We start from the raw sequence: 144,179 nt of genomic DNA, 5'->3' as shown, positions 1-144,179 counted from the left end.
TATTACGGGCTTTATATTATGCTTTGTTTCAATCCAAAATCCAATACTCGATTATAAATTGGGGACGAGCAAACTCTACATTGCTTGCTCCACTACAAGTGTTACAAAACAAGTTCATTCAATCCTGCTTATTTTTGCCGAGGTCAACAAATACAACTGTTCTTTATCACCAATTTAATGTGCTCAGAATTGACGAAATTATTAAATTAAAAACTGCAAAATTTATGTACAAATATGTGCACAAAATGCTGCCCCGGGCCTTTGCTGGCTGCTTTATTTTTGTAAATGAAATTCACCATCATAGAACCCGTTAGAACCACAAAAATGATTTATATTTGCCTTCTACAACGTCAAACTCTGGTAAGAAGATGCTATGTTTTAATGGAGTGAAACTATGGAATCAAGTACCAAAAGAAATAAAAGAAAAGTCTTACAATGTTTTTAAATTTAAATATAAACGTTCATTAAAGAATTTGTACAATGATCACTCCTGAAACGTATCATCCGCTTATTTCTCTACACAATGTTTTTTTTTTATGTTGCCCTGTGTTATTCCATTGTTAATGTTTTGTTAATTCCATTGGTAATTTTTACAAATTAAAGTGCTGGTATTGTGCTATATATTATATATCGTATGTGTTAATGTTCTTAATTTTGGGTCTTTTGTTTAAATGTTTGGGTGGCAGCTGACTTTGGTGACCTTTTGGTCTTTCGCTGCCATCCTTGTTGTGCGAATTATTTGTGTTTATTGTGTTTTTGCTTTTTGTGTCTTTCTTTTTCGCCAACAAAACAAAAATAAACTGAACTGAACTGAACTAAAGCTATATTAGTATTACTATAAACCGATATCCTAATAATTGATAAAAATTCTTCAGAAAATAATTAATCTACGCTGGTAAAAATTCGGGGCGACATTTCTCAGAGTAAATTTTTTCCGGAATATTTACCAGGGTGAGTTTTTCTAGGATATTTAGCTGAGTTCCTATAAAACAGCTATAAAACCAGACCGTCGTATTATCATTGTGATTCATAACAAACTTGGCTGCTGTATCGGCAATGATGTCGTAAACAATTGAGTGGTGTGCAAACTCCAAAATAGTTTTGTGATAAACATCGATACCAAGGTCGTCTATGTTGACATTTCTTCAATGAGCACAGACCTTAAATCGATGTGAAAATAGCAATTTTATCAGCGGAAAAACAACTTCCATTTTCAAAAGTAACGTGAAAGCAAAATATGAAACTTTAACATTGCTTTGAAATTTGATAAAACATCAAAATTTCTCATAAAATCTTCATAAAGATGTAAATATTTAGTAATTCAAATAAGCCATTAACTTTAAAGGTGTAGCGTTACTTGTTGGGGGTCATTCTATAACAGGGATCCTAAACCGGGGTACGGGAACCCCTTGGGGTCTGTGGACGAGTTTTGAGAAGTTCATTGATATCGCATTGAAATATTATCAAATTCAATAATAAAATAAAGTTTTCCAAACAAGAAAACCTATTGAAGTGAAATATCTCTTGTTCACAAAGATAGTTAAATCGTTGTCACATCTAATGTGACTTTCAACCACTTTAGAGCGATCTTAGTTGGGCATATTCATTCATCACACTTCATTCTGTAAACTAAGCACCAAAGTCTGAAGATTTTCACACCGTTCTGGGCACGTCAGATCTTGCAAAACAAAAATTCTCACCCAATGATTGCATCATTTTTCGTCATCCCGTTATTTGGAGCGTAAAAGTGTTTTTTTTTCTGTTGCACCAAATGTTGCCTCAGAGTACGCGTTATGGTAAAATTATCATCTGTTTATCACAAATAATCTTTATCAATTTCATATAAGATTTTTCCTTTAAAAAATATAATAAGGAATGAAAAGTTTAAGTCATTGGTTTCCAAATGGGAGCCTGGACTTTTCAATTTCAGGAGGAAATTTATTTTAAAAACAAATTGAAAAAAAAAACTGGTTAAAAACTTATTTGGAGTTTTTGTCAGCTGTTTATTATACAAAAAAAGCATAACCGTGTTAGTTTAGATGGGAATGCGTACAGTAGCTTACAATTCGCTAACTGAAGGGCTCAATCGAGTAATCCTGAATCTATCCACGGCTGAAAAAGACCTTACTACTCTTTCATTGGCCTCGTTTGTAAAAAAAAATGGGCTAATGTTCAGGAGGATGATTTGGGATCGAAACTAATGAGATCCTTGGACCTCTAATCAAGACACTTCTAAGAAAAACGTTATACAGTAGAACTCGGTTAATCCGGATTCGATTTGACCGGCGATTCCATCCGGATTAGGCGAAGATCCGGATTAACCGATGACGGTTCTATCAAGCCTGACGTTACCTAGATAGAAGGGTATCGGTAAAAATCACCGAAATTGAACGCATTAGTGTGGTCATCTGCCAATTCCGAGACGCGCGATCACCACATTAGCGATAGAATTCTTTTGAAATGCAGTATGCATGTAAAACGAATGTATTTGTAGCAGGCGCGGATTTATGGGGGGGGCCCAAGGGGCCCGGGCCCCCCCCGAAATTTTGTGAGAAATTGTTGAATGGTTTGATATGCTTCTAAACAGCTGATATTAGTCCCACAGCGGACTTACAACCCCCCCTTTGGCACGCGTGTGAAGTCACGATATTGAAAATGATGCTTTCAGTCTTTATGTCTCTAAAACAAAGTTTGCCTAATTTTAAGCGAAACTGCATTGAAAGAGCAAGTTTTGCCAATACCAAACATCTCAGCCAGGAATTAGCAACAAGAAAACATAGAGACTTAGCTTTATTACCGAAAAAATGCTGAAGAAAACATGATCTTATCCTTTTGCTATGCCACCGGACAGCACCATTTTACAGGAATATTTATACCCATATTTTTGTTGAAAATGCTCTCAGAATGCACCAAATTCAAAGTAATTTTTCAAAATTTTCTGGGGGAGGCCCCCCAGACCCCCCGCCGCTGGGTGTCGCCTTTGGCGAACACGCCGTCGGGCTTCGCCCGCCGGCCGTCAAAACCCCCCAAATTCCTGGCTACGCCACTGATTGTTCATATCTGTTTTATCTTTATTACTTTTTAATTCATTTTCAAATTTTCTGGCCCCCCCCCAAAAAAACTCCTAGATCCGCGCCTGATTTGTAGACTCTGCGTTTAACGCATGAACACACTGGCAAAAGTTATATCTTCAGACATGCGTGTCGGAATAATCTGTAGTCACTCAAAACTTTTGAAAACAGTTACAGAAGACAACTTTCTTTGGAAAACTTACAAAAAATCAAACAAAGTCTTCTATTGGAAAAACGTCACCGACATACCGCCGAAAATTCCACCGACATCTTTTCAAGTTACAGTACGAGTTTGAGCATTTGCGCACGAATTTTGCGTTAGGAGGGATTACTGTTCATGAAAAGAAGAAATCCGCAATAATTTATTGCGTCACATTAACGGAACGATAGATAAGAAATTTCTCGCAATAAGCCACGTTACGTTTTAGCATAAAATGGCAAAACTGTCGGGAAAATCCGGATAAAGCGATAGAGAAAGCGCAACTTTTGTCCGGAATAGGCGAAGATCCGGATTAAATAATCCGGATAATCCGAAGCCGTTTCTCAAGAAAAAGATTACAAATCATTTGTACTTCCAGTTTCATCCGGATTAGGCGAAAATCCGGATTAACCGAATCCGGATTAACCTAGTTCTACTGTATATCGAAAGAATACGCGCTGGTTTCTTCAAGTTTTTGAGCCCTTTGTAAAGGTTATGGGTCCCTAAAATCATCTCGGTGTACTGTACAAAATTGCCCCTAGACCTCCTGCCAACGCTACCACCAATGATCAAGCGACTTCATTCAGAATGTAAATTTACAAAAAGTTATAAAACATAACTTTCGTTATCTATTTATTTCAGATTGAATTTTTAAAACTTGCTCAAACTTCCCAAAAGAAATGTCTACGCAAACCAAAAATCTATTATAGGAGTAAGAGCCCACGTTAAAACATTTTAAGCTGAAAGTTAAATTTCATTACCTTGTAGTGTCGTTGTTTGAGTGTTTATTTTTACCTTATATTTTGCTAGGGATATTTTGGACTAAATTTAAAGACTAAACAATACATATTTTTTACTTCTTTTTGTTACATGCAACCTTGTTTTATGGCGATCGCTATGCCTTGTTCTAAACTATGTAGGCCAAATATAGCATGAATTATTGAGTATTGATGACATACAAGTTATGATGACTTAACAGAACGTACCGTAACCTAATTGTTGCAAAAGCTTTCTTACAAAATAAAAGGAAGTGAAATAGAGCAGCAATGCAACTGTTCAGGCAGAACTATAGTGATGTCAGAACACGTGACATGTAGAAGTAAACAACAGAATGGTTATTGCTGTGTGGATGAATCGGCAAAAGGCAACATAACACCACACAAATATGTCATTGGGACAAAAAGATGACACTGTTATTCCAATTTAAAAGTGACCAACTGACCACACGTGCTGTGAGTAATGTGATGATTAATGATGCTGCAAAACGTGCGTCCTCTGACATCAATTGGCTGCAATTGCCTCAACAGGCTGTGATAACTTGATTAAACAGCACAATAGTTCTGAAAACAAAAACAATGTTAATTTGGCTTTTTACTGAAAGAACGTTGTTGTTTTTATGAAATAAACAATTAAACATAAACAATACGCAAATTGCTAAAATTCAATTCATGAGAAACATTTTTAACCCGTTTGTAGTTGAAGCTTTGGAGCGAAAAGAAAAGATTTAATGTTATCACAGAGATTTGAAAACTGTCATTGATTAATTATTATAAGAAATGGTAACTGAATTATTTGTAGGCTATCATAACCAAAAAATCCACTTTTATGGAACAACTTTGCAGCGTTAAGCAACGTTCCATAAACCCAAACGCAAGGGAATTTAACCATTAGGGGTTAGGGCGGTGTGTGATAACATAGCTTACATTGTTGACTCATGGACTTCCATGGTTGACTTTACATAATTATAGTCAAAATACGCCGACGCTCAAAATGACATGTAAGCCCCAAACAAGGTGATCAACAACCAAAACGCTGCCTTCAGGCATGAAAACTAACAATAGACTTTAATCACAAGAAAAATCTCAAGGCCTGAAAATCGGCGACATAGTTTCTATCGGTGAAAAACAAAAACAACACCATGTTAGAAAACATGCAAGCGCAATCAATATGAATGGTTGCAAGAGTAGGAGCTCAATGCTTGCTTACAATCCTTCTTTCTTCCTGTCACAATCATAACTTGCAATCGTTTATTTGTTTTGATTTATTGATTCTGAAGCGGGAATAAAAACCTGATTTTTGTAAACACTTATAAACTTCACAACGGTTAAACTCAAATTCAAAATACCATGGCCCCCTCTAGTGTCTGGCCTGATTTGTCACATTTTTCTTTGAAACATTAACAGTCTGAGTTGCTGGCAAAATGTGACAGGATACTGGAAAAGATAGCGATTGCTAAAGAAAAGTTAAAAGCAGTTGATTGATAAAAAGTTCATGTGTAATTGTTATTTTAACTAGAGGTAACTAAACATGATTTATTTGCCACTCCCACATACTCAACTGGCTATTTGGTGAGACTTTTGATCAATGCAACCCAGCCAAGTCCAGCAGTTCAAACCACTGGTGATGGGTCTGTTTTTTTGAAGCTGCTTAGTTGATAGTTAAAACTGAAAAGTACCTGTGCAGTTCAACAGGCATAGGTATACCAGAATAGGTTAGGCATTCACCAATTTAATCTTTGGGTATTTTAACAGATACCGTAATACCTTGCAGCTGTTAGAGTGCCTTGTCGAGTGTCTACTGCTTTAGCTGGCATAGCCCAATGATATGTCAAACAAGTATGAATGTTTTATTGCCTAACTGACAGGTACTGATTTCATCATGAAAAAACTCATCATTCATCATTGCAGTCATTTTTGTGGTTGCTATTATGGCATGGTTTATTCAAAATGACATTTGTCTCTCAGTAGGTTTTATTAGCCATGCTTTTGTGAAAGTGATCAGAATTGAAAGAATCAAATCAAGCCCCCAGATCTTTTTATGTCCACATTTTTTAAGTGGCTGCATGCCAAGTGTTTAACACTGCACTGTAATAACAAAAAATCAAGAACTTTTGTTTTGCTCCAAGTATATTCAGACACTGGATCTTTTCAAGTTATCGCAAGTCAAATACTTTGTAATATGCATGAAAAACTGTAGTAACTTGACTGTATTTGGATTAAGTTTTTGCAGTGTGCTACACTTTATAAAAAAAAAATGGAGTGGGCAATTTAACGTAGGCTACAGTATTTTCTCAAAATTGGGCAGAATTCCATCTCTGGCAACCCTTGTATGGGAATGATAGCCACAGTCATTTTTATTTAGCCTTTTTGTAAACTGAACTGCTGTAAATTTTAATGTGCTGGTTATGGAGTTGTACTGAAAATGGTTCAATACCCGAAATCACGATATACCGGTACAACATGGTAATTTAGACTTGGACTATGGTAATTTAGACTTAGACTAAATCTACTGGAAATAAATAGGATTGAAGGAGTTAGAAATGCTTTTAAATCTACAATGAGTCAAAGACTGCTCAATCAAGTTAATCTTAACATAATATTAACATTGAAACAAATCTAACAAAATCATTAATGTTTTTACAAGTTAAAACACTTTTGCGGCAACAATAGCCAACAAAGTACCATTGTGTTATATTCACCATAAACAGCTTTTTGACATTTAGGAGCTGTGTTTTTAAAAACAAAAATAATAATAATAATAATAATAATAACAACATTTATATAGCGCCACATCCACAGTCAAACTATGCTCCTGGGCGCTGTACATGACAATGGTGATAATTAATACGGTAATTTCAGTCATAATGTTCATTGAAGTAGAACGTTTTCAAGCGAGTTTTGAATTCATTTAAATTTTCAGCTTCTTTCACACAAATAGGCAAACAGTTCCAGCAACTGGCAGCAACAACTGGGAAGGTACGATTTCCATATTGTGTCTTATATGAAGGGTTGCACAAGAGCAATTGATGTTGAGAACGCAAAGTTCTGGCAGGTTTATAATGAACAAGCAAAGTGTCCAGATAGTTTGGAGCAAAACCATGGAAAACTTTATAAATTAATAGACATATTTTGAAGCGAATACGATACAATACTGGAAGCCAATGCAGGGATTTTAGTATAGGAGTGATATGCTCACGTTGACGTGTTTACGAAGTAATTAGCCGAGCAGCAGCATTCTGAACTCTTTGAAGACGCAAAATAGTACAATGTGGAATGTTATTTAACAATGAATTTGAATAATCAAGCCTGGACGTCACAAGTGCATGAGTTAAAGTTTTACAAGCATCAACATTAATAAACTGTCTGATGGAACCAATATTTCTAAGATGAAAAAAGCAAGATTTGACAGTGGAACTGACAAAGTTTTCTAAACACAAATGTTGATTTAATGTTACACCAAGCAATTTAATTGAGTTAGAAGAAGAAAGATTGATATTACTCAGGGTAAGGGTCATGTCATTAAATTTTGAAATACACCGTTTCGGAGAAAATACAATAAACTCACATTTTCCTTGATTCAGTTTCAACATATTATAAGACATCCAATTTGAGATATCAACCATACATTTTTGGAATTTTGACTTAATACAACACAATGAATCTTCATCAGTAACACGCAAATACAATTGTATATCATCAGCATATGAGTGGTATGAAAGCCCATGTCGCTTTATGATGTCAAACAGAGGTTTGATGTAGAGGCAAAACAGGACAGGGCCGAGAACAGAACCCTGAGCAACTCCAGAAGAAAGGAATGTTGCAGAAGACATTGAGTTTTCAATTGCTACAGATTGAGTTCGATCATAAAGATAAGAAGAGAACCACTCAAGTGCCATTCCTGTAATGCCAAAATCTGATTTGAGACGATTTAGAAGAATTTTGTGATCAATGGTATCAAAAGCAGCTGAAAGATCAAGAGAAAGTAGAACAACGCTGTGATTACAGTCAAGTACGGTAGCAATATCATTATGGATTTTTAGTAAAGCTGTTTCTGTGGAGTGATGTTGACGATAAGCAGATTGATTGATATCAAATAAATTTTGCACCTTTAAGAAATCATTTAACTGTCTGCCAACTACTTTTTCCAATATTTTTGACACAAAAGATAGATTGGACACAGGGTGATAGTTCTTGAACTCTTCTTTGTCTAGACTAGGCTTTTTTAAGTGTGGACGAACAATGGCATGTTTAAGTTTTGGGGGAACAAGACCACTTGTCAAGGATTTGTTTACGATGGAGGTCAGAAAAGACAGAAAAGATGATGAATGCTTTTTGAGGAGCCATGAGGGTACTGGATCTAGTTCACAAGATGCAGATGATAATGCAGTTAAAATGTTAAGAATTTCAGTCTTGTCTGTTTCAAGAAAACTAGAAAATGAAAAATCAATGTGAATATGGTTACAAGGATCTGCTGACTGAGTTCCTCCAGTTATATGGTGAAGACATGGAAGAGTATTCCTAATTAAACTAATTTTGTTTGAAAAGTATTGGTTAAATGATTCAGCAATTTCTTGAGCAGACTTTCCAGTTGGATGAACACTTCTGTTATCTTTGCCCATCAATGTTTTAGAAAATTTGAAGAATTGTTTTGGAGTTTTGCTTTCACTGATTTGCTTAAGATAGTAATTTTTCTTGGCCTTAAGTACTAACATGTTCACATATTTGCATTGTTTTTTGTAAATATCTCGATGAATAGATAATTTAGTTTTTCTCCATTTGTGTTCAAGCTTTTTTCGAATTTGTTTTTCTTTCTTTAGTTACATAGTAAACCAGAGAGAATTTGTTCTGAGTGTGAGCAATTGGGAGCAGATGGGAGCATGATCATTAGAAATAGATTTAAGAGTTGAATTATACAATTTTACAAGTTCTTCACAAGAACAGTTCAATTTTAAAGATTGAAAAGCAAGACAGACATCAGAAGCAAAATCTTTATCAATAATGTTCTTCCATTTGCGAAATTTTACTTCCTTCTTGGGACGAGGTGGTTTGTATAGATTTGTTTTTAATATTAATGCAAAATGGTCAGAAGAGAAAATACCCTGAACATTGGTCAGACATGGATCAACGACTAGTGGTTTATCAACAACAATGTTTGTATGACATCGCACTAACATGAAGTCTAGTGTGTGACCTTTTGCATGAGTTGGATCATTAATCAATTGTTTCAAACCAAATGTAGATGAAATATTGTTAAATTGCACAACATCCACTGAACCAATATTATCAAGATGCAAATTTATATCTCCAGTAACAATAATTTCATTATTACATAAAGACAATTGTTCCAAATAGTTAAACCACTCATTAAAAAATATGCTTGTTTTAAATCCATTCTTTATGGAGGGAGGAGGTCGATAAATTACACAAATTAATACTGGAATATTACCATGCTTTGAAATACATTCCATATGTTCAAACTGAGACAACTGATGGCTAGCAAAAATTTTACTCTTGTCAAGTTTGGCAGAGACATTGTATAAGAAACCTACACCACCACCACGCTTTCCTTGAGATCTGGGAACATGCAAAATGTCATAACCTTTAGCAGTGATGTTACTTAACACATGACCATCAATTGAACTTCCTAACCAAGTTTCAGTCAGGGCACACACATCAATTTTGGAGTCAAAAATAAAGTCAGTTAAGGAAAGTGATTTATTATTGATTGATCTTATATTTAAACATCCAATAATTAAGGGGGAGTGAAATTTACTAAAAGTGGGAAAACGTTGGACTGGAATTAGATTAGTTAAGTTCAAGTTACTTTGTTTTCGATGAAAAGTTATAGGCCTACACTGTAAACGAAAAAGGCTCGAAAAAGAACCTATAAGGGAGCTACTGCGAATGGGGTTCTTTTTAAGAAAAGAACCCTTTAGGGGGTTCTTGAAAGAACCTATAAGGGAGCTACTGCGAATGGGGTTCTTTTTAAGAAAAGAACCTTTTAGGGGGTTCTTGAAAGAACCTATAAGGGAGCTACTGCGAATGGGGTTCTTTTTAAAGAAAGAACCCTTTAGGGGGGTTCTTGAAAGAACCTATAAGGGAGCTACTGCGAATGGGGTTCTTTTTAAGAAAAGAACCTTTTAGGGGGTTCTTGAAAGAACCTATAAGGGAGCTACTGCGAATGGGGTTCTTTTTAAAGAAAGAACCCTTTAGGGGGTTCTTGAAAGAACCTATAAGGGAGCTACTGCGAATGGGGTTCTTTTTAAGAAAAGAACCTTTTAGGGGGTTCTTGAAAGAACCAATACAGGGTTCTTTCAATAACCCACAACGGGTTTTTTTCTTAAAAAGAACCTTTTTGAGGTACTATTATGAACCTTCTGAACGTTCGATAAAATACCTTTCAGGTTTTTTTCTTATTTAGTACCTTTTTGAGGTACTATTATAAACCTTTGATAAAATACCTTTCAGGTTTTTTTTTTATTTCGTACCTTTTTGGGGTACTATTCTGAACCTTCTGAACGTTCGATAAAATACCTTTCAGAGTTTTTTTCTTATTTAATACCTTATTGAGGTACTATTATGAACCTTCTGAACGTTCGATAAAATATCTTTCAGGGTTTTTTTCTTATTTAGTACCTTTTTGAGGTACTATTATGAACTCTCGATAAAATATCTTTTAGGTTTTTTCTTATTTAGTACCTTTTTGAGGTATTATTATGAACCTTCTGAAGGTTCGATAAAATACCTTTCACGGTTTTTTTCGTATTTAATACTTTTTTGAGGTACCAACCTTCCTATGGTTCCAATAGACACCTTTAGATAAACTTACAGTGCTATAACTGATGCTTAAGGTTTTATTGAAAAAGACGGTTACAAAGCAAATACCTTCACAAAACACGATTATCAAGAAATCGTGTTTTGTAGAAATGAACAAGTGTAAAGAAAACGAAAAACAATGAAGCATCTTCATTCTTTACATATAGGACGATAAAAAAATACAGACCACAACAACTACAAAAATTATATAGGATGATCGATAGCTTTTAAAGAGCGCAGAAAACGTACTTGCAACAACGAGATACCGGTACACGTTTTCTGATCTCCTAAATACCTTCCGAGCATCCTGTATAATCACTGCCCATTACAATTTATTCACAAAACGCAATACCTTGCTTGTTACCTCCACATCTAAATGTAAAATGTGGGTAGAGAAAAAAGACAAGGTATGCTTAATGGATTTGGGGTACTGGATGTTAAACACCCAGTAAGTACTCATCAGCACGGCCACAGCATCCACTAAATTATCCATGCCAATTACTTGACACCCGTCAACCATGACAGTGAAGCCATCTTCTTCTTCAAACTGTATAACCGGATATGTTGATTCTGGATTCTACAACAAACAATGAGCATATTATATATCAACTCGATGGCCAGCACAAGTGCGGGCATTGAGCAACATTCACTTCACCAAACAAATAGCCTACAATGGGTGGGAGACACACAACCAAGAGCCTTTTACTTGGTATCACATTTAGCGATTATCAATCAAGTGCGATGGCTCGCCATGCAGGACATCAGTAATGTTCTTAATCAACTTTTACATTCTTAATTAGCTTAATTATAACCACCAATTTCCGTAACAAAGCATGCATTGAAAATTGATGCTTATAGTATTGGTTGTGATGTAGCCATGATAACTCTCATGAAAGAGTGACGGTACCGTGAGTATAGCCAGCTTGGATTAAACTAGTTCTTCTCTAAAAAATGATCTATTATTATCTATTAATTAATAGTTGCTATACATACTGTACGAACTACAAATTAGGGAGCGTTCAACGTCAACCGGTAACTGGGGAGGGTACCTGAAAGTTGATATTGGAGGAGGGGGTGAAAAGCTGGGTGACATCAATTGTAAATCCTTCTCCTCAAGCAAAAAAAGATAGTTTAAACTTAACTTGATATAATGAGAATGCAAGTTTAGTTATGTTACCTGTTAAGTTCAGAATGTCCGCCGGCAATTTCTGCTTTTTAACGTCGTGATAAACACGGTGGTGGCTAGTTTCTGAGAGCAGTTCAACACAATCTTTTTGCACCAGACTGTTCATTTCTTCGATCATCTGCAAAGACAAAAACCTCAAATTAACCTTCACATACATCCACGATTTCTGTCACTATATAGGATATATTAAAACTCATAGTATAAACACAGGGTCAGTTGGATAATAATCCTTAAAGGCGAAATATATTTGTCAATTAATCAGGCTTCTGTGTTTATACTGTGAGTTTACTGCACTGAGCTAACAAGTTCCAGCAGCGATCGCCTGATAGTTGTCGCCTGATATATCTGATGTCAGCTAGATCCCAGTCACCTTACTAACCAGTACGTCACACTGGCTTTAGTCTTTAAATAGTGCCGTATATATATAAAAATGAACGTAATGTTCAACATACCCAAACAGCGGTTCCCAACGACAGATATTTCGCTTGCAGATCCGCAACCGACATTTCGTTCCCATTGTGCAAACACGTGGATCGAGTGCACAACATTCGGTCGCGAATCAAGCCGTTGTTGCGACAGCTCTCCCCCTTCGCCAACTCCCCTCTCAATTGTTTCAAATGACGCTCAATGTTGAAAGCATCTTCTACCTCGCCAACCAACTGTAAAACACAACAATTAGCACGCACACAACCATAGATACAAGGTTTGCAGTAATAAGGTTTATAGTAGAGTAGACATTGACAGTTGACGGGTATCCACATGCGACGGTTTCTGAAGACAATATTATAAATTGTAAATAGAAACAGAGGATTAACTGTTGTTTTACAAAGTATAAAGTTGTTGTTATTGTATAAAGAAGACCACGTTGCGTAATCACAAAACAACAGACGAGAACATTAATCTGACGTGAGAGGATCCTTAGAATACAAACTTTTAACCAGTATATCGCCAAAGTACGACATAATTAATAATATAAAGAACAGTATCTTACCAACTAATTGTAGCATACAGATCTTCACGAGTTGATTTCTGCACTTCGATAGTTGGCATGATTACTGATACTATCTTATATATGCAGCAGCAGATGTCTTGACTCTATGTCTATACACTAATCTAACTATCGTAAACTGTGAAATGCGTTGTAGTCACCACATACACTGGCTTAACCGGTAAACTGGTCTGACCCGTAAACGTACGATAACTAGTAGAAATTACGTCAAGAGACGCACAAATGCTTCCTTCAGCTTACGAAGACGAAAAAAAAGTTTTCTAAACGACGACTTCAAGCTTGACTGAACAGCGACACAAAACGATAAAAACACAAGGTTGTTTTGATAATTTTACGTTAGTTTTTTGTTTCGCCTACTTGTGTTCCTTTATTTCGTCATGCGTTCTTTATTGTTTTGCACTCTCTTGCACTGATCGCCAAAAGAAAAAAGGATTCGTAATTGGCAAATCGGTTTGTATTGCATTCCTTCTAAAATTGCTTATTTCAATATTTCATAATTTCAAAGACAGTCACAAATCGAAAGCTCAAAAGTTACAGCGCAAGTGAAATTGTCTAACACGCACATTAAAGTAGCCTAAATTAATGCACATCAAGCATATTAAAAGCACAAACAAAAACCAAATCAAAAATCGTGTGTCGTTTCATCTCATTTTACAAATGTTGTAGACTATGTTTTAATCATCATCATCATTCGTTCAGTCGATTGGAATTGTCGGTCACGCAATATGCCTTCTCTCTTCACAGCTGTACAGTTTTGCGTTTATCAAACCTTACTGCGTCAATATCGGATTGCCCATGCACAAACTGTACAGTCTTGCCTTTACCAAAATGTAATGCACCAATATCAGAATCAACATTTCCGGTTATACGGTTTGAAGAAGAAGATGGCTTCACTGTCATGGTCAACGGGTGTCAAGTAATTGGCATGGATAATTTAGTGGATGCTGTGACCGTGCTGTTGAGTACTTACTGGGTGTTTAACATTCAGTACCCCAAATCCACTAAGCATACCTTGTCTTTTTTCTCTACCCACATTTTACATTTAGATGTGGAGGTAACAAGCAAGGTATTGCGTTTTGTGAATAAATTGTAATGGGCAGTGATTATACAGGATGCTCGGAAGATTTTTATGAGATCAGAAAACGTGTACCGGTATCTCGTTGTTACAAGCATGTTTTCTGTGCTCTTTAAACGCTATCGATCATCCTATGTAATTTTTGTAGTTGTTGTGGTCTGTATTTTTTTATCGTCTTATGTAAAGAATAAAGATGCTTCATCGTTTTTCGTTTTCTAAGGTTGGTACCTTAAAAAGGTATTAAATAAGAAAAAAATCCTGAAAGGTATTTTATCGAACGTTCGGAAGGTTCATAATAGTACCTCAAAAAGGTATTAAATAAGAAAAAACCTGAAAGGTATTTTATCGAATGTTCATAATAGTACCTCAAAAAGTTATTGAAAGAACCTGTATTGGTTCTTTCCTGAACCCCTAAAGGTTTTTTTTTCTTAAAAAAATCCCCCATTCCCAGTAGCTCCCTAATAGGTTCTTTTTCGAGCCTTCTTCCTTTACAGTGTTGTTGCTAAAAGAATCTCAAAAAAAGGTTAAAAAAAACGTTTCGAAAAGAACCTTTCTGCAGGGTTCTTTTCAAAACAAGTTCTGAAAAAGAACCCTAGGCTTAGGGTTCTTTTGGCAAGCAAAGGGTTATTTTTGCAATAAAGAACCTTTGTTGTTAAAAGAACCCTAAGCCTGGGGTTTTTCTCGAAAAAAGAACCCTAAACGAACCTTTTTCGAAACAAGTTCCGAAAAAGAACCCTAGGCTTAGGGTTCTTTTGGCAAGCAAAGGGTTCTTTTTGCAATAAAGAACCTTTGTTGTTAAAAGAACCCTAAGCCTAGGGTTTTTCTCGAAAAAAGAACCCTAAACGAACCTTTTTCGAAACAAGTTCCGAAAAAGAACCCTAGGCTTAGGGTTCTTTTGGCAAGCAAAGGGTTCTTTTTGCAATAAAGAACCTTTGTTGTTAAAAGAACCCTAAGCCTAGGGTTTTTCTCGAAAAAAGAACCCTAAACGAACCTTTTTCGAAACAAGTTCCGAAAAAGAACCCTAGGCTTAGGGTTCTTTTGGCAAGCAAAGGGTTCTTTTTGCAATAAAGAACCTTTTTTGTTAAAAGAACCCTAAGCCTAGGGTTTTTCTCGAAAAAAGAACCCTAAAAGAACCCTAAACGAACCTTTTTCATTTACAGTGTACCAGATGACTTTGTACATACAACTGAAATTGGTCTTCTGAAACACTTTCCTGCTTTCTTTCCTCTCCTGGTTGGCTTAATCCTGTTGATTTTCAATTTTGATATGTTAAAAAGTGAATCTACTAGAAAAAACTTTTTTAAATGCCATCGCTTTTTTAATTAAACTCGTTTGTGAACATCCTGAAGCAACAAGTTTATTTTTTGCTGGTAAGTGTTAGGCTGAAACATCGTCTCAAAAGTGGGGTACTTTTAAAAATCCTCGTTATAACAAGGTGCTTAGCGAAGACTTTTATCTAGTTTTATTCGTAGTTCATAGCAATCACCATTTAGATGCAGAATTTTTGCTGTTACAGTTAATCAGGGCTATTACAAACATTTTTGAAAGTTATAATTTTGTATTTAAATGATTGTGTCCTTTCGTGAAAAGTTCATTCATCAAAAAAAGAACAGGAAAATAGAAGGGAAAGTTCAGTTGTGTGATGTTGAACAAAGGAATGAAGTTGCTTTTAAGCATATTCATGGTGATGGACCACTTTCTGGTGGTAGAAAGGCATTCCAATTTCTTAATAAAATATCAGTGGTTTGAAAATGACTCAGCATTTGACCAGGTTTTACTTCATTAATAAAGAAGCTTTGCCACATATAAAAACAAGAAGCAAAAACACAAGGAGTTCAAGAACAACTTCAAAACAAGACAAAGTTGAAAGAATTAATACTTACTACAAAAGTATTTAAGTGACAAGTATGAACATAAAAGTAATTAAAAAGTTTTTGTCTACCACCTGTTCACCTCTCTCGTTATCCGTTGATGGAGTTAGAGTGACTGGTGGAGCTGGTATTGTTGGCATGTACAGATTTCAGTAGACCTTGGTGTTAAACCTCAGTGCCATGATGAGTATGTAGCTTACTGCATTAGGAGTGTTCTACTTTTGTTATAAAAATGCTGTGCGACTGAGAAGTGCTCTTCGTGATGAACAGTGATGCATTGTATCCAAACCCTCCAACAAGATAGGAACGTGATGATTACCTTTGTTGGTCTTTGCGTTGTAGATATGTTCAAAACAATGTGTTACAAAATTGGTATTAATTAATCAGCTGGGTACCACAACTGAGAGTGTTAATCCGTCTTATGATTTTTGTATGTTGCCTTTTTCTAGTCATTTCTTCAATGTATCTTGCACCTTCTATGCACCTAATTATTGCATGTATTCTAAAATTGTACGTGCTGTGAAAAGCAACAAAGACAACAGTAGTTATTGTGATAGCCCAAACATATTTGCCAACATGACATTCAACAATTTTTAAGGATTTTGTTTTTCATAAATAGAGTCTTTTTATGTATGTGGTCACAGCGGTAAACCATAATTCTTCGTGGGAAAATTGTAACATAAAGTTCCCGGATCCGTTTGTCTGTACGTAATGACCGAAAAATAAACACACCTTCGAAACTTCTATTCAAAGTGTATTCCAGTAAAATTAGCCCGCGGCTATCGAAATGACTGGTGCAATGCCTTACACCTCTAAAAAACTGTCACTACGATACAGATTACTTGGATAAAAGACGGAGAGTTTGTCCAGCTAGCAAGTACCAAATAAACCAGTTAAATGTGCGACCGACTTCCAACAAACAACTTCGAGAATGAATCAGAAAAATTTGTGATAACTCAAAGGCACGAAAGCAGTTCGTGACGCAATATTTCATGTCCAAACAGGTCTCAAACTGAAACAGGTTTAAACCGGTCTGACACGAGTCTTACGGACGATGGTGCAATTTTGGCTCATGTTTTAGGAATTTCCATGACGTAATATTCAGTAGACCCGAACGGTTTCTACATGACGTTTGACCAGGCGAACAACCGTCTGTAACATAGCGGCCCCTAGTTATGACAGTCTGACATGGCATAACTAAAAAAGAATTGACGACAATTGTGAGCCAATGAATAAAAACACATGATACACAAATTGTTTGAATCACTCACGTTTAAGTTAATACGCAAATACAAAGGGCATGCAAAGAATGAACAGCAATAAGAATAAACACGACGATACATGAAATTGGTACCATAGGTAGTAGGTACACGCAAAAAATGACGCTATATACCATGGTTGCGATAATAACCGACTGTTCTGGGCTCAGACAAGTGTCGGCCACCGCAGACAAAACCAGGCTCAAACCCTAACACTTAGGTGTTCTTTACGGGGGCGAGGCACGAAATATCCCTCAACACATAGTCTACTTTCACTTTCCCCGTACTCTCATCATAGTTGCAGACGGCAACTTTAGCTCTACGAACCACAGGCTTCCCTTTCCTAATTTGTGGAACTACCTCATGCACCCTCCCAAGTTGATACTTCCCACGTTTACCAATGTCCTGGAGAGAACCTACCACTACAAGTTGACCAGGCTCCAAATTGTCGGCCATTTTTAACCATTTTTTCCGGCCCTGAAGACCTGGCAAGTAAAAATCGATCCATTTACTCCAAAACTGATGAGAAAGTGACAAATTGAACCGATAATCCCTTCTTAGTTGGTCACGATCATGTGGTTGCCCAACAGCACAGTATGGGTCTAAGTATGGGGTCAAAAGTGAGGCAGGGGTGATGACAGTAAAATCCCTAGGGTCGTCACTCAAAGGTACCAAAGGGCGTTCGTTCACGATCCGAACGGCACTGCCTGTGTATGTAAGCAGTTCAATAAAATTGGGCTTACGAATTGAAGAGTCCAAAATGTGAAAAAATGCGATTTTAAATTGTTTAACCATTGCCTCCCAGGCGCCACCTTGCGCCGGAGCATACGGAGGTATAAATTCCCAGTTTATCTCTCTCTGTCTCAGGGCGTTGTAAAATTCAGCTGATCCTATCAACTCGAGTAACTTCTTAGATGCTGCCTGAAAGGTACTTCCATTGTCGGAATAGATAGCATTAACCTGCCCACGTAAATCTGTAAACCTTGTAAAGGCAAGTAAAAAATCACTCAGCGACAGTGACGTAACCAGCTCAACATGAATAGCGCGAGATGCCATACATGTGAACAAGAGTCCCCAAGCTTTTTTGTGACTTCTACCTTCAACGAAAGTTAAAGGTCCAAGATAGTCTAAGCCGCAATCAAAAAAGGGTTTCCTATGCGCAGTTGTGCGAGACAAAGGTAAATCAGACATGAGCTGCCTTATAGGTCGAGCTTTCTCAATCGCGCATACACCACAGTCATTAAGATACCTCTTCACGGAGGCATTACCATTAGCGATCCAAAACTTCTGTCGCGTAGACAACAAAGTGTGCTGTACTCCACAGTGCGCATTTCCATTATGATGCGACAGTACAACAAGCCTAGTGAAGGGGTGCTTCGAAGGCAAAACAATCGGATGCTTTGCTTCAAGAGAGATCTCGGGAGAATTACTTAAGCGCCCTTCAATGCGGATTACACCAGCGTCATCTACACAAGGTCTGTACTTTTTAAGTGAACGTAATTCTTTCAACCGTTCCTTCTCACGTTGCGAAGCGCCAACACTACCTCGCTTTATCACTTCCTCAAGGGCATCCGGCGATCGTTTGGTCATTAAATGTACCACATCGCCATACACGCTCTTCTGAACAAACTTCACAGCCAACTCTGAAGCACTGTTAAGATAAGATGCATCAAGTTTTGGCTTCACAAAGCTACGCTTTCTCGTTTTACAGCACAAAAATTCAACAAAAGCACCCAAATAAGCGATTCTCTTTTTCATAACATACAAAGAAGGTGCGGCCTCGATCAATCTGTGAAGACCACCCTGTCCAACGTCAAGCGACTCCTCTTCGTCACGAAGATATAGGCTATGGACAGGTACTGGAGTGGCATTTTCTACAGATGGAATTTCCTCACACTGGTAGAGAAGACTAGAACCATTTAACCACAACTCTCGAAATTCTTTCTTTGTAATAAGATTTGGCCTTGTGCCAACATCAGCTGGGTTCATATCGGTAGGGCAAAAACGCCAATCCTGGGCTCCAGACAACAATAAAATATGCTCAACTCGACGCGTAATAAACTTATTCAAACGTAAATCAGGGTTTTTAACTCACTGCAACACAGTACGAGAATCACACCAAAAATACTTAAGGCAGTCAGGCATCTTCAATGCCTCGTAGGCCTGCTTCACGAGTCTTGCTGTATTCAAAGCGGCAACAAGCTCTTTCCTAGCTATCGGCCAAGAAAACTGATTTTTTACAACAATGGTAGATTTACCCAGAACGAAAGACACACTCGGAACTCCGTTAACCAGTCTACGTAAGTAAACAACAGAAGAGAAAGCTTGATTCGAAGCATCACTAAACCCATGCAATTGATATGAAACAATATCATCCGGACTGCACACACCAGAGTTTGCAAAATACCATCTCGGTAACGAAAAATCCTTAAGCAGGTCCAAAGAGCGAAGCCACGACTCCCATTCTTTAACAAAGCTATCAGGGACCTCGGTGTCCCAATCAAACTTGTCTATCGCTAATTGCTGAAGTATAAGGCGTGCTTTTAGAAAAAATGGCGCTCCAAAGCCTAGCGGATCAAAATTTTGTCCAAGCTGACTGAGCATACTTCGGCGCGTGTGTTTAGCTAAGGGCTTTAAGGAACATGCGATACGCATCTCGTCAGACTCGGTTTGCCACACACAACCCAATGTCTTCGCTGATGGCAAAGTCATATTTTCAGTCTGAAAGTCAATGTCACGAATCAAAGGTGAAAGCATTTCATTATCCAAATTTGACAAGACAATCATAGCCTCCTTGTTAGCACTCCACTTACCAAGTTTAAACCCACGGCTATCAAACAAAGCAATTGATTCATGAGTGATTTGCTGAGCTTCCTCTAAGCTATCAGCCGAAAATATAAAATCATCCATGTACATATTATTTGCAATATTGCAGAGAGTCAATTCACCAGCACTGCTGGGATTCTGCTCGATCATTTTCTTTATAGCCAAGCAAGCGATATACGGGCTACTCTTTATTCCCCAAGGGTGTACACAAAAACGAAATGGTACCATCCTACCATTTTCAAGGTCATCATCTTCAAACCACAATATACGAAACAAATCCCTTTGCGACTCAGGTAACTTTATTTGAAAGAAGCATTTAGTCACATCAGCCATGAGACCAAATCTACCAAGCCGAAATCTAGCCAAGACATCTACCAGAGGGTTTAACAAGTCAGGACCCGAAAACATTACATCATTAACACAAGTTCCTCGAAATTCAGACTTGCCATCGTAAATAATGCGCTTTTTTAATTGTGACGTAACAAAGTATGGTAAATACCATTCAAATCCCTTGACATTTCCTGCTTCACCAGTACGCTCAATATAGCCATTTGATTTAAGATCTTTCATGGTGTCAGTAAGGAAATCACGAAGTTCAGGTTGTTTTAAAGCTTTCTTTCTTAAAGCAGCAGCTCTATCTGACGCCAACACAAAATTGTTAGGTAGATCAATATCTTCCTTCAACGGAACAGGTATCTCAAATCGACCATCTTTCAACTCAATATTCGGTTCAACAAGTTCTCTAGCCAACTTATCATTGCGAGACAATTCACAGGTTTCATTTTGCAACGTCAAATCCTGAATGACTTTATTCAGGTCTGCTATTTCCATATCACGAGATTCAATTTTACGCTGAAAGCCAGAGATGACATCCGACTCTGAAGACGTCTGCACTCTGCACACTTTAGCAACGCTTTCATCTAAGGGTGACTTACCACCACAAGCCAACCAACCGAGAGGAGTGAGCAAAGCATGTGGTTCACTACGATTTTCACCAACACGCTCTTTTTTTGCACACATCAAATAAGCGTTGTCGTTGCCAATCAGTACATCTACAGTACTACAATCATTCAAATGAAACATATTCACGTCATGAAAATGACGGAAACCATTTAAATCTTGTTTATGCGGTAAAGTTTTAACATCATCAGCCCAAGCTGGGTTAACCACCGAGGTTATATCACAAAACAGTTCATCTGTCTCTAACGACTGGATGTTGAGTTTGACAAGGTCAGCACAAGTAGCTTTCTGACCAGCCAGGGTATCCATTTTAAACGACGCTTTATCGTACGGTTTAAGATCAAGTTCACACACCAAATCACTCGAAACAAACGTCAACTGCGAACCAGGATCATGCTGACAATACACCAACTTCGATTTGCCAGTCATTGGATTCAAAACACGAGCAGCAGTAACGCGGTTAAAAGCTGCTTTAACATTTCCAATCTTAACATTACGCACAGGAACTCTGGCACGAGCATCATCTTTCCCAACCGAATCCAGAGAATCACGTGACGTCACATAAAAATCATGCAGAAGAAAATAGTGTTTCCTATCGTTGTTAGGCCCACACTTACGACAGTTATTTGCATGAACGCAATCCCTAACCATATGCTGGCGCAAACAATTCAAGCATTTGCCAGCTTTCACAATGACATCTCTCCGATCTTTAGGTGTCAAGCGCAAAAATTCTTTACAATTAGACAAAAAATGATATTCAACTTGACCACGTGACGAAGAACAAATGCATGCCGGCAGGTCTTTACGTCTAGCCTCACCACCGCGCGGTGCGCCAACAACAGTCGAGTACTGCGAACTCCCTGACATCACATCATCATGGGGTTTTACGGACGTCTGCCTAACCGGACATGAAGGCAATTTTCCTTTGCCAAACTTTTTAAATTGCTGCGACTCACCAGAATCGCCCATTAGCATAATGCTAAAATCAGTCGACTTACGCGTTTCCTCCCGTACTACAAATTCAAACAAACTCTGAAAAGTAGGCTCATCAGTGCCACCATACTGATCACCTAAAAAGTGAAGATAACGCTGCTTAGCGTCAAACGGGAGTCGCTTAGCCAAATCCAAAACAAAACGTCCTTCTAATTTATCACGCTGACCATAAGCTTGCGCGTAAAGCAAACACTGCGACAATTCATCTTTAAACTCTTTCAGATCACTGGAAGAGGTCGAAGTCAATTTGCTACCATAGCGATACTTTCTAATTTCTGGTTCTGCGAAAAGACCTCCACGAACCCCAAAACGCTGGGACAAGCGAGCTAACGACATTTCTATCCTGTCTTCCTCTGACAAGCCAGGGGTGTCAGAAACCAAATTAGCAATCGTTTGCGCAGCTGTTCTAACACAAGCTGCTTGTAACAAAGTCAAACGAGTCCCCTTAAAGGGCGAAGCTGCCATTAAGGCCGTAACACGATTTTTAAAGAAGATAAATGGCATATTATTACCATCGTAACCAATCAAGGCCGCCTTATCGAAAAACGTCCTACTATTTTGGTATTCAAAAAAGCAATCCTGCTGTTGAGAACTCGATTTAGCGGGAGAAGACAAGCTATATCCCTTAAGGGGCTGAGTGGGCTCAGTCACGTGCACAGCCCGATCACGATCCTCACACACGTTAAAATCAGGAGACGCGATACGCCTCTCACAACCACCCAAATTACGTGTAGCTGGGCGATCAAAACCTAGCGGCGCAGAAAACTGTGAAGGGGGCAAACCATTACTAATGGCGGCCCCGTGACCTGTACGCTCTGGGGGAGGAGTTCGGTTGTAATTCGCAGGCCTTGGCTCTACAGCATTCGGAAGACCCTTAGCCGCGGCCCCGAGACCTCCTGAAACAGCTGGAAAACGTGTGGATTGCCTTGGTCCACTCACAGGTTGAACGGGCGTTTGGAAAAGGTTATGTAAATTAAACTGCGATTGATGTTCATTTCTGGAATGCCTAGAAGAGCCCTTCTTAGAGCTACGCCGAGAGCCCACCTCTGATCGATATTCAGCTAAAATTACCTCTTTACGTTGTTCAGCCCTCAACTGAGCGTCTTTGAGTGCGAACTCAGCAGCTCTCGCGGCTGCCTCAGCTCGAATGGCCTCAGCTCTCGCGGCAGCCTCAGTTCGTATGGCCTCAGCTCTCGCGGCAGCCTCAGCAGCTCTCGCTTCGGCCTCAGCTCTCGCGGCAGCCTCAGCTCGAATGGCCTCAGCTCTCGCGGCAGCCTCAGCAGCTCTCGCTTCGGCCTCAGCTCTCGCGGCAGCCTCAGCTCGAATGGCCTCAGCTTGTATCTGGAGCTCCTCTCGTCTTAGCTGCAGGTTAATTTGTGCCACTATCCGAGACGAAGTCCTAGACATCCCAGTGCTTACATTTGAGGCGCTATCCTCAGGATGTATGTCAGCATCCAACATATCTGAGAACTCACTTTCTTTTTGTTCAAAGTTATTTTTTAACGAGTTAAATTCGGGATCTACCCTATCACGAAGTTCTGCCAAGATTGCAGAGTTAAAGATTTTAGTCAAAAGAGCATGGAAATGCCGTAATTCCTCTTCTAAAGTAGATAACTTAGATCTAAAAATTAACAGTTCCTGCTTATCACTCAAAGAACCTAGGGCTACAGAAAGTTTCCCAATTTGAGTCAAAATATCCCGTCTAAGATGCCGGGCCTCTCGAACTGACTTAGCCTCATCGTTAATGGGTCCCTCCCCAGAATGGCCTGCCCGACCGCAAAGAACATCATCAGGCTTAAACTCAGTCGAGTCTACGGCGGTCGAGTCCTTGTCGCCACCGAGTGTAGACATATTAAATGTTGGGGCTAAATTTAACAATTAAAAAAAAATGAAGTTACACAAACACACAAAATTATTAGGCTACAGTAGTTATAAAAAACTTAACTGCCAAGACCGTAAAAATACAAAAAAGAATTTAAATGCACGATACCGTAGCTGTACGGGTATGAAGTCCTAAAGTCCACAAAACTTGCTTGGATTCTTCCACTTGAATCTACAAGCACAGATGGATTGTCTTTTAATCTTCTTTCTTGCCAATGAATGTCAAAGTTATTTTTCTTCTGTACCAAACTGAGAAGAAATGTCTTTACTTTTCTTTGCTTCTGTAAGAGTGTAGACTACCAACCAACAAATCTTCTTTTATTATTTCTTGTACTTCTAAGTAGTTTTTCTGCACTAGCTGACAACAAACACGTCGTTTATTTTTATGCCTTCAAGTGCTTCTTGGCCTACCAGCTAACAAATTCGTTTTTTATTTTTCTTGCTTTAATTTCTTCTTGACCTACCAACTGACAAGAACTCGTCTTTTATTTTTTATGGTCACAGCGGTAAACCATAATTCTTCGTGGGAAAATTGTAACATAAAGTTCCCGGATCCGTTTGTCTGTACGTAATGACCGAAAAATAAACACACCTTCGAAACTTCTATTCAAAGTGTATTCCAGTAAAATTAGCCCGCGGCTATCGAAATGACTGGTGCAATGCCTTACACCTCTAAAAAACTGTCACTACGATACAGATTACTTGGATAAAAGACGGAGAGTTTGTCCAGCTAGCAAGTACCAAATAAACCAGTTAAATGTGCGACCGACTTCCAACAAACAACTTCGAGAATGAATCAGAAAAATTTGTGATAACTCAAAGGCACGAGAGCAGTTCGTGACGCAATATTTCATGTCCAAACAGGTCTCAAACTGAAACAGGTTTAAACCGGTCTGACACGAGTCTTACGGACGATGGTGCAATTTTGGCTCATGTTTTAGGAATTTCCATGACGTAATATTCAGTAGACCCGAACGGTTTCTACATGACGTTTGACCAGGCGAACAACCGTCTGTAACAGTATGACTGACAATCAGTTTGGTTTCAACTTCTGTAAGTGTATTAATTTTTAAATTAATAGGTTACCTATCTTGCATTTTGCTAAACCCATTGCCTACACTTATTTACTGTACTATATATTTAGACTGTTCAAATGAATTTGACCAAGTAAAGTTTTCAAAGCTTGTTCAATGATCCGATGATATTTGTACAATTCTTGTATTTTTATGCAAAACAATGTATGATTGTAAAGTAGGGATACCATAATTCTCATCCCTTTGGTGTATGTGATGGTGTGAAGCAAGATCGAATATTAATCTTGAAATTTTACGTAGGCTATGATGAAATATAATATCAGGAGTGCAGCCAGCACAAAATTTCAGGGGTGGCAAATAAGTATTTTTTCATATGTGGGTGAGCCTGGAGTGGCAACGAGTTTCATCGAAGGTGGAGCACTCACTGGGGTCCTCCCCCAGAAATTTTTTTAAAATATATCTTAAAATTGCCATTTTTTTCAGCCAAAATCGATAGTAAAACTTTGTCAATAGATCCTGTAATAGAGTGTGAAATGTTACTTTAAAATATTTCGAGGGGAGGCAATTGCTCCCTTTGCTCGCCCCCCTGACTACACCCCTGATAAACATTTATCATTACAATTTCATGGTCTTTCTTTTGGCTGCTGCATTGGCAATTATTTTTGTAGTCGTGTTGTGTGTATGCTAAAGAAAGACGTATGTTATTTTGCACCAAGTATTCAGGATCTTTTCTAAAGTTTGTCATTTCTGCAGGCAAACGTATTTAAAACGGTTATTATTTTATGTATGTTATTTTTTCCACACACCGTACTTGTTGTGAGGACCTATGTGATAAATAATAGTTTGCACTAATTATGCAGAAAAAGTAAACTTGCGAAAGAGAAATTTAGGTCGTACGTATATTTATTTGTGCATTGTCAATTGAAACTTTGAGGGGACCCGGAGTTTGGCTTGGTACCGGGCCCAATTATGCACTCAATGGCTCTGCCAAGACGTATTTTTTATAATGTGCATTGAGTAAAGATCAGAAACAATCTACTGAATTGTAGAAAATGTTTATTTTCTCCGTTTACGTTAATGTTGATGGTTTGGAGAAAACTACTTCTGATAGAGGTTTAATTTCGTATTACAGTTGGCATTTATGAAGATTAATAACTATCAATCAACTCAAAGAAAGCTCACGATATCGTACAAAGCTTTAAATACTTATTACTAATAAAGGAAATGTTTGTTACCCTCTTACAATATTTTCTGAAAGAACTTTAGTTGTAGAAACTGCAATGTTTAAGACAATTTGAGTCAGCCTGTTAATAAAATCCTTCAAAATGTGACAAATTTGGCCTTATCTGCAGTGGGCCATGAAAATACACATATATCGTAAAAGCGTTCTAGCATCTCTCTGGCTTGTTTCCCCAATACCGAATTTAACACAAAAAGGTAAGTGGTCTCTGCACACACAACGGCTCCCGATAAAAGCTACAATCAAGAGTGAAATGTTTGGGTACGCAGGCAGGCCACGTAATAGAAAACAAAGAAATAACGCAAACTCAACGTTAGCACAACCAAAAATCAAGAGGGCATCGAACCGCCGAAACAATAAATAACAAAGCTGCTGCGTGGCTTGCTGTAGTTGAAAACTAACTTGACTGACAAAAAGTGTGATAATGTGGCAAAATTACTGGCTGTAAATTATTCCATCTGCTAGCTGCCGCTAAATGAAGAACTATCCTAAAAGTGAGTTACTCAAACGCACAGTGGGAGAGTTTCACTCTTGTCTGATGTTGAAGTTTCTTAACTCCTAGAGCCGGAATCACGGAGCTGTAATGGCTGACGATTACCTCAAAATAATTGTCACGCCTTTAGTGCTTTTACACTAAAGCTAAATCGGTGCCAAGTTTAATGCCTTTATCGTGACACAAGAACCTCACAACCTTAGCCTCTACAAGTATGCGAAACTGCCAGGATTAAGCTCTGCAAGAAGCTTTCCCAGTCTGAGGATAAAGATTCAATCAATCCATCACAACCGACAGCGTTGACATACTGGATGTAATGACAAATACTTCAGTCTCTCGGCCACTGGGCTAGCTTTAAAAATTATATGGCAGATTTAATTAGCATATCTCATACATCTGCTGGTGGTAAATCGATGTGGGCTAAAAAGGATGAATTTATCAACCTGGATAAAAATTCATTTTACAATGGCCAACCAGCCAGAAAATCAGTCTTATCACATTGATTCGACGTCTGCAAACGTTTCTGGACGTTTGACTGGTTTATTGACTTTAAAGGGATAGTGAAGGAAAAACCTGACTTGGCGATTTTCCATGTTCTTTGTGCACGCTACCATAAAACGATTTTCAATAAAATTTTGCCCCATTGCGGTCTGATCAGCATTCCGCGCCCGCTTTTGTCAGAGCTTTCAAAACGAGAATTGGCGTGAGCAGCAAAGCATGCGTAGGGTTGCCAGATGTTTTTCCTCAAAATAGTGAACATTTTGAAAGCGCGCGACCGCATCCTCAAAGCAGTGGCGTGGCCAGGAATTGTGAAGGGGGGGTTGACGGCCGGCGGGCGAAGCCCGACGGCGTCATCGCCAAAGGCAACACCCAGTGGCGGGGGGTCTGGGGGACCTCCTCCAGAAAATTTTGAAAAATGACTTTGAATTTGGTGCATTCTGAGAGCATTTTCAACAAAAATGTGGGTATAAATATTCCTGTAAAATGGTGCTGTCTGATGGCATAGCTAAAGGATAAGATCATGTTTTCTTGGGAATTTTTCGGTAATAGAGCTATGTCTCTATGTTTTCTTGTTGCTAATTCCTGGCTGAGATATTTGAATGTTTGGTATTGGTAAAACTCGCTCTTTTAATGCAGTTTCGTTTAAAATTAGGCAAACTTTGTTTTAAAGACATAGAGACTGAAAGCATCATTCTCAATATAGTGACGTCACACGCGTGCCAAAGGGGGTTGTAACCCCCAAAACCCTCTTCTTGGCTACGCCACTGTCTCAAGCACATGCCAAAGCCCAAAATACGCGTTATTGCACCCTCTAACGCATGCCACACGCCTAAATGAGTGCAACCACGCCCAAATATGCAAAGAATTATTGCATAAATAATATGCAAAAATTGTTGCAATACAATATGTGATGTTGTCTGCAGAGGTGGGCAGTAGCGCGCTACTTTTGTAGCGCCGCTAGTATTTTGGTAAAAGTAGCGGTAGCGGCGCTCCTTTTTAGTTGGAGTAGTGGCTGCAGTAGCGGCGCTATTTTTTTTCCAAAGTAGCGGTAGCCAGGGCCGGATTTAGCTAATGGGGGGCCCGGGGCACTTTCAGATCGGGGGGCCCCCGTGCAAAAAAATGTTTCGCGCGAAAAATTACCTCTACAACTACAGTAGCATTAATCCAGTACTGCACAGCATTTTGCAGAACCTTTAAAGGCTGAAAGGAAAAATTATAACACAAAATCACATTTTTTCCACGTAGGGGGGCCCGGGGAAACTGCCCCCCCCCTAAATCCGGGCCTGGCGGTAGCGGCGCTACTTTTTTTCAGTTGCACTCCCACTACCCGCTACTTTTTAATTTAAAGTAAAAATAATACTCGTTTTTTACGCAAAACTGGCGTGGTCAAGCAGTTATATTATATAGCCTATAATCCTAGGCTATATGATCGGTTTGGTTGCAAAGTTTCGGTATTTTGGGAATCTCGTTTTCTGGTGTGGAGCTGCGATCAAGGTATGAAATCGATAATGTTCATTTTAATTTTAATAATAGCCGAAGTAAAGTTGTATATGGTTTATAGAATATAGACTACATGCAGTGAGCATTGCCTCATCAGTCATAACCTATGTTAAGATGTCCAAAAATAAGGTTTTATCGTATTGGTTAAAGCCAAACTGTTGACAATAATGGTTAGCTAAGATATTTGTTGCTGATAAAATTTTCTTACACGATGGTTTTTGTTAAAAGAAATCATTACAGGGCAATTTTGTGTGATTTGTTTTGCTTACAACTTTGAAGTTACAACATAGTTTGTCTTATTTCTAAACAGCTCATTTATTTCTAGCTGACGTCAAGTCTTTGGCCGTGTGATGAAGCCTATCTGCCAGGCTTTAGACATTCTCCAGGGCGAGTCCAAGGCGTATTACGGAGTCTTGCTTCCAAGTTCCAACCATTACAATTTGCGCAAAGAAATTGACCGAGATCAGTGATCTTGTGAGCTGTGAGGAGTTGAGAGTGAAAGTCCTTGAAGGGGTAACAGGAGCAAGACCTTGAGCTTTTCGAATACCGAGTTAAAACATCTGTTCATTAAATACAACACCCCCATTCCTTCCAGTGCTGTGGTGGAGAGACTTTTCTCTGTTGGAAAAGATGTGCTTGAGCCAAAGCGGGCAGGACTAAGTGACTCTCATTTTGAAATGTTCGTGTTTTTGAAAGATGCAGTGAATGTAGTGGATTGTGCTGAAGACCTCATAAAGCGAAGTTTGGAAGCAAAGGTTTCGGTGCTTGCGAATTCCTCTCTGAACTAAACTGGACAACACCCCTCCCATTATAGTCGCAACTGCTTGTTTGCATAATTTTGCTGTTCGCCGTAGTGAATTTGTGGATTTTGAAGAATCTTCATCTCACGCCAACTCCAGCATAAGGAGCCAACAGCAACCCATGCCCACAGTTGGTGGAAATGCAATGAGATGGCAAATTATCAGTCAATACTCCTAAAGTAATCCGGTCTTGGAACTCATACACCAATCTTGTCACCAGGAGGACATGGGTTGTCAATATTTTTAAACTAAAGTAATGTTTTTAACGTAATCGATTGATTTTCACCCAGTGCTGTAAACGAGCCGGTTGCTGTTTTCTTTCATTGTACACCTGATGAGGGATCTGTGAGTAAATACTCAGCCAGCAAATACTTTTTTTACATTGATTCAACATTTACAGACGTTGAATCAATGTAAATAGTGGTTGATTTGCTGGCAGGGTAGTATCCTGAGGTACGGTACCAGTTTTTTCTGTCTGTTTTAATGAAGTTATGAAACCATGGCTACAGCTACCTGGTGTGTTTATTTCTAAATTGTTCTGAATAACAATTACGAACAGCGAAAAGTTACAACCATTCAATTGTATATATACAAAATGTTATCACTGGGGCGATTTTTGTAACCAAAATTACTTCAATTTTGCGAAAAATTCACCAAAAAGTAACTTTATTCAACGAAAACAAGAAAGCGAAAGAAATGGCAGCAATTCCACATAAAAAAGCATCTAAATTAGTTTCAATTTGTACTCAAATCAGAATTACACATTCAAATTACACAATGTAATGTTTTACATTCTCTGGGAAGAAGTTTCTGTCAATCGAACACTTTATACAACTTAGCTGTTGCAGGGAAAACAGCAGGAAAAAACAAACAATTTAGCTGTTGCAAGGAAAACAATTGGTTAAATATACTTAACACAATTTGTTTGATCGCAAAAATTTATTAACGAGTTTTCGGTAATACACGTGATACGAACAAGCATGGGCTCGTGCATACCTAAAATCCATACCATAGTAGAAGATATATTAAAAGTCTTGGCATTACATAAAATGTAAATTCATCTCTCCAGTAGCAATAAAAGATATACAAACAGGGGAATTAGGCAAAAAAGTATGCAAAATAAAGTGACCTAACAAATGAAAAGTAATCTAAAAACATAAAGTGACTTTTGGTAACTTTATAGCATTTTAAACATTGACTCCACACAACCATGAAATTTTGGTTACACATTTCTTTTGTTAATTGGTACAACTATAAAAAAGTAACTTTGGTTACAAAAATCGCCCTAGTTATCACATAAATACTTAAACAGAGTAGCAAAGCTCAAATTTGTTATTTTTTACATTGCTCGATTTGTGCCTGTATCAGTTGTTCAGCTAATTCAAATTTTCTTTTTCGGTGTCATTACTCTTTTGGGGTGGACCACCGCCAGTGGTGAAGCGTTCTTGGCGGGCCAAAGAGACCCTTTTTTTTGCCTGAGCCTTCATGTTTGTCCACAACCTTCGAAGCGTACCCTCTTCTCTAACTGCGAAGGTTGAGGCACCATTAAAATCTTTGGTGAGTTCCCGCCAGGCATCATTTTTGTTGTGTGTGGTCACACCATCAGTCTTCTTGCATTCAGTAATATTGCGATATGTTGCAATGCAAGTGAGAAACAGGTCTTTTTCGTGTGGAGAAAAATTTTGCAATCGTTGTTTTGACATTTTATAAATGAATTAAATTTAACAGTCAAGAAAAAATTGTGAAATATTTATTCTACACTGAAATACAAAACAGTAAAATAATGTAGTCAAATCATTTCAGAAAAATTAACATTAGCCCAATGTTTATGAAAATAAATTTCTAGTGGCAGTTGTGTCTTGATGAAAAGCATTCTATTACCTCCACCTTAACATCTAGCCGCCTGAGTGGTGAGAGCGTCTGCTTGATAACTGTATGGTTCCTTCGCTGCTTCCAGTCGTCTGTTGTGTTGCATGAGTAATCGCAGTGTACTGTATGTTGTCGCAATGGGCGTAAAATAAAACATGTTGTTTTTAACAAAGCCTGAGCACTACTGTAAACTGGTCTGGACAGTTTAGCACCCTGTAGTCTTGTAGTGGCATTGCCAGGAGTTTAAACAGCAAGGAGTTAATCCATGCAGATGGACCCCCTCCAGTGTGTTGACCTAGGCAACCCCAGTAACAGGTGGAGGCCTCCCTCAGAAAATTTTGAAAAAATTACATTAAATTTAGTTCATTCTGAGTATTTCGAGCACAATATGGTCAAAAACAAGATAAACCTCTTTCAAAATGCGATGGTTTCTATCAGGGCCATTGAGAGAACATTTCGGGCCCGATACCACGCAAAAATCCGGGCCCCTAAAGTTTTGAAAAGCAAAGCGACCTTGCACAACCGTTGCTGACATTTGAAATGCCCTTTTACAACTTCTTAAAAAGCATGAGAAATGGTTTCTTGATATTAGATTGTCATAACACCTCTCCTACCCCCGGTTAGAAAACACTGTGGAATTGTCTCAAAGATTCACTTTCAAATTTCTGATGAACCACCTTGTAGCCTAACTGCATCTGCTAAATTCAGCTGATTTCAGGCTGCTTCTGCAATGTAGTGAAAGGTACGGCACACCAACTTCAGTAGTTAAAACCAGGGAGCACTTTAAAAAGGTCCTTCATTGGCACCTGACAAAAGGGCTGCTTTTAGTGCCTGGCTCACATATTACACCAGATATCATTTCGAGCAACTTTGTGAATACTGGTCCAGCTTAAGTTTCTACCAAATAATTTATCAGCAAATGTAACGCTTTTTGCCATTGCTATGAACAAACAATGTATGTAGGCCTACCTTTTTCCACCACTGAACTGTACTGAACCCCATAACAAATCATAGAAATACTCATTGCTAGAGTTATGACTCAGCAAAAACCATCAACAGTCTGATTAAATCATTGATTAACTAATCATGCACAAAATTTTGTTGGTGCATACCAACAACGAATTAACTTTAATCACTGTTTAGTTAATCAATGATTAACTTTAATCATTGTTTAAGTTAATCACTGTTGGTGCATTCGACACTTTTTAGGGGTGTGTTATTTTTGGCCAGCAAACACACAGAAATTACACAAATTCAGCTTGCATTTTTTACAAAATTAATGAAGACAGTGTTTCCTTATAGACCACAGCCATGCGAGAAAAGTAAGAATCATCGTTGTATACAATAAGTAAACAACAAAATACTTAAACCTGCAAATTGCTTTGTTGTATGAAAATGACTGTAAATAATACAATGTTGCTATACAGTATATGCCAACATGCATATTTTTTAAGCAAAACAAGATTTTCAGAGACTGTTTCCCTGCAGGGACTTCTGCATTATCAAATCTGGCCGTCTGGAAAATGTTGGGACACCACTACTCCAGAACATGAAAAGTTTTAGAATTCCAAATATTTTTCAAAACAATTTTGATATCTCCTAGCCAGCAGCACGTGTGTAAAAAAAAATACATAAATTTATAGATATTTAGCTACAAGCAAAGCTTTTTGACGAGCATCATTTTAAAATGGTGCTGGGCGTTTCGCTTGAAATCGCAAATCATTTAAAACAATTAAAAGTGATGCTATCAGCGAGAGAGAGTTAAATATTGCAAATGTGTTACACTTCTACGATTAATGTTCGTCAAGATCTAAACACATCAATTTACAAGAAGTGTGCGGTGATGGAGGGTTTTTGAAAGGCATCTTTCCAGTAACTTTATCGACGTACTCTTTGTATTTGACTTCTTTAAGTTCTTTGCATCCAAGCTTGACATTTATACGTTGCACATAGTTTGACGCAGCCAAGGTTGTGATATACCGAATATTGGTCTCTTTTGTATTCAATGCAAGTCTGAAAGCATCATGGCTATTGAATCGAGACAACACACAACAGACTATAGCCTATCATAAAACGTTCAACCACACAGTCAAAATAAGATCGAGTTGAAATAAATTATATTTGTAAAAACATGGAGGCAAAACAAATTATCATCTGTAATCGGCATGGTTGGAGTAGGCCGTTGAAAACATTTTTGCCTGGTATTTTTGGCTATACACTGTAGCAACTCTTTTGGCATATGAACAAAAAATTGAAGCAAAACACGACATTTTCTGTGTAGTATTAAAAAAAAGTAGGCTATTGCCCAAGTTACTAAAACGATGACTCTCTTTTGGCAACACTTGCCATTTGTTTCTTGGCAGCCGATTTGTAGCAAGAATTAACAGCGATAGACACCGTGTTTCGCCCACAAGGCTGGGTTCTTCAGTAACGCCCCTTTCTTCACACTTGCCATTTGTGTTACGCATTAACCTTCCGACGATTGCATTTTTAAATGAAAAGTGTTTCTAGATTTGTATAGCAACCTGCGTGCATGGTGATTAGCCTCATGTTCCAACAAATTTACCCTCAAGTTTTACTGAATAAAATGGATAGCATCTTTAGTAATCTATGTTGCCCGTAATCTGGCTCACCTGCGCAATCAAGGGAACAGGTCAAAACGGTCAGTTTGTGGCCACAACAATACGCCAATATCGGCTTTAGTTGTCTTGCATGCAACAACAAGTATGCACTTTCACGTTATATTTACAGACGACAGAAGCTTTTTTACCTTTCTAATAAACGAGACATGATTCCCCTGTTAAGATAGCCATCCTCCACTACTACCATTTCGACCATTAGGTAGTCAGATAAGTCAATGTGCTTGCGCAGATCTTCGTCAAATATTTTTAGATACTGAAAAAAAAATGATGAAAGAATTTTTATTTATTTTTTCTACAATACAATTAAAACAAAAGCAATATCGTACCCTGAAATCATATCGGCAACAAAAATATTAGGTACAATTCCACACTGGGTCTTGTCTTTCTTCGAGAAATATACGTCACCATACAAAACGCATTGAATTCAAATATTGTGATAGCCTATAGAGATTGAAAAGGTTTTGCTAAAATGTTGAAAAAGTTTTTTTGAATGTAAGTTTTCAATCTTCATAAACAACAAAAATGATATTTCAATTGAACACAAGGAAACAGGATTTTTGGCTACAGTGTTTTTCTAGCCTTTTTACCTTCATGGTAGAGGCCTGTAATACTTTGGACAAATGCATGAAGGTTTGCAAATAATTTCATATCTGTCGTTACAAATCTTAGTAAACTAAGATGAAGATGTAGGCTGTAAATCATAAATGAACATTCGCCTACTTTATCCGATCCCAGACAGCAAAATCCGTCATTTTTACATTGATTCACCGTCTGCAGGCAATAAATCAATGTAAAAATGACAGATTTTGCTGTCTGAGATTAGATTCATTTCATAACTGTCTATCAGAACTACGGTTGTCAGGTGGCCTAAAACTCGGACAAAAAACGATAAATTGGCCTAATTTTATATGCTCTGTCCGACGGCTAGGAAATTATTCGGACGTTGTTTTTGTGCAAATGTTTAATTTTATTTTCCTGTGATGTCAGTGAAGTGCTGGACCACAAATTAAGCATTTTGCATTATTTGTTCTAAAATGTCCAAACTTCAAACTAAAACTGTCCGAATTCCGCCAGGATTACCCAACAACTATGATCAGTACAGGATCTAAAACTGTATATGTGCAATGCTCTGCAAAATATGCGACGTACAACGGATAGATGAAATTCAAATAATTTATTAAGTCTTGAAATTAAGAATTTCAAAAGTCCTGGCTTCACAGCCATTACCAATCATTTTCTTTTTCTGTTTGAATTAACATGTACTCTAAAAGGTCGTCGTTAATATTATAGTATTCACATTTTTCTCAAATTTATTGATGCTTTTGTATCTGCTTTACGCGGATTCTCGATTGACTATACGTTGATACGGGTTTAAAGTAGGCCTAATCGCCCCTTTTTTAATAACGATGAAGTAACCTGTAGGCCTATATTGAAAGTTTGGGTGTTCATTAGGGTGATTCAAAAAAAACTTTTTTCTAAATTTGATCAGTTTGGTTGTTTAGACCTGTGCATTTTGGACACGAAAAACACCTTGTCAAGTCTCAGGTCAATCGGTCGACATTTGACGCCCTAGAAGTGGACCCCTTTTTTGCCCGGGGCTCGAAAAGGGTATTTTTGCTGTATCTCGGTAGCCAATTGAGGTAGAAGGCTGGGACTAGGTTTAAAATGACCGGAATACATAACTTCCTATCTAACTTTAAGAGGAACATAGGGTCTATCTAGCTCATTTTCTTCATAAATCCCCTAAAACCGTTTTTTAGGTCCTTCGAAGGGGCAAAAATGGTCAAAATTCATGAAACCAGCGCACTTAGAGAGAACTTTGGTGATGTTTGGAATTTTGGTTGAAAGCCAAATAGAAATTCATTGCTAAAAGGAATGTTTTGATAGCATATGTTCCCTCTCACATGTATAGAAAAAGGGCGTTGATAACACACAAATTATACAACTGTTAGGTACTGGTAAAACGTATTTAAATAAGAGATATGAGAAAATGAAACGTTTAAATAAAATCAAGATTAGCAGTTTCATGTGTTCAGTTTATCAAGATGGTGTTTGCTCAGTATAAGGACGTTCACCATTTAAAGTCTTTCAAGAACTTTTTACTAGTAGTGTTAGCTTTTTTTGATGTCAAGGACTGTTTAGCTGCTTTTCTGACTTGACAACGATAAGCAATTAAGCATACGTAAGTTTGATAGCTTCGTTGATACCAGCTTCGCTTTTAGGGGCAGATTGTCTCAGTTCAATGTCAGTCACCATACCAAGAACTCTTTCAACAACATCATTTATGCAGGGTATGTTCTGGAGAAGGCTTTGGAATAAAGCAAACTCTTCCATTTCACTCCACAATCTTGGATTGCTCCATGTCAAGCACTCAAATTGTGGCAAAACTTTGAATAATTCAAAAGAGTCACTTCCAATGAGATCAGGGAGTCGAGTAGACTTTTTTAACACAGGCATCTGCACCAAACCTTTCCCAATGACAGCACGTTTAGAACTTGACCTGTATGATTGTAATTTTTTCCACATTTGTACTTTAGTTGTCAATGGAACTCGATCACTCGCAAATGCTAAAACAACATGACGCTCTGTAAGGTACCATAAATGTGAGTTTAGCTTGTTCTGTGCAGCAACAGACATATCATAGAAGAGATTAGGATAGGTGGATATTTCTCCTTTGGATGCATGTATAACTTCATTAATACCATTCCACATTTCCAAATCGTTGACTGCTGCATCAAAGGTATTTGGTGATTTAAACCAGTACTTGACATAAAAGATGGTCAAAAATGAAGCAAGTGAATATATATTGTCAAGGTAACTGCAATGTGTAAAGCCTGTTACCTGAGATAATTGACATCTAAAAAGAGCAATTTGTATGGTGTAGATGACCTTGGCCATCCAACGTGCATGGTGGAATGCACCAGGAGCTTTGAAAGTGAAGTTGTACTCCTGAGGAAAAGCACCACCTAGGAACAGAACAGATAACTCAGCCAGTTTTCTGTAGTCCTCACGAATATTATTGCTATCTTCAAGCCATTTGTAAAGAAAATCGAGCACTGTCTCTTTGATACCATACAGTTTTCTGCTTTTTGAAGTAAATATATCATAATTTGCTGTAACAATTTCGTTCCAGACTTCTGCAAAGTTTTTGAATACTGCTTCGTAGGGAGATTCAGTATCACCATAAACAACAGTAGCTGCTCCACCGCATACCAACTCCATTACATGGTGTCGACATGCCATTTGTAAAATACTATGTCCTATATGATTTTGAAGTTGAACAGTAATTCCAGTTTTATATCCAGTGTTCACTGCAGTAGTGTCAAACACGACACCCAGAATGCGCTCTTTACAAAAACCAACTGTTTTCAATGACTCAATCACTTGTTCAGTTTCTTTTGTTGATCCACCATGGCCTGTAACGTTGATAACATCCACCAGCACTTCTTCATCATCATTCAAGCAATGTAGTACTACAGCAAGAACTGGCTTGTTTTTCCCAGTGTGAGTCTTCTTCTTGATTGTTTTGCCATCCCAGTGGAGCATCCAAACAGCTTTTTCATTTTGCAACAATTCAGTATTATCGTCATTTATATGCAATACTTTTTCTTTTCGAGCATGTTTTTTGTATCGAAGAATAGTTGATTGTGACAATGCAACATCATCAATATCTCCACCTCAAGCTTGAACTAAACATGCTGTGTATTTCAGTTGTTGTCGAGTACTGATACCATCAATTTCAGCTTGTAAACTTGCCCTTTTCAATGCTTCTTTACCAAAAGTCACTGTTGCAGTCTTCTTTTTTGCTACTGGAACATAATCATCAGATTTATCACATGATGAGATAGATGCTTCATATTCAGAGGAAAAGATAGCATTGAAAACTTCTGGTGGGCTAGATGAAGTTGAAGCAACATCAGTTTGGCTACTGACAAATCTTAGTCTTTTAGAGTTTCTTTCATCTCGTTGTTTCTTAGCAGATGCAAGAGCCTTATCTTGAGGTCCAATACCTCCATACCTATCATTGCCCACAAGTACATGCATATCCATCAAGTATTTCAAGTCAGTTTGAAACTTTTGTTTAGCAGACAAGTCTTGGGTTTGCACAGCAGATTCACTGAGATACTTCTCATATGTGATCGGTACAACACGAAAAGTCATTTCACAATCTTTGATGAAATCATTCTGCTTCTTATTGATAGAGTCTGTCATCTTCTTAGTTCTATTAACAATTTTATTGTGATCTTGGGTGAGTTGTTTCCACCTTTTATCAATATTCAAAATGTCTAGGACCAGTTCATGCTCTCTCTTACATTTGTACCCTGCTCGAATCCACCATTTTTGTACTTCCACCACAGTTTCCTTTGCTGAATCCTTTAAAGAAGACTGCCTGCTTGTCTCAAGTTGGTGATGTTTGTGACGAGAGCGGCAGTTAAACAAAACATCTTCAACTGTTGGAGGTAGTGATCCAACATATGAAAAATCAGTGGCATTTAGACATCGATCGAATGGCCATAAGCGGGTTTCTGTTCTTGTTTTCATTGCCATCAGATTTTCAGGTTTTAGAAATCAAACACTTCAAGTTAATTACTACTTTCAAATTAATATACAGCCTGAGCAAATGAAAACAAATATATTTAAAGTTTATTGAAGTTATAATTAAGTATAAACATGGCAATAGGGGGTTGGTTTGTATCACGTCGTAGTGAATTTGGCTAAAAAAATCAGTTTATTAAGGTTTATGAGGAAAATAAGCTAGATAGACCCTATGTTCCTCTTAAAGTTAAATAGGAACTCATGTATTCTGGTCATTTTAAGCCTAGTCCCAGCCTTCTACCTCAAGTGGCAACCGAGATACAGCAAAAATACCTTTTTCGAGCCCCGGGCAAAAAAGGGGTCCACTTCTAGGGCGTCAAATGTCGACCGATTGACCTGAGACTTGACGAGGTGTTTTTCGTGTCCAAAATACACAGGTCTAAACAACCAAATTGATCAAATTTAGAAAAAAGTTTTTTTTGAATCACCCTAGTGTTCATCAGGACAATTATCGAAATCAACACATCGAAGAATTAGCTCTCAACACTTTTTCATCACTCCCAAATTTGGCTTCGATATGTAGATGACACTTATGTTATACATACTACAAAAAGACGCAGTAGATCAGTTTCATCAACACTTAAACGCCATATCAGACTCCATCCAATTCACTAAAGAAGTTGAAAGCAACCAAAGCATAGCATTTCATGATGTGAAGCGAAACCAACGGTACATTAGCCACAGAGATTATTAGTTATTAGCAGGGTTGTAGCAAACTCTCTCCGTAAAACCACTAGTTTTACGTTTAGTGGTTTTACGGAGAGAGTTTGCTACAACCCTGCTAATAACTTGCGCACATCTAGGAAAAGGAGTCGAAAAATTTTATGGTTTAATCCTCCTTTCAGCTTGCAGGTTGATAGCAACATTGGTAAGGAGTTTTACAGACTCATTTCCATCCACTTTCCGCCCCATCATAGATTGCATAAAATATTCAACCGTAATACTATTAAGCTGAGCTATAGTTGTACTCCGAATGTTGCAAGCATCCTATCGACCCACAATAAATAAATATTGCAGGCTGATAATGAACAATCTCAGCTTGGTTGCAATTCCAGGATGAAGTCAGATTGTCCTTTGAATGGGCAATGCTTGCAGAAGGCCGTTGTTTACAAAGCCACCATTGATAACGGCCCGAAGATTCTTAAATACATTGGTTGTTGTGAAACTACTTTTAAAAAACGTTTTTCCAACCAAAAATGTTCCTTCATGGATAGGTCTAGCTAAACGAAACAGCACGGAACTATCAAAGGCGGTTTGGGACCTTAAGACAGGGGTGTTGATCCTAAAATAACATGGTCCATCCATAGCTGTGCTCGGCCTTATAGTGGAGGCGGTCGTAATAATTGTGGCCTCTGTTTGGCTGAAAAGCTGGCCATTCTAAAGGCCGATAGTGGCCACCTTCTGAACAAGCGTTCAGAACTGGTGGGTAATGTCGTCATAGAAACAAATTCAAACTCAAGTAGCCTACTTTAAGATGATAAGGAGTTCAATATACGTATTGCTCAAGCAAAAGCCTCTTTCCAGCAAATGAAAACAATATTATGCAACAAGAACATATCTTTCGCAACCAGATTCAGAGTATTGAAGTGTTACATTTATCCAATTTTTAAATATAATTCAGAAACCTGGACAATTACCAAATCAATTAATAAAAGAATAAATGGGTTTGAAATGTGGGCATTCCGAAAAATGCAGAGGATTTCCTGGACTGCCAGAAAAAGCAATCAAACTGTTTTAAATCAAGTCAAACAAACAAACAATTCAGTTTACTATAGGTTACTTCGTTTCTAGCACTAGTTGCAACGTTCATCTGATGAAATTGAAAGTAAAAGCAAGAACAAACAGGATGGTTTATTGCTTCAATTTCGCGCACCATGACAATGCGCTTCCTCAGAGCAAATAACATCCAAACTAAACTTTCACAAGGGGATACTATATACTGCAGTGCGATTGAAGGCAAGAAAAAATAAAACACACAACATTTTGAAAAATTGGCCAATGATGTGTGAGCGGTTACTTTCCACATTAAATTACGTAAAAACTTCCAACAATAAACATAATTCGAAGCAGTGAAGACCAACAGAAAAAAATGCGATTGAAAGCAAGAAAAATAGAACACAATGTTTCAAAAATTGGCTAATGAATCTAATGATGTGTGGGCGGTTACTTTCCACGTTAAATTACGTAAAAAGTTCCAACAATAAACATAAATTCGAAGCAGTGAAGACCACTAGAAATTCGAGACGAAATTAAATTACAATAACGTTTCCAACTGTGTTTAAGTAGGCTTGAAGCCTGCGTGTCGAGACAATAATGATTTATAAAGTTTTGGTAAAAGGTTTCCGTCGTTCGGGTTGAGTACGTTCATGGACTTCTAAATAGTAGCACCTGGACTGGACACGCAGTGGCCAACATGTGGCCAAACAGTTGGTACAACAGTTAGCCAACAGTGGGCCAACAGGGTTAGTTACTTGGCTGTTGGCCCACTGTTGGTCAACCGTTGTACCAACTGTTTGGCCTCATGTTGGTCACTGCGTGTCCAGTCCAGGTGCTACTATTTAGAAGTCCATGGTACGTTGCAATATTTTGATGTAATGTTGATGAAGCAACTTTCTGCCATGGTGCGTTGATAATAATTACTTTCATTTTTCAAAATTTTTGTTTCTGACCACTTAATTTGTGATCCTTTTTTAGCATGTGTGAACAAAGGGCTGACCATATTTTTGACAGCTCTGCGATGTTCTTTAACCCGGGAAACGGGAATTTATGCTACGTTCAGTTTGGCCAATATAAACTGCGTCACAATCATTACACGGAATTTCATAAACAACACCACATTTTTGTGAAAAGGGGTAGGGTCTTTTGGTAGTGATAAAATATTGCCGATGGTTCGAAACGGTTTCATAGCGACTTTAACTCCGGCGCGATTTAATGCTCGCCTTATCGACTCTCTGTATGTATGAAATGGTGGTGACTGGTGAAACTGTTATAAGTTTTGCTGTTGCTTTGTTTGACCTGACGTTTGGTTGAGAAATGAGTGTGCCGTTCTGCCATTTTCTTGGGGAACCCATTAAGTTTTAAAGTGTTATAAATTTGTTTGCTTTCGTTTTTCTTGTTCTCTGTGGAGGTGACCAAGTTGTTGGCGTGGTTGTAAAGTGTTTCGGGAATAGATAATTTGTGTTAAAGTGGGTGGTGTGATGTGTATTGCATCATTGCATGTACCTAGGCGCGGATTTATGGGGGGGCCGGGCTCCCCCCCAGAAATTTTGTGAGCAATTGTTGAAATTTTATGATTCCGCATCAAATGATTTGGTATGCTTCTAAACAGCTGATATTAGTCCCATGGCGGACTTAACTTATCTCGGGGGTGGGGGGGGGGTAGTTTTTTGTAATTGTTATGATTGAAATTATCCATCGATCAGACTCCGTTATTTTCTTTCATACAACTTCAAATACATTTTCATAGCATCATTTGTTGGAGCTGACTCAGCTGAAGCCAACGCTGAACCAAATGACGTCAGTTGAAACAGTCTGAAACATTGAATGGCTGTTTTATAGTTTTTAGTCTTCATTATAATTTCAATCAATTACCGTATATGCCTGCTAACATACAAATATCCAATTGGTCATGGACACTGCATGCAGGGTTTTAAACCAGATTTCAAGTTTACTTTGCATGCTTAGCAATTTTTATTCAAGCAAAATTTCTTTTTTAAACATTCACAATTGATGAAAATGGCTGTTTTAATGTCCATTTCAGTGTTTCTCAACTGGGGGTCCGCGAAGCGATTTCAGGGGGTCCGTGAAAGTTTCCGAGTTTGCAGCACGATTGATAAATTACGAAATTTAAAAATTGGTTGGTTGTGCTTTATTTATGTATTACTGTGATTTTCAAACTGTACCTCACAACTAACTATGGTGCGATGTCCTTTGAAAGTTCAAAGGTTTGCGCAAAGGTTTGGTTTCCTAAAAAAATATCATATAAATGAATTAATTAAATTTTTAATCAGGCTTTGTTCAACTTAATTCTTTTGAGACAGCAGTCTATTGATCAATGCTTAACTTAAAAATGTAAACGTTAGTCAGCAGTCTATAACCACTCACAGTTTTGCAATGACATAGATTATAACGAATTAAAATTGACTAGAAATGAAAAAAGGAAGAAATTGTTTGTAACGGTCGCTAAACTCTATTGATTTTTGATAAAAAATTATTGAAAAACATCAAATCAACATCTAAATTACTGATTTTTGATGCTGTATGCCAACATAAAGCTCATAACATAACTTCGTCAATGTCATCAGTCGTGATAAGTGCGTTGCGAGTTCAGCAAATTTTTCTAAGTGTGTCGCTTCGAAACTTATGAAACATTTGATTCTATTATAAAAGAAGCGATATAGGCTACCAAAATTTCAGATAAATTTTTTTTAACGGTCCGCGACTGCTTCGAAGGGACCAAAGGGGTCCCCTAAAACAAGAAGGTTGAAAATCACTGGACTCTATTTTATAGCATATCGTATATGTCGTAGTATCATTGTTCATATCTATCTTTTTCTTTCTATTTAATTGATTTTCAAATTTTCTGGTCCCCCCCGAAAAAAAACTCCTAGATCCGCGCCTGCATGTACCTGTTGGTGTGTGTCGGTTTTTTGTAAATCTCTGTGGCTAATGTACCCGTTGGTTTGTCTGTTGACCTTCACATCATGAAATGCTATGCTTTGGTCGCTTTCAACTTCTTTAGTGAATTGGATGGAGTTTGATATGGCGTTAAGTGTTGATGAAATTGATCTACTGCGTCTTTCTGTAGTAGCCTATAACATAAATGTCATCTACATATCGAAGCCAAATTTGGGGGTGATGAAAAAGTGTTGAGAGCTAATTCTTCGATATTCATCTTCGGATGGAGGTAGCCCTTTGTAATTCTGAGTTTTTTCTTGCAGATTGGATTATGGTTATAATATTTAATATCTTTTCAGGAATTACAGATTTAAAGGTTTTTTATGCAGATTAAATTACAATTATAATATTTAATATCTTTTCAGGAATTACCGATTTATTGCTTTTGCATGTTTTTCAGGACCTTCTGATGATCCTCCTTTAGATCAGGGGTGACAAACCTTTTTGCGGTCGCGGGCCACTTTGTCAATTACACATGAGTTATCGGGCCACACAACTTTTTAATCGTAATGTACTATGAATCTTTTAGAAGCGACTCCAGATATTATTCATGAAAAGTAACAAACGGCAGATGAAAGTAATAAAACCCACACAGTTGAAATTATCTTACGCAAAATCGAGACATACAACAGTAAAAAATAAAAACAAATCAACTTGAGCAAAAAGGATAGAGCAACAGTACTTGCACTGATAATGAAAACAGTTTAATTTTCGAAGCGTTTGCTTTCATATGAGTATGATTTCTTCTTTTTTTGACTCTATCCTTTTTGCTCAAGTTGACTGAGTGTTTCGACCATTATGCTCCGAAACAACAAATCAGTTAATGAAACTTCTTTTTCAAACAACAAACAAAAGCCCATGCGAATCATACAGCTGAAGCTATCTAATGCAGCATTGAAGCATAAAATATCAAACAATAACATTGAAGCATTGAATTTTTTTGCTCAGTGAGATTTTTGGAAAGTTTTTTGCTTGACTAAGCGTTCAATATTAGGTCAAACAGACGATGTGGCAACTCTCAATTGCATACTAAGATTTTCATCTGTCAGCCTCGGTTATAGGCGAATTCTTCGTAAACAGTTCTTCGTAAAGCAATTCTTCGTAAGCAATTCTTCATAAAACAATTGTTCGTAAACAGTTGTTGGTGAAATGAAATCCGTAAAAGAATTTTTCGTAAAGCATTTCTTCGTATACATCAAATCTCCATTGCATGCACGAATAAATGCTTTGGGAAGAATTGTTTTACAAAGAATTAACTTTACGAAGAACTGTTTTACGAAAAATTGCTTACGAAGAATTGCTTTACGAAGAACTGTTTACGAAGAACTGTTTACGAAGAAAACGTCGGACACCGTCAGCCTCGACCTGTAATGACTTTTTATAAAGTGCATTTTAGAAAAGAACTGTTCGCATAGGTACGTGCTGCCGAAAACAGATGACCATTTGAGAGCGTGAGGTCTCAAGTTCGAAAACTTTTCCTTTGATAAACATACACGATAAAATTCAAGCAACGGCTTGTTCACATACATCGTTTTTAGCGTGTCATCACTCTGTAGTTTTATGAGTTCAAGTTGGAGCTCATAGGGTGCAGAAGCAGGTGTAACATTGAAGGAGATAGAAAAGACACCAAGCTCCAGTTCTTTGCTTTTGATATCCTGAAATCTAACATTAAAACTTTCCAAAAGACTTGAACAATGCATTTCAAAGCGTATTGAGTAGGCACTGCTAATTTGCATTCATCAAATGCTGGCATTTGCACAACAATCTAACCTCTTAGTGTAATTTATTAAGTTAAGAATCGATTTCGCTATAGTAATAGCATCTTCAGCTAGCACATGTAAAAAAAGAAGAAAATTTGAAAAATACGTAAAACGAACAAATAAAGCAAACTCCGATGTTATCAACACGCATAAAAATTATATTTTAAATAGATGGTTACATAATATTAAAATCAAAACCTGCAAGCCTAAATCTTAACTGGTGTTCTCCCACGATTTCCAACAATATTCTGATACAAAATTCAAGAAATACATTAACCTGATCATCCGTCTAGTAAATTACAACAGTTTAAGAAGGCGAATACAAAGAAAAACGCAATTTAGTTTCAGTCCATTGCCGTAAGTTTATATCGATAAAGCGTCAATAAAGAATAAGTGTAAATGGGCATCCATCTAGTAAATTACAACAGTTCAACAAGACGAATACAAAGAAAACGCAATTTAATTTCAGTCCATTGCCATAAGCTTACATAGACAAAGCGTCAAAAAAGAATACGTTTAAATGGGCATAGTTGAAGAATCTACACCACAGGGGTCGGAGGTTGCTGATGACATGGGATTTAAGTGGTTGGTCGAATCAGTTTCTGTATGTTTATGGTGGCTTTGATTGTATGTAACCATTTATCTTCAGCGATGTCTAAATAATGTTTGCTGGGTTGTTCGGCGAAAGTAACGACAAAGCAGTCTGCCAGAGCTGGTTTCTTTTTGAGTTCAATATTGTGGAGTTTCGCATAATGTTTCAATAATGCTGCTTTGTCACCGGATTTATCAAAGTAATTAAAACTGTTCCAAATAGATCTATGTGTGGCCCAACGTGTGGAAAATTTTGTCATGGTTTGTCCTACATAGTGTTCGTGACATATGGTGCACGTTGCAATGTATATCCTGCATGAAGTTGGATTGTGTTTTTCAATGTGGGAAAATACGTGCAATTGTTATCTTTCAGCTGATTTCCCCAAAGGCTCAGCATGGACATGAAAGATTTGACCTTGGAAAACATCGAGTGCAACAGTCGATCTGGCCCTTGAAGTTGTACATTTAAGTCGTTTAAATACTTAGTGACATCTACCATAAATCTTAAATCGCAAAACCAATTTTTATCTTCCAGCAGTCAGAGGACACTTCTTCAAATTCATAAACTCAGGGCAAGAAAAATTCAGGGCAAGAAAATAGCAAAGAAAAGGTGTATCAGTGAAGGCATAAAACAGCTTTGAGATGTCTTTTGTCTTTAATGCATGAGCGATTGTCAATTGGATTTGCGGGCCGCACAAAATTCTTTGACGGCTGTCAAGGGTTTCGATAGAAATAACTACAGTAGAACTCGGTTAATCCGGATTCGGTTAATCCGGATCTTCGCCTAATCCGGATAAAACTGGAAGTACAAATGATTTGTAATCTTTTTCTTGAGAAACAGCTTCGGATTATCCGGATTATTTAATCCGGATCTTCGCCTATTCCGGACAAAAGTTGCGCTTTCTCTATCGCTTTATCCGGATTTTCCCGACAGTTTTGCCATTTTATGCTAAAACATAATGTGGCTTATTGCGAGAAATTTCTTATCTATTGTTCCGTTAATGGGACGCAATAAATTATTGCGGATTTCTTCCTTTCATGAACAGTAATCCCTCCTAACGCAAAATTCGTGCGCAAATGCCCAAACTCGTACTGTAACTTGAAAAGATGTCGGTGGAATTTTCGGCGGTATGTCGGTGACGTTTTTCCAATAGAAGACTTTGTTTGACCGTGATTTTTTGTAAGTTTTCCAAAGAAACTCGTCTTCCGTAACTGTTTTCAAAAGTTTTGAGTGACTACAGATTATTCCGACACGCATGTCTGAAGATATAACTTTTGCCAGTGTGTTCTTGCGTTAGACGCAGAGTCTACAAATACATTCATTTTACGTTCAATTTCGGTGATTTTTACCCATACCCTTCTATCTAGGTAACGTCAGGCTTGATAGAACCGTCATCGGTTAATCCGGATCTTCGCCTAATCCGGATGGAATCGCCGGTCAAATCGAATCCGGATTAACCGAGTTCTACTGTATATTTGATTTTTAAGTATTATGTGCATAAAGTATTACGTGGCTCATACAATTTTAAAAATCACTGCTCTCTACCACACGAAAGTGTAACGTACCCGATACAATTGAGCAATAGCTGAGTCACCGGCAGTTTTTCCCTCTTCTATGAAAGTCGCATAATCGTGGGTTTCAGTAGAAGGCTGATTATGAGATACGATTGCATATGCGCAAAGCTCGTCCTTGTGTTTAACATCATATGCTCCAATGGAATAGTTTTGTTTCAATGAGGTCTGTACATCAATAAAATAATTAGCAGAAGTAGGCTAAAAGTAGTGATTCTCAACGTGGTCCAGGTGGACCACTGGTGGTCCACCTGAAATTTCTGTTGGTCCACAGAGGGTTCTATAAATCTTTGATAAAACGTTTTTCAAAATTGTATTATTTACTGCAGTAAATTATGTAAGGATTGCATACAGGTGTAAGAAAATTATGTAGCATGTACTGTATGATTGTATGTCAGCGTGACGTCAAGGTGACGTAATAATCATGTTTACTTCGTGATTTTTGATCGATTTTTCTGGAAGTGCTAGATAAGCATAAGCTCAGCAGTTTTTAAACTTATTTTACTAGTTGACGAGTAGGCTATTGAACTGTTCAAGGCATAAGTGAAGTGCTGGCAGGCCTAATCAATAAATCATACGTTGCTGTACTTATTGTGGTGTTGTCGGTGCACGAAGGTTCCGCTTCTTCATGGTACAAAGTTTCTTTAGGGAGAGTAGAGCTATTCGCTGTTTCACTGAATGTTAATTAAATTATTTTATGAATGTCACATGTTATATTTTTCAGACGCTAAATTAAGTAGCCTACTGTATTCTACAGTGCTTTCAAATTAACAAAATGTTAGAAGCTCCTGTCGCTAAGAAGGCAAAACTGAGACATTATCACGACATTACCAATTACCATTCCATTAAAACAATATGTGCATGATGTTTTGTTAGAATAAAATTTGAAATTAAAATTATGTGTATTCAAGTAGTTAAGGTTGAGTGTGCAAATTAAGAGGGTTTGCTTAATTCGTTAATTATAGTCAAACTGGCAAATGCGCGGTCGGACAGTTTTTACGATAATGCGCCGTCCATCAATTTAGAGTATCAAAACAAGTATAAACCGGCGATTCAATTCGATAATATCAAACCTCCATTTTTACACTCTGACTACAAAAAAAAATTAAGCCTATATCACATCAAAGTTAGGAGTAATCAAGCCTTGATTTCAACGACCTAATTTTCACGCAAAATCAACTTTACGACCGGATTTGCTATCTTTGATCTGCCGCCTTGCAAGGCAACGTGATAGAGTTATTTTCCGCTTTAGTCCAACGTCGAGTGGTTTCACTTTTACCTGAATGAGAAAATTTCTACTTTCTGGCTTTCTTTCCCAATTAAAATCATTAATCAGTGCATTCGAAAAGGTTTTCGAGAATTTAGTTATTACGCGGTGCCGCTCATTTTTGTGGTAAACAACTTTATCTTGCTTCCCACTCTTTTCCTCCGCAATTCTCTTTTAAATACCGGCGCGCGTATCTTGCTCCTCGCTCGATAAGTTGGAATTACGTAATTCATTATGACGCAACCAAAGGCTTTGATTTATCACATGGCTCAGTAGCCCAGACAGCAAAATCCGTCATTTTTACATTGATTCAACGTCCGCAGACGTTGAATCAATGTAAAGTGACGGATTTTGCTGTCTGAAGTTAAATGATCAAAAATACTAAAAAGAAGTTGTGATTTTCTCTTTGAAAGGTCAGAACAAGCTTAAGAAAATACAGTGAGGTTGTGATTTTTTTTTTAAAAGGTCAGAACGAGCTTAAAAAATATAGTTTAACAATAACTATTAATTAGCCTAGCCTGCGCTACCGTATATCATCATCATCATTAAGTTCCTTCCTCTCGTCGAGGGTTGGAGGCAATGAGACGCCAAGTTTCTCTGTTTTGAGCTTTTTCTTTTGCAGTTTTGTAGTTAAGTCCTGACCAGTCTTCAATATCATTAGTCCAAATTCTTGGTGGTCTGCCCCTATTTCGTTTGCCGTTCATTTTTCCTTCTAGTAGTTGTGTTTGAATAGAATTATTGCGAATCATGTGGCCAAAATATTTCAATTTTCTTGATTTAATTGTTTGTAGAACTTCCATGTTGGTTTGTATTCTGGATAGTACATCTTTGTTTGTGATTTTATCCTTCCATGAAATTTTAAGCATTCTTCTATAAATCCACATTTCAAATGCCTCAAGTCGTTTAACCATTTGTGATGACAGTGTCCATGTTTCTGCATTGTAGAGTAGTGTAGTCCATATATAGCATTTCGCAATTCGTTTTCGAGTGTTGATGTTAATTTTGCGTGTTGTTAATGTCTTTTTCATTTTCACGAAGTTGTTTCTTGCTATTTCTATTCGTCTCAATATTTCTGTATCGCATCTGCCATTTTCAGTTATTGTGTGTCCCAGATAGGTGAAGCTTTTGACTTGTTCGACCAGCATTCCGCCAATGGTAATATTTAAACTTGGTACATTTTCTTTTCTTGTAATAATCATAGTTTTCGTCTTGTTTATGTTGATTTTCATGTTATATTCCTTTCCAATATTGTTCACTTTTTCTATTATTGTTTGGAGAGCTTCTGTTGATTCCGCCAATAAAACAGTATCGTCTGCATACCTTAGGTTGGATATGTTCATACCTCCTATGCTGATACCCTCCATTCCATCAATCTGTCTGAAAATCATTTCAGTATACAAGTTGAATAGACATGGAGATAGTATACATCCCTGGCGAACTCCACGTTTTATGTCCATTGCACCAGATAGACCATCTTCCATCTGAATAAACGCCTTTTGCGTCCAATATAGATTTGCTATTAGTCGCAGATCTTTTCCATTTAAACCTATATCAGCCAAACATTGCATCAATTTTTCGTGTTTAACTCGGTCAAAGGCCTTTTCATAGTCTATAAAGCAAGTATAAACATCTTTATTGATTTGGTTGTAACGTTCACATATAGTTCTCATATTGAAAATTCCTTCCCGTGTTCCCTTTCCAGGCATAAAACCACTTTGAGTTTCATTAATTTCATTTTCGATAATTTTTCTATTTCTTCTAAGTACAACTCTCAGCAAAATTTTTAGTATATGACTCATGAGACTAAGGGTTCTAAATTCAGTACATTGTGTGGCTTTTGGCTTCTTCGGCAGTTTGACAAGAATGGATTCATTCATTTCTAGTGGTATGTGGCCATTCATGTAGATGTTATTACATAAGTTATGAATATGTTTTAGTCCTTCACAATCCAGAGCTCTTATCATTTCCGTTGTTATTTGATCTTTACCAGGAGCTTTATGGCTTTTCAATTCATTTATGGCTTCATCAAATTCAGATTCCAGTATTGGATCACCTTCTTCATTATTAATAGCAGGAATATTTCCTCTCTCATCTCCATACAGGTCGCTAATATACTCTTCCCATCTTCGCGTCACTAGATCTCGGTCGAAAATCATTTGTCCGTCTTTATCCTTGATGCAATTGTTTTGTCTTGTTTTTGACTTTCCATTACCAGTCATTTCTTTAACTTTTTGATGCGTATCTCGTGACTTGTGCGTAGCTTCTAATTGTTCTATAGTTTCACACTGTTCATCCCACCACTTTTGTTTTGCTGTTTGGCACTTATGATTTATTTCTTTATGTAGCTTAAAATACTGGATATTATTGTCTTTGTTTCTTTTTCTTTCTGTCATCAAGTCTAGAATCTCTTCATTCATCCATGGTTGCTTAGAGGCTTTTTTCTTTTGTTTTAAAACTTTTTTGCTTGCATCATTCAAGTTCTTCTGTATTTCGTGCCATTGGTTTTCAATCATGTTCTCAGTGTCACCTTCTTGTGGTCCAGATTCGTTGTTCAATAGGGCAAATTTGTTGTTCACCAAAAGATTGTACTGTCGTTTCGTTTCTTCAATTGTAAGTTGATTCATATCTAACTGTTCCAAAATTGGGTTTTGTTTCATTTTTTTCAGTTTTATTTGCACCTTTGCAACAACTGGATTATGATCAGAGTTTATATCAGCTCCAGGATACGTTTTGGCTTGTTTTATTGAGTTCTTGAATCTTTGATTTATCATAATGAAGTCAATTTGGTTACGATATTGATCTCCAGGGCTATGCCATGTGTATAGTCGTCTAGGTGGTTGTTGAAATAAAGTGTTTGCTATGACCAGCTGATTGAGTTTGCAAAATTCCAATAGTCGTCTTCCTCGTTGGTTAATTTCTCCCAAACCATAACGTCCTGTTACTGGAAATTCATATTGGTTTCCAACTTTCGCATTCCAGTCTCCCATTATGAACGTAATTTCATTCCTTTTCGTATATGATAAAACATTGTTTATCTTGTCATAGAATTCTTCTATTTCTTCATCTGTATGATCTTGTGTTGGTGCATATACCTGTATAACATTTATGTTGAAAGGGGTTCCTTGTAGCTTCATCATTATAATTCTGTTGGACATTGGCCAATATCCCATCATTGCAGATGCCACGCTTTTCTTCATTAGAATTCCCACTCCATGCATATGTTTACATCCGCCTGAATAGATCATTACAAAACCATCATCTGCTATTTTACCATTATCTTTCCACCGTGTTTCACTAACTCCCATAATGTCAATTCCCATTTCTTTCATCTCCTGTTTTAAATTGTCATAACGCCCTATAGCATGCAATGTTCGTACATTCCATGTTGCTAGTTTGAGCATCTTTCCTCTAGTTTTCAGACAGCCTCCGTCAGGCTCATGCCGTCCATAGGGCTTTGGGCATGTGCCATCATCATAGTTGTCCATACTGGTAGATGGAGATGCTCCTTCCCTGTAGCAATTGAAGGATGTCTCTGCAGGGGTCACGGATCGATCCTTATATCTCACTTCATTGTTACTGACGTTCATTGTAGACTACGGATAAAAATACTCGATGAGGCTCCAATCTCTTTCGAGGTGACTGGCCGTTACTCACTTTGTCAAGAGTACGCCCTAGCGAGCCACATCGCTTTGCTGTTACGCCCTTAGAGCCATTGACCCGATTAATGAGTTCATTTGCCTCTCCAGCCGATCCAGTCTTCATGCACTTCATGGGATTGACTTCCCAATAGACATGCCAAATGCAAACCATTTAGACATGCACCTCACTTAGTTTAGTCCGGCAGTCGAGCCGTTACCAGGGTGTGGCCGTTGGTGTGCATTACCAACTACGTGGAGCCATAAGTGAGACTTAGGATTTCAGTGGAGGACCAAAATTCTCTACCCACATCAGGGATGTGCGACTGGTAGGAACAGAGGTGCTACCTCTCATGAAAATCCCTACACCCGTATATATTCTTATATAAATAACGTATTTTTGAAAAATGTAGCCTTCCTAATACTTTACTCTATTTCATTATTCTAAAGCTATCTTTTCTTTTACAATGGCTTCTTTGTGGACTGAAGACATAATGCAGTTAGCTCTTGAAGAAATCAAATTTGGCACCAGTAGCGTTTCTACCTTCACAGCTGCATTTCTACTTTCTTTTACCACCAATCGTCTCTTTGTTCAAAGCACATTTTTGTTTTTATTGTATTAGGGCCGACTCTTTTCATTGTATTGTTGCATCACAACATTTCGTAGCGTAAACAATATCTTTCCCAGGTTGACATAATTGAATAAACGAAATAATCCAATCAACAATGAGGTAATGGTGATAAAAGTTCTGTATTAAAGAAACGTGTTTTTTTTTTACAAAACTAGGAAATGAATTGTCAGACCTAGAGTTAAAACGATCCCAGCCATCAAAGTTGATGCTTTAACGTTGATTTAACGTCTAACGACGTTGAATCAACGTTAAAACGACTTTTTGCAAACTGGGCGAGTGTGGCAATAATTGGCAGATTTATTTGCTGTTGTTCAAAGACGTAATTCACTAGTTAATCATGGACCGCGTATTAGCAAATGCACGAGCGCGTTAGGCCAACACGCGACGCGCATTCATCTTTATTGCGTGAATGCGCGAGTAATAGCGTTAATTACCGTGACGCGAAACCACAAGTCGTAAGTTTGTGATTTTTTGCACGATCATAGAGCAGTACTAGACGAACATAACTGAACAAAAATAAGACGAATTTTCCGCTTATTAAATGATGTAGAATAAAGTTTTTAAAAAACCTCCGCGCAAGAAAATTATGTAGCATGTACTGTATGATTGTATGTCAGCGTGACGTCAAGGTGACGTAATAATCATGTTTACTTCGTGATTTTTGATCGATTTTTCTGGAAGTGCTAGATAAGCATAAGCTCAGCAGTTTTTAAACTTATTTTACTAGTTGACGAGTAGGCTATTGAACTGTTCAAGGCATAAGTGAAGTGCTGGCAGGCCTAATCAATAAATCATACGTTGCTGTACTTATTGTGGTGTTGTCGGTGCACGAAGGTTCCGCTTCTTCATGGTACAAAGTTTCTTTAGGGAGAGTAGAGCTATTCGCTGTTTCACTGAATGTTAATTAAATTATTTTATGAATGTCACATGTTATATTTTTCAGACGCTAAATTAAGTAGCCTACTGTATTCTACAGTGCTTTCAAATTAACAAAATGTTAGAAGCTCCTGTCGCTAAGAAGGCAAAACTGAGACATTATCACGACATTACCAATTACCATTCCATTAAAACAATATGTGCATGATGTTTTGTTAGAATAAAATTTGAAATTAAAATTATGTGTATTCAAGTAGTTAAGGTTGAGTGTGCAAATTAAGAGGGTTTGCTTAATTCGTTAATTATGTATTATTTTATTAAGGACTAAGATTAAACACGCCCTTGAGTTTTCTGATCTATGTGCAATACAGTTTTGACTAGTGGCGTTCATGAGGCGTCGACATAGCAAAGTGGTCCATTGGATATTTTTTTTAAAAATATGGTTCATGGGCCAAAAAAGGTTGAGAATCACTGGGCTAAAGCACATGAATCGTAGTAGCTGTAGACCTTTGTCGTTTTGGACCTTAGTCACAGATGAACTTGGAAAACAAGATTAGCCTACTGTTGTTGTCAAAATGTAGCAGGAGAACATCTTATCAAAGAAAGATTAAATGCCAAATAGCTCACAGCATAGTAGGCTAACTTTTAAGAATATTTGATTGTGACCAAGCACTTCATACGCAAGCTTGCTCCGTTTGCACTTAGTGATCCTTTCTACGCCATTACATACTCCTGCATTTTTTTTCAAGCGCATAATGAAACCAAATTTCTGTGATTTGGAAATGAAAGAAGACAAATGATTTGACTCTCAAATCAACGAGGATAAAAACATTCATAAAAATATTTTTTTTTTAAATTATGACTTCTGCACGTCTGCACAAGACGATAATGATTCATAAATGAGTTTGTAAATACTTCATGGGAAACAATGTTTAAAAAAAAAAAAATCGATTGTGACGTATTCTTGAAATGGCGCTGCTTTTTAATTAACTTGCATTCGAGTTTCCAAATTAAAAAAGTTTAAAGGGCATAAATTGTGCAACTTAGGTGATCCGGATCCCCTAATCCCTATTCATCGCTAATAATACTATAAAGTGCAGTAAAATTTCAAGCCAATTGAAATTTGAAAAACAACATGAAAACAGTTTTCTTCATATAATAAAGTTTTTACTACAACTTCAAAATGATCGGGGTCACGTGTCCCCGTCCCCTTAGTTAGATTCTATTGCTGCTGATTATATTTATTTTTATATCAACCTACGACTCTAACATAGTTATGCGACAAAGTATTTTGCGGACCCATTTCAGAAAATAGTTTTCTATGCGACCCTTTGGTGGGCAGTTTCAGGGGCGCCGAAACGATTTTTGACTGGGAGGGGGGCAGGATTATGCAAAAAGGGCACTTTTGTGGCTAAAAGGCCATTTTCTATAAGTTTTAAGATGAGATATAGCGATAATGTTCATCTATCACAGCGTTTCTTAACCTTTTCGGACTCTAGCACCCATGTAAACAGGCCTGACCAGTCTAGCACCCCCTAACTATTGTTGACATACGACTACTACAGTGCCGACCAAAAGTTTAGTAGAGGCCGAAATTTTGACATGCCTTCAGATCGCTGACGATATATTCTGTAATGAAGTCTCTTGTTGTTTAACAAACTGTGCTGTTGTTTTAACGAAGTTGATTCAGGATTTGGTATTTGACTTTCATTCACCAACAGAAATTCAATTATAATCATATGTAAGTGAATCTACTCTCTTAAAACAACAGCACAGTTTATTAGGCGACAAAAAATACAAAATATACCGTCAGCGATCAAAAAGCATGTCAAAATTTCGACGCCGCCATTTCGCTGCCAAACTTTGGCCTGCACTATTGAAAAGAAAGCGATGTACAAATTGATCATTTTGTTTATTCTTCAATACTACTATCGTCATTAGTGATAAAAGAAATAGGAAAACCCGAGAATAGTGAAAGAACATGGACAAACTTAAGCATACTTAAGTTATCCAGCTGGGTAACTATAGTTACACATGTATCAATGGGATTTCTGTTGTTGCTTATGTGTGACCAATTTCTCTATTCGAGGTTTCGTGTTGGTCAAAGCCACTCTCATATCGTGGAGCAACCCATGTGGAAGGCGATTCCTTTGTTTTTATTTGGAGCATAGTGGAAAACGCCTTTTCACACAAGTAGGTAGTCGGAAATGGAACAATCAATTTTAGTGTTGCTCGTGCCAATGCAGGATATGCTGTCAACTGATCACACCAGAAATCAGGAAGCGGAAGGACGAAATTTTGTCCAACAACTCTGATTCACCTGCATGTCAATCAGTTTTAGTCTATTATCATCACTCATGTCTGCCAAGAAGGGCTGCTGTATCCACTCTGGATACGGGTGATTTGTGGGAATGTATTTTTCCATGATGGTTTCTAGAAGCGAGAGGTGAGCAACAATATTACAACAAAGCACCCACCAGGTAAGTTCGAACAATCTACTCAGGATCAATTTGCGTACTTGACTGGGAGATGACTACAATAACAGCAAATCATGTTGGCTACTTCGAAACAGAAATCATTGATATGACAACTGCTGATACTGGCAGAAAGATCAAAAAATGCAGAAAAGTAAAATGGCATTTTTTGGTATTATACTGCATGCATTTAGCACCCCCTACAGTCTATTCCAGCACCCCCAAGGGGTGCTAGCACCCCCGGTTAAGAAACGCTGATCTATCAGCTCATTATCGAATAATGATACAAGTGTCTAGTATACAAAGAAAAATGGCACGGAAGGGCATCATGCTATGTTATAATGATGTAACTTACTGTGATACAGAACTTTGTGTCGTGAATATTATTCTGAGGCAAAAATGAAACATTAGAATTAGGCTGAAAGCGAATAGCAGAAATTGTTATGTTGCAAAATGTGCAGTAGCTTACATGACCTCAAAAGGGCACCATTTCTCCCCTGCCCTCCATCCACAGAAAAATTGAGGGCATGGGAGGGGCTTCCGCCCCCCTACCACCACGCTTCCGGCGCCCTTGGGCGGTTTTCAGTCAGGGATATTAGAACACCGGGATTGCTGACTTAGCAAATTTCGATAAAGCGATGGACACTAGAAGGGTCAGCGCTGTTGAAGCCCGAAAATGAAAAAGGCGAAAGCACGTGTCAATTACGCTGTTGAGAAGTCGCCTTTTCTAGATATCTGTTGTATTTCTGTTTGATTAACTTAGATACACCACACTTTAATAGATTACACACAGACCACTTTATTGTACTTTCTCTCAGCTAATCTATCTCATGGTTCCAGTCTCGTAACAGTCGCACGTATTACAAAACGATAGTGAAATATAACAATGGTTTCTATGACGAAACACTGCAATATCCCTGCTGGAAGCCAGTCTCGTGACTGTGTGACAGAAAAAGAAATCCAGTCGTTGCTTTGCAGCTGTGTAGGCTAAAGTAGAGAATCTAACGATGTAGGATAGTGTGATAGTTTCAGCGTTTTAGTACCAGTACACTGGCAGTTAAGATTCAGTTGGCTAGTTATATAGAACATGGTCAGTTAAGTTTAGTATTGTTACAGACTTCGACGAATATCGGTAGTTGGCGTTACTTTAAATGTACATTTTGTACTTTACACGATTGCTGGACTACTGTCAGTATGTTGATACATTTTAGTACAGCATCGGTTCTGGTAGGTCACAGTTTGAATTGAATAAACAAGAGGCAAGCTTGGAGTCAACATTTTAAACTGTAAAAAGCGTTGTTAAAAGAGGTGTAAGATTTTAACGCTTAAATCTAAAATAGCTACAACAACTGCATGGGACTATTAGGCTATAGGTTCTCGTACGTCGTACCTACTAGTCTGTAAATATTGTCGGATTTTATAATTTAGGAATGCTAAAAGTTTCTATAATCTGTCACAGTGTAAGTTGATTTTAAGTTAATTAAGTTATCTGCAAATTTATTCCGTTCATCGCTCATTTTTAAAATCTTGTCGCGATGGTGAACACGTGCTGTGTACCGGGATGTAGCAGTGGCTACAAGTCGAGCAAAGAAGAAGACAAGCCCGCTTTATTTAAATTCCCTGCAGATCCTGATATTCGAAGAAAAGGGGTTGCAGCTATTCCACGCAAAAACTGGACTTTAAGTAAAAATCATAGAGTTTGCGATAAGCATTTTCATGCTAATGACTTTCAAACAGTTTCCTTTGATAAAAAGAAAAGACGAAAAGTAAAACGAGAAACCACCGAATTAGTTCGAAAACGGCTAAAACCTACTGTAATTCCAAAAGTGTTTCCAGGACTTCCTAAATATATATCATCAGCTCAAACTATCAAACAATCGTCTGCGTCCACTGCAGCCGGAAGAGCCGAGAAACAAAACGCAAAAATAGAAAAAGAAAATATGGAGTTTTTAGCAGTCGATGAGATTAAAGACTTTTTTGCACTTAAGAATGAACTTCAAAAAGTAACACTGCCTTTTGGATATGTTTTCAAAACTGAAGAAAACCAAATTTCTTTTCACCTGATTGACAATGCTAAGTTGAAAGAAGCCCCAAAATTGCTTGCTTCAGTGCTTGTATTTGACAACCTGACTGTTTCGGCCTTTTCGTGTACTTGGAGAGTCGTGCCATGCCAACTTCAACCACATTAAACGTCTTTACGCAATTGAAGAACACAAATGTTTAAAAGTTGCCCACACCTTGAAGAAAGTTTCGCTAAATCCCAGCAATGTGTCACGAACATCTCCGCAACATGCTTTGTGTAAGTCGCTTTTAAAACAGTTTTAATTTGCAATAGAATACCTAACGTACAGCATTCAATTCCGTTTAACTATTTGTTTTCCGTAGAGAAGATGGTGCATGTGTTTCATGAAACAGTAAAACATATGCTAATTTTCTATTGATTAGCCTAACTCTTATTGGTTACAACTACAAGTAACATGTAAGAAGTACCTGTATGCGTTTGTATACGATGACACCTGCTGCTGATCGCAGAACTAGAATTTGTGCAACTTTTACTGACTGTAAATTTTATGTTTAGTCTTGTTTTAATTTAAAAGTTATTACTTTTCAGGTGTATTCAGTGAGCCAACAATCACTGCCTTGGAGTATTATGCGAAAGACAATCCAGACTTTTTGGGGACTGCTCGATTTTTAAAATTTGTACTAGAAATTTGGAAAATAATGTCCTTGAAAACGCCGAACAAATGTGAGTTTGAAAGTAACAGTACGGTTTTAGTTTTTGCTAGTACATATATCTTACGCTTGCAAAGTTCAATCTGCTAGCAGTGGAAATGGTTGATTACCGTAGTTAAAACGTCCACCTCATGTATGGAATGCCCAAAGTTCAATTCTCAGACTAAAAGCTCTGGCATGACAGAAAACGTATCTGTGTTATGATTTTACATTATGTTGTGTGTCTGTTTGTTTGACCTCTGCAGTTATTGTTTCATGTAATAATAATAATAATAACAATATTTATATAGCGCCACATCCACAGTCAAACTATGCTCCTGGGCGCTGTACATGACAATGGCGATAATTAATACGGTACATTCAGTCATAATGTTCATTGAAATAGAACGTTTTCAAGCGAGCTTTGAATTCATTTAAATTTTCAGCTTCTTTCACACAAATAGGCAAACAGTTCCAGCAACTGGCAGCAACAACTGGGAAGGTACGATTTCCATATTGTGTCTTATATGAAGGGTTGCACAAGAGCAATTGATGTTGAGAACGCAAAGTTCTGGCAGGTTTATAATGAACAAGCAAAGTGTCCAGATAGTTCGGAGCAAAACCATGGAAAACTTTATAAATTAATAGACATATTTTGAAGCAAATACGATACAATACTGGAAGCCAATGCAGGGATTTTAGTATAGGAGTGATATTCTCACGTTTACGTGTTAAAGTAATTAGCCGAGCAGCAGCATTCTGAACTCTTTGAAGACGCAAAATAGTACAATGTGGAATGTTATTTAACAATGAATTTGAATAATCAAGCCTGGATGTCACAAGTGCATGAGTTAAAGTTTTACAAGCATCAACATTAATAAATTGTCTGATGGAACCAATATTTCTAAGATGAAAAAAGCAAGATTTAACAGTGGAACTGACAAAGTTTTCTAAACACAAATGTTGATTTAATGTTACACCAAGCAATTTAATTGAGTTAGAAGAAGAAAGATTGATATTACTCAGGGTAAGGGTCATGTCATTAAACTTTGAAATACACCGTTTCGGAGAAAATACAATAAACTCACATTTTTCTTGATTCAGTTTCAACATATTATAAGACATCCAATTTGAGATATCAACCATACATTTTTGGAATTTTGACTTAATACAACACAATGAGTCTTCATCAGTAACACGCAAATACAATTGTATATCATCAGCATATGAGTGGTATGAAAGCCCATGTCGCTTTATGATGTCAAACAGAGGTTTTATGTAGAGGCAAAACAGGACAGGGCCGAGAACAGAACCCTGAGCAACTCCAGAAGAAGTATGACATGACCTGCACAATGTTAAGCACTACCGCTTCCACTTAATTTAGCTTAAATTTGAAGAATAATTTCAAAATGATAAAGTTTAACTGTAAAGTATTAATTTATTGCAAACTCAAAGCCTCAATCATTTGTCTCTTTGTCCTCTTTTGACATGTCTGTTAAAGTGGAAAATATCAGGAGTGGTTGATTTTTGTTAATACTTATTATAAGTTGAGTTTCAAGACTTTTATATTTATATATTGTGTAAACAATATTATGTTGCTGTTTTTTGTATGCAGGCTACAGAAAAAGGGATGCTGCTTGCGAGCCTCTTCAACTGACGCAAAGCGAGTCGGACAGCAGGTTCACTTTTCTGAACACGGCTGCCAATATTTTGATATCTTGGAAGCAATCAGGCAAAGCAGGACTAACTAAAGAAACTTTCTTAGCATGCATTCAAAGTATTCAAGCAATGGTGTCTCTGGCTGAGCATTTAATATTCCACCACGACTTTCTTTACGTTCTCCCTGGAAAGTTTTGCTCCGATCCGATTGAGGGAAGATTTGGGTGGTACCGCCAAGTTAACGGTGGCAATTTTTTCATGTCCATAAATCAACTTTTTCAAGCTGAGAAAAAAATCCGTTGCTTAAGCCTAATCGAAAAAGAGTCCATTTTCAAGAAATCTAACCTTGCTCTTCAAAGTGAAAATACACCGTTACGTGAGGACTATGTTGAAATTACGGAAGACAATTGGCTTTTAAAATTTTTAAAACTGCAACCATAGACGAAATTTCCGAAACAGATTCTTCCATCACATACTACGTGAGTGGATACATTGCCAGAAGTGTATCACGGACAAGAAATGCACCCCGTGCAAAGATATGTTAGTTCAAGAAAACACTGATCCATCCATAACCGACGAATGCTTAAAAAGTAATCCAAATGAACTACTTGCGATGGCAAATCGTGGCGGATTATCGGTACCAACAGAATACTGTTTTACTCTCTGTAGCTTTGCGAACCAGCTGTATGCTGCAGCAATAGCAGATGAGCTCATTCGGAAAAAACTGCTTGCTACCAGCAATCAGCGAGGCTCATTTGTTGCAGCTGCTGCCAAATTTGCGAAGGACTCAGAGTCTTACAATGTTTTATTTTCGCAAACATGTACTTCAGGCCATAACAATTTCGATTTAATTTTAAGAGTCTCATTTAATTGCTTTGCGAAAAATGAACTGACACGGTTGAATCGTGTGGAAATTGAACCACCAGCAAAAATGTCTCGTACTATTCGCAAACTGAACTCCAAAAGTGCTAAATAAACTAAATGAAAATTACCCCATTTTGTGTTTCAATTCAACGCTGTTTATCTATTTGCTGTTTAAATTATTATAATATTTATTTATATTTATGCACTTTTGCATTAACATTCATTTCTGTGATGTTTAAATTGCTGAATTTAATGTTGTATACTGCTTTATTAATTTTGTTTTATCTGGTGTGAGACTTGAACCAGTGCCATTCAATCATGATCTTGAAAAGCAAGCGTTAAACCAGCCAGTCACTAAATGTATGTTGAGGAACATTTATTCTTCCTTAAATGCACTGCAACATAGTCTGATGCAGTAACCCTCCTATTGTCCACTTCAAAACAGAGTCAGCAATCCTGTTGTTCTAGATATCCCTGTTTTCAGTGTAAGGTATCTACTGTAGGCCCATTTTTAATTTGTTTGGCGACCCTAAAATTATGAATTGCGATCCCGCTTAGCGTCGGGACCTATACTTTAGGAATGCCTGGTTTAGATCAGCAGATCTGCTGCAAATTAGGCCTACAACACCAACCAGAGCCATAGAGCAATCAAATTTCATAATATCTTCTGCAGCAGTGTATGTCTTTGATAACATTTGGCAAATAGGTTCTCTCTTGAAAAAGCATTCTTTATACAGCCTTTCAACTTCGTCTTGGTCAGAGTTAGACAACGTTCTCCAATAAATAGTTTCATCATTTCTTTCAAATATTACTTCATCTGTTAAACCCATTGTGAATTTTTAAATTTGCAAAATATCTGACTTAATCTAAACGAAGCACAACAAAACATTGAAATAAGTTTCTAGCCTATGTTTCCGAAATGTTGTGTGAGGAATTGCCAGTTTCTCTTAGTCAAAGCACCCAGAAGCACTGTTGTGCAGAAGTCTAATAGTCTACTGCAGTGCTTTAAAAACTTTTTCAGTTTTGCTCACCCCTAGTCACCTGCTACAGCTTATTCACCAGAAAGCAATATCATTGTGACCCTACAATAGTACGGTAACATTCTACTTAAATTGTCGGACTTGTTTATGGCCTTTAACTTATATGGCCTTCGTTTATGACGTCACTGAAAATATTGCCCCTCCTGGGAAATACCTTCTTTTCCTTGACCTTTATGTAAAATCATCATCACCATGTTTTTTTTTATTTCTTATCAAAGCTGAAAAACAATATCACTTGCCAGAACATTACAAGAGTCTGGAAATACGTAAAAGCGACAACATGCGAACCGTAAAGCGTCTTCGAAAAATAAATAACTTTCGAAACCCGAAGAGCTAGGACAAGGGTGTGCAGCTTTTATGGGCAATCGGGTCTCTGATCGTCTCGTCTGCATTTACCAAACAAAATGGTCTTAAGTAATTTTGTTTAAAACGCCCAACGTTTTCACTCAAAGAGATATTACGCTTCCAATAGACAAATTCAAGACAAACAACATATCAAATTAAGATTGAAACAGAGTCAGAGATATATAGTGAGAGAGTAAGCTTTCAATTAGATATGGCAAACACCTACCATAAGCTTATTTCGGAAAGATGATATAGTAAAAAACTGGTACTGTTCATCTTTATGTCATAACATGAAACTGCACTATTCGTACGAATTCACGCTATAGGCTCACATTTAAGCTACAAACGGGTCAAATAAATTTGGACTATGGACTAAAACCACGCCAAACAGAGAGTTGCAGGGTAAAGTTTGAAAGCTATGACACATATCTACGCTAAATACACACAATCTACGTTGAACAACCAAACACTACAGAAGCCTATACAAAACAACGAGCATAAAGGAAACTCGCTTGACCAGTATCTAGATCTAGACTAGAGCAGAGGTTCTTAACCGGGGGTGCGAGAGCTGTTCAGGGGTGCGGGGATGCTTAATCGGTAGGTTTTAATCATAAAGGAATAATTATGATTAAACCTAGTAATTCAATCAAAAACAAAAATTGATTGGATCCTTGACAAGAGAGTGGCACTCAGCACCAACACATCATCATTGACGACATCATTAACAGAAAATAACAGAAGTATTTAGGTACCGTATGGTGAAAAAATAAAGGTAGTTTCGGAACCAACTACTGACAAGCGATAACGCAGAATTCTATGTCGTGCATGCTTTTTGTTATCTTGGAAAATTGGGAGGTTGTATGGATGCCGTCGCAGTGAAGGTGCAATTGGCTTGGAAGAGTTTCCGTGAGGTCATCCCTATCCTTGTGGACAAGGATATTCCCTTCGGTAGTCGAGGTCACGTGCATGATATGTGTGTGAGGTGTGTTATACTGCATGCAAGTGAGAGCTGACCCATCACATGTCGAAAAGTGAAATCGGCTGAGTTGCAATTATAATGCCATGATCTGTTCCAAGTGCCTTTCTGACCAGGTGACGATGAAAGACTTAAGATCCAGGCTTGGTATGCTTGGAGATGTCATGAGATGAAGAAGGCTACGTTGGTACGGAAACGTGAAACGCATTAAAGAAGTCGCGTGGCCAAAAAAATTCAGTCATTTAACGTCCATAGGAACAACCCTTGCCTTGAGGACGTCCTAAGAAGCGTTAGCTAGACTACGTGGAGGATTATTCCTCGAGGATGCGTTGGAAAAGATTTGCTGTTGGCGGATTTCGTCTTGGTCGACCCGAAAAACGGTGGCATGCAGAAACGACATAAAACAGAAAAAAGATTGTTAGCCACCAACCCTCGCAATACGGAAAACAGACGTTAAATCGTAGAGATAGATAGTGGCACAAAACATAAAAAAACACAATATTCAGATCTCACGTATGAGGAAAGCATCATATTGTGTTATTGCATTGTCAGTTAGCCTATTTGAATAAAGGTCAGGCCCAAAGAAACGATGGTTTTGTTATTTACACATGTAAACAACATTAATCTTGAGTCATTCCAGAAGGGGTGCGAGAACTGGTTGGTGATTTCAAAGTATAGTGCCAACAAGGTAAAAAGTAAGAATCACTGCACTAGAGTTTGAAATGCCACCACGCTCGATGACAAGATAAAATATCCAAAGATGACCTTAGTAAGACAAAGAATTTACGCAATATCTGCTGTATGTTACAAGAAAATCTGCGAGAGAACTCTAAAACTCGCCCAAAACTACAATATGTTTTCACACTAACTTAAAAGTAACTAGCAGAGATGTACGGATTCAAGATTTTCAAGATCTGGATCTGATCCAGCTTTGCTTTCTGAAAGGTGTTTGAAATAAAATTAATTGTCCAGACATATGGTCAGTGGCAGGGGCTCCGGACACTTTCCGAGAGTGGAGGGTAACTTAAGCAGGGACGGAAACGATGTTTTGACTTAGACAGGGGCTTATTGGATTATCGCATCACATATATGTCTGAGAGGTCGCCTCCCAGACCCCCTTCGCATTACTGAGAGCTTCAGTTTCTTATACAGCGTCTTAGCGGCATGTTTCGCGCCAAAGGCGCAAAGTTTTTCAGCACGATTTAAATCAAAAAATTATTTCAACGAATCTGAAATCGCGAGCAAAAGCTCTTTATCATTTGCCACATTTTTTGAAGTTTTGAGACAATTTTAACTGGAAGAGGGGACGTACGCAAAAATCCCTCTCAGTATTCTTCCTTTGCTCAAGTCCTCCAAATTTTGCACTCCAGACGCCGCTAAAAGGTTAGATCTAAAAGGTCAAAAGCGTTAAGGTTAAAGCCAGGCCTACACTCAACTCAGAAAAAATGCATTAACTTTTACAACAACTGAAAATGGAGAGACATCGTGATCGATACTACAGGAAGGCCTACCATCTGCGTCTTGTAAGAAATAACACTAAACAAAAAATGGAATTTTACAAATAATAATATTATTTAAAAATGAATAGGAATTTTACTTGACTCAGCAAATAGCTGTCCCTTGGCTCAGCTATCCCTTGCAATCAATTTTAAAAGCCACCCATCGTCTCGCCATAAGCAAAATCGCATGGCATGGCAACCATCAAACCCGCATGGTTCAAACAAAGGCGAAGAGAAGCTATCTCCTCGAAAAAAGCCGCCGAGTTACAACGATTCAACGCCGAAAGACATTGAAACAGTGCAACTGTATGGATTTCGTTTGTGAGTGGTAAAAGCGAAATTAAACAGTTTGTAGCAGTGAGAAAGTATGACGTCACTCATAGCGCATTGTGATGCGTATATTTTTGACAGGATACATAGTTTGGCGTTGTCTTGCGAGTCGTAGTTTCCAAGCAAAAAACTCAAAAGTCGTACAACAAAATAAAAATAAAGCACAAAAGTAAAAAAATATTAAAAATAAAATTTTTATCTCTACATTAGTGTGTGGGGGGGTAATCATTTTTGCAAATTTGCCTTAGGTTTTATAGCTTTTCTTGCAATCTGAGCTTTACTTAGCTGATAATTGTTTGAGCTGTTTTGCAAAAAAATGAGGTTTGAAACACATCATGAATCCCATAAATATCTCAATTTTATATGCCATGTTAAACATTCAAAACCAGTTAGGCTAAAGCTTTTGCTATGCAATACAACGAATACCAGTTTAAAGTTAAACCTGACCAGCTGAAATAGGATTAGATTACCGACCACCCAACCGAAAGATCTCTGGTGCTCTGTGACATCTAGGGTTGCCAGATTTTGTTCCTCAAAATAGTGAACATTTTGAAAGCGCGCGACCGCATCCTCAAAGTTCTCAAAGCAGTGGCGTAGCCAGGAATTGTGGAAGGGGGGGGGGTTTGACGGCTGGCGGACGAAGCCCGACGGCGTCTTCGCTTAAGACGACACCCAGTGGCGGGGGGTCTGGGGGGCCTCTCCCAGAAAATTTTGAAAAATTACTTTGAATTTGGTGCATTCTGAGAGCATTTTCAACAAAAATGTGGGTATAAATATTCCTGTAAAATGGTGCTGTCTGGTGGCTAGAGATTGTAGATCATAGGGATGCGAAACTTCATCCGCTTTTGGCTTATCCGCAACACTAGAAGGGTTACGTTTTTTTCTAATTTACAAAATATTTTACTTTTTATGGGTTATATAAGAAGAGTTAAGTTGGTTTTAAAGTAATTTAAGGTTTTTAGTTGAAAGCGAGCCTGCAGTAAAGCGTAAAAAAATGTCAAATTGGCAATTGACCCTTCTAATGTTGAAGGAACAACGGAGTTGCGCGTCCCGTAATGTACCGTCCCTACTGGTGGCATAGCAAAAGGATAAGATCATGTTTTCTTGGGCATTTTTCGGTAATAGAGCTATGTCTCTATGCTTTCTTGTTGCTAATTCCTGGCTGAGATATTTGAATGTTTGGTATTGGCAAAACTCGCTCTTTTAATGCAGTTTCGTTTAAAATTAGGTAAACTTTGTTTTAAAGACATAAAGCATCATTTTCAATATAGTGACGTCACACGCGTGCCAAAGGGGGTTGTAACCCCCAAAACCCCCTTCTTGGCTACGCCACTGTCTCAAACACATGCCAAAGCCCAAAATACGCGCAATTGCACCCTTTAACGCATGCCACACGCCTAAATGAGTGCAACCACGCCCAAATATGCAAAGAATTATTGCATAAATAATATGCAAAAATTGTTGCAATACAATATGTGATGTTGTCTGACACAACAATTTGGTTCATAAGTGATACCACAGATGAAAATTAATAAAATTTTACTTTGTTGATCTTCTTTAGCAAGTATGGTGCTTTACTTATCACAGGTTGAATCCAGGTAATTGGCTAGCTAGTATTTTGCAGTGTAGCCTACACAGCATATACCTACTGATGCTAAAATGGCAAGAAAAGAGGCCCACGATTAGAAGCGCGAATTAGAACACTCCTACTTGCTTAATATGTAACTTAGTTTACTTAACATACTTTTTATGCGATTGCTGCCTTCAAGAAAGGTTTGTTTGCAGAAATTTGTTCTTTAAATTCTAAGCAGCTAAAAGATATGTTAAAGAATACACACAATTCACTTTTAACAGAATAAACAGCTAAACGGTTTCGCACTTTCGCTCATCTGTCCATATGTTAACCATCACACTGAAAATTCTCTCAACATTGGCATTAGATACAAGGATAGACATTGCATACTGGACAAATTTTAACAATTTAGGTGCAGTTTCTTTCTGAAAGAAGTTAGTCCACTTTTTCCAGCGATGTTCTTAACTTATTAGCCACATCACACATGATTGAGTAACTGGCCTACACAGTCTATAAACAAACAGTTAAATGGCCAAACTTCTAGGCTGTTAGTTGCTCAGGCTAGTGGCTTTCAGTTTGTCAGCTACTTAGGCTGTACAGTGTACACTCTCCACTGTTGGACTTCGTGCTGGCCAAGCCTGGCTTTGACGAAATTACACTGGGGTAGCATATTAGGGGTTTTTCCTCAAAGAACCAGACTCATGTGCTTTTACTCTCTAAGCAGCAGAAGTGGATAGTCACTGGTTAATCCATAGCTATTGGCTAAAATATATTGACAGAATTGTAGACAAAAATTAATTGTCAAAATAGTGAACATGTTCACTATCACTATTAGCAAAATAGTTTACAGTGAACATTTACTTAAAATAGTGATTTGTTCACTAAAATAGTGAACATCTGGCAACCCTAAGCATGCGACTGTACAGCTACGTCACTATAGGCGAGCAATCAGTTGATCGCGCAATAGTTGTTACTGCGGGCGATTTAACTGTAGGCTATGTATGTATGTACATCAAAACAGCAGATTTCAACATCAAAACATCAGACAGTTTGCTCAAAACATCAGATCGGATGTTGAAACATCAGAAGTGGTAACGTGGCTTTTGTTATTGCTGTCGATAGTGACGTATTCTCGAGCAGTGTTTGCACTTTTTGGTCATTTTGAAAAAAAAAAATGAAACATTGAACTTTGGGCCTTGCCAGTGCCATTGAAAACAAATTTTTTTCGGTAATTCTTTTTGAAATGTATTCTTGAATGTTCAGTATACGCATTTTTTAATGCTTAATTCCCGTTTGAAAATTTCATTTACTATGCCTTTAAAGAAACAACTTGTGAGGAAATGATGGAGTTTCATAAGATGGTGACAACTTAATTGCCTGAAAGTATATAATTACTGAACTGCCGATTAATGTGTCTGAAACGAAGCAAGTTATTTTTGGCATCTCCTTAAAAACAAAACCAACATTTAAATTTCTCTTCTTGCAATTAGCCTTTCTTGTTTGAATGTGAATATCTGTTTGGATCCATTGCCGATTTCCAGACCAAGATTTTCCAGGTATCCTATTAACAATTATGAGTAGACTAATAAGGAAGGCACTCATTGTCGGCTGCAGTGGCCGAGTGGTTAGCGCGTTGGGCTCGCAGTCGAGAGCCTGCATGTTCGACTCCAGCCACCCGCACTTGCTGTTGTTTCTCTGAGCAAGAAACTTCACGATAATTGCCTCTACCCAGTGATCGATTTCGAGTAATGGGTAGTACGAAATTTAAGTCATAAGTAGAGTAGACAACAGGAAACAGACATTGCCGTCGGCTGCAGCGTGGGTCAGGTGTACGGCAGAAGGCGTACACCGATCGTGCATAGCGCTCAAGTCCGCTTTTCCGCAATACAGGATAAAGATATGAAAAACAAACAAACATGTCTTTCAACATCTCTTCTGGTTTCTTGAAGTTATACTAGAGAATTATGGCCTGTAAAAATCCATTATTTAGAATGCAACCCGACGATTAAACGAATCAAGTTAATAAAATCAGCCAGCTTCGAAAACTTGTATGATTCATTTACGAAATATATAAGCCACTGGAAATTTCTTCAGTATCTTGTTGAATAGAATCAACCATTTCTATCTGAAGAAGAAAGCCGCCAATTTTATGATGGAGAAAGCTCTTTTAATGAATTACAAATCTGAACCAAACCGCTTTTATTTACAGTAAACTGCTAAAGAACAAAATTGAAACTGAATTTTGTTTACTTTGAAACAGAATTATTATTTGCAACCCAGTTTTTTTTTTCCAAATACACTTGGGCACGGTCGTATTAACAGCCTCTTGTACCCCCTAAAACAGGGGAGAAGGGGCACAGCCAGCTAGGAAACAACTCATTTCAACAGCATTTTTTTGGGTGGAGGGCGTGTATTTGAAAACAAAAAAAGATGGAAATGCTGTTACAAAATCTCAACATTTAACAACTTATATCATATCACGGAGTTTTGTACTGCCAGTCATCTTTTGGAATGACCTAACTCTTTCACACCAACAACACTAGTTAGCTTAATCTATGCTCTTTGCTGAAGGTTATTAAAAAAATAATATTAGCCTATACCTACTCTCGTTTTCTTGTACAGTAGGCTGTATTAAATAGTGGATATCATGAACGTTTTCGGCAACAATAAATGTTTGTAGTACCTGTACAAAAAGATGTTGGATACTGACAGGCAGTAGCCTAGAGTTACAAGGGTGGTCTAGTGTGATAATAATTAATAGTTATTAATTTTAGGAGCCATAATCGTTTTGAGAGGTCTGCAACAGTAGCGGTTTGGGACAAAAAATTGAGAGGAACACCAGAGCATTTAAGGAAGTAAAGTTTACAAGGTAAAGTACAAAATAAAAGTCTAGGTCCGAAAAAGAACATTACGTAATGAAGGGGTGTAAGAAGCTTCAGAAATTATTGACAAATTTAACTTTTTTTTAGATTTTTGTGTATTTTTTAATCCAGTAAAATTTTTTGATCAATGCACACTTTGTGCAGTATTTGACCAAACTCACTTAATTAAACAAAATATCTGTAAAACTGGGATTGATTGATTTGATCTTTGTCCTCGAACTGGGAAAGTTTCTTTGAGAGCTTAATCCTGGCAGAATGGTATAGCCTACTTGCAGAGGCGTTGAACCACTGACACAGATCCAGCCACCGAGGTTGACAGAGTGAAATTTTCCAATTGTTGAAATGTTGCCGGGGAATTATTCCATCCACTATTCCACTAGGTGCCGCTAAATGAAGAGCAGTCCTAAAGTGCGTTGCTCAAGCGCACACCTCGAAAGCCGAACCAGCGCCGCTTGATCTTAAGTCGGCGCTTAACCACTGAGCGAACGCGGTAAACCTTTTTCATTGTATGGGTTGTTAAAGATTTCTTAATTGTTAAAAAAAGCAAAATTGGGTCTACATTTCATCATCGTCATTTTCAGCCTGTGAGAGCCCACTGCAGAGCGTAAGCCTTCCCCTTTTCATGCCAATTTACATGATTATGTGGTAGTTGGTAGCCTACCAATTGGTTGTATTGCATTGTTTGTCAATGTCGTCCCTCCATCTTACTTTTGGTTTTCCTTTCTTTCTTTTGGTTTCTCGTGGTGTCCATGTTGTTAATTTTTTAGTCCATCTATTGTCCTGATATCTTGCTATATGACCTGCCCAGGACCATTTTAGTTTCTTGATTGTGCTCAATATATCTCGTAATTTCGTTTGATTTCTGATCCATTCGGCAGTCTTTTTGTCACGCCATGTTAAACCCATCATGATTCGTTCATGTGCTCTCTGCATAGTTCTTAGTTTAAGTGTTAATTTCTTTGTAAGGTTCCAAGTTTCTGCACCATATGTAGCGGTTGGAAGGATGCATTGATCGTAGACTTGATAGGTCTACATTTAATTACATGTTAATATTACTGCGAAACTGGCTGCTTCTTCGTCTCTGCAAGTCTTATTAATTTTGATTTGTAATGCACATGATGCACTTTACACATGCAAATCATATCTGAGCTGAGACAATTCCGTGCACTTGACTGTATAAAATTCATGTGGAAAACTTAGGATTTGTATGAATATGAAGAGTTTCAAACACTGTTAACAAAGTTACACCGCAAATGTGTTAATTGTTTGAAACAAATTTGGCAAAGAGTTCTACTTTGTAAAGGTTATGTTTTCATGTCCGTTTTTATGTCAAGACCACACTAATCCTAAACAACCAAGAGCCATACGGTCATTCTTTGTACCAATGAACTGGTCACAACGGTAAACCATAATCTCTTCGTGGGAAATTTGTAACATAAATTCCCCGGATCCGTTCGTCTGTATGCAATGACCGAAAGAAACACTCTTCTGAAAACGTCTATTCAAGAATTGTATTTCTGTAAAAATAGCCCCAAGGCTGTCGAAGAATGGAGGAAACACTGTACCTACTAAAAGTTGTCACTACAATACAAATTACTGAGATAATGACGGAAATTTCGTTTAGTTGGTAAAGCACAAGCAAACCCGTTTTAATATGCGACCAACTTTTCAAACAACAATTTTAAAAATGACGAGAATAGATTGCAATATTCCAAACGCACGTAACCATCTTCTGTGACGTAATAATGATAAGCATTATTAAGCTATTCAAGCACCTGTTGAATTTGGCTTACACCATATCTCGTAATTCAAGACTTAACGATTATGTAATGTTTCACAGGTGTGACAAAGGTGATGCAATCTCTGCTTATTTCTAGCTACAGTCCATGACGTAAGACGTCATGTTCAGTAGACAACGGTTCAATGTGACGTTTGATTTGAAAATTGTCCGTAACAATGTAACATGAACACTGAAACCAAAGGTACACTGAAATAGTTCAATACATTTGTTAGCTAGTTGAGCGAGGGATGTATTCAGGCTAAGCTACTTGATAATATTGCATTATTATCTTGATTTTTAAGACATATAGGCCTAATAAGTTTTCCACCTCTTAAATCCATGAAGTGCTGAAACTGGCTGAAAGAGTGCGTTTCCAATGTCACCCGTTCGTTAAGTAAACTCAGGGAGTAAACTAGGGTTAAAACAAGCGAGAGAATTTTTCAAAAAGGAAGCAAGTATCGTATGGCCCAGTGGTTCTCAAAGTGGGGTCAGCGGTTCTTTAAGGGTCAGCGAAGCAATGTTCTGGGACCGCCTAGCCGTTTTGAAAAAACACTGTTCTAAGATTTTCTTTTAAACAGACTTTTGGACGTGCTTGCAATGTCAAAGCTAGCAAACTTCATATTTTCTTTCTGTTGCGCCAGACAGTCTCCTTTTCACGTCATCTTTATTACGGCAAATTGAGCGGTGGGGAGCCTTTTTTGCTGATAACATAGGCCTAATAGCAATTGGAATCAGCTTTACCATTCTTGGAAACAAGCCACTACGCGTTTCCATTATGAAGATAAAATTTGCCATTACTTTTCCAACCTACAGGATCTTCAAAAATATATTCTTATCAACAACCCCTTTGAAATTAATGTTAGCAATCTTTCTTTGGAAGATAACTTAATTCAAGAACAGTTGATTCGTTTGGTGAATGATTGGGATGCAAAACTTATTTTCTGGAAGATGTGTTGTGACTTTTGGATTATAATGGCGCAGTCTTAACATGATATTGCAAAGATGGCCCTAAAACTACTGATTCCATTTCCAACAACTTACAAATGTGAAACAGTATTTTCAACACTACTCGCTGTTACGGCCAATCTCTGTACAAATCAAACGTCACATAAAACCGTTCAGGTCTACTGAATCTTACGTCATTGCAACTTAATTAAAACCGCATAAACAAGATTTAAGAGGTTTCCGTCATTTTCATGACGTGAATATGTTTCATTTAAACGATAGTAGTAATGTAGATGTACTGATTGGCAACGACAATGCTTATTTGATGTGGGCTAAAGAAGAGCGTGTTGGTGAAAATTGTAGTGAACCGCATGCTTTACTCACTCCTCTCGGCTGGTTGGCTTGTGGTGGTAAGTCACCCTTAGATGAAAGCGTTGCTAATGTGTGCAGAGTGCAGACGTCTTCAGAGTCGGATGTCATCTTTGGCTTTCAGCGTAAAATTGAGTCTCGTGATATGGAAATAGCAGACCTGAATAAAGTCATTCAGGATTTGACGTTGCAAAATGAGACCTGTGAATTGTCTCGCAATGACATTTTGGCTAGAAAACTTGTTGAACCGAATATTGAGTTGAAAGATGGCGATTTGAGATACCTGTACCGTTGAAGGAAGATATTGATTTACCTAACAATTTTGTGTTGGCGTCAGATAGAGCTGCTGCTTTAAGGAAGAAGGCTTTAGAACAACTTGAACTTCGTGATTTCCTTACTGACACCACGAAAGATCTTAAATCTAATGGTTATATTGAGCGTGCTGGTGAAGCAGGAAATGTCAAGGGATTTGAATGGTATTTACCATACTTTGTGACGTCACAATTAAAAAAGCGTATTGTTTACGATGGCAAGTCTGAATTTCGAGGAACTTGTGTTAATGATTTAATGTTTTCGGGTCCTGACTTGTTAAACCCTCTGGTAGATGTCTTGGCTAGATTTCGGCTTGGTAGATTTGGTCTCATGGCTGATGTGACTAAATGCTTCTTTCAAATAAAGTTACCTGAGTCGCAAAGGGATTTGTTTCGTATATTGTGGTTTGAAGATGATGACCTTGAGAGTGGTAGGATGGTACCCTTTCGTTTTTGTGTACACTCTTGGGGAATAAAGAGTAGCCCATATATCGCTTGCTTGGCTATAAAGAAAATGATCGAGCAGAATCCCAGCAGTGCTGGTGAACTAACTCTCTGCAATATTGCAGATAATATGTACATGGATGATTTTATATTTTCGGCTGATAGCTTAGAGGAAGCTCAGCAAATCACTCATGAATCAATTGCTTTGTTTGATAGCCGTGGGTTTAAACTTGTTAAGTAGAGTGCTAACAAGGAGGCTATGATTGTCTTGTCAAATTTGGATAATGAGATGCTTTCACCTTTGATTCGTGACATTGACTTTCAGACTGAAAATATGACTTTGCCATCAGCGAAGACATTGAGTTGTGTGTGGCAAACCGAGTCTGACGAGATGCGTATCGCATGTTCCTTAAAACCCTTAGCTAAACACACGCGCCGAAGTATGCTCAGTCAGCTTGGACAAAATTTTGACCCGCTAGGTTTTGGAGCGCCATGTTTTCTAAAAGCACGCCTGATACTTCAGCAATTGGCGATAGACAAGTTTGATTGGGACACCGAGGTCCCTGATAGCTTTGTTAAAGAGTGGGAGTCGTGGCTTCGCTCTTTGGACCTGCTTAAGAATTTTTCGTTACCGAGATGGTATTTTGCAAACTCTGGTGTGTGCAGTCCGGATGATATTGTTTCATATCAATTGCATGGGTTTAGTGATGCTTCGAATCAAGCTTTCTCTTCTGTTGTTTACTTGCGTAGATTGGTTAATGGAGTTCCTAGTGTGTCTTTCGTTTTGGGTAAATCTACCATTGTTGTAAAAATCAGTTTTCTTGGCCGATAGCTAGGAAAGAGCTTGTTGCCGCTTTGAATACAGCAAGACTCGTGAAGCAGGCCTACGAGGTATTGAAGATGCCTGACTGCATTAAATATTTTTGGTGTGATTCTCAGACTGTGTTGCAGTGGGTTAAAAACCCTGATTTACGTTTGAATAAGTTCATCACGCGTCGAGTTGAGCATATTTTATTGTTGTCTGGAGCCCAGGATTGGCGTTTTTGCCCTACCGGTATGAACCCAGCTGATGTTGGCACAAGGCCAAATCTTACTACAAAGAAAGAATTTCGAGAGTTGTGGTTAAATCGTTCTAGTCTTCTCTACCAGTGTGAGGAAATTCCATTTGTAGAGAATGCCACTTCAGTACCTGTCCATAGCCTATATCTTCGTGACGAAGAGGAGTCGCTTGACGTTGGACAGGGTGGCCTTCACAAATTGATCGAGGCCTCACCTTCTTTGTATGTTATGAAAAAGAGAATCGCTTATTTGGTCGCCTTTGTTGAATTTTTGTACTGTAAAACAAGAAAGCGTAGCTTTGTGAAGCCAAAACTGGACGCGTCTTATCTTAATAATGCTTTGGAGTTGACTGTGAAGTTTGTTCAGAAAAGCGTGTATGGCGATGTGGTACATTTAATGAACAAGCGATCGCCGGATGCCCTTGAAGAAGTGATAAAGCGGGGTAATGTTGGCACTTCGCAACGTGAGAAGGAACGCTTGAAAGAATTGCGTTCACTTAAAAAGTACAGACCTTGTGCAGATGACGCTGGTGTAATCCGCATTGAAGGGCGCTTAAGTAATTCTCCCGAGATCTCTCTAGAAGCAAAGCATCCGATCGTTTTGCCTTCGAAACACCCCTTCACTAGGCTTGTTGTACTGTCGCATCATAATCGAAATGCGCACTGTGGAGTACAGCACAGTTTGTGGTCTACGCGACAGAAGTTTTGGATCGCTAATGGTAATGCCTCCGTGAAGAGGTATCTTAATGACTGTGGTGTATGCGCGATTGAGAAAGCGCGGCCTATAAGGCAGCTCATGTCTGATTTACCTTTGTCTCGCACAACTGCGCATAGGAAACCCTTTTTTGATTGCGGCTTAGACTATCTTGGACCTTTAACTTTTGTTGAAGGTAGAAGTCACAAAAAAAGCTTGGGGACTCTTGTTCACATGTATGGCATCTCGCGCTATTCATGTTGAGCTGGTTACGTCATTGTCGCTGAGCGATTTTTTACTTGCCTTTACAAGGTTTACAGATTTACGTGGGCAGGTTAATGCTATCTATTCCGATAATGGAAGCACCTTTCAGGCGGCATCTAAGAATTTACCCGAGTTGATAAAATCAGCTGAATTTCACAACGCCCTGAGACAGAAGCAGATAAATTGGGAATTTATACCTCCGTATGCTCCAGCGCAAGGTGGCGCTTGGGAAGCAATGGTAAAACAATTTAAAATTACATTTTTTCACATTTTGGACTCTTCAATTTGTAAGCCCAATTTTATTGAACTGCTTACGTACACAGGCAGTGCCGTTCGGATCGTGAACGAACGCCCTTTGGTACCTTTGAGTGACGACCCTAGGGATTTTACTGTCATCACCCCTGCCTCACTTTTGACCCCATACTTAGACCCATACTGTGCTGTTGGGCAACCACATGATCGTGACCAACTAAGAAGGGATTATCGGTTCAATTTGTCACTTTCTCAGCAGTTTTGGAGTAAATGGATCGATTTTTACTTACCAGGGCTTCAGGGCCGGAAAAAATGGTTAAAAATGGCCGAGAATTTGGAGCCTGGTCAACTTGTAGTGGTGGATTCTCTCCAAGACATTGGTAAACCTGGGAAGTATCAACTTGGGAGGGTGCATGAGGTGGTCCCACAAATTAGGAAAGGGAAGCCTGTGGTTCGGAGAGCTAAAGTTGCCGTCTGCAACTATGATGAGAGTACGGGGAAAGTGAAAGTAGACTACGTGTTGAGGGATATTTCGTGCCTCGCCCCGTAAAGAACACCTAAGTGTTAGGGTTTGAGCCTGCTTCTGTCTGCGGTGGCCGACATTTGTCTGAGCCCAGAACAGTCGGTTATTATCGCAACCATTGTATATAGCGTCATTTTTGCGTGTACCTATGGTACCAATTTCATGTATCGTCGTGTTTATTCTTATTGTTGTTCATTCTTTGCATGCCCTTTGTATTTGCGTATTAACTTAAACGTGAGTGACTCAAACAATTTGTGTATCGTGTGTTTTATTCATTGGCTCACGATTGTCCTTCAATTCTTTTTTAGTTATGCCATGTTAGACTGTCATAACTAGGGGCCGCTATGTTACGGCCAATCTCTGTACAAATCAAACGTCATATAAAACCGTTCAGGTCTACTGAATCTTACGTCATGGAAATTCCTAAAAAATGATGCAAGATTGCACCATCGTTCGTAAGACCTGATGAAACATTGCATCACCACCTTTGAACACCTGTTGAGGATGGCTTCATAATGATTATCATTATTACGTCACAGTATGAAAGTTATGCGTTTGAGATATTGAAATCTATTCTCGTCATTTTAAAATTGTTGATTCGAAGGTTGGTCGCACATTTAACTGTTTGCTTGGTGCTTGCCAGCTGGACGAAATATCCGTCTTTATCTAAGTAGTTTGGATTGTAGTGACAAGTTTTAGTGGTGTATCGCGTTGCACCCCATTTTCGATAGCCGCGGGCTAATTTTACAGGAATACACTTTTTGAATAGACGTTTCAAAAGAGTGTTTCTTTTCGGTCATTACATACAGACGAACGGATCCGGGAACTTTATGTTACAATTTTCCCACGAAGAGATTATGGTTTACCGCTGTGACCACTCGCTACCAAAACAAACAGCCAACAGCTAACCACATCATCTTGACTGTCCTATGTATTGCTGCATTTCCTGCTGTATTTTGGTGATCCCAGCTGTGATTTCCCACTGTATTTAGGTTTCCACAAGCTGTGCCCTTCTTCAAGCGGGCATCAAAAAGAAATACACACACAAACAAACTCAAATTAAATTAAAATCAATTACCTACCAAAACGTGCTAGTTCTCGAGCTTGATCCGCTACCTCCTACTCTGCTCCAACATCAGCAAAAGGAAAGTCGAGACAGGCAGATAAGCTTGAGGTAGCTAATAACCATCATTTTTACATCCACAGACTACCATATACTGTGGAAGGTCCCTTCGGTCAGAGTAAGTCCCTCGCCTTCCTGGTAGATATCTTCCATGTAAATGTGGTATGCGTGCTGAGTGTTTGGGTGTGTGGACGGCTCCCAGAGAGGACGCATTAATGATGAGTCATGTAACAAATCCATTTTATATGGAAAATTGTTAACCTGCAAGATGTAAGTAAGTGGTATCCATCTTGAACTCTGAGCGTTGCGCGAGAAAAAAAAATGTCGGAGCTTTTTGAAAAATTAGTTGGATGATCAAATCGCATTCAAAATCATCGTGGCATGGACAAGAATTGATAAATTTAGAAAACTATAGACGAAGTCAAATCTTTGAAGTCATTGCGGACTACATGTTAAAACTAAAACATGTGTAAACAGCCGTTTCTTTTTGAAATGATTTCAATGTACGCAGCTGATGGTCACTAGCGGTTTGGAAATAAAATGAACTCTGTCTTGATATGTTGCCAGATTAGCCTACCACAGCATTGGAGTTTGGGTTACATCACAACATCCTACCTTGCGCTCACATGTGTGCATGCAGAAATTGTGCTAAAAGCTTGGTTTCTTGTCTTTGTTGCAGAAAATTAATTACAAAAATAGTGAATGCATACCGTGCGTAATAAAATATTAAATTGCAAATAGACATGGACTTAAATCTACTACTTTAAAAGATGTAACATACAGTGAAATCATAGAAATTTACTTCCTTAAGATCCACAAATAGAAAGTTTTTTATATATTTATATATATAAAATTCCTAACGTTTGCTAGTTTGAAGGCTAATCTGAAAAAAAATTCTTTGAAGGTAAGTTCCTCGAACTGACCTTATTTAAATTTTGAACGACTTTGTGCTCTGGTGGCATTGGAGACATTGCTGCCAAAAGTGCTTACTGATAAACTTTGCTCTTTTCGCTAGAGCGAGTGAGAGCGCTATCTGCCCTGCTTTTTGCAAGTCTTTTTTTTTTTTTTTTTAAGTTTGCGGACAGGTCATGTAGTGTTTTCAATCTACACTCCCCAGCCTGACCCTCACGATCTAAGCTGGTGGACTTATCCTCCGGGTGCATCGCCACCCTTAAATCACGCCGCTTTCCCGCCACCTCGAGGTGTGGTAGGCCAGTTTTTTAAAGTCTTCGACCTAGTTATGTTTGTTGTGCTCTTCTCGTCGTGTCAATCTTTTGTACCCATGCGTTATTGGTGCGAACAAAACAGTTGAACACGTTGGCTAGACAACCAAATTACTAGAAAGTTTAGAAAATAGCCTAAGTCAGCTAGATCAGTGGCTCTCCTCTGCTGGGAACCGCTGATCTAGTCGAGTAGTTAGCCTATTTTTCTCTCCCTAGATTTTTTTTGGATGTGGCCTTTTCCCTTTCAGGGAATCTGCTGTTTTCCACGTAGACAGGTCAGGTGAGAATAGCCAGCTAACTACAGCGAGTCTAGACAGTATGTGACCAGCTTTTAGGGCGTGGTCAGGTCAGAATTTAGCTAAGTTTTCCTTCAGAAGGAAAGTTTACTTTTAAAGTTTGGATTTTGGTAAGTCTCTTTTGAAATACGTTGCTACTTAACTATACCATCTTTTCTTTTTTTGATAATGTGTAGCAGAATTTTGCTGGCGTGTGAAATCAGATTTATAATCCTTAATGAATGTCAATATTGTTGTCAATGAATATTTTGCTGCTTCCAGATGAACTGATAAACTTAATTCTTCAAATTTTTTTCTTTCTCTTGCGTTAAGAACCAACAAAGAAACGTCTTTAATTTTTTATAAGCTTACTTGATTTGCTTCTGTAGCTGTTCCTGACAATGGTTCACCAAATCAAACGTCATGTAAACCCGTTCAAGTCTACTGAATCTTAGCATATTACGTCATGGAATTTTTCCTAAAAAATGAGCCAAGATTGCACCATCGTTCGTAAGACTTGTATCACACCTGTTGAGAATTGCTTCACAATGTTTCACTATGACGTCACAGTAACTGCGTACGTGAGTTTGAGATATAGCAATGTATTCTAGTCATTCGTAAAATGGTTGCTTGAAAGTTGGTTGCATATTTAACTGTTTGCTTGGTGCTTGCCAGCTGGACGAAATATCCGTCTTTATCTAAGTAGTTTGGATTGTAGTGACAAGTTTTTAGTGGTGTACCGCGTTGCACCCCATTTTCGATAGCCGCGGGCTAATTTTACAGGAATACACTTTTTGAATAGACGCTTCAAAGGAGTGTTTCTTTTCGGTCATTACATTCAGACGAACGGATCCGGGAATCTTATGTTACAATTTTCCCACGAAGAGACTATGGTTTACCGTTGTGACCAGTAGCCTACTTCACAAGAACACATCCTTTATTTTTTATGGTCATAGCGGAAAACCATATAATATCTCCGTGGAAAATTTGTAAGATAAAATTCCCGAATCCTTCGTATGTATGCGATGACACCGAGTGAAACACACTTTTGAAGAAGCCTCTTCACTAATTGTATTTCAAAAAAGGACAGCAGCACAGGCTGTTAAAAGAACGCGCAACACGTAGGCCTACGCACTAAAAAATTGACACCGCAGGACAGATTTATGGATAAAGGACTGAAATTTCGTCCGGTTGGTAGTTGGTACGCACAAAGCAGAGTAGTTTAGTGTTTGACCAACCTTCTCAAGCAACAATCGAAAAATAGCGAAACTAATGGAATATTTCAACACACGAGTAACTGGCATCTATGACGTAACAGTCAAAATATTGTAGTATAATTCCACACGAGGTAAATCGGAATGATGCAACATTTCATCATTTCCAGTAATGTTCTATGACGTAAGATGCCAGGTTAAATAGACTTTATCGCTTGAACGGTTTTATGTGTCGTTTCATCTGGGAAACGATTGTTTGTAACAACATCAAGTAATAAACGAATAGGCTGCATGAAAAAATTATAGCCTAAAAGTACAGTAAATTCTAAATGAAATAATAACAAGTTTAGGCTACCTACTTTAGTTGTGAACTGAAATATTTTAAACAAAAATTTCTCAATGGGAGGCCTTTTCCCCGTGTATTAGGCTATAACGCTGTTTCGGTGGTAGTTAGGCACATGAGCTACGGCCTTGCAGTAAATTCAATTTTTTTCTGAAAATAGATAACTTAACTGTCATACTCAGTCAAAACAGTATTTTTAGTACAAAATGTAGGCTACGACTAAAATGAGCGATTGTTCAATCAAAACAGCAACCAAATGTTCAAAAACTGTGCTTCACTGCTACGATTTCAGTTTGTAAGTGGTTTGTTTCCCACGTCACGCTTCATTGGTTGGCTGCTGGAACGGTCTATTAAATTGCTGCGACCACGCCATATTTTAAATTGATTATCCTGCTTTGGTATCATGAATGTTATAACGTCCGCGTTTTGTCGCTTCTACCTTTTTCTAGACCTCTGCTATGTTTGTCATATATTGTTTTTTCGCTGTGACAGTCAGAAATAAAAACAAACTGAACTGAACTGAAATTATATCAGGTTATTCTCCCCTCACCGTGGTCGTTACGTTTCACTGGTCTTGCAACCAATTTGTGAAAACCATTCATCCGTGCAAACAGCAATGCAATCCGTTGGTGCGACTACAACTTTTACAAGTAGGCCTTGGCGTTCGCGCCTTTTCATGAAATTTTGTGACTGTGCTTCGTATTTTGTTTTTTGTCGAATTAAAGTTTTTTATCGTATCGGGCCAACGCCCAGTGTTGAAAATTTGGCTTTCGCTCAGTGGTTGAAAATTTAGATTAAGTGACCGGGAAGCCAATCTTCCTGTTCATGTGTTTATTTTTTATTTACCTAGTTTAGATTACATTTTTTTCGGTAACTGTACTGGCAGGTTAGTGTCTCGCTTCCATTGAAGTTATTGTCCTCTCTTAGGCTAGGATAGTGATTATTTTCCGCTATGTTTAATTCTAGATATGGAGGCTAGCATAAAACTTGTGAAGTACAAATTCTTTTTGATTTTTAAACAATTGCTCTTAAAATTGTAAGAAAAGAAAAAAAAATTATAATAGGCTATTGCTCACATAGGCCTAACCAATAACATGGTGAAACGTGCATAACTTATTCAGTTTTATTTGGAATTTAAAGTCACTACAAGCTAATAGAGCAGTATCTTTTTTTATGAAAAATACACAGTCAGAAGATGTTTATTTGTGAAATTTGTTACCTGGTTTGAAAGATTTACATCAAAGGTTCTCAACCTAGTGTTCACAAATACCCAGAGGTTTATAATAAGATTTCAAGGAGTACTTGATGTATTTGCAACAAACAGACACAGCCTTCACACTCAAGTTTCATATATGCAGGTGAAATAAATGCTGTTATAAAGTGCTGGTTATATTCGTGATCCTACTGTATAAAGGCATTAAACTTTTAAATCAAACATTAATATGTTTTGAATTATCAATTTTAACGATGTTATTCTTTGATTTGGTGTCAGCTTACTAAGGGTTTGGCAGTTTGTTTTGTACCTTTGGGAGCATAGGTGTATGAGCCGGGGGTGCAGGGGGTGCAATTGCACCCCCAATCTGTCAAGAATTTGGGCAATTTTTCATATTTGGGCAAGATTTTACACCTATCTATCCTCCTTAGTCTTCAAAAGGAGAATTTTCGGAAGATTCAAATAAGGCAGTGGCTATTTGACCGGCTCCGGTCTTTGAATCTGAAACACTATTTGACCGGTCATGACGTCACTACATAAGCGCTTTTTTTTTTTCTCTTTCAAAGCAACAGACGAAAAGCGCCGATATAAGTTCTAACTTCAACACGTATTCTCCAACTCAGTCCGTGGCGCGTGCGATACGTCTCCGGCTGCCAATTTAGAGGGGATGAGTTCGATACCATCCGGAAGCATTCTTTTTTTTTCATTTTTTTTTATCTAAATTTTGACCCGAAGCGCATTTTTGTGGTCAATTTTTAATTTGAGTAGCCTACAGCCCATTTTTTATGTCTTTTCAAATGTGAGTAATACTGTTAGAGTTTTTTTAATTTGCTGGAATTTGAGAATTTCTCTTGGTAATTTTCCGATCGTCATAAGTGAACGTGTGTTGCCGAACGACCCTACATTTTTCTCTCAAGTTAGTTATATACAATACTTCTTTAAAAAATGGTTTTACCATTATCATTTCTTTTAAAAGAAGTATTGTATATAACTAACTTGAGAACTATACTTGAGAACTATTAACTAACTTGGACTGTAGGCTACTCAAATTAACAATTGACCACATAAATGCGCTTCGGGTCAATCAAAATTTAGATAAAAAAAAAATGAAAAAAAGAATGCTTCCGGATGGTATCGAACTCATCCCCTCTAGATTGGCAGCCGGAGACGTATCGCACGCGCCACGGACTGAGTTGAAGAATACGTGTTGAAGTTAGAACTTATATCGGCGCTTCTCGTCTGCTGCTTTGAAAGAGAAAAAGAAAAAAGCGCTTATGCAGTGACGTCATGACCGGTCAAATAGTGTTTCAGATTCAAAGACCGGAGCCGGTCAAATAGCCACTGCCTTCAAATAATGCCAACCAACAAAGCTTGAAGTTGATATTTGAATTCTACACCTTGGAACAGGATTTCCTGGAATCGGAATATCAACTTTTTCACCAACTCACTCGCAACAGAAAAATCAAAACTGCTGTAAATGTACAAAATTCCTAATTTCAAATGGGTTAGATAAAACTATGCCCCACTTTGCCAAAGCTACAAAAATTCTAGCAACAGTTCCTGCAACTTCATGTTCAGCTGAGAGATCTTTTTCCGGATTACGACGACTGAAGACATACGGTATCTGAGATCAACAATGGGCCAAACACGACTGTCAAACTTAGCTTTGTTGCACTTAGAAAGACCAACAACAAATAAAGTGGATGTCAATCGCATTGTAGATATATTTGGACAACAAAGTGGGCAAAACAAATACTTCTTTTGAATTTGTGTAGCCTATACCACCAGACTACCACTAATCAGTACTTTTTAGTTCAGTTTTGCAGTTTTAGAGCCATGTACCGGTAGTACTGCATTCTACTGGTTCGTTAGTGTAGTGTCAATTACTCGGAGATTCAATTGTCTTTTGATGAATTTGTTGTTGTGCAAATTTGCATAATGGTATAGGCTACCGTAGGGGAAGGTGGGGCAAGTTGTGCAACGGGGAAAGTTGTGCAAGTCCCCGTTTGAAAGGAAATAAATAGCGTAATGAATCTTTAACGCCATTATTATATATTACCTATAATGCCTTTGAAGCACGTGAATCGCAGTTATCAGTTTTTTGGGCAGGTCAGGCTTGATCAACGATATAAGGTGTTTAGGCCTTTAGGATCTAAATTCGGATGCAAACAAAATTTTGATTTTTTGGATGCACAGTAGAACTAGTCAAACTTTAGCAGTAGGGGTCAGTAGACATACGATGTAGTTGTATTTTCACAGGTAAAATTTTTTCGTACATTTGTTAATTTTCTTAAAATTTCTTGTTCTTTAAAAAAAGTGTGAATGGTGCGAGTTGTACAATTGATGACGGGGCAAGTTGTGCAACTGTTCCTGTAAACCGCCTTTGTTAATTTACAAATGTTCTAGCCTATTAGCCATTTTTACATAGTTTTAATGTCTTCCACGTGAATAAATGTAAAAAATGACTAGTGAATGAATGTAAAAATAGCTGATTTGTTAAATTGTCTGTACTTTTGCTGGCCGTAATATGTTGCTCAACTTGCCCCTAGTCAAAACAAACGATTTTTGTTGCTCAACTAACCCCATGTGCTACACAGCTTGCCCCATGGTCCTGCACAACTTGCCCCGGAAAAATAATTCGGGGCAAGTTGTGCAATCGTTACTTAAACTTGAATACAGTGCAAAATAATAAATAAAACCAACCAGTTTTTGTCTAAAAACTTGGCTTATTAGCATGTTTTTGAAATGCAATACTGTACTTGAGTCTTCGAAAAAGTTAGTGAAATAAAGAAATTACATTTAAAAAAAACCTGCTCAACTTGCCCCGCCTTCCCCTACTGATCATAGGCCGGTCCCACGAATTACCCATAAGTACCCATAAGCACCATAAGTACCCATAAGCCCCATAAGTCGCGTCGAATTACCCATAAGAACCCATAAGTCGCGTCGAATTACCCATACGCCCCATAAGTCGCGTCGAATTACCCATAAGCCCCATAAGTCGCGTCGAATTACCCATAAGCCCCATAAGTCGCGTCAAATTACCCATAAGCCCCATAAGTCGCGTCGAATTACCCATAGGCACCATAAGTAGCATTGAATTACCTAGAAGTAACGTCGAATTACCCATAAGCCTGTATAGTGTAGAGTGTAGTCTATAGCCGTCTAGAAGCCTAGTAGTCGGCTGCATAGCCGAGTGGTGAGGAGCACGGGCTGGGCGTTCCAAAATATAGTTTGACACCGCTCAAGAGCAGGACACTTGAAGGCATGCCTAAAGGTGGAAACAAAGATTGGCTTCGTTGCCTTCTCGTCCGCTTATGTGTAATCTGCAGTTTGCTGCAGCAGATGGAGTGTTTTGTCCGATAAAACACCTTAACATTGGACAATTTTCCCTATGAACCAGGTGACTGCAGCATAGCAATCGTTCTCGCACTCAGCCAGAGACTTAATTCTTGCTTTAAACTTGATAATTAAAGAAAAAAAATAATAATGGCAAGGGTGGGAATCAAACCCGTGTCACCAAATTCAATAGCCTTTGCCTTAACCACTCAGCCACGTAAGCGCTCGTGAAATCTTCGCTTAATTTGTTTATATGGGTAATGTTTCGAGAACGTTCACAATATTATCAGTTTAGTTTGTTTTTATTTCTGACCATCACAACGAAAAAACAATACACGACAAACTTAGCACAGATCTATAAAAGGTAGAAGCGACAAAACGCGGACGTTATAACGTGCACGATACCAAAGCCTGCAGATTACATATACGCTGACATGAGGCGTAAGTAATTCCACATTGCTTATGGGTAATTCGACGCAACTTATGGGGCATTTGGGTAATTCGACGCGACTTATGGGGCTTATGGGTAATTCGACGCGACTTATGGGGCTTATGGGTAATTCGACTCGCGTCAAATTACCCATAAGTCGCGTCGAATTACCCATAAGCAACGTGGAATTACTTACGCCTTCATGTCAGCGTATATGTAATCTGCAAGTCGCTGTTGCGACTTGCGATCGTGTCACTTAAACTGATTGTCCTGCTTTGGTATCATGCACGTTATAACGTCCGCGTTTTGTCTCTTCTACCTTTTATAGACCTCTGCTAAGTTTGTCGTATATTGTTTTTTCGTTGTGATGGTCAGAAATAAAAACAAACTAAACTGATAATATTGTGAACGTTCTCGAAACATTACCCATATAAACCAAATTAAGCGAAGATTTCACGAGCTCTTGCGTGGCTGAGTGGTTAAGGCAAAGGCTATTGAATTTGACGACACGGGTTTGATTCCCACCCTTGCCATTATTCTTTTTTTCTTTAATTATCAAGTTCAAAGCAAGAATTAAGTCTCTAGCTGAGTGCGAGAACGATTGCTATGCTGCAGTCACCTGGTTCATAGGTCTATAAAAGGTAGAAGCGACAAAACGCGGACGTTATAACGTGCATGATACCAAAGCAGGACAATCAGTACAAGTGACACGATCGCAAGTCGCAACAGCGACTTGCAGATTACATATACGCTGACATGAAAGCGTAAGTAATTCCACGTTGCTTATGGGTAATTCGACGCGACTTATGGGTAATTTGACGCGAGTCGAATTACCCATAAGCCCCATAAGTCGCGTCGAATTACCCATAAGCTCCATAAGTCACGTCGAATTACCCAAATGCCCCATAAGTCGCGTCGAATTACCCATAAGCAACGTGGAATTACTTACGCCTCATGTCAGCGTATATGTAATCTGCAGGCTTTGGTATTGTGCACGTTATAACGTCCGCGTTTTGTCGCTTCTACCTTTTATAGATCTGTGCTAAGTTTGTCGTGTATTGTTTTTTCGTTGTGATGGTCAGAAATAAAAACAAACTAAACTGATAATATTGTGAGCGTTCTCGAAACATTACCCATATAAACAAATTAAGCGAAAATTTCCCGAGCGCTTGCGTGGCTGAGTGGTTAAGGCAAAGGCTATTGAATTTGGTGACACGGGTTTGATTCCCACCCTTGCCATTATTATTTTTTTTCTTTAATTATCAAGTTCAAAGCAAGAATTAAGTCTCTAGCTGAGTGCGAGAACGATTGCTATGCTGCAGTCACCTGGTTCATAGGGAAAATTGCCCAATGTTAAGGTGTTTTATCGGACAAAACACTCCATCTGCTGCAGCAAACTGCAGATTACACATAAGCGGACGAGAAGGCAACGAAGCCAATCTTCGTGTCCACCTTTAGGCATGCCTTCAAGTGTCCTGCTCTTGAGCGGTGTCGAACTATATTTTGGAACGCCCAGCCCGTGCTCCTCACCACTCGGCTATGCAGCCGACTACTATAGGCTTCTAGACGGCTATAGACTACACTCTACACTATACAGGCTTATAGGTAATTCGACGTTACTTCTATGTAATTCAATGTTACTTATGGTGCCTATGGGTAATTCGACGCGACTTATGGGGCTTATGGGTAATTTGACGCGACTTATGGGGCTTATGGGTAATTCGACGCGACTTATGGGGCTTATGGGTAATTCGACGCGACTTATGGGGCTTATGGGTAATTCGACGCGACTTATGGGTAATTCGACGCGACTTATGGTGCTTATGGGTACTTATGGGGCTTATGGGTAATTCGTGGGACCCTCATAGGCTACCAGTGGCTTTGTGGAAGTCTTGTCAGTTGATGCCTTATGCTGTTTTTTTTTAAGGCTATATTATTGCTTTTTCTTACATGTGTAGTACTTTTGTTTAGGCCAGTTGATTATATTTGGGCAAGAATTCTTTTGCACCCCCAAAAAATATGCTTCCTGTACAGGCGTACACCTATGTTTGGGAGCACTTATTGGGAAAAAGGTTGAGAACCCTTGATGTTATTGTTGATGCATTTGTTAGTAAAGTTGGCTAAGTTTAAGTTTAAAAGTTGGATCAATTGCAGTTCAAAAAATTAAATGAGGCCGTTTACCAGGTATTTAGTTAAATAACGTGATATACGTTTTCCTGGTGCAAACTCTAGCCCCCTGAAGAAGTTAATCATGTCTGATTGATGAAACGTTGGAATAAAAGCAGATTATATCACCTCATACACCTTGTGATAGTTCGGCTTAGTTTGCACCAGAAGACCGTATATCATGTTATTTAATTGCAATTCAATTACACAGTCAAAACTTTTAATTACAAATACATTGTTGCAGGCCTTGAAATTCGTTTTTGTTGACGACGGACAAAAGTGTCCGGTCTGAGCAGCTATCTCGGCTGACAGATTAAGTCTCACGGTGGACACACCAGTTTTAACGTCGATTGTCATGCTTAATCACTTTATCTTGATATTTCTTCGCCATTTGAGAAGTATAGCTAATAGCTATACAGTTTAGAAGGCTTTAAATTTCAGCGAACTTCCACCGAACGAAGACATGGTGGCTTTCTGCGTCACGATGCTCTGGGCACGAGCCGGAAAACTTCTACAGCGTCTACTACAACGCTACTATTTTCTGCTGTGCAAAGTACCGGTATCACTAGGCTTTGTTCAGGTTTATTTTTGCAGGTCATGTGAGCGAAAGTGAATTTTCCCTGGGCTTTTTCTTACTGTAATACCAAAACTTAACAATTTTTGCTGCATCTTGCTGTAATAGCCTACTCGCATTTCTAATTTTGTAACCAATCTTTCCTTATCAATATTACTCGGAGATCAAAGCCAGACATTGTGACATAAGATTTGAACTAAGTTGCGCATGATTAGTGTAGAAGTACTGGTACTCCCATCGATTCTTAGCGAAGAATTCATCTTTGTTACGATGATTCAATGTCATCAATCGTTAACGCAACGTAACAATCAAAAGTTTTCCTGCTTGAATGGAAGCTAAGGGATACAGTATTCACATTTTCTAGATGCACGCTAGAATACGCGGGAAATTATATTCTCGCAACAATTGTTCATGCTATGCAATGACGATTTGTAAATTTGCAGCCTTAAAAACATTTTAAGGAAGGACAATTTGGACCAACTACTGGAGATGTTCTTCAGAAATACATATATCATCTTCAATTAAATCCTCGTAACCACCAGAGTGGGAAGCTTGCAGCTTGGGATACAGCAGTATGTCTAGCAAAAGTATGGCAGCCTGCTTGCATTCCACTGATGACAAAACAAAATTATTCGTTTGGTTGATGAATACAAGAAATACAAACATGCCAAAAAGGAATCTGCTGCCTTAATTAAATTTCGAGAAACACTGACAACACGATTTATGATATCTGCTAAGAATGCCGAAAATTAGGTAGATAAGGTAGAAGATATATATAGTTTCTTAAATTTTGCAATAATTTTGATCTTCTCAGCAGTACTTTGAACTATTGATTCCATATCACTTTCACTCAATCTATTAAAACAATCTCTAAATTTTGAAAAGAATGGATCATTTGGACCAGAAGTTGGCCCCAATTTACACCTTACTGCTGCTGACAAGATGAGTTCAAGGATGTGGTGCTGACACGCAAACCAAAACAGTGATTTTCCATAAAGATCTCCAAGTAGATATTAGCACCATTTTCACTGCCGGTATTTGCACTTGTTGTATCAAATAAGAGACCAACAACATTCTCTTCGATCTTCCACTCTTGCAAGAGCAATAAAACGCTTTGTGCTATATGTTTTCCAGTGTCTTCTGAAATTAGAATGTCACCTAGCAACTTCTCCTTGTGCCATACTCCTGTGACACAGACAGCTAAAAACTCATGCATTTGTCCCCTTTGTTTTCTTCGCTTCTCATCGAAGTGGACTACCAGATGTTCAGGGAAGATAAATTAGTCTTTTATGGTAGCAGCAGATTCAAGTTCATCGTGTTATCAGTTTTTCTCGAAATTTAATTGAGGCAGCAGATTCCTTTTTGGCATGTTTGTATTTCTTGTATTCATCAACCAAACGAATAATTTTGTTTTGGATATTTTGTTTTGTCATCAGTGGAATGCAAGCAGGCTGCCATACTTTTGCTAGACATACTGCTGTATCCCAAGCTGCAAGCTTCCCACTCTGGTGGTTACGAGGATTTAATTGAAGATGATATATGTATTTCTGAAGAACATCTCCAGTAGTCAGGGTTGTCGCTATTTTACCCGACCCAAAAAAACCCTGGTGGGTTTTTTTAAAAAAACCCACTTAAAAAAACCAAAAAAACCCATAAAAAAACCCAGAGCATCATATTTGTCCAGTTTTTATTAGAAAATTAAAAAAATGAACAAAAACACTACAAGGTACTTAAAACAAACTTTAAAAATTAGGACTTAAGGATGTGATTGTGAAGTAAATTTCCAGGAATAAACTGAAAACGCAGTGGATATTGTACAGTACACAAAAATCAAGTAACGCCACTTTGTGTATACTACACTAAAACTCATTTATGCAAGAAAGCCTTATAGTTAAACTGGTGAAAGTACTACTCTACTGTAGTCTGTATATATGATGTGAAATGCAATTTAGGAGGCTATTTACCAATTACAGATTCTGGATTCTAACGCATGGCTGTTTCAGAGCATTTGCCTAAATGGCCATTGGCCACGCAATCGCTCAATTGCTTATCCATTGCTATATATATATATATATATATATATATATATAATAAATAAATAATATTTAAACATGATGGCATAAATGCTCCTTGCCTTCATATCTCAAGCAAATGATGCAATAATGTAATTTCTACCACGGTAGCATCAACTTGGTATAGAAATTAGTGGATGATGCAACATCCAACTTGATCTTGAAATTAATGGATGATGCAACATTCAAGCAACAACAAACCTAGTGCATTATTTTATTGAGTTATGCAAGCATGTACTGTGAGTGAAAGGCACTTCATTCGTAAAAAGTAGTTTTGAGGTGAAATAAGCATGAATCTATCTTTTTTTGCGTCTTTTTTAAAAAAAACCAAAAAAACCCGGTTTTTTTTAAAAAAAAACCCGGGCGGGTTGGGCTTTTTTAAAAAAACCCGGGTTTTTCTCAACCCTGCCAGTAGTTGGTGCAAATTGTCCTTCCTTAAAATGTTTTAAAGGCTGCAAATTACCAAGCAAACCCCCATTGTTCATTTTACTCTTCCTCAGCTCCATGATGGATAAATGAATACACACGGAATATTAGACAGAAGTGTATACAATACGTTATACATACAGGTAGAATATGCTAACTGATCAATAGTGAAACCTGAAATGCATCACAGAAGGATAACATTAAGTTCAGCTGACTTAATCCATTTTTTTCCACATGATTTAGATGCATAGACTACATTATGCTGGGTGAGAGATGCTATTGAAATTGTGGCGGACCGTGACCATCTTGCACTTGATCAGAGCTCTTTCCGAGCAATGAAGCGTGTATTTTAACATCAAGTGCAATGGTTACCCAGATGTAAGCTACATTGAGATGATCGGTTCCACGTTATACTGTATATGACTCCAGGCATTTAACGTTTGTGGTGCCTAAGGAATACATCTCATTGTAGGAATGAAGCGACTGCGACAAAATCATTCATGCATGACTGTTCGTATCAATTTTTTAATAACTTTTCTTCTGTTGCTCTGAGACACTTTTTAATATATTTTTTGAACTCCTTACCCCCAAAAACCCCTTGACAGCAACTTTCACTATTTTTCTAGTATCATTTGGCAATAAATTAACAAAAATCAGTCATGCGTGACTGCATAATCTGGGTACTTAAACGGTCATAACTCTGGTACCGATTGTCCAATTTTAATAAATTTTTTTTTTAATTCTTCAGCTGAAGAAGTGCTTTCAGATAATCTAGATATCAACATACTAGGTTAAAAGTAAAGGGGTTTTAAAGGGGAATTTTGTAGTTTTTATGAAAATTTGTTGCTAAGCAACAGCGAATAACTTCCAAGAAGTTGATCGAAAAAAATTTTTATGCATATTTTTGAAATTAGCATTGAAACCCCATGCAGAAAAGTCACAATATAGAAGAAAACAGAAGAAAGTCCGGGGATTGGGGAGGTCTATTGAGGATTCAAACACAATTACGAGTAAAACATTGAAATGCCTGGTCAACGTAATCAAACCGTAAAAAGCCCAAAATGTAGATATTAATCTCATGTTCAGCTGTTTTCTTCATCTTCAGTGCTTCAATCTTCATCTTCAGTGCTGTTTCATAAACGTGTGGTTTGATAAGAATTTCATCTGTGACAAGTTTTGTGGATTTGTAACTTCAAGTATGACAAACAATGTGGAATCACCAGCAGTGACAAAGTTTCGTGAATATCTTCGTATCCAGACAGTGCATCCTAAACCGGACTATGGTAAAGACTTTCAGTGAGAAATAGCCTATATTGAAATATGCAGTTATATCTATTATTGTGAAGTGTTTCAACATGGACTTTACTAACTGCAAACTACTTACCTATTTTTTCTGTCAGACAATATGTTGTTGAGGGATTTCAATTATTTTTTCGTTGTTTTTATGAGCAAAATCTCATTATTTTATATGACAAGAAGCCATTATAATACAACCACTATGTTATAAATAAGGCAGAAACTGTTAGTTGAAATTTTGTTTTATCTTTTACAACCCACAATGTGAGTAGGACTAAAATGTTATACTAAATTCTATGATGAAGAAATAAATAAGTTTCAATTAAAACTCTACTTTCTTATGCTTGTGGAGTCAAAAACTAATAAATCTCTCAATGCTTTGAGTATTCTTAGTTGTTCCATTGAAAGTGGATACTACTTCAGTTTATGTTTGTTGGTGCTTATATGTTAACTTATTGTATGCCGCATAATATTTAACAGCCAAAGCTATTGTCTTCCTTGAGGAGTACGGACGAAGTGTTGGTTTGGATGTGAAACGAGTAAAGGTAAACTTACATCATTTGAGGGTTAGCGCTTGGGTTATATGCAATACGTTGTTGCTATTTGATAAATGCGATGAACTTTTTTATCATAAAATTAAGGAATCAGTTCATTTTTTTGTATTTCTAACTTACATATGCAATAGGTGAGAAGTACAATGCCTGCAAAATAGTACGGCTAATACGTCTTACTCATTGTCAATAGGGCTGCACAGATGAGTATGACACAGTGCTCATGACCTGGCGTGGAAGAGATTCAACATTGCCGTGTATTCTTCTTACGTCACACACAGACGTTGTTCCTGTCTATGAGGTGCCAAAAATATTTTGTTGTATTATAATTACTAAGTCATGGTGTCTAAATTATCAATTGGGATTGTTTATGCTATGACCTGTAACTTTTTTTATCAGGTTATACTGTCTGAAATTTACTGTGTTTCAAGTGCAAGCAATAAAAGCATTTATCTTTCTTAGGATCAGTCTTATTTCCTACAGGTTGATGTCAATGTCATTCAACCACCAACTGTATAAGCTTAGAATACCCGTTTGTCAATTTCTTTCAACCTATCGTGACAATCCCATACTAGTATGTGTTTGGTAAGTTTTGTTCAATTTTTCACGTTTTTCATCTCAGGAGCATTGGACACATGACCCATTTGCTGCTGTGAAAGAAAAGAATGGTGATATCTTTGCCCGCGGCACTCAAGACATGAAATGTGTTGGAATCCAATATTTAGAAGCCATACGAAAGCTCAAACAGAAAGGATGCCAATTTGACCGGGACATTCATGTGACTTTTGTTCCTGGTAAGTATGAAATCAAATTTCATTCATCTTTCTTGTCAATTATTTGACACCCTGCTTCCCAGACATCAAAATTGGCATCAATATAAAAATGACAGATTTTGCTGTCTGGGTTCGTGCCCTATTTGTCTTGGTGTCATTGTGCTTGCTTTATGTAGTTTCATATCAACTTCATGTTTATTTTAGAGACAATTAGTCACACGTCTCACGATATGTTGCAAGCCTTTTCAGTACAACTTGGATGCAGTTGAAATGCATCTTGTGCCATCAGCGCATGGATTGGTTGCCTTTGCCCTCAGGTTGCATGCGGTTACCAGCTATCCCACAACCGTTGCTGTAAACAAATCGGCAGACCAACAAAATCGGTGCTCTGGCAGTTCCCTGCCAACAATGGCATGACTTCACGACTTTTGATCTGCTTTCTGTCACAGGTGTATGGTGTAAAATGTCATTAGTAAAAATGGCGTTTGCTTTGATGCCAATAGACTTCTGACGACTTGGATCAGGCTTGATATGCATATTCAAATCTTCAGCCGTTCGAATATGCCAACAAACATATCCACAGAATTTTATAGTTTAAAATGAATTACCGTTAATGAAATGATTGTAAGCACAGTTGCAAATACGATAAGACTTTTACCATAAATTCTTGAAGTTGTATTTGAAAATCACTATACGTTTAACCAAAAAATAAAGAGCCCAAAATGTAGATAGGCCTACTAAGCTTATGTTTAGCAAACGTTTCGATAACTAAACTGTCTTCATCTTCAACGCTATAAGTCAGAAGTGACGAACTCGCGGGCCGCATGCGGCCCGTCAAAGAATTTTGTGCGGCCCGCAAAGCAAACGCTTCGAAAATTAAACTGTCTTCATTATCAATGCAAGTACTGTTGCTCTATCCTTTTTGCTCAAGTTGATTTGTTTTTATTTTTTACTGTTGTATGTTTCAATTCTGCGTAAGATAATTTCAACGGTGTGGGTTTTATTACTTTCATCTGCCGTTTGTTACTTTTTATGAATAATATCTTGAGTCGCTTCTAAAAGATTCATAGTAGGTTACGATTAAAAAGTTGTGTGGCCCGATAACTCATGTGTAATTGACAAAGTGGCCCGCGACCGCAAAAAGGTTCGTCACCCCTGATATAAGTGTAACATTAAATGTTACATTTGTAGCATTGAAGATAAAGACAGTGAAGTTTTGCATGAGGTTAGTATCTACATTTTGGACTGTTTATGTGTTGATTAGATTAACCAGGCGTTCCAACCATTTTGCTACTATAATTTTTTTTCACAAAAGCGTTATTTAAATGACGTTGTTAAATGTTTAAATGACTTTTTAACGTATCAAGATCAACGTAGGCTCATCATCATCATCATTAAGTTCCTTCCTCTCGTCGAGGGTTGGAGGAAATGAGACGCCAAGTTTCTCTGTTGTAAGATTTTTCTACTGCAGTTTTGTAGTTAAGTCCTGACCAGTCTTCAATATCATTAGTCCAAATTCTTGGTGGTCTGCCCCTATTTCGTTTGCCGTTCATTTTTTCTTCTAGTAGTTTTCTTTGAATAGAATTATTGCGAATCATGTGGCCAAAATATTTCAATTTTCTTGATTTAATTGTTTGTAGAACTTCCATGTTGGTTTGTATTCTGGTTAGTACATCTTTGTTTGTGATTTTATCCTTCTATGAAGTTTTAAGCATTCTTCTCTCAATCCACATTTCAAATGCCTCAAGTCGTTTAACCATCTGTGATGACAGTGTCCATGTTTCTGCATTGTAGAGTAGCGTAGTCCATATATAGCATTTCGCAATTCGTTTTCGAGTGTTGATGCCAATTTTGCGTGTTGTTGATGTCTTTTTCATTTTTACGAAGTTGTTTCTTGCTATTTCTATTCGTCTCAATATTTCCGTATCGCATCTGCCATTTTCAGTTATTGTGTGTCCCAGATAGGTAAAGCTTTTGACTTGCTCGACCAGCATTCCGTCAATAGTAATATTTAAACTTGGTACATTTTCTTTACTTGTAATAATCGTAATAAACGTAGGCTACGACATGGTAATATATTTGTTTTCAGACGAAGAAATTGGAAGCGTGAAAGGAATGGGCGCGTTCATGGAATCCGATGAATTCAAATCCATGAACCTTGGAATAGCTCTTGATGAGGGACTGGCAAGCCCTGGGAATAATTATGTGGCTTTTTACGGGGAAAGGTCTCCCTGGTGTGAGTATCTTTGTCAAACTATCTTAAGATTTATTGTTTTTTATCTTCGGATTTAAAAAACTGTTTGTTTTTTATGCAAAATATCTTTCGAACTTCAAAACTAAAACGTGACAAAGAGTTTTATCGTTTTTGTGCTAAATGCAATCAATGCTCATGCAATACTAAAATAATTAATTGCAGCATTTTTGATGTTCCGATGTTTTTCCTCGCGCAGGGTTCAGAGTGGTATGCCGAGGCAATCCCGGCCACGGCAGCAGGTTCATTGAAAACACCGCAGCAGAGAAGATGGTACGTCGAATAAAGTGATATCGATTGTGAAGATGAAAAATATCATAAACAGTTATATTTGTGAGGTTGTAATAAAATTATTTTCTTGTGTTTGTGATTTTTTTAATCGTTTGAGCTAAATTGCAACAAAAGTATGTGCAGCAACAGCCATTATGAAAAACTTCATTAAAGTTAATTTGGTTTCAGTCTTCGAAATTAGCATATTTTTACTTCGGCAAAAACGTTGCCGAGGCCAAACGGCAAAAGTTGAAATTGCCTCGGCAATTGCTGTGAACGTTTATTACGAAAAAATTGTAGGCTACCACAACATGTAAAACGAGAAGCGAAAAATACAATAGAGTAGTCTATCAAGACCGCATTATTTGATTTGTTGTGATGTAATAATACCAAAAGTAGCGATAAAGCGAGCAACGCGATACCCACGCTGTTACGATAATTCATGTTAAATAACTCACGGTGAGGAAATATGTTAATTTTGGGTTGATTCAACGTTCGAGTCAGCACAAATCGATTTAATTTTCCCGACTGGTTGTATTGCGTAACAACAATGCCCAATAAGAAATGACGACGACGACGTCATTTCTTAAGACGCTTGAAGCTTAAGCTTGAAGACGCAAAACTGCCCGTTCATGAACGCGCGATGTCATATGATCGGAAGCATTACTTTTCTTTACTGCCGAAGTACCATTTATCCAATTTTGTACTACTTTTTTAACTGGGCCCCGTAGCTTTTCTAATTCCGATTTGTTTCCGTCATAAAATTCTTTACAAATTTTGCAAAATACTGCACTAACTTTTCCTTCTGTTTCATAACCTATAGCAGGTAAATTCCACTGTTGCCACTCTCTTGTCATGGAAAAGTACTAGATTTGACTGAAAAAAACACTAGATTCACAAAAAAAACACTAGAATCATAAATACACGATCATTTACATGCACAATGTACAAAAATGACAGCCAATGGCGTTAGTGAGTGCTAAAAGTCCTTAAAATTTCAAAATAGAACTGAATTTCTTTGAAAGTGAGAGCCCTAAAGTCATAGCCGTAGGGGAGTAAAACATTTTGGGGGGGCGAACAAAATTTGGCCTTTGCAAATATATTGTCAAAAACGCAGTATTACACACAATCATCTTTGTGGTAGTGTAGTCTAAGAACTCCACACTCATCAAATGTAAGCTGACGAAATGCAAGCCTACTATAAGGTAGGCTACGCTACCTACTTTAGTCTACTTTGAACACTTTTCACAGTCATTTGTGTGTATTTTTTAAAGTATTTATGCTAAATATCTCAAATTTGGTCATCATTGGGTGTAACTAAACAAAAAACTCGAGTCCACTTTGAAAAGCACTACAAACACATTGATGCAGCCAAACAACAATAGGTGAGGGCTACTTTGAACACTGTCCAAACTTATGCACACCAACATAGCGGTAAATCGCTAAAAAAACACTAGATAGCAGAAAAAAACACTAGAACACTAGATGCAACCCAAAAACACTAGATCTAGTGGAAAAACACTAGGAGTGGCAACACTGGTAAATTCCACTTTTTAACTGTATCTTCCTTTACCATGATTTATATTGGCAATGACACTGGTAAAGAACAAGCATTCGATGAAAGAATAACTTATTGCGTAACAATTAAGCCAGTATTTATAAGGTTGCAAACTTTTTTTTATAGTTTACATGAGCATTGTCAGCGCATAAAATTGCACCTGTTGTTACGCAACCAGACATCTATCACAAACCGCAATTAACAAAGCTCACTCTAAAGCAGGGGTTCTTAACCTTTTTTCCCTTATTACCCATTTCTGTCCAGATCAAAGTCCCATTACCCAAAATCTAATTTTATCTATTTTACCATATTAAAAATATAAAACAGCGTTGTTCAGCAAAAACAACATTTAATGTAAAGAACGGCATCAATAGTTTCAGTGAGACATTTGCGCTTTTTTTGTGTACAATCGATGCAATATTGGGTTTGATTTTGGATACTGCACAAAGCAAATCTGACTTCTGATCTAACAGCTTGTTTCGAAATTTGACTTCAAAGCAACAACACTTGAAAATGCTGATTCACAGAGATAAGTGGAAGGAAACATAGTCAACGGTTTCGCACAACTTTTGGATATGCTTTCCCCATCATTCCCCAGAATTTTCCCAAGCTTTCATCTTCAAAAGAATATAGCTCGCTCGTCTCAACACTACCTCTAAATGTACACTATTTACACTGTATAAACTACTTCAAACAACTGCTAACAGCAACGCAGCCATCAAGTTTGCTCATAAAACAACTGTAAATGAACACAAAAATGAAATACATAAAACCGGCAACAAAAATGATGCGAAAAATAAATCACTATGACGAAACAATTCTAAAAATCATAAAATATCACTGTGCTTGTTTGGTTGTTTTGAACGGACTCAAAACATCAAAAAAAAGTTTAAGTGATAAAGCAACTTTACCACTTACAACTGTGACATTGTTTGTTACACCTAAAATTCTAAATATTCTGGTTCAGCTGATTACCCACCTGCTATCCTGAAATTACCCACATGTGGGTAATTACCCATAGGTTAAGAACCACTGCTCTAAAGGTTAATGCGTTAACCTATTACTTACATGTATTCGACGTCTGTTGATGTCGTGTGGTTCGTTGTGAAAGCGGCGCGATCGTTTCTGATACAGCTGGACGAGATAACGGAAGGCGAAGCGCAATAAGGAGAAATGCTTACAATAATTTGACGTCTACTGGCGTTGAATCAATGCAAATAGGGTGATGTTTCTATAAAAGATTCAGTTCTCCCAGCTGGGCACGTGTCTAAGCGCCGGCGAAGTAGAAAGTAACCCAAATAAAAACATCAAGCAATAGTAAGATTGAATCAACCTCCTAGTCTGGTGTGGTCTAAGAAAATTAGGGTTATTTTTGTAATCTTGTGGTCCTCACAAGCGCTCGTGTGGCCTCGGCATTTCTATTGCCGAGGCTAATGTGCCATTCATGCATCTGCCTCGGCAATCACCTCGGCAATTGCCGAGGCTAATTTCGAAGACTGGGTTTTGATTTTCAGCGTAAAGTGTTAAATCTTTTCCTCGACTATCGCGCCAGTCAGGAGGCTCTCCTTAACTCATCCTGCCAACCTCTGGGAGAAGTCACCTCTCTCAACTTAACCAAGCTGGAAGTCAGTATTGTCTGATCAGCGCAGTATTTCTTCCGCAATGTGAGCTATTTATTGTGCAATTTGGCCGTTTCTTACTAAGCGAATGTGACTTCATCTTCACGAAAGTTACTGAATAGCAAGATCTTAACTTTGTAAAATCTTAAATAAGCGAAATATAACTTTGGAAAATCTTAAATAAGCTGACATGAACAAAGCAAGTTAAAGCCGTGGTGTGTTCCTCGCCAGGTGTGTTTAACTGTTCTAAAGAATTGCTGTAGAAGAAAATTCTTAGCTTCAACGTCCCAGACAGCTCTATAGACGTTGAATCAATGTAGAAATAATGGGTTTTGCTGTCTGGGGTAAAATTGGTATTGCCAAGCCAAGTGTGTGACTTAGCATCACATTTTGTTCAGTACTCGAGTCGAAAAGATAATTGTTTTACCCAATTAGGTGTTGCCTTTCTCTTCCAGGGTGGAATAGCCGTGAACATTGTTCCCGCTGACCTGACCGCAACGTTCGATGTTCGAATTCCACCAAGTGTGAATTTGAAGGTATTTGATGTATTTTTGATAGCAACTAAGACTAAGTATGACCGCTTTTCAATTCGAATATTACTTTTACATTTATAAGCTAGCACACATTTTCAAGAGCACAATCACATGTCGCCACTCATTGTGAATTGTCCATAAATTCTGGTGAACAAAGTTGATTGAAATGCAAAAAAAAAAGATTTCACACCTCAGCCAGCAAAGATTACCATTTATACATTGTTTCAATGTCAATCGATGTTAAACTGATGTAAAAAAAAGGCAAATTTGCATCCTCGGTCGACTTCTTTCATGCACAATCGAACCTGTATTAGATTCGTACGGTAGTAAGCATTATGACCTCTTCGTAGTCACTAGTTGTGGGTTCGACACCCGGTCAAGCCACACCAAAGACATTACAGAGCTCGCAGTACGTTTCTTCGTCGCCATCTCCAACCCGCCAGTGTGGAGATATATTTTTAACTAAAGTTTCATTGTTTGGCTTTGAACGTAACAATTCCCTTCTTATTTTCTTAAAGTTTTGTTGCAAAAATACCACAAACCAACGTCTCTTTCCAACAGGAGTTCGAAGAGAAGTTACTTGGTTGGTGCAAGCAAGCCGGTGATGATGTCACGATTGAGTATGTGGAGGTGAGCGCTTGTGCTGTCCCAGCAACAAGTAAACCAATTTTACATAGATTCCACCCAATGCAGACGTTGAACAAATGTAGAAAACGGTTGATTTGCTTTCTGTGGTGTTTGTTCAAACGAGAAAGTCGTATCTGGTGACACAACATGTTTTTCAAAGTTTTCTTTTTTTCTCTTTCAGAAAAACGTGGATCAAAGCGTCACTCCAACTGACCAGAGCAACCCCTGGTGGACAGCCTTCACATCGGCGATTGAGAAACGGTCGGTTGGTTTCACTCTTCTTGTCATGTTTCAACTACTCTCATGGTCACAATAATTTTTTTTTCAATTTGTCTGACTTGTACATAAAATTGATTGAGAAGCCCTATCTCGATTTTTCTTGAACTCCTTGCCTGAGCAAAATCATTCAATACGGTTTTTTAAACTTTTACCTACTTTCACGCAGGGGTGTCGAGTTGAAGGTGGAAGTATTTTCTGCCGCTACTGACAGTAGACTGCTGAGAAAGGTGGGCAGCCTAAACACAAATAGCATAATTTTGTTGCTTGGTCAAAAATTATTTTCTGTGTTACCTTTTCAAAAAAAAAAGTTGCAGAATATATTTTAAAAACAGTTGTTGAGTGCGCGTTACCTAGTTGCCATAACAACGATAAGAATAGCGCCGATTTTACATAATACAAGATCATGGTATATTCCTATATTGATTGCTCGTGATCCGACATCTTGTAAACTTATCCTCCTCTTCCTCCAGGCTGGCTACTACGCGATCGGTTTCAGTCCGATGCGGAACACTCCCATCCTCCTCCATGATCACAACGAGTTCTTAAATGAGAAGATCTTCTTGGAAGGCATCGATGTCTACTGTGACATCATCCCAGCATTGGCCAACATGAAACAATAAATACATTTGATTTCCGTCATACAATTTACCAAACATATGTTAATTTAAACTTTTTGTTTATACCCGGCAGCAAAATCCGTCATTTTTACATTGATTCAACGTCTGCAGACGTTGAATCAATGTAAAATGACGGATTTTGTTGTCTGGGCATCATACGCTCATGGGTACATGCTGTTCATATTTTTTGTCTTTATGCAATCAATCAATCTAGCAGTTACTTTGTGAGTGGCTCGTTGATAATGTTTTTTGTTGGTAATTTGCTTTGCTTTGTTGATGTTTGAACTTTTTGCGTTGTGTCTGTTACTTCAACGTGTGCAATTGTGAGAAAGGTGTTTGCAGTAGCTTTTAAAATAGAAGCTATGTATCTAATTGTAATTGTGTTGTCAGTACATCAGTGTGTGGTCAAGAACACATCAGAATGCTTGTAGCATTGTACTGACGAGTACATGATTTTAAAGACACATACTGGATTTTGTCATACTTGCCAACCCGAAATAACCATCAGTTACATGGTGAAGGTTATGAGTTCAAACTATTTGCTTGCTTTGGAAATGATACTTGCGGTAGTATTCTTGTTGAGTTATGCGTATTTTAGTGACACATGCAGTGTATTTCTTCATCCGAAAAAAACATGATGGTGTATTGACATTACTTTAAAATAAAATATGATGGTGCCATTAAGCTAATTCAGACATATGTGCAACGCACATTCAAAGTTACAAGTACAACCATTAATTTCCATTTACAGAGTTAGTTGTTCTGCTGCAACAATCCTTATTTGTATATTGTCTTGCGACAATCAACAGTTGATTAAATTGACAAACTGTATTTGTGTTGACTTTCTTGGCCCAACAGCAGCCAAATATGACGAACAATGTGGAGTCCCCAGCGGTGACGAAGTTTCGGGAATACATTCGCATTCAGACAGTTCATCCCAAACCGGACTATGGTGAGAGAACTAAATATATTCTGTTTGTGCGTTAAACGCCTAGCCTGCGAAGTTGCTTTTTCACTTTATTTTAACTTCTACCGACGTTAAAATAATGTAAATACGCCAATTATTATCTTTTTATTTTTCAACTGTTGTTAAATTGTGACGTATCCTGATGTTCTCTGGGAAAGAGAGAAAAACGGACGGTGCCATTGAGCGGAACACTGACTGCGCCGTTTGTGTGTCGTTTAATTTTGTTACGTTGTAAAATGTCCTGTTTGTGTCACATTACATCGACTTAACTTGGTTCTATTTTAGTTTCCATTGTCATACGAAATCTCTGCGACCGCAAGTCGCTCTAAACTCTTCAATTTGATTTCGAAATAACGATTTTCGCTACCCCGATAGTTCGGTCGATGCGTTTACTTTCGGAAAGGGTGAAGAAAACGCACAGGCTTTTGTGTCGGTTTGACAATCTCGATGAACTAATCTCTGTTGTTGGTTGTGACCGACTGATCGACCCTGACAGCTCGGGACAACGACCAGGCTTCTTTGAAGCATAATTGAGAGAGGGGGTTTGCAATGATGTAGCTCATTGTCGGAAAACAAATAAATAGCCCTTGATAAAATGAGTTTGATTAACTCATCGTTTTTCGTGGTTTACAGCCACAGCTATTGCGTTCCTTGAGGAATATGGAAGAGATGTTGGTTTGGATGTGAAACGTGTGAAGGTAAAACAACATCGATTCAAATTTGAACATTTCATAGACTATAATTATGGCCGAGTGGTGAAAGCTCTGGTACAGCGGAAATGCCAGCTTCATGTGTTAAAAGTCTTTTTCATCTTAAAATTATTTTTTAACCTCCCCAACAGCTATTGAGGCTTTTCTCTTGTCAACAGGGCTGTACTGATGACTACGACACAGTACTCATGACCTGGCGTGGAAAAGATTCAACGTTGCCTTCTATTCTTCTTACGTCACACACAGATGTTGTTCCTGTATACGAGGTACATGTTTTTCTTGTGTTATTTTACTTTCGCCACGCGGTGGGATGGCGCAGCGGATAAGGCGCTCGCTTTCCAATCATGCAATCCTGGTTCGACTCCCGGCTTAAGCTGGTTGTTGAAAGACACCGCTCACCTCTACCCAGGGTGTAATAAATTGGGTGGGCGTAGTTGCTGAAGGAAAGGCGGCCGAGAGAAAGGAACTGGCCACCCTACTCTCGTTAGTGCCGAAGGCTTGGTACAATGAGAACCTTATCTTATCCCCCGATGCTTGTATCAATCGATTTTGTGCAGAAACCAAAATGTTAATGTAAAAAAGATTATTATGAAACATTTCACAAATTTTATTTACTTTCTCGACTTTTGTCTCGTCTCAGGAGCATTGGAAATGTGACGCATTCGCTGCTATAAAAGAAGAAAATGGTGACATCTATGGACGAGGCACTCAAGACATGAAATGCGTTGGCATTCAGTACTTAGAAGCCATACGAAAGCTGAAACAGAATGGATGTCAATTTAATCGGGACGTCCACTTAACTTTTGTGCCTGGCGAGTACAAACTGAAGTTTCAATCATCTTTGTTGACTTACAATACGCACAATTTTTCATGTTTTGCATAATGCAATCAAGCTTGCAATCTCATTAAAATCTTCAAATTTACCATGGCAACCCTGAATATCCTATTCATAGTGACTTGGCGATCTAGCTGATTGTAATATAGTAATATAAATGTAATATGTATATAGTACAGTAGAATTCGCCTATAGTGGCTTTGGCTATAGTGACACTTCGCTTATAGTGACACCTGTTGCAAAGTCCCGTTTGCATACGCAACAGTTGAGTAGAATTCGGTTATGGTGACGCTTTTTCCGCGGTCCCTTCAGGTGTCACTATAGGCGAATTCTACTGTATTAAGGACTTGTTTTAAATTAAATCTTATATCTAACGACGTGTGAACTAGTCACTAAGATGACAAATTTATTTGTTTTCAGATGAAGAAATTGGAAGCGTGAAAGGAATGGGCGCGTTCATGGAATCCGATGAATTCAAATCCATGAACCTTGGAATAGCTCTTGATGAGGGACTGGCAAGCCCTGAAAATAACTATGTGGCTTATTATGGGGAAAGGTCTCCCTGGTGTGAGTGGGTCTATAGGTGATTGTATCTTCTGTACTGTGAGTGATTGTGGATATTGGAAACGATTAGTTTTTTTTCAATAATGAAAGGCAAATGCTGAAGTATAAAAAAAGTCGTGTTTTTTTTTTAATTTTTTTATTGGAAGATACACTGTAGTATTGCGATAACTAGGATTCAACTGAATGTAGGATTCTGCCAACCATAGCTGTAATATTAGGGTCAGCATTCACATGTCTTTCCCCGCACAGGGTTCAGAGTGGTATGCCGAGGCAATCCCGGCCACGGCAGCAGGTTCATTGAAAACACCGCAGCAGAGAAAATGGTACGTCGAATTGATCAATTTTGTAAATGAAAATTGACACGCACGATATCTTGTTACATCACAGAACTTGACGTTGTTTGAAACTTTAAAGAAATATTCAATGGTTTTGATTTCTACAAAGATCTTTAAAAAAGAAGCCAAAAAGTGTTTCCAAGGGCTGTTAAATTGCAGATGTCAAGCTATGCGATATTTCATAGTCTTGTGGATTGGTGGTGTACAAAGATAACTATTCAAAAGCCCAGTGCTTGTGTTACGCAAAGAAAAGCCTAAGCATAAGTCCGCATATTTGCTGCTCAATGGCTTTGCTCTTTCGCAGTTTTGGTTGGCCGAAACGTTTGTAAAGCAGACTTTCCATTTTTCTCGCTTGCAAACCACGTCATCTTAACGACATACTTTAAGTGATTCTTATCAGTAAGATGATTTCAGGTGACGTCAGCTGTATATGGAACTGTCAGCCTCTGTAACCCGGGTCTGCGTCAGTGGTTTAAAAGCTTGTCAAATTGGCCTATGCAAAACTACCAGGATTGAGATTCAGAAAAAGTTTATTGTCCGGCAAATATTTCCCAATCAAAATTATGGTTTGTCAGTTCTGCGAGTAGCGTTTCGAGCCTTGACGATGTTTTGCAACTTTTTAAAACAGTTTCTGAACTGTTGAAATGTTTTGATTTTCAGCGCAAAGTGTTGAATCTCTTCCTCGACTATCGCGCCAGTCAGGAGGCTCTCTTCAACTCATCCTGCCAACCTCTGGGAGAAGTCACCTCTCTCAACTTAACCAAGCTGGAAGTCAGTATCGTTTGATTAGCGCAGTATTTTTTCTGCCATAAGTGGCTATGTTATATGCCCTTCACTGCAAATACATTTTGTATAGCGCTGTATTCTTAGTAAAAAACATTATCGTTTAGCTTATTTTGCGATGCAGCAAAGTGTATCCCACAAGTTATTCTCATACTTAGTAAAACAAAAGAGTTAACATGCAAGTTTTTAGTTTTTTTGCATCCTTTTCATAATAAGGCATAAGTCTATCAACAGTTTGAAAGCTGTCATACTGCATTTTAACCAAGCTGCTATATGACTATCATCATTTGATTGTGTTTTCTCTGGCCCTCTTTTCCAACAATAAGATTTTTGTATGATGCATTGTTGCCTTCCAGGGCGGGATAGCCATGAACATTGTACCCGCTGATCTGACCGCAACGTTCGACGTTCGAATCCCACCAAGCGTGGATTTGAAGGTAATAGTAGTTCTATTGATTCGTTAATCAATGACACTAACCATGCTCACTGAAGAAACGCAGGCCTAACACGTATCTCAATTTCGTGATAGTCTGGTAAACTCACAAGCTAGCTGCTCTAAATGTAGAAGCTTAGCCTACTTGATGTCTCACTGAATGGATAATAATTCTCCCGATTAAAAATAGAATGAAGTAAGGTGACTTTTGCTCCTCATCTTCTTGCGAGATTGAACCATGTGGATGTTACCATGGCATATTTTACCATTTCTTCTGAATACGTACCGGTACTTTTGTTTTCCATTTTTTATAACATCCCAATTTGTGATGATTTCCACTTGAAATGACTACAAGCGTATTGCTATCATAAACAATTTGCGACTTCTATCAAAGAAAACTTGGGAGATGCTCAACTTGATGTTTTTTGCTATGTTTTTGCTTTCAAGCAATATTCTTTATTTCATGATAACTTTGAATTAAACTCTGTGACCTGCGGCACCGAAACATTGTTTGTCAGAAAAATTATTGTCTACTGTTGTCTAACTAATTTCAGTGCTCAATGTTCCATGTATATTAAACAGGTAACATTAACTTACACGCGGGAACATTACTAGTATAATACCAAAAAACAACAACATTGAAATATGTAATTTCTCGTAGCTTAAGTATTGTATTGTATAACCGAAAAAGTGGCACGCCGGAAATGTTGTTTTCATTGAAATTTTGTGCAAAAACAAAACATCTTTTTCAGATGAAAGCTTTTGAAATACAGTATAAAGCATCGCAACAGACTGTTTTCAATGTTAATTCCTTGTCTTTTTACCGATATCCTTCACTATAATTTTCTTCCAACAGGCGTTCGAACAGAAGTTACTTGGTTGGTGCAAGCAAGCCGGTGATGACGTCACGATTGAGTATGTTCAGGTAAATGTTTTGTATTTGCTGAAATGAGAAAATAGTTCGGTGGACTGCCTGTTGTTGCGAGGTGATTTCAAATTTTAAGGTTTTCTTTTTGTAATTAAAATGTTTGTGCAATCAGAAAAACGTGGATCAAAGCATCACACCAACTGACCAGAGCAACCCCTGGTGGAGAGCCTTCACATCAGCGATTGAGAAACGGTTTGTTGGTTTTTCACTTTTCTTGTCATGTTTCAACTACTTTCGTGCTCACCACATTTTATTCCTTTTTTTCAATTTTAATATATCCAATTTATCAGATGTATGATTAAAATTGAGCTACTTTGTAATAAATACAGCCCAATTTGTTACATTTTGCAGGCCGTTGCTAATGGCCTGACTAACTTTATTTTTTAAATCTCACTTTTTCATCTTTCAATGCCACCCCTAGGCAATACAGTATTTTGAGTTATAGTATTACCAGGAAGTAAGACAAAAATAGAAACAGCATTTTTTGAAAAAGTTCAGTTAACACAATTAATTGGATTGGATAACATTAGTCAAAACAAAAATACATTTTTAGTCAGACTGCTATTAACAGTCCGCAAAATGTGACAAATCAGGCCGCTTTTCAAGGTGGCCATGGCACACTAATTACTGCGGCTGGTTGACAACTTGTAGCTACTTTTTCGCTTACTTTCTTTTCTTTCAGGGGAATTGATCTGAAGGTGGAAGTGTTCTCAGGCGCCACCGACAGCAGACTTCTTCGGAAGGTGAGGTTATACTTGAACAAATTGTTGGTGATCTCACAAATCGTTTTTGCCAACCTAATTGATGACAATAATTCACAATGCAACAAACATGTTGGCATGAAACCCTGTAGCATTTAGACTGAAACTGCAGGAAAACCGTGGAGCGATGATCAAACCAACCATACCAAATACAAGTAGATAACACCAGGTCACCGTGTATCGTCCACCATACAATATGTGTTCGGTTTTCTTGTTCAATTCGGGTTCTCGCGTATTCAATGGTCAACGAACTTTAAGCTTGAAAACAAACAGTTGTGGGCAAACTGAACGACAATCCGTGTATCGTTTATCGTTACGGCTTATTTGGGATCCATTAGCACTGCATAACCAGTTTCAGAGAAGACAAATGAGCAAAGGACCTTATAAGACAGTATACCAATGCTTAAATATATCTGTAGACCTGTTTTTGTTTATTACAATGAAACCACTAAGCCTTGCTCAATGATCTTAAAACCACTTCTGAAAATCTTCAATTCAATCAATGTCTTCTTGAAACCACTAAGCCATGCTCAATCTAGCTCAATGAAAGCAAATCTACATACGCTGAATGCCCCGAACAAGTAGAAGATTAAGGTTGACCATAGTAAAAGTATAAAAAAGTTTTGACTCGTTTTGAAAGCTTCTTTAACATTTTTCTTTCCGTATAGTTTGGTTAGTCATGCAATTACAAAATCCAATCCCTCCTTCAGGCTGGTCACTACGCGATCGGTTTCAGTCCGATGCGGAACACTCCGATCCTCCTCCATGATCACAACGAGTTCTTAAATGAGAAGATTTTCTTGGAAGGCATCGACGTCTACTGTGACATCATCCCAGCACTGGCCAACATGAAGCAATAAATACATTTGATTCCCTCTATGCAATGACGAACAATAATTGACAAATATTAAATGCAAATGTTTTACGTTTTCTTTGTGCGCAACCAGTTAAGCACCCTCACCAGCTGTAACCCAGTTTGCAAAAAAAGATGCGTTTTTCTCGCTGGGAATTTCGCTTTTCGATAGATTTGCTCGTCTAAAAAGTAAGTTGCACTCGTAAACAGGCTTCCACTTTCTTGCTCATAGAAAATATTATGAAGTGATTGAAGATACCGCTACAATGGCGCTCGCATTGTGCAGCAACTGCCATGACGTTTGCTTTTAAAAGCATTGCTTTTGAATTGATGACTTCTCTGATCGATCAATCGCATACGACACCATTGCCGTGTACAGCTAGATTGTTGTGGTGTGTTTGGTGTTTGTCTTGAAGGTGGGGCAACAAAACTCTTCAATGAATTGAGCGAATGGATGACCTGTCATGCTGGTGTACCAAGAAGTTGTGTTATCACAAAGCATTCCCAGATAGCTAAACCCATCATTTTTATGATGTTAAATTTTGCTGGCCGGCTAACTGTGGTAACACTAACAACTGTAATTGTGTTATCGTATGAAGGATGGCAAGAATGAATATTTACGTTTATGAACACTAAGATGTTTTTGTACAGATCAAATTGATTGAAATGCGACTTATTCCTTTTACTTGTTTGCTTGCCACACGTCTAATCAACATTATCAAACGAAGATGTTGCGCTTGTTCATCTTGGCAATTTCGCCTTCTCTGGTTTGTTTTTTCTGTATATGTTTACGCTATGAAAACACCTTGCACTTGTCTGGTGTTTAAAACTTTGCTTTCTAGTGTTTTCCTCGCCAATGCATTATGTCATTTGAATGAGAGAATATAGGGTTTAACAATTAATTCTATTCAATGCACAAGTTCTATAACAAAGAAAATTCTGTTTGCATAAGGACCTTCTGATGATCCCCCTTTTGGGGTGAAACGGGCTGTGAGCGTAGAGGTTTTAGAAAGTGATAATGAAGAAAACGTATTGTCGCTTTATGGTTTTTTAAAAAAAGCAACGAAAACAGTCGCAGTGTGCTGTTTTCATGTTGCCGCAACTTGATTTATTTTCGTTTGGATCAGAAACTGCGGTGAACTTTCACATGTGCTATTTGCTGACTCAAGTCTGCTGATTACGCAATTGTGGACAACATGCGCCGCGTATAGTTGTCGAACACAAACTCATGAAAATTATAACTTATATGTCAAAGATTCACTACCCCCCTCCCTAACAAAACCGGTTCTTTTTACATTGATTCAACGTCTCTAGACATTGAATCAATGTACAAAGGATCGATTTTGCTGGCTGGGATCAGGTTATGGCATCATTGTTATGGGTTTAGTACCATCTGCATAGATGAGGAGTAATGTTTTGCTGCGCACAGCACTGCAAGCAAGACAACACTTCTACTTGTCAACACAGCCGCTTAAAAGCATGCTATTCAGTCATGATTGAGTCGATTTGTTTCTTAACCCAGCCAATAAAATGTTCTTTCTATTTGAATTCAACGTCCCAGTATTAACAAAAGGAGAATATATAAGTTATACAGTTGATAATGTTATGGTTTTATTTATTACTATTTATTTTCATCAGACAGGAATGTCCATATTCGAATAAACGAACAAAAATCATACACAAATAATAAATGGCATACGTGTCGCTCTACAATTGCTGAGGTCTTTTAGCGACAGGACTCATTTCATTTTTAGTTTTGTATCAAGTTTACGATGTCATCACATCATTACCCGACTGATTTTCACTGCGTTACGCAAGAAAGAACACAATCGGTACCGTTGTTAAAGTCTTTGTTTTGACCCGACCTGGAATCGATCTCAAATCTACCAGAGCCGAAAGCGAAGGCCACTGAGCTGGTACATAACTTATACAATTAGCTAGTTACACAGTTAATAGGCTGGTTGGTTGGTTTTGAATTTTTATCCTTGGACTGACAAAGCTTTGATTAGTTATTGCTAGTAGTTTCGCATACTTAAAGACTGAGGCTCTTGACGCAGGGCTGGTTGCCGAGATTGGTAGAGTGAAGTTTTCCGATTGTTGCCGAGGAATTATTCCATTCACTAGGTGCCGCTGAATAGAGAGCAGTCCTGAAATGCGTAGCTCAAGCGCACACCCTGAGAGTCAAACTTGCGCCGCGTGATCTTGAGCCGGGCGAGTAACCACTGAGCTAACGGGGCAGACGGCTAACTCGCCAACGGTCCGAAGCAAACGCTTTCAAACCGTTCGAGTTTCGTCGCCTCTAGCTCTTTTTCGTGTGTCAACACGTGTTGTTTTTGCTGTGAAGGCTAGAAATAGAAACAAGCTAAACTGAAACAGAATGCTATTAAATCATAATATTTTCTGCGACGACACTCCCAAGTTGCTTTCGATGTGAACAGAGTTTCTTCTTCATAGTATCTGTTAAACACCGTAGGCTAAGTTAGTAGGCTATCTTCATTTTAGACGCACATTTTGCATTTGACCCATACATCCGTGATTTCATCTAACATGGACAGGACATTTCATCAGAATGCGAGTGTGGTGCCACGGAACAGACCGCAGACCATGTCATCCACCACTGCCTAACCCACCGGCCTCTACACGGTGCGCATGGTCTGAGAATCCTGGACGACGAGACTGCTGAGTGGCTGAAGATTTCCTGCCCTCCAATCTAGCCTGGAAAGATCGCTCATACGCCATCATCATCATCTAACATCAATTTAAAAACTAGAGTTTGTTAAGTTGAAAACTTTGCATTATAATTGAAGTTACCGCAAGTTTTAAAGCATTGTTCTCATGACCACAGATGGATTTCAATAACTTGTCGTTTGAACAACTTCTATAGCCGGTTGCGTTGACAGTGAGTAGGCTACTTTTGGGCCCGAGCTGGGATGATTTAAGGGTCTAGGAACTTGAAGCAACAACCTCGTATTCTTTGAAGATATTGTTTTTTCTTAGAAGTGTCTTTATTTGGGGCATGAGGGTCTCATTGGTACCGGGTCTAAATTATCCTTCTCAACGGCCCTGGCTATAGCTGGTGTTAAATTTCGAAATTCTATCCGAAGTGGCCCCGCCTTTTTCTATAGTAAACCTACGTAGGTCGTAGGATATTCAAGGGACATTTCATATTCAACCTTATCAATACTGTGGAATAAGTTGATTTATTTTTGAACTGGTTGAGGTAGCAATGTGTTTAGCCTACTTCCAATCAATTCATCTTTTGTGGGGTACAAAAATGTTTACCCCGTAGCTTACATCCATTGCTGAAAACACGCTTGTTCGATATGCGTGGATTGCGTTTCGCTGACCATAACGGAGTTATTGTGGTCTGCAACTTTTTATGCCAGTCATGTGACTATCCAGTCAAAATGTTTATCTACAACCAAGAACGAGTATGTATGGTAAAAACTAACAATAATAACGTTTATACAACATGTATAAAAGTGTAAAAATTGTGCAAAAATCAATGAATAATTTCACAGCAGGTCAAAACCAATTAGCGAAACATTCATTTTAATCTCATGGGAATTACGTTAAGCGTAGCCTACGAATCTACGATGCACATTCCACAATTAAACTAATAATGAAACTGAATAATCGAATTTAAAGAAGATTGCTATTACCTGAGCAATGCTTCCGTATTTACAACAGTTAAAAATACATTGAAATCTCAGGGGCATATGCGGTGATGACAGGGTTACTGCGGGTGATCAGTTAGTTTGTTAGTAGGCCTACAACTTGATCTTCTTCGTTCTCAATGCACTGCATGAGTGTGTGTAAAAACTCCCAACCAATTACAAACAAATCTATCAACTTCTACAATTTTTTTTCGTGGAATTGAACAAACACGACAACAAGCATTCATCTCGACTGTCTTTTTCGGTTTGCCAGTGTGTTACTTGTGGACCACTCTGTTATAGGACACTAAATGAGAGTTAATGTGAGCTTACTATGTGGATGAGAAAATGACTTGAATTTAAGTTATGAAAACGTGGTGGCATTTTTTTCCACGAAATGGCAACGAAGCTGCCCTGGAATCTGTTAAAACAAATATCCTGATGATGCTTCAAATTAGGTAGCAAATGATCCAGGATTCCACCGCTTATGCAAAAATGTACAATAGCCTATCCAATTCACACCAGTTACAAAATATAAACATAGGCTGTTAACCTCAGTTTAGGAAAAAACTAAAAAAAATTTAAACTTTTGTCAAAACGATTAGATGCATTTCTATTCCATTAGGAAAGTAAAAAAAAGTAAACGACCGGCGTATTGAGAGTATGGACAAATCTCTTTTAAGATGTAGACTCTGCCTCCATATTCCTTAAATCTTACCTACAACGCGTGACATTCTATGTTGCGGTAAGCATTGTTTTCATCTTGACGGTTAGAAATAAAATCTGGATCGAACTGAAAACAGAACTTTTATTGAAGAACCATCTTGAGGCATGATTTCACAGAAACACAGCTTCCAAACAACATGAAATTTTGCAAGCTGTGTTGCTGCCAATGCGCATCATTTTCTTTAGGCCGAAAAGGCATACCGTTCACACATTCTACACAAATTGTTCTACAAATACAATTCTTATATTTCAGTTTAGCACAATTGGAAAATTGGGATAACTTTCAAAACATCACTAGCAAATTGATTGGTAATTTGGTATAGGTCTAACGTTCAATGTCTGGTCCGCTGTAATTTTAATGCAACAACTGCAGCAGGAAAATTTTTAGTCACGTTTTGGTAAACCCAGCAGACTTCGTTTTAACAAAAATGAAAATATACGAAATAGTGCAACTGTAACCCATTATTTAGAACGCTGTTCTGCTGCATGACCAACCAGGCCATACTATGATTAACTCTAAGCCAGCAGATACATAGAACGTTATGATAGTAAGCCTGAACTATGCTTATTATCAATGTTCTTTCATTGTTTAAAGATTTTGAAAGCAGTTTTGATTAATAATTATGTCATGGTTATATTTATTTTCGCTTTACAACAGCTAAGGTCTTTTAGCGACAGGGCTAATTTTCAATTTTATATCAGCTTTAAGATGTTATCACATTATTACCAGATTTATTCTCACTGCGTTATTCAGAAAAGAACACAATCGGTACCGTTTTTCCCGACCTGGAACCGATCTCGCATCTACCAGCACCAGAACCGCAGGCGAAGCCACTCGGCCACTGAGCTGGTTAAAAACAGTTTCGATTTATTTCTGCGCTTCAGTATCTAGTCGATGATCAAGTATGTATGGCGCCACACGTAGGCAAGAGAGAATAGAACAAAAATGCTAAAAATGCAGTCAATGACAATTTACTGCTTGAGTGCTTGCACTCATGACACTTCTTGTAGTTCACAGAAGGTAGGATTGCTTCTGGATTGACGTCATTTATGGTGAATAAACACGAAGCAACCATGAAAAAGTAACAGTGGCAAAAGTTGGAAAACTAAAAATAGATAGAGCCATGGTAAGAGCTTAGATAAAGTAGGCATGCTGGTCGCATTTTCGACTCCAATTGTCGATAGGACGGTTTCTCCTTGTACCCGCAGTTACGCAATTGCATTTTGACGTAATCACTAGACTTGGATAACATGCAATGACTCGAAACCACACGTCAATTGACTGTAGACATAACCACAAGAATTTCACCTAACCAGCAAAAATTACCAATTTTACATCGCTTTACTTTTGCCGATATTGAAACAATATAAAACGACAACTCTTGCTTGCTGGAAAAAAAAGTTTGTTGTAGTATCATATTTGTAAGACACATGTAACTTTCGCCTTAGAAAATATCAGACTAGGTCTATGCAAGAAGTGATGACGAATGGCATAGAAGCAAAAAAAAAAAGATTTTTTTGTATAAACAATTTTGGATTTTGTTTCGATACCATTTTTTCGATATCATAATCAAAATTGTTACTTTTTTTGACCACTTGTTAATTTTAGTCTGGTGTTGTCTTAAATCAGTCGTTCTTAAACTCGTGGGCGCGCCCCACCCTTGAGGGACGTGAAGATTCTCCAAGGGGGGCGCGAATATGATAGGCTGTTGCACTAGTATTCTACTGTATGATGCAACTCGTAAACAGAAATGTTGGTAACACCTCACTGTGTGGCACGATTATGGACTGGTGGTCTAGTTTCGACATTTGTCCTCAGTGCTTATTCTTGAGGTTGTGGTTTAGTGTATTGTTCGGTAGCAATGGTTGTTTCTGACGTTATTTTGCGTAAAAGCTTTTTCTGTACTTGCATTGAAGTGTGAAGAGAAGACACAAGATCAGAGCAACTTAACTGAATATAACATACGGTTTGCATTGTCTTCAACTAAGCCACGAATTAAACTGCTGGCTTGGAAAAAGTAGCTACGTACTTCTCATTAATGCAAGGAAAAGTATATTGTGATCCACTTAATTTTTTGATTCGTGTATGATGAAAAATAAACTTTGTTTGTTTTAAAATTTAAAATATGTAAACTTTATGTAGTACAGTATGACTTGATTGCTCATTTAAACGAGAAAAAGGGGACATAATTTTTTACAGGTGATGTCAAGGAGGCTCAGTCTAAAAATTTTGAGAACCCCTGTCTTAAATTATTGCGGTAATGTAGCGGTTGCTAAAACACCAGCCAAACACATTTCAAGCAAATGAGTCAGTTTATCAATGAAATCAATAAAAATGTATTTGAAAACCTAGTCAAAGTAGCATAAGTTCACTGGTTACGTTTGTGAAAAAAGCATACTTTTACCGTTAGCTTGCCATGGGACATGGGTAGATGTCATCTTCTAACGGTTACATCATTGCATGTGGCCATCTTCTTTCCAGCAATGTAGGGTGGGTTATTCTACCATATTCACAGGACGACAAGTGATGCAAATGAAATGTCGTACCATGAAGCGTGTAACATCACTGAAGCATTAAACCAAACATGACAAGATCGAAAAGATTGTGTCTGTTATCGTAATTTGTATTTCACGAAGTCACGTTTCAATTTGTTATTTAGATCAATGTCATGTTTAAGAGGAAATGAGTAAGTAGAAAGATTTCACAAAACCAACTTTTCGATATTGCTGTCATGACCATGAATACACGACTGTGAACCATGCCAAATTGTCTGAGGCTGCTATTCTTTTTCGGTTTCAAGCACGTTTTTGCTAGACTGTTTTTGCTGTGCTACTCATATGTCGATCCTGATGCCTCAATTGGTTAGCGCTTGACTTCGTAAACGAAGAAGCGTCAAGATCAAGCGGCGCTGGTTCAACTCTCGGGGTGTGCGCTTGAGCAACGCATTATAAAGACTGCTCTCCATTCAGCGGCATCTAATAGATGGAATAATTCCCCGGCAACAACACTTCACTATCGGAAACTTCACTCCGTCAATGTCGGTGACCAGGCCTGCGACAGTGGTTCAAAGCCTCTATAAGTAGGCCTATGTGAAACTGCTAGGATTAAGTTCTCAAAGAAGCTTTCCCAGTCCGAGAACAAAGGTTCAATCAATCAAATACAAATAAACTGAACGATTAGAGGTAGGTCACCAAGAATTTGGACTAATGATATTAAACACTGGTCAAGACTTGATTACAAAACTGCAAAGAAAAATCTCACAACAGAGAAACTTGGCGCTTCATTGCCTCCAACCCTCAACGCGAGGAAGGAACTTAAATAATGATGAGGAAACTAAAAATAATTAATCAAAAAATGTTCATGAATTAAATGAATGTGCTCTCAACCGTATAATATTCCACACTCGTACAATAATGAAGGGTGGAGAGAGTAAAACTGGATTTCAGTAGAGGCCAACAACCTCACACTTATCTGGCCCAGTGACTTGAAGTTTGTAACATTTTAGAAATTCGTAAAGTAGTTGGCTCGCCAAGCGACAAAAGTAAATATTGTACGGTGTAGGTTATTTGAATATATAGCGCAATCACACTGTGTGGGCTGCAGGTCAAGCCGAGGTTTTGTACTACTTTAGATCGGCATATTTGATAGTTTTGAGAATATGCAAAAACCTTGTTTAGAGACTGTGCAAATATTAACATACATGACGCCTTTGAGGGGGGATGCTAATGTAGAACTATGACATTGTGTTATGCAGGTAAACAAAAACGTCATATTGGACGTCATATGGAATGGAGTGACGATGAAAAATAACGATGTCTTCAGAATATTTGAACACATCAACACACCATTAGCAAATAAGTTGATTGGAAATCTCATGTCATCTTAGATGAGCCGCGATTAGGTTCCTGCTCATAAACAGATAGAATTACGTAAATTCTATTCTCAGCAACGTCAAACATACTTGAAATCTCACCTTACTATGTATGGTAGATGAGATGGTCTATGACATCACACAGGAGTCGCTCGTGGGAGGCATGGTTGACTGATTTCAAGAGGTGTTTGTGTCGACAGATAGTATGATAACTAAGTAAAATGGAATACTGGAACCACATACTGCTTAGCCTACAGAGCAGCAACTTTTGGTAAACCAAAATCGAGTCAAAGTTTCAACCACCTCTTCGGCCGATATGAGGTGAACTGCATTCCATGATTAGAATCACACAAGAATGCTGCATTTGCTTTACGTTTTGGGACCCCCTGGAAAATTTTTAGACCCCAACAATTATGTTTGGTTTGGCTAATTCAACTAACGTTATTTTGTGTGTGAAGCATTTTTTGTATTGAAGCTTTGTCAGGACAAATATGACAGGTCTCTTTGAAAACTACATCATTAACGATGTGTCTGGAATGCACTTGTTCAAACCAGTTCAAGCGAGTTTAAAGCAAGCTCATATGGTGAGTGTGCTGTGGGCATGCAATCAAGATTATGCGTTTCTAACCACAGAAAATGTTGTTGCATTGATTTGATGTTGTGTGTAAGCTGCTGCTATTCAACAAATATACGGACACCGGCTATACAGTGGGCGCGCACCACTGCTCGGCCAGTAAAATCACAGCAATTCAACGTCTGCAGATGTTGAAGAGAAAGATGCAATCTGCAAGTGGTGAATTTAAACCTGCTGCAAATCTCAATCGTCAGCACGCTAATTGGATATGTCACAGAACACGCGACGCTTTCATGGTCGTTCCCAATCTTGAGAGTAACACACAGCTTTTGCTAAGGTAAGTTTTGATGCAACTTACACCTTTTCCAGGATCAAATTATTTCGCTTACCCGCAAACAACGCTTGTCATTTTCACATGGTTTCAATGCTCAGTGACCTTGAACTTGAAGAAATGTAAAATCGTAATTTTTTTCCTCAGATGAGTGACTGCGCACAAATAGAGGATGGCATCTTCTAAAAGTGTGGCATAACGAATAATAGACCCCACCATCACCCACATTACTGTACCTATCACGTTTCAAGCAGTCAGTGAGTTGCGTGAACCCGGTGACAATCAAACCAACATCTGCTTGGTATTTGATTTAATGTCCAGTCGAGGTCTGCACCGCCGAATGTATAAAAGCCGTAATTTTTGGAAGTGAAAACAGATTGTAGCCTACTCATCGCCAGGCGGGTTTTTGAAAAGAATGGTAAAAGAATGGTGAAAAAGACGATTTCGTCTAATGGCTACAAAAGAGCACAGACATTGATTCAACTAAAGAACAGAACAAGTTTATCTTAAAACCTTCAAGATTTGCTTGCACACTTATGTCCCACTGATAATGTCTAACTCTTGTTCAGTGGTTGATTGTGGGTACATGGTTTTACTATCAAACAACAACTGTTTTATAAAGTAAATGCTGTTTCTACGAGAAAGAATCTCTAACAAATATGATTTAAATCTCTACAAACAAGATACCAGCCCACACAACATCAATTTAGTTTATCAAAATTCAAATATCGCAATTTGCAAAGTAATAACCTACATGGATTCAGTGTTGACAGCCCAACTTAAAAAATGAACATGAATATTTGAGGGTTAAGTAGGGGTAGGCAGTAAAAATGAAGGTATTCAGATTTTGCATAGGACTCTTTTTTAAACAATAATATGATATGACAATGCAAAATCAGCAAAAAAATTTGAACTTTAGGCGTTTTTGGCGGTTAGCACCACAAAAAACTGAAAATTGCATTTTCGGATTGTGAATTTAACAAAATATTACAATTTTCCGGAATAAGTGGTTTTCAAATGTATAATATATACTGCATAAACTTGTCATTTTTTTATGCAAATAGCTTTGTGAAGATGGAATAATAACTCAAGACTAATTTGGAATTTTATTAGTAAAAGAAAAGTCCAAAAAACACAAAAAAATGGTGAAAAATCATCAATTTTTTATGATAAAGTGTTCAGGAAAGGACAGGCCTATTGCAAAGCTTTGGACACTAGAAAAGATACAGTAGAAGAATGGTGGGGTATAAAATGGTGAAGCTTTCAAGGTTAATGCATTTAATGGACTTCTTAAACCGAGGGGAGGACATTTCTGGGGGGAGGGGGTATGAAATAAGGATTTGAGTAACTGATTCCAGAGTCATGCCGCTGAGGGAAAATACCTAAACGGATTTTATTAAATACATTTAGTAGGCTACTATGATTATGTTAATCTTGTTACTAATACTATAATTGTTTTTTTCAGATGACAGAAAATAATACAATATTTGTGCTAGGGGATGTACTTCCCAAAAATTATGATGCAGCAATTGCTATATTTAGTGTTGCCTAAAAACTGAAATCAGAGAAGATGACGCTTTGCATCAGGTTATATGTTACTGCTTTGATAAAAACATGGACAAAAGCATTCGGAAAAGATTACATCATTGACCGGAAATGCATCATGGAGAAAGTTCAAAAGGTCATAACCCACTACCACAATCATGTTTATGCCGAACACAACCGCACAAAACCAAAAAAAATAGGAATGGCTTTCGTGAAAAAGAGTATTCGGCATCTCCACAAATCCTGGAAAAAATGTTATTGATGTTCAATTGTTCATAAATAATTGCAAGACGTATACACTACAGTACCAACCAATGGTCTTCTTGAATAGGGAAATGGACGATTTAACAAGCGAAGAAAAGGCTTTTTATATCGACCAACTGGGGTATCAAGTCATGCGCATCAGTGAAGAAATTGAGTATGGCATAGAAAAGGAATCAGAACTAGCTGAACAACAGGCAATCATTGAACAAGATAGGATTGAAGAACAATACATGCAAATTGAAGACGAAACCAACCTATCGAATACATTAAGTGATCAACTGATTGGTTGTCATTGTATTTCACATGTGCCCCGGCCGATTAGCACTGATATTCAGTTGATCACTTAATGTATTCAATAGGTCGGTTTCGTCTTCAATTTGCTTGTATTGTTCTTCAATCCTATCTTGTTCAATGATTGCCGGTTGTTCAGCTACTTCTGATTCCTTTTCTATGCCATACTCAATTTCTTCACTGATGCGCATGACTTGATACCCCAGTTGGTCGATATAAAAAGCCTTTTCGTCGCTTGTTAAATCATCCATATTCTTCCCTATTTCAAGAAGACCATTGGTTGGTACTGTATACGTCTTGCGATTCTTTATGAACAATTGAACATCAATAACATTTTTCTCCAGGATATGTGGGAGATGCCGAATACTCTTTTTCACGAAAGCCATTCCTATCTTTTTTGGTTTTGTGCGGTTGTGTTCGGCATAAACATGATTGTGGTAGTGGGTTATGACCTTTTGAACTTTCTCCATGATGCATTTCCGGTCAATGATGTAATCTTTTCCGAATGCTTTTGTCCATGTTTTTATCAAAGCAGTAACATATAACCTGATGCAAAGCGTCATCTTCTCTGATTTCAGTTTTTAGGCAACACTAAATATATCAATTGCTGCATCATAATTTTTGGGAAGTACATCCCCTAGCACAAATATTGTATTGTTTTCTGTCATCTGAAAAAAACAATTATAGTATTAGTAACAAGATTAACATAATCATAGTAGCCTACTAAATGTATTTAATAAAATTCGTTTAGGTATTTTCCCTCAGCGGCATGACTCTGGAATCAGTTACTCAAATCCTTATTTCATACCCCCTCCCCCCAGGAATGTCCTCCCCTCGGTTTAAGAAGTCCATTAAATGCATTAACCTCGAAAGTTTCACCATTTTATATCTCACCATTCTTCTACTGTATCTCTTCTAGTGTCCAAGGCTTTGCAATAGGCCTGTCCTTTCCTGAACACTTTATCATAAAAAATTGATGCTTTTTCACCATTTTTTTGTGTTTTTTGGACTTTTCTTTTACTAATAAAATTCCAAATTAGTCTTGAGTTATTATTCCATCTTCACAGAGCCCATTTGCATAAAAAAATGACAAGTTTATGCAGTATTGTACATTTGAAAACCAATTATTCCAGAAAATTGTGATTTTTTGTTAAATTCACAATCCGAAAATGCAATTTTCAGTTTTTTGTGGTGCTAACCGCCAAAAACGCCTAAAGTTCAAATTTTTTTGCTGATTTTGTATTGTCATATCATATTATTGTTTAAAAAAGAGTCCTATGCAAAATCCGAAGTTAGTGGCTAAAATCCACCCTGTACTGCCTACCCCTAGGTTAAGGTAACAAAAATTGAGGCATGAAAACTTGATACAATTTTGTTGAACACCAGTTTTCATTATAAATTTGGTGTTGTCAAATTGATTGCATTGTTACACGATTAGCCCAAGCAATGTCGGACAAGGTCGTAGAACTTTTAACCACAAGTGAATATATTTAGGTTTGATATGTTGTGTTGTTCAAACGCAACTACACGTTGAATCAACGACAGAAATCGTTGGTACACAACCGCAGAAGAAACGTGCGTTGAGACGCTCCGGTTGACTGACACCAGCTTCATTCACAAAAACAGTCTGTTGTACCAGAGTAAAACTTCGTTGTTAAACTTTAGATCAAATCTTCTTATGATTTTACCATGATCTAATTTTAAAAAGATGCGTAGGGTGACAAAATAATGTAAAAAAGGAGACAGTACTGAATCGGTAAATTCAAGTTAATTAAGCTAGCTGGAGCTTTGCCACACAAGTATGGCTTCGTCAGTATAGTCTTATTTGGATAGAATCTAGGTGTATGCGCATTGCGCACTTGAACCAGATACGTAGCCAATTTGAAATAATAATATTTTTATGCACAACCTAATGATAATTTTTCTTCAAACAATAAAATGTTTGGCTTCCGATTGTCGTCATCCATCTAAAATTTCCTTTTTAATTTGACTACACTACTAGAAGTGTAAGTAAAAAAAATAGCATGATGCAATCACTTGAAACCAGTTTGCTACGAGAGGATAGCTTTTCTAACCTTATGAAATTGGCGACAAAGATTGCTATGTTGACATCGTGGAAAGAAAACAAATACCGGATTTTGATTACGCAATGTCAAGAAAAGTTTGAAACAACTGTCATTCAGTCCTTTTAACGTTGGTTGATGTTAAAACACGAAACACTAAGGCCAGGAACGCAGCCACCAAACAAATTCGGAAAATGAGCATTATTGCTCATATCAGTGAGCCTGGAAACGAGTTGCCAAAAGTGAAGGACCCATATGGGGGTCTCCCTAATAAACATTTGAAAAAAAATCTTGAAATTGCGCATTCTGAAAGTACTTTTGGCCAAAATCCATCGTAAAACTCTCTTAAATGATGCTGCAACAGAAGGTGAAATGAGTCTTTAAAATATTCGGGGAGGCGCAATTACTCCCCCGACCCCCCCCCCCCCCCACACTGACTACGCTCCTGACTTAGGCATTCTTTGACTAAAAATAAGAAGGTAGAACAATGAACGGAAGAAAAACGTTTCACGATATGAATTGCACGACAGTTGATACTGCATTGCATCATCCATCCATGACTTGTTATGAAACATTCACAAATTAGTGTTTTCCAGCAGTGAGATCCCAGGCAGCAAATCAGTTATTATTTACATTGATTTAACGTCTGCATACGTTAAGTCAATGTAAAAAATGAATGATTTGCTGCCTGAGAATTTATTTGTGTTGGCTGAAAGTGAATTCCTGGCTCTCACGATAAGCTGTCACTCCAGTGACGTCACACAAAATCGATCAAAAACTTCTAATTTTAGAGCAGCGCTTTTTAAATCAAGAAAAACATAACGTCATAACCCGACCATTTAAATCTGCTACAGAAAAATAAGTCTAAAGTTTCGCCAAGGAAACGAAAGCATAAAGCTGTTTAAAATAGGTTAAAGTGTGTTTAACTTTCCCCAAACTGGCTCAGAAACGAGGCAGTTGTAAGTTTGCAAATGTCAAAGAATTGTCATGAAAATTCATTGAAGGTTCACGCCCAAACAGCAAAATCCGTTATTTTTACATTTATTAAACGTCGGCAGACATTGAATCAATGTAAAAATGACGAACTTTGCTGTCCTAGACGGACAATGGACCGCAAAGTACACATCACTGACCTAGTTTGCAGCGCACAGAGGTTGAACCACATCGGTGCGGCTTAGCTGTTGTAAGTTTGTGAAATTGATACAAAATGGTTACACAATGATCTGGATAAACTGGATATCAAACCTCAATCGTCTTAGGCTACTGTGTGATGTGCAGTCTAACCATAGAAAGAGCTCAACACCTGCTCTCCTGGGCCACATTGAAACGGGCTTTTGCCTGAGGATGGGTTTCTTTTATGTCCGGTTTTCTTTCTTCATCCTATTATTATTATTATTATGACTGCTCATCCACATCAATATTGGAACTGGCAAATTCAATCCACAACACTTTTCATTAGGCTGTCATTCATTACTACATGTGTGCTTCTCTCTATTTTTGTTTTATTTTTTTGCTATTTGTTTTTTTGGGTTTTGTGGCCGTGCTAACTACTGATATATAGCCTACTACATAATATTTCATTCAGGCACGTTTTAAACCTTTCAAGGTTTTGCCACCTTTTCCCGTTCGTTAACGTGCTGGTAGGTTTATATCGATTTTTGTAGTTAGTATATTTTTCGTCCCGGACGCGTTAATGACGAAAAATAAAATGATTGATTGATTGAGACGAATACTGGCTACAGTAATCTTGCCCTTTCTCCATGACGCTGTCTCAGTTAGCAGTTGTGTCGATTTTTACTTTGTTTCAATGTCTGCAACCAAAGCACTGGCCGGAGCCTCGCTCAAAGTCGAGGCGTAAGAATTAAGAAATGTTTTGACGCCAAAATAACGCCTTTTGTTAGAAGCATGTGGCCATTAAATTTCGTTACTTTCCAGTTCATTTGTCAAACAAAAGAAACAAAGGTGACTCAGCCTGCTTTGTTTAATAACTTTTTGATTTCAATAGAGATAAGATTACACAAACTCGAAATACAAAAAATCCCAAACAAGCTAAAAAGGATGCTACAAACTTTTCATTCCCACTTGAACTGTGGCAACCAGTAGGGCGTTCGGATTGTTTGAATGTTCATGTTGACAGAATGCCATTATACGTTTAATTTATGTGTATAACGAACGAATTCTATCAATTCTACACTGAAAGTAGGCTGAAGAACATAATGGCTTTGTTGTTTCAACGTTTTGTACAATTGCATCATTTCAACGTAAAGGCAGCGAAAAAAGCAGCCACTTTGTTCTTTAAACCAGCTCAGTGGCCGAGTGGTTTCGCCTCAGGCTCTAGTACTGGTAGATCTTAGCTCGATTCCAGGTCGGGTCATATCGTAGACTTCAAAAACGTTACCGATTGTGTTCTTTCTTGAATAACGCAGTGAGAATAAATCTGGTAATATTGTGATGACATCTTAAATCTGATACAAAATTAAAAATGAGCCCTGTCGCTAAAAGACCTCATCTGCTGTAGAGCGTCAATAAATAAAAACAATAACGTTATTATTGGTTCTTTGCTGTTGCTAAAGTAAGGTTTACAATTTTAGAAGGCAAAGAGTTTGGTAGCTAGGTTAAGAAACTAGTTCACCATGGGTTGTCTAAGCGTCTTTTTTCAGATGAACCTGACGTCTATTGCATAAAGATCAAAAATATGCAAAAAGTCCGCCTAATTTTGCTTGTTAGCAAAGGTGATTGTGAAGAACACAGTAAGCCTATTCAAGGACTTGAGGAACAAAAGAGCCAAAAATAAATTCAAACGCTTGAAGTTTCACAAAGGGCCCATTACGAAAGCTAGTTACGTTTAGAGAAAATCCATAAAATTTGAATCATTTTAACGCCTTTGAAAGTTGAAACAACGCAGGCAATACGTTGATTCAATGTTTTCCTTGCTGAGTGGATTGGTCCTTTTCTTAGCCCTGAAAATGTCAGCGTCGAAAAATGCGGTGAAATGTTTATCATCATCGAGTTAACAATTGCTACCGATTTGTCGCATGGTGATCGTCGTTCAATGCCGCAAGGTGTTTAATTTGTGCTGCTACGACAGCAATTAATCACCACAGGAAAGCTTACGTAAACATGGACTTGCAAAACAAAAAAGCCGAATTTGTGATGTAAATAAAAATCTTATAGGATACCTCGTTTTATACAAGAGGTCGACAAAAGTTTCTTGTCTTCATCCAACACCCATCACGGATACTGTAAACCCAAAGTTGTACTGAAGTATAGAAATGCTTGCACTATTTAATTCCTATCTTGCTTTTGGTAATGTACATCGTTTGCAGTTCGATCAGCAATTATACTTTATTATCATTTCAAAAGAAAATGATCGGCCACTCCGATTCTCCATTGTCGCGATAAATCATATTTTTGAAACATTTAACCGTAAACATTTTTTGATGCATGCTCAGCAAACCCATACCACAAAAAACTCTCAAAATTACTCGCAGAAATTTAGACTTCACCCCATCCGGAGTAATTTTTGCTGTTTGCCGAGCACTGCTCTACATTATCAAATCTAAAGTTGGAATCATAAGAAACTGCCAGGATTAAGCTCTGCAAGAAGCTTTCCCAGTCCGAGGATAAAGATTCAATCAATCAATCAAAACTACAGCATAAAAGGTTCGTGTGATCTCTTGCCGTGAAGAATTCGGTCACGCCCTTTTTTATGTCAACTTTATGAAACTGAATCAAAGACTTAGTTAAATATTTCTCAAATAGATCTCGGTGTGGGTTCTTGAACGTTGGAATCACAATAAGCAGATTTATCTAAAAGCTGTTGTTGATAATTGCGTCTAAACCGCCATCTTGGAAACAAAACCACCTAAACGATCGGCTTTAAACAACCTTGAGCGATCGGCTTTAAACAAAATAAAAACCATGCTTTTCTGGCACCAGCTTAAAAGACACCAATTCTTAACTCTCCCTTTTTTAAACCGTTCAAAACTTTTCCATCAAGCGCAGTACCTTTAAATTTATACAGAAACCAAAACATAATTTCTATAAGTTCTTTTAATGAGTGCTGCAAAAATGAAGTAAATGACGCGACACATGATGAAGATTGAAAAGCAGTGATTACAATATTGCGGAGTGGAAAGAGACAAAATACATGAAAAAGTATTCTGGCACAAAACGATCGTGTTCATCCACAGTAATTCGACACCACATGATCTCAAAGATGGCATGTATGTGTTCATAATATATGCTTTCACGCAATACATTGTTGGCTTGTAAAGAGTCTTTTAGTACACAAGATTGACACAAAAGAGAAAACTTCAACGAATTGTTAGCTAGACATCATTCGATTGTAATGTGACGCTAAAAACATTTTCACATGTAAAAACGGGCCCTCAACAACGAGTCACAGCAAGAACAATTCTTCAAATTACAAAACTCTTATACTACAGTGTACTGCCGTCAACAAGATTTCAGTTAGCAAAAGAAACCGTTTTAAATAGTAAAAAAGGCACGTTTTTTTGTCCTGAACGTTGTGGCTCAAACAAACTGCAAACCAAGTAGAGTTCACAGTCAACCACGGATGACACAAAAATTATAGTAAACCTTCATTAATTCATTTTTATTGATATAATTTTTTGTCACTCTTACACGCATAACAAAATTTACTCAAAACCCGATGCATTTCTCTGCTCCTGCTCACAGTAGTCGGAAACCAAAGTGACTTATTGCCAGGGTCATGGGTTAAGACAAGTTCTGGCCCACAACCAAACAGTTTAGGACAAAAAGGAATTAGCATTTATACATTAATTTAACACTTAGCAAACAAAAAAGCAAGCACAGGAAATATTGTATTCCAACAAAAAAAAAGAAGTCTACAGTTGTCACAGAAGGAGCCAGTGTGTTTCACAGACAGCAAAATCTGTCATTTTGCAATTAACAATGTAAAAACGACGGATTTATAATCCGAGTTTTTGTTCACAGACAAACAAAAGGTCAATCCAGCTAGAAATATGAACGCCTCGTGGTCACATCACAACAACGTTAAAAACCAACCGTTTCATGGATTCGATTGAGATAGTTCACTAATCCCATCGATCAAGCCTCATGGTGATCAATTTTCATGACCAGCCAAGTCGGTAAATTAGTCTTTTTCATGATGCAAAACGGACTAATTCGCTGATTAGCAAATGACAAACAAAAAGCATTTGTGTTCAAAGCCAGAATCCAAGTACTACCATAAAGCATAAGAAAAGCAATCAAGAAATCGAGAATAAATCCATCACAGGTTTAGGCAAACCAAAACGACCTTTCTTCTATTGCAATCTTACGTGCAGTTCCCTACAAGAGGTCACCGTCTCAACAGCAAGTTGTCGGATCTGTTCGTACAAAGCAACAAAAGCACGCACTTCCAACGTTGTACACTGGTAAGAAAGCCACGCAAGGAGCTTACAGTTGCCATTTTTGGATCGTTTTAGCTTCGCTAGGTTGAAAGGATGAAAAACGGCAACTTTTTTTTTCTAGCAAAGCAAAACTACGGTAATACAAGGACTGTAAATAGCAAAAATATTCCAGACAGCAAAATCCGTCATTTTTAAATGGAATACGCCTGCAGAAGTTGAATCCCACTTCAGTCACCGAAGATTTTCTCTAGACAAGATGGCTAGCAAAACTCGTCCTTTTTACAATGATTTGATGTCACGTTTACACAGACGTTAAATCCATCTGAAAAGGACGGATATTGCTAACTGGGAAATAACCCAAGACCTCCCCAAAGAGCAAAATTCATCATTTTTACATTGATTCAACGTCTGCAGACGTTGAATCAATGTAAAAATGACGGATTTTGTTGTCTGGGTCACAACAAGAGACCTCTAAATGACCGAACCAGGCTTTACATCCGTTATATTGACTAGTAGCTGAACGTCGTGAGCGTTCTTGGTCGTCAATTCGTGACCACGCTCAGTTTTCGGCTCTGCGTCACCCGTTTGTTGAGTGGATGTGTTCGATCGGCCTTCGTCCTTGGCAGTAGAGTCACCAACATTGTTCGCAGGGGTGCTTGCGTCCGTTTCGAGACTAGTGGTTTGCTGATGCGCCTTGCGACATTTCGCGCAGGATATGTTTGCGACATTTTGAGGGGTTATTGAAGAGAACGATGAAGGGTTGATGGTGCACAAGGATGCCCTTCGTTGATGCTCCTGTGAGGATAACAAAGTCATCCAAAGTTTACTTTCACGTTTTCACAACCTTAACTACAGTATGAGGCATCTTTGAAGCTCTGCAGTAGGAAAAAAGCGAAACTCTACATATTCGTTTTAATTAAATCTTAAAGGTTTTTGTCAAATTGTTGGCAGCAGCCGGTAGAAAAGTGGAGTGAATCTGATTGAAAAGTGGCCAGTTAGAAGTAGCCAATGCCGTTCTGCTGATGCACAACATGTAGATTAGCAAGCGCGGGCCAAACCCGCCAACACAAATAGAATGCATAAAACCAACTTGACAAGAGCTGTCAGCTGCTAGAAGAATCTAATGCAAACCCGTGTGAAAGCAAGAGCAATGCGAGCAAACACGAGATGAGAGAACACACCAACATGTCAAGCTCTCTTTTAAACAACTGCGTAAGCACACAAAGTCAAAGGGTGCGCAAACAACGTTTTACGACAGGACTTAGAAAATATTAAAACAAAACTCTATCAACAAAAAGCAAGCAATAATCATATCTAGGACAGCAAATCAGTCCCTTTTTTTCATTGATTCAACGTCTGCAGACGTTGAATCAATGTAAAAAGGGACTGATTTGCTCGGTCAAGGATTCAAGCTAACCTCGTCGTTGAGCAGCGTATCTATGTACTCTTCGTGCACGGGCTTGTGCAGAGCAAGTCTCCGCTTAGCTTCGGCAACAGGGAACCAATTTCTTAAGCGGCCAATTTTCTTAGAATCTTCATAGTCAGATTTCAATTCCCCAACCACAAGCACGTAAACATAAGTGCGCGTGTTGCGGTCTTTGTTCTGGACAAAAAATAAAAAATAAAGTTTCCTGTTACGGAAACGGTTATACTGGTACATGCAACTAATGCATTAAAAGCGCGAAATAGAAGGAAAATAAAAACTGAAAAAAAAAATCGAAAAAATTTGAAAAAAAAAGAAGATAAATTAATACCTCAAACACGTTCAAGAGTCGACCCAGTTCGCCCACGACACCAGCCTGTGAAACAAAAACATATAAATCACACATCGCTGAAAATTCAGTGGAGATGGTATGAACACATGGGTGTTCCTCCATGATTCTTCATGCAAATCATGATGTGGTGGACAGAAAAACAAATAGGTAAAAAAATACGAAAAAACATCATCGACAAATCACAAGTCTTTGACAAGATTACTAACCACCCAGTGCTATTTTTGCTATAACTGTCGATTGGTTATGTTCAACGGCTCAATGTGATGGAAAAATAGTTTGAACTAGTGACTAACTGAGCACTGCGAGCTTGTGAACTGAGCAACGTTTGTCTTTGTGATGAAATGAGCATAGCATGTTTCTCAAGGCTCTCCCACATTCAACCAGATATATCCGGTTTTAACCAGCATGATCATTTCATTTGTGACACTACACAAGGTTGTTCATGGGAGTACATTTCGATTAATTTTTGTTTCATTAGTTTTAGTCATATCTTTGCGATAACAATTCTCCAACAAACGGAAACTACATTCTGTCGCGCTCGGTGACCAGCTCTGCAAAGTGGTTCCATGGATTTACATATAGCCTACGCAAGATTGTCAAAACTAATTAAGCTTCCAAAATTGTTTTCTCAGTCCGAGGATAAAGATCCTCACAATCACTAATCATATAGCGGCCTAGTCGATTAGTTTTGGAATTCAAAGTAAAAAAAAAACGAATTGTTTATTTACGACCAGCAAATGTTTCATTGCATGCGTAGGATTCGCCTTCAGATACAGGCAGTTAATGAAATGACAAAACGTGGGATGTATGAGATATTTGTGAATATCCGAAAAAAAGTGAATTTTTCAACACCCAAGCAGAGGGAAAACGCTAAGCTACACAGAGATCTCCGCAAAATAACATGACAATGACCTCTTCAAGAACCTCCCGCACAGCGGTGGTAGCTGGCTCCTCACCCGGCTCTAGCCCGCCTCCAGGAACGATCCACAAATCATGGAATCTGCTGCTGGATACCAGCAAGATCTGAAAAAAAAAAAATCGAAAAAAAAAATTAAACACAAAATATGAGTGGGAAGCGGCACAAGAAAAAGGCAAGTTTCCTTTTGTTCATTAAACATTATCAACTTGATAGCGTCAAGAAACTTTGAATAGGTACAGGAGGTATGACCTTAGTTGCTGTCTTTGATCTGCACGATTTAACTTATAATGACAAGTTGGTATGGGCAAGCTGCTCCACAACTTTGATCTTGCTAGTTGTGTAGCCTTATAATAAACAACGAACAAGTAGTGGCATTGTAACAATTTTTTAATATCTACAACCATAGGATAGCCTATTGACCAAAATACAAATCCATTCAAAACTTTTGCTACCTGTAATTGTAAGTTACAAAAAAATCTCACCTCAGTCTCGCATTCAGACCGGAAGCACAGGCAAGCTGCTCGTCTGCGGAAGCCAGCATCATCGTAAGTTCGTATTTGATCAATTTTAATCTTCATGATTGGCACTGTTGCAAAACCTCAAAGGCAAGGGGAGGTTTTTTTTAAATACAATAACTTGTTTGTAATTTTTTTTTTTACTAAAAATCTGTGAACAAAAGAAAAAAAGTTCAGAAAGACAATGAATGAAAGACAATGGAAGACAATGAACAGGTGAATGAAATAATGTTGCGTAAAATTCCAGCATTTCAAAAACGTGACGCCAAGCTGAGTTGTAGCTTTGACTTTCACTTAAAGTTAAACAATGCATCACCTCGTTCAATCAACTTTCACAGCAAATAGAAATCCAGTGAACTGCTTCAATAACTGCAAATTCAACTGCAACTTTTTATCAGATGCCTCAGTTTGAAATCTGCCTTTCGCCAGGTACAACACCCTTGGAATAAAAACACGCAACTACACCAACACAAACTAACCGGATTGCCTTTTTTGCCAATGTCACAGTTTTTGAATTTGTAAGATCAGTCAGCGACTGAGGACTGTCTCAACTGTCGATACCATCAGCAAAAACCTCCAAATACTCGTTAAAAAAAAATGGTGCAAAAGCAAAATGGTTCTCTGTGGGAAGTTACACATATGTGCGATCCAACTGGGGTCATCTGAGCAAACAAAAGATTGATCTAGATAAGTTTCTAATTCCTTCACAAATGACAAGGAGCACAATGCAACTCAAATTCACAGCAAGTTTTAACACCAGAAGCGCCGAGCGGTCAAATGAATGGTGTTTGGTCAACTTTTTATTAAAGTTTGCGTTGAAATCGTTAGTTTGAAAAAAAACGGTCAAAAAAGGCCACTTGATTGTATTAGGTTGTCGAAAATCGCGATAGTTCTATTGGTATTGACCAACCGCAAGTTGTCAATAAAACCAAATCAAACGGTGAAAAGGATATTTCACATACTGTGAATAAATTTTAATGCACGTTCTATGAGTAATAAATTCTTAGGCAAACAACAGATTTATTCAGCTAAAGTAGTTTAACTTTGCAAGAAAAGTATGAAAGTGGACAAATAGAAAACAGGACAAAGTTTGCTAAGGATCGACATTCTGAAGACAATGTTGAGCACAGCAGCGAAATAATTACAACAAATCAAACACTAGATCCTAGCGGCTAGAAAGAACAAAATCGATATTAATTTAAAGAGAAACAAATGTTGCTGTGTGACTGATTGCTTTAATTAGAGGTCAATCGCATCCAATTGTGTTTTTCTCTTACAGTAAAATCTGCCAACTCGCCACGTAAGGGGAAATATGACACACCCACATACTCGTTGGCGAAAAGATTTCGAATAAATGCAGTCATAAAATGAACACGCACTGTGAATCAAACGGTTGCTTAACTCCACGTTTCAAAACACGTGGTGGTAGGGCACGGAATAAAACCTTATTTGAAGATATCTTACTTTGCAAAACAATGTGTTTGCACCATCGCGTCTGGAAAGCGGCAAATTTGCTAAAGTTCTTAGTATAGTTAACGAGCGGATTATCTACCGCTAGGAAGACGGCTGTATGGATATGACAATGCCCAACCATGGACTTCTAAATAGAAGTCCATGGCCCAACTGACTGGGTGTATCTCTTTCAATGGTCAAAAGAAACTTTACTGAGCAGTGAGCAAAGCACTAGGCAAGATTAAAATTAACCTCCTTTTCAAAAACTAGCAAAGTGAAATTTGCAATCGCATAGTCTGTAAGTGTAAAAGTAGACAAACTACCTGAAAAAAAAAAACTGTGAAAAATCGCAAAAAACTTATTAGAACCTTGGAAAAGTGCAGAGTGACATTCAGTCAGGCACTGAATTTGGTCACTTTTATTGAAAATTTTTATTGCAGGTATCATAAAAATGATGTGAGTTTCTTCCCACCATCTGGCCACTTGCATGTCCAAAGAATAGTTGTCATTGGTTATCAGCTCATGAACTCAAAAGTTTGCAATAACTAGTTAACCGCTTTCCAAACGCAATGTTTCAAACATCTGATATTGTGAAATAAGTTTATTTAACCAGATGCGATGTATCATTACATGTTTTACCCATAAAGATTGTGCATCAGTTTCTTTCCACAGTAGGTACTTTTATGATTGCCTCTTAATCTCGCTCCATACTTAACTTATAAAACACAATTTTCAGGCTAAGCAACAAACAACAGGCACGAAATGCCATATTTGGGTGAACACTTCACAGGACTGCTTATCATGATATTTTCATTTCAATGGGTTTTCTAATTCAGCTTTTGTTTGAATGACACATTACAGTATGCAAATAAATAATACGTCACTATGCTTTCGATATATGTTACAATCAGGAAATTAGTACGTTGCTCAGGACATATTACTCAAACTTAGTGCCTGGTGATTATTCACAAGCATTTATGTTAATTTGCACAACAAAACAAAAGTTATACACAGTATAACAAGTGTATTGTAATTGTCATGTAAGTGTATGTGTATTGTAGTGTCATCTAAAATAAAATTACAAATTAAATTGAAAATCATTTTTCCGCTTTCAGCATTACAAACATTATACAAAAGAATAATACCATTTTCATCAAATCCCATTACAATTTACGACATGAGCCATAAAAATCTGTTGTCAGTACCTTTGAATTTCAAGCGCTGCCCAGTGTTATTTTCCAACATGGGATGACATCTACTTAATTCCACAAAAACATAGAGGAAAAGTGGAGCAGGGTCTTAAGTTGTTGATTAAACAAACTGTTAATACAGGCTACAGGGGTGTGCAAACATTTCCATCTGAGGGGAAATATATACACTTAACTGGATAATACTGAAGGCAACATCTTAATTTAAAATAAAAGTGATTTAGGAGTTGTCATAAAATTAATCTATGCTTTTTAACGTACAAATGTACTAATAGTATACCAGTAAAACATAAGATTAGGCATTTTAAATTTATGTTTAAGTTACAAGCCTTATTAAATAAGCATCTGAAATAAATTTAGGCCTACTCAGTGATATACTGTATCTGCAATAGGACAGTGATCTCTTTACATATCTTGCCAACGACAGCTTTGACAAAAAAAGTTGATCAGTCAAAGTTTTAACATTTTTTTTGTAAACCAAAACATGTCAGGAATGTTAAAAATAACTTTCATATTATAACATACTTTTAAACTTTCTTGATATTTTGGAAATTGGGCCATTTATGCTTTGTCCTACTGCACTCGCAAAAATCAACCGTTGGTTGAAATTTGTTTTGTATTTTAAAAATGTTTCACAAACTTCTAGACAAATCATTTTTTAGTCAGGTATTATGACAAATTAGTCAAAGTATATAGGCTTATAGGCTACATGTGTAATGTGCATGATGATGAATACATTTAAAAAAAAATTACTGCAGAACTTTTGTTTTACGAGATCAGCCTTCTTTTTCTTATTCATAGTCGGTTTTAACTTTGTTAAATCGATTTTAGTAGAATGAGTGAATTTCTGATATAAGGCGGTGTTATGCGAGTTATAACCTAGTAGGCTATCCTAGTCTAAATTCCACAACAGTGGAATGTAACATAAGGTCAGAAATACCAATAAGCATGCACTTTAAATACTAAAATATTCCTACAAATAAAATTTTGATTATATTCTTCAATAACACAAGGTAGGCCTTATAAATGGGTATCACAAATCATAATAATAATATATTGGATGTTGTAAGCACATTTTCATCTTTGCGATGTACATAATGCAGTTACTGTTGAAGTAGGTTAACAGCTACATTTTCATAACTAATAAAAAATAATAATATTTGGTAACATACCATAAATAAACCTTCAGAAGAAATAATTATGGGAGCGCAACATGAAAAAAAGAAGGCTGTGGCTATTCTTACAACATATTGTAAAAATAGCCTCAGAGGCTATTCTTACAAGCACCACTCAAGCATTACGTTTGACATCAATATGCGCTCATGCGTGATCTGGAACTGGTATACAAGTCGCCACCCTGGTTAAAAAGGCGATGACGTCACACAGGAGGAATCCACCATAAAATGGTGGAAAAGTGGGGTGAAAATAGTCAACCATGACAAAAAAAAGCATGCAAGTGTCCGCTTTTACCTAATAGCTATGTAACACAGGCCCGAAAAACACCACATATCTCCTTAGAAAAGAGTTAAACTTGACCAAGTTTAACTATTTATCCGAAGAATACTTCTAAAGATACCAGCATTTAATCAATAATATATCTTTGTCGTTTCTGCTTCGATTTTTACAATTAAACCATTGCTGGAAAGCGCAAGCTATCGTTTATCCAAATGAAGGTCAGCCAGACTCTAAAAGTTAAAAATATTTCTTAGGTAAAGAGTTGAACTTGACCGACTTTAACCATTTATCCCAAAAATACTTGTAAAGATACCAGCATTTAATAAACGCTAATCTAAACAACATATCTCTGTCTATTGACAAGCAAAAGTTGAGGTTGATAGCTTTTTCACAAAGCGAGCAACCGGGCTTCAAACACAAGCAAATAGCGCCCGATGACTCGTTGCATTTCCGAATCGAAGCAAGTATACAAGTCTCCCCGGTCTGCGATCATTATATGTCTTTATTAAATTAGTTGTAAGTTGCTTGTTTCTGCTTCGATTTTAACAATAATTGAACCATTGCTGGAAAGCACAAGCTATCGTCTATCCAAATTAAGGTCAGCCAGACTCTAAAAGTTAAAAATATTTCTTAGGTAAAGAGTTGAACTTGACCGACTTTAACCATTTATCCCACAAATATTTTTAAAGATAACAGCATTTAATAAACGCTAATCTAAACAACATATCTCTGTCTATTGACAAGCAAAAGTTGAGGTTGATAGCCTTTTCACAAAGCGAGCAACCGGGCTTCAAACACAAGCAAATAGCGCCAGATGACTCGTTGCATTTCCGAAAAGCTAGGCTATTTACAAAAAGTGAATACCGCACATGTTAAACAAAAACTGTACATATTTTGAGCACAGCACAGTAACTGTTAGGCCAGATCATCACCCATGTGTCCCTCCTCTCCTTGCCTAGATGAGACCTGCCATTTGTCCTCGCAACCCTTTTTGTTTCCCGACCAAACTGAGAAGTTTAGAGTTTCGTTATTTGTTGGATGCAAATAGACGCATGCTTACATTTTTGACCACCTTAAAACACTAAACCAGTTTCTGCTCGACATAGCCTACAGTGTTCAATTTTTGTCCCAGGAATCAACTCTTCAAGCAATACTTTCCCTACTTTGTGTGCACTAACATCCTAATTTATATGCCATTGTTAACAATTGCGATATTCGTGAATTCATTTGAGGCTTTGGGTACCGGAATTAATATACTTATTTGAACTAGCAAATTCAATCCACAACACTTTCCACTAGGCTGTTACTTAACACTAAGCACGCATATGCGCTGCGATTTGTGGCCGTGTTAGCAACTGAAAAAAAGCCTTGGTGTGAAGATCACAGAATTGTTCAAAATGTGAGCTCAGTAGCCTATTACTGTGCTTGCAACTGCATGGTGCTATCAACGTGCAAAACAACTCGGCTCCAGGTCCCCTGCGGTCACAGACACGCATATTATCCCTGAATAGGGGGGTATCGCGTTTGCCATTCGCTCATTGTCGCCTGGTTTGATTGCAAACAAGTCTGTTCTATGTAGTTGCTTTCCTCATTGCGTCCAGTATGTCAGCACAATTGCTTTATCATCGCGAACGCCATTGTCACTTTTCCTCATCCACCTTTCCCAGGCTTGTTCGCGATGAAAGGCACAGAGTAACACGTAGCAATCTGCGGAACAAGAAGTCGTGGGCACTGAGTGGTAAAGTACAGTAGCAACTTAACAGTGACGACACAAATGCATGAGCAATGGAGACAGCACACAAGCAACGAAAATGTTAATGCAATTCACTAACTTGAAAAAACGCTTTCGATGGCCTTGATTTCCGCCTCACATTTATCGGTCATGAAAAACGAAGGGTTTCAGTTTTCTGACCACCCTTTTACAACAGAAAGTGCTTCTGCTATGTCCGAAGCTTGTTCATTTTGGATAATAAACGTAGCAACAACCTGGTAACCAACATTCGTTCTGACGCAAAGAAAAAATAGAGGAAGGGAATACTTGGACGTCTTGTAAGTTGCATCCAAGAGGCAAATGCCTTGGCCGCAACGATGCAACAATCGTATTATCTTCATCTAAGATGAGTTACAATCAACTAAATTTTCATCTTATGATAGTAGCCTACAGAAATAATATACGGTACTGTACGTAACATTGAAAACCACCAAGCCTACTACGTGAATATGGTAAAAAATAAATTGTCTCAAAAAGATTGGTTGTGACCCAAACCCTGCCTTTGGTTACCGCTGGACATGTCACTTGGTCCAATCAATAACACCACATAGGCGTATGGATTTGGCACACTAGATGGAAAAAATACAAAAGAGGTCAGTGAAGTAGGCTAGGCTACTTTGAATCAACAAAGCTTTTACACCTGAAAACTGAGTGTCTTTAAGAAACGAGATGAAAAGTTGATGAAACAGAACACATTTACATATGTTTATAGCATTTTTTGCAGTTAGTAAACCGTTTCCTCTTTTATGATGCCTAACCTCCACTTTGGTGAAAACACTGTGCTTTGCAGAAACCTTTTCAGAATCTTTGTCAACAAAGAAAAGGCTTATTATTGTAGTATGAATATCAACACTTAGTACACTAGTGAATTACAATGACAGGATGTTAAAAATCAACATTAACATGGCACCGTATGCTCGTTTCTGAACAACAACAAGCTTCGTTCCTGCTTTTGCTTCGTACTCTTCAATGGATCTCATGGCATCTTCAACTGAAGCCAACCACTTTCAACAATAAACAATTGATTTTTTGCTGTTATAAACTTATGGATCTTCATCACCCATTTTTTGCCATAAGAAATCAAAGCATTTATGCCATAGCCTAAGATTACAGTGAAGAAATGTAAATACTACACACATGCAACAAATCTGGATTTAGCGAGTATAAGGTAGCTGATAGTTTGAAGCTCCAGTTTTTCTTCTTTCCTTCTACTATAAGTACTTCACCACATTTAGGTTTGTTTTATTCTGATGACAGCTCCTGATGAGTCAGTCAAAAAAAAAACTGCAGCTTCGAGCTACCTTTTACTTGCTATTTTCAAGTTCTGTACCACCATTTGCTATGAAAGAGTTCAACATACGTATACTAATTGTGTTAAGTTGGAAACAGTAAAATAGTTGAATATTGATGAACTGTTGAAGGTCTTGTTGGACCGTAGTATATTGCAGCAACTACATTACAAACCTGTACTAGTCCATGACTTTCAGCCAACTCTCCCAAAGAATGTTAAATGTCCTAAATGCATCAGAACTTTTAATGCCAGGATTGGACTCATTAGTCATTCAAGAACACATCGTTAGCGTTTTATGTGAGGACCATTGAAGAAACGATTTTTATCAAATGTTACAAGTTTCAAGCATAACGCGTCAAGGCCAATAAGTCTTTTCGTAGTTCACGGTTTACATAACCTTGGTTTAATTGACAAAGCGAGATTGCAGTATCACCTGAACATTCAATGTCACTTCTCCATAAGGTTGCATTTCCTGCAGAACCAAGACTTCGTTTTTGGCGGCATTGTTCTACCAAGACATCTCAGATGGTGCCAATCCAGACACGAGTCGCACATGATGCTGTCGCCTGCATCAAGATCTAAATAACAGGAGATGCACAACCAGCGGCCTTTATTTCGCAAAGTGGTCAGTAGGTTCTCCATCAACGTCCAACCGTCAAAAGAAAAATGTCTTCGCACAGAAGCAATGGCAATGTTTTCATCTAAACACTTCATTGGAATTCTTTCGGGCAACGTTTCAATTTCATTTTCTTCGATCAGTCGATCGCTGAATGGACGCAAGACCTCTTCTACTACCTCAGAATCGACAAACCAACTGAGTATTGCTGAAAAATATGACCATGGGTGACTTTGTTTGATGTAGCCTACGTACGCTTTGACGTAGCCTATCGGCTAGGCAGACCCACAGAAGTCAAAGTGTAGTTTTTTAAACTAACGTAGGCTATAACAAAAATGAAGTCACACAAACATAAATGCAACAAACCTGCTTCTTTCTGAAAAGACGACTTCAGTCTGAATGGAATTGGTCCGCTCTTTTTTTGTCTCTTGCGTGGTAACCCAATGACTGTCAATCCAGCTCCTTTTGGCCTGCCACGTTTCATCATCTTCGGTGGAAATTTAATTGATCCTGCATCATCTGTTAATAAACACAACGAGAATCGAATATAGGCTACAACGTAGAAAACATCACTATTTCAACGTTTTTATTAAAAAATTAATAAACATAATGCATTATGCAATGCAAGAAAAAACAACTAATCAGAAATGAATGTTTCAGAAACAGCACATACTTGTAAAAGACTGAATAGAACTGGACGGTGTCTGCATCATAATCGCACTGGTATCAACGGTCGACAAGACGTCACCGGGTGTGTGCTGTAAAGTACTGTTTGAGACCGTAGGAAATACAATTCCAGGATCATTGCTGGAAGATGTTGCAGCAGCACTTCCAGTATCAGTGCCTGAAAAGGATCATGCAGTTGTTCACAAAAGCAGAATTACTGAGCATCTGCAACCTTGTATAATCGTAAATTAGTGCGCAACTGCGCATGCAGTACATATTAGCCCACATATTGGATAGCTCAACGCCATAAAAATCATTGCTCAAAAAAAAATTGACTGCAAAATCACGACGCAAGTTGCAGTAACTAACCCATATCTCTTCAGATATTTGAAAAAGTAGGCTAGTTTTTCTGATTTAGTAAATAGTGCTAGCATATAGGCCTACCTTTCTGAGTTTGACCCAAAAAGTTCACAACTTGGAATTTCTTTCCTTCCTGCAAGAACTCTGCAATTTGTCGTAAATTATCCAGGTTGTATTGGAATTCATCCATTCCTTGTTCAGATATCATTAACGCAATCTTCTGGGAAATATCTTGAACACGGCGATACTTTTGCTGTTCTGATAAAACACATCTTCTTTGAGGCTTGTTAAGAATCTCAACAGCTGGTAATGTGGATGCAGGACCGTTGTCCAGCGAGTTTCTTGTCAGGCGATGGGATTTAAGAAAATATTGCATTGTCCACCGTTCTGAACAAAGATTGGGATTGTACTCGGACATATGGAGCTGCCTTCTAACTGCCAAGACATGCCTACAAGGTAGCAGCATTGATGATGTGAATCCACAAGGACATGCTGTTGTTGTGACTGCCAATTCCCCATGGACACGAGATTTTACTATGGCAGAATCATTCAAAATCTCTGACATGACAACCTTTTCCGCTAACTTGAATTGTTGTTGCACATGAATATATGCAAATGGTGTCAGTAGCTGTTGGTATTGTCTCTCCGCCACACTTGAAATCGCATCAATTGGAACCTTAAGGAAAGCATTTGACGCTTTGTGGTCACGTTCGGTGGAAAGAGATTGGATACATGCCATCAGATCTTTAAAAAACATGGTCATTCCTGAGTATCTTGTTATGACACTTTTCAACTTTCCATTGATGGATTCCAGTCGATTATTAGTTCTGTTCAAAAAATTAGCTTTCAAGTTGCTCAGTCCATCCACCCATTGATGTCGAATAGCATGCCAGTTATCGTTATAATATGTTGTGACAGCAATTGGGACTGTGTCAACGAATTGGTTATACAGTAAATTATAAGCTGACTCATTTTTGGCATTTGCCAGTTTTCCTAAAATTTCCAGTGATACCTGCCTTTGGGCTGAAGAAATGCCTAATTTTTCCATGGAAACTTCTCTACGAAAAGTGCGAAGGGTATGAAAATAGCAAATTAAAATTTCTGCAGTAGGCAGCATTTTCATCATGGCATCCCGCTCTGTCATGTCTTTGTCAGCCATTACAACCTCCACTTTATCCCAAGCTGGATTGTGGAGTTTAAACTGAGTTAACAGCTTGCTGATGGTCAGTTTGTCTTCAGTGGCTACAAGCCACAGACACACAATTTCACTCTGACCTAAGCCATCAACATTCAGCATCACATATAATGGCATTCTCAAGTCATTAAGTTTGTAGGTTGCATCAATCAGCAGCATTTCGGGATATGCCGCAAAGGTTTCCCGCATGTCTTTCGTTTGAAAGTATATCGCCTGCAATTGTTTGTCATCATCTGCAAACACATCTACTGCAGCACCTAAAATGAAAATAAACTGAGGATTAGTATACCCTACAAAGCAAGAATCTTGACAATCCTGGGCCAGACTAAAATAGCGCAAAACAATTAGGCCTATTAGGCACTCCATCAGATTTAAAAGCAAAAACATCAACTTTTAGTGAAATTTGTTTTCTATTCTATGTTATTTTAATTATTGGCCAGAGGAAGGATGTTTAGGCCTTTGGTAATATTTACATCATATAATCAATGTTCCAACTGAGCGGTTGTATACCACTCTCACCCCATTCTCTAAAAGATGCCACATTGCAATGCTTAGGGTCCGTTAAAAGGATCCATTAGGAGTAAACTTTTACGTAGATTTCAAATTTAGCAATGTTTTCTATTTCTATCCACTCAAAGTAAAATTGTTTCAAGATATTGAAGACCTTTGATTGAATTCCTTGATCCCGCTTTCAATCTTACAATCCCCATAGCGCCTTATGTTGCAACAAAAATCTTTGGAGCATGAGTTTGGGAAAGTAGAATGAATTCTTGTGAAGAAAATGAAGCAAAAAATACTCTCAATTGACCCTTTATAGCTCAATGTTGCAAATTTTCCACACGTTGTAGGGTACTGCTAATGTTCTGTGTTGGTTATACTAGACAAACGTTTTCTGAATAGAAAAACGTCTGAAAATTAGATTAGACGGAGTCTATTGACCGGTAAACCAGGCGGTCAACACTTTAAATTGAACTGGCAATGGTGAGATTGAACCCACGTCATCGAAATAATTCATCTGCAGTAAACCATTACGGCAAGAGGTCAATCGCGAATTGCTTAATTGACAATATATCTGAAATGGTTCAAGAAGAATGCTCACAATATCATGTGACACTCAATCTGCAGCAGCGACCTGTAGATTGCAAATACGCCTACGGTGTTGACCAATGTTACAGGCAACCTGGTAGCCTATTCTTGCATTGCTGCAGTACTACAATGATGCAAAAAATTAGATTTTTCCAAGGTCATGACCCTGACCACAGCTTGCACACACACATCCGGCTCTAGGCCGGAGTCACATCACCTCCAGTACGGAGCCAGAATTTGACCGGAACCGGAGCTCATTCTATCACTACTTATCATACTGCACATAGAAATTAGAAAGTCATCTCTACTATTTAGCATGAACATATCTTGTACTGTATAACAGACAAAAAAGTTTTGTCTGTCGACTAACCTTTTTCTTTGTTCATTTCATTAATAAGTTCATCATAGGTGTTTTCATACAAAGGTCTCTGTTTTGCGGCAATATTATGCAGATCTTTAAGAATAACTGTTTTTCCTGTAGAAGCTGCAATGTGCTTTTGTACCAACTTTTTATTTGCTTTGGTGGCAAGCATTTCTCCGATCACACTGCTTTCTGTTTCATTTAATCTTCGTTGTTTAGGCATCAAATTAAATGCATTCTGAAAAATAATTTATATGCACATAATCAAGAAAACGACATATCTTTTGACAGGTGTCCAACCCACAGAGATGGGCAAGATCACCAGGTTTGGTGAATCGGCGGCTTGAATATGACCAGTTTCGCACAAACTGGTCATATTCAGCATGTGCGTAGTCATGCGCGCAAAGTGAAATGACCACTTTACCGTGTCTTACGATGAAGTCAAGATCAGAAAAACTGTCTTGCAACATTCTTAACGTGTTTTAGTACAGTAGCAAACAATATTTGAACTTCAAGTGTCATAATCAAAATGCAATTATACACGAAAAGTAATTTTTTGGATAGAGGGGGTTTTGGACGGAAATTTCAATTTTTTTTACTAGTGGTCTTAGAATGTACTGTTGTATCCTAAAACCTGGGTTAAAATTGAATTTGAAAAAAAAGCCGATTAACCCCCCCCCCCCCCCCTAATGTTATTGCTCTTTTTTATCCTTCACATAATTTCTGATGAAAGCCTCCTTATCATATACAGGGCTAGTGTGACCATAGCTCAAAGGCTATGACTACTACAAAGGGTTATTTCCACTTACTTCATTGAAATCATGATTATGATCATTGACATTACTAATCTCAGTGATGCATAGCGCTTTTCCATCTGACGTTGCATTTACTTTGATTCCAAATGGACAACCTTTGATAAAAGTACTGAAAAACAACAAAGATGAGGTGACATAGGCCGTGTTGAATCACCCATAAGTACACCTGAATTAGCCATAACTCACGTTAAAGTAGCCATACAGCAAGTCATGTCAAATTGCCCATAAGTTGCATCCAATTACCGATAAGCCCACCTGAATTACCCATAAAGTCACGTTGAATTACCACAAGTTCAGCCGAGCATTCTCATAAATCTAGTCGATTTACCCATAAGTGACGTCAAATTGCCAAAAAGCTGCGTTGAAGTACCCATAAGGCATGTCTTTATGGATAATTTCATGAGACTTACGGGTAATTCGACGAATTGTGCTGATGAGCAATTCGACGTAACATATGGGTAAATTGACAAAACTAATGGGTAACTCAATGCAACTTAGGAATAATTCTGGGCATGACAATTCAATGGAAATTACAATAGACAGCATGCGGGAACGGTTCAGCAGAATATATGCATTTTGCTAAGTTCTAAGCATTCATAAGGAATGTAGGCAATTTGCACTTATGCAAAACTCAATCTATTAGCAAAACTTATTACAATAGACAGCATGCGGGAATGGTTCAGCAGAATATATGCATTTTGCTAAGTTCTTAGCATTCATAAGGAATGTAGGCAATTTGCACTTATGCAAAACTCAATCTATTAGCAAAACTTATGCATATAGGCTACATGAGTAGCTCAACCTATGGGCACCAAGGACAAAACCATCATTACTTACCTTTGATTTGGTCTTTTTCCTTGACTACATGATTTGGGTGTTCTTCCTCCATGCACACAAGCATACTGTATTGTATTGACAAAGTTTTCTTTTTCCCATTGTTTAATAGCCGAAGAAAGTGTCTCAAAACTGTAATATAATGCTCCCTTCGTAATCATGATGACGATGGATTCATTGACGTGTAGTTTCGATCAGCAAAATCAGCAACTACCGCGGTTCACTCTACGATCAAGTGTGCAGCACAAGCCAATACGCATGCGCGCGAAATTACGTATGAGCGTCGTCGGATGAAACGCCTGAGCGCATTAAGGTCTTGCTCGAGTAAACAACGTCTTGCTTGAGTGGTGCTTGTAAGAATAGCTTCAGGGGCTAGTTTTACAATATGTTGTAAGAATAGCCACTTCGAAAAAAGAAACACAGTCATGTGTAAAAAATACATAGCATAATAGTCTTGTAACTTACATATATAATATATAATAATACATCATAAGATGATTCCAAGGTAAATTTCAATGGATCAGTGATCCATTGTTTGTCAAGCCTCACATTGAATGCATTTAGGCTAAGAGCATTTATAAATGTTGGTGGTAA

The 144,179-nt window shown here is 37.9% G+C and overlaps 6 protein-coding genes across 8 annotated transcripts; 2 read left to right on the top strand and 4 right to left on the bottom strand.

Annotated features, from left to right (window-relative positions):
• Window positions 1-30,010: 30,010 nt before the first annotated feature.
• LOC145782237 (uncharacterized) lies at window positions 30,011-62,180 on the bottom strand. Its single transcript, XM_082594018.1, has 4 exons — window positions 61,952-62,180; window positions 47,195-47,368; window positions 34,133-34,257; window positions 30,011-33,375 (listed from the first exon to the last, which is right to left on the bottom strand). Exons 1-4 carry the CDS (start codon window positions 62,147-62,149, stop codon window positions 33,156-33,158), a joined length of 717 nt encoding a protein of 238 aa, XP_082450144.1. The 5' UTR covers window positions 62,150-62,180; the 3' UTR covers window positions 30,011-33,155.
• Window positions 62,181-92,133: 29,953 nt separating this feature from the next.
• On the top strand, window positions 92,134-101,394 carry LOC145782545 (aminoacylase-1-like). The gene is made up of 12 exons (XM_082594353.1): window positions 92,134-92,285; window positions 92,779-92,843; window positions 93,043-93,150; window positions 93,472-93,643; window positions 95,712-95,858; window positions 96,073-96,146; window positions 99,216-99,326; window positions 99,776-99,856; window positions 100,415-100,483; window positions 100,662-100,741; window positions 100,926-100,986; window positions 101,230-101,394. Exons 1-12 carry the CDS (start codon window positions 92,201-92,203, stop codon window positions 101,377-101,379), a joined length of 1,203 nt encoding a protein of 400 aa, XP_082450479.1. The 5' UTR covers window positions 92,134-92,200; the 3' UTR covers window positions 101,380-101,394.
• A 797-nt stretch (window positions 101,395-102,191) lies between these two features.
• LOC145782544 (aminoacylase-1-like) lies at window positions 102,192-110,226 on the top strand. Its single transcript, XM_082594352.1, has 12 exons — window positions 102,192-102,328; window positions 102,977-103,041; window positions 103,212-103,319; window positions 103,694-103,865; window positions 104,309-104,455; window positions 104,702-104,775; window positions 105,448-105,558; window positions 105,927-106,007; window positions 106,860-106,928; window positions 107,044-107,123; window positions 107,614-107,674; window positions 108,403-110,226. The coding sequence occupies exons 1-12, from the start codon at window positions 102,244-102,246 to the stop codon at window positions 108,550-108,552; spliced, it is 1,203 nt and encodes a 400-aa protein (XP_082450478.1). The 5' UTR covers window positions 102,192-102,243; the 3' UTR covers window positions 108,553-110,226.
• A 15,685-nt stretch (window positions 110,227-125,911) lies between these two features.
• LOC145782063 (diphosphoinositol polyphosphate phosphohydrolase 3-beta-like) lies at window positions 125,912-133,308 on the bottom strand. 2 transcript variants are annotated; one of them, XM_082593797.1, is made up of 6 exons: window positions 133,133-133,308; window positions 130,443-130,626; window positions 129,954-130,064; window positions 129,021-129,065; window positions 128,684-128,869; window positions 125,912-128,061 (listed from the first exon to the last, which is right to left on the bottom strand). In XM_082593797.1, exons 2-6 carry the CDS (start codon window positions 130,536-130,538, stop codon window positions 127,738-127,740), a joined length of 762 nt encoding a protein of 253 aa, XP_082449923.1. In that variant the 5' UTR covers window positions 130,539-130,626; window positions 133,133-133,308; the 3' UTR covers window positions 125,912-127,737. The 2 variants fall into 2 exon arrangements, with proteins under 2 accessions (XP_082449923.1, XP_082449924.1); XM_082593798.1 differs by lacking the exon at window positions 133,133-133,308 and having other exon boundaries at window positions 130,443-131,741.
• A 2,766-nt stretch (window positions 133,309-136,074) lies between these two features.
• LOC145782228 (uncharacterized) lies at window positions 136,075-139,578 on the bottom strand. 2 transcript variants are annotated; one of them, XR_014290822.1, is made up of 5 exons: window positions 139,379-139,578; window positions 138,942-139,112; window positions 138,635-138,787; window positions 137,826-138,476; window positions 136,075-137,365 (listed from the first exon to the last, which is right to left on the bottom strand). XR_014290822.1 is itself a non-coding variant. In XM_082594004.1 (4 exons), the coding sequence occupies exons 1-4, from the start codon at window positions 139,500-139,502 to the stop codon at window positions 138,100-138,102; spliced, it is 825 nt and encodes a 274-aa protein (XP_082450130.1). In that variant the 5' UTR covers window positions 139,503-139,578; the 3' UTR covers window positions 136,075-138,099. The 2 variants fall into 2 exon arrangements, 1 of the variants encoding a protein (XP_082450130.1); XM_082594004.1 differs by having other exon boundaries at window positions 136,075-138,476.
• On the bottom strand, window positions 139,502-143,798 carry LOC145782408 (zinc finger SWIM domain-containing protein 1-like). The gene is made up of 5 exons (XM_082594189.1): window positions 143,589-143,798; window positions 142,746-142,860; window positions 141,946-142,174; window positions 139,678-140,746; window positions 139,502-139,577 (listed from the first exon to the last, which is right to left on the bottom strand). The coding sequence occupies exons 1-5, from the start codon at window positions 143,744-143,746 to the stop codon at window positions 139,502-139,504; spliced, it is 1,647 nt and encodes a 548-aa protein (XP_082450315.1). The 5' UTR covers window positions 143,747-143,798.
• Window positions 143,799-144,179: the final 381 nt, after the last annotated feature.

This window comes from Aplidium turbinatum, chromosome 13 (assembly GCF_918807975.1).
Source record: "Aplidium turbinatum chromosome 13, kaAplTurb1.1, whole genome shotgun sequence".
Taxonomy (NCBI): domain Eukaryota; kingdom Metazoa; phylum Chordata; class Ascidiacea; order Aplousobranchia; family Polyclinidae; genus Aplidium; species Aplidium turbinatum.
The sequence above is the reverse complement of the archived record's forward strand: the minus strand, read 5'-3'. Positions and strand labels throughout refer to the sequence as shown.

Excerpts from the sequence above, each read along its gene's own strand:
- LOC145782545 (XM_082594353.1), top strand. The coding sequence starts at position 92,201 with ATGACAAACAATGTGGAATCACCAGCAGTGACAAAGTTTCGTGAATAT. Across the intron at positions 93,151-93,471 it reads ACGTTGTTCCTGTCTATGAG|GAGCATTGGACACATGACCC; the intron begins GTGCCAAAAATA and ends TTTTCATCTCAG. Across the intron at positions 96,147-99,215 it reads ACACCGCAGCAGAGAAGATG|CGTAAAGTGTTAAATCTTTT; the intron begins GTACGTCGAATA and ends TTTGATTTTCAG.
- LOC145782228 (XM_082594004.1), bottom strand. The coding sequence starts at position 139,502 with ATGATATCTGAACAAGGAATGGATGAATTCCAATACAACCTGGATAAT. Across the intron at positions 139,113-139,378 it reads TTTGGGTCAAACTCAGAAAG|GCACTGATACTGGAAGTGCT; the intron begins GTAGGCCTATAT and ends GATCCTTTTCAG. Across the intron at positions 138,788-138,941 it reads TTCTATTCAGTCTTTTACAA|ATGATGCAGGATCAATTAAA; the intron begins GTATGTGCTGTT and ends GTTTATTAACAG.
- LOC145782063 (XM_082593797.1), bottom strand. The coding sequence starts at position 130,538 with ATGAAGATTAAAATTGATCAAATACGAACTTACGATGATGCTGGCTTC. Across the intron at positions 128,870-129,020 it reads GACTCTTGAACGTGTTTGAG|AACAAAGACCGCAACACGCG; the intron begins GTATTAATTTAT and ends TTTTTTGTCCAG. Across the intron at positions 128,062-128,683 it reads ATACGCTGCTCAACGACGAG|GAGCATCAACGAAGGGCATC; the intron begins GTTAGCTTGAAT and ends TTATCCTCACAG.
- LOC145782408 (XM_082594189.1), bottom strand. The coding sequence starts at position 143,746 with ATGATTACGAAGGGAGCATTATATTACAGTTTTGAGACACTTTCTTCG. Across the intron at positions 142,175-142,745 it reads ATAATCATGATTTCAATGAA|AATGCATTTAATTTGATGCC; the intron begins GTAAGTGGAAAT and ends ATTATTTTTCAG. Across the intron at positions 140,747-141,945 it reads TGAAATGAACAAAGAAAAAG|GTGCTGCAGTAGATGTGTTT; the intron begins GTTAGTCGACAG and ends TTTTCATTTTAG.
- LOC145782237 (XM_082594018.1), bottom strand. The coding sequence starts at position 62,149 with ATGGGTTTAACAGATGAAGTAATATTTGAAAGAAATGATGAAACTATT. Across the intron at positions 47,369-61,951 it reads TTGATTGCTCTATGGCTCTG|ACCTCATTGAAACAAAACTA; the intron begins GTTGGTGTTGTA and ends ATTGATGTACAG. Across the intron at positions 34,258-47,194 it reads CTATTGCTCAATTGTATCGG|TATCTAAAAATATTTGACGA; the intron begins GTACGTTACACT and ends TTTTTTTTTCAG.
- LOC145782544 (XM_082594352.1), top strand. The coding sequence starts at position 102,244 with ATGACGAACAATGTGGAGTCCCCAGCGGTGACGAAGTTTCGGGAATAC. Across the intron at positions 102,329-102,976 it reads TCATCCCAAACCGGACTATG|CCACAGCTATTGCGTTCCTT; the intron begins GTGAGAGAACTA and ends CGTGGTTTACAG. Across the intron at positions 106,008-106,859 it reads CACCAAGCGTGGATTTGAAG|GCGTTCGAACAGAAGTTACT; the intron begins GTAATAGTAGTT and ends TTCTTCCAACAG.